The sequence below is a fragment of the Gymnogyps californianus genome, chromosome 19 (genome assembly GCF_018139145.2).
Source record: "Gymnogyps californianus isolate 813 chromosome 19, ASM1813914v2, whole genome shotgun sequence".
Lineage (NCBI taxonomy): Eukaryota > Metazoa > Chordata > Aves > Accipitriformes > Cathartidae > Gymnogyps > Gymnogyps californianus.
The window spans coordinates 7,418,156-7,537,585 of NC_059489.1; the positions used below are offsets into that span (position 1 = coordinate 7,418,156).

The window sequence follows — 119,430 nt, forward strand, 5'->3', positions numbered from 1 at the left end:
ACCAAGCTGCAGCAACGGGGAAACTTCTCAGGCTGGCAAGAGCAGAGATTTGGATCCCAGGCAGCAAAACAGGTTGGTGGAATGGCTTTCTTTGAATGGTTAATTTGCTTTGTTTCAGGCTTTTCATTGAGAATCAATGAAGTCCCAAGCTTGGCACAGGCAAGGGGCTCTAGAGGGAGTGAGATAGCTCACATCCTTCTTGCAGGAACTGGTATAAACCATGATGTGATGTTCCAAAGACTCCCAGGGCTTTCTTACCTTTCAGTGGCCTGTTCCTCAGCCAAGTAGTATGACATTTTCTCAGAAAGTTTAGTGGTTGACATTTAGAAATCAAACCACATTGGCTGTTTGCCCCAGGATATTTGATCCTGTGAGTGCTTTTCCAATATCTTACATCAATAAACACCTCAACATTGTGTGACGAATTAGGCATGCTTTGTTAGACGTGGGATCTCCCCAGGCAAAAGCATCTTAAGCAAGAACACAGCCTTCAGGGAACCAGGAAGAGAAAGGTTGAAAATGAGCTCATCCTTCTTTTTGCGCTCCCCGTCTCAGCCTTCCCCGTTCCTCTGATACGTCCTCTCCTCCTCATCACACATCCTGCTTTGGTCCAGCCCTGGACTATTCAAAATGAAGTGACGTCTCTCATTCATGGGGCTCTCCTCCCAACAGCGTTAACTAAAGCGTTAGCTGAACCATGATCGAAGAGCCCGTGCGGAAGGACAGCGAGATCGGACACCCCAACTCCAGCATGGGCTGCGGACACAAGGACGACAAAGCCAGCCTGGCTTCAAGCCAGATAGCTTCTTTCAGCCACCAACCTCATCAGCCCCCCGCCACTCCTGCCTCCAAGGAAGTGTGGAAAAAGGGTGGCCGCATGTTCTCCATCCTGCTGGCTGTGCACTTAGCTCTGCTGGCCTGCACGCTGGTGAGCAGCGGGGCTTTTGAGAAGATTGCCGTGCACGATTACGATGTCTTCTTCCTGCTGACTGTCATGATGCTGATAGTCATCATATGGATCATCTTCTACCTCGTTGGCACTTCCCGGTGCCCAGATGCCATCCTCTGCAAAGACTCCCATGCTGGGCCCATCTGGCTGAGAGGTAGGAGCTCTTGGGGGGGCTAGGGCTGGAGGTGAGATGCAGGGTGGACAGTTCATGGGGGCATCAGTTGTTACAAGGGAAACAGCAACCATCTGGGGCATAGTCTCCTCCTCCGATGCTGGGGCATGGCACCATGCCCTGCTTCAAAAGGTTAGCTCCTAGTCCCTCCACTGCCAGGTCTCCCTTTATCCGCAAGGGCTCTTGGTACTTTACACCAGGTTCCTTCCCAGCCTTGCCGTTGCTCTTGCAAGAGCTGTTAGCCCCAGTCAGAGTACGGGGTTGATTGAAAATCCCTTCCAGCCAAAATTATTGTACGATTCTGTTGCTGCCAAGATAATTTGGGTGCTGGGAGAGGAAAAACAGAGGTAGAAGCAAAGCGTCTCCATGGCAATAGTTCCTCTTCTTCCTCTCATCTATCTGCATTAGCCCACATGTGCATACATCTGTTCAACCACAGATATTTTGGTTCCTCAACAGGAGGCCTGATCCTATTTGCCATTTTCAGCCTTGTCATGGATGTGTTCAAAATAGGATATTACTCGAGCTTCTACAGCTGCCTGTCTGCGATCAAAATAATCTACCCCATTGTGCAAGCAATATTCGTGGCCGTCCAGGTGAGATGGTTGTGCTCTGTCTCAGGGAGGGGTAGAGAGACAGGAGCCACCCGTGGAAGGAGCTCTGATCTCATGAACATAGTCAAAGTCCCCCTGCAGCAAATGCAAGTGGCTTAACTCAGCCCCCCACCCAGCCCACATCATCTCCTTCCAACCATGACAACTTCCAGCTGCGGCAACTCACTTTAAGGCATTGATTTAAACTTGTTCCCGTCCTGTGACATTTTGGCTTATGCCAGGATGGCTTGCCACAAACTCTAAGCAGCCTGCATCCAGCCAGGGCTCCCTTCCCATGAAGGACAGAGAGGGAAGAGGACAGTCAGGGCAGGGACTGCCTTGCAGTTTGAAGTCCTACACAGAGGACCACCTGCTCTGGGACAATACCAAGGAGGGAAGAGGTCAGATAGGGACAATTTAGACAGGAATAGGGGCTGGCCATGGGCAGAGTAATGGCAGTGGGACAGGGCAGGAGGAGCAAAGAAAGAACAGACCACATCCAGCAAATGGCCAGGATTATGGGCTAGAAGGCTGGGCCCAGAAGGACCCAAGTGAAAGAGGCTCCGGCTTGCTCTCTGCTGAGCAGGGAGCTCCCTACTTCAGAATGATGTGATTTGCTTTCTTGCTTTGTTGGAAATAACAACTTCTTTTCTTGCCCCTGCCAGACGTACTTCCTGTGGATCTCTGCCAAAGACTGCGTCCACGTACACTTGAACGTTACCAGGTGAGCACTGCTGCTCTTTGAATCCCACTGGCCCCGAAGACCTGGCCACTGCAAACCCGCTGCACTCTCTCGCATAGCTAAGATGCAACAAGGGGATAATCCCATCTCCCTTAATGCTGGCCAAAACTAAACCTGCTCGGTCTCCCGCTAGCCTTCGACCCCAGCTCAAGCAGTTGAGGTTCATGACCTGTGGATCTAGCAGGATTGGGATTAAATTCAAGAATACAAGCATTACTCAAAGCAGATTAGTATTAGACAAATAATTAGCATTAAATAAAATGATTCATAGCTGACTTTTGCTTCCCCGGGGAAGACGACGATGCAGTGGGCAAGCCTCAGGCTAAAACAAGATCTTGTCCGCTTTCGCAAGACTGGATCTACTGGAGACCAATCCAGACCTATTAATCTATTCACTATTAAGAAGCTCTTCCAAAACCAACAAGAGGAATCAGGCCTTGCTAATTCACACGAGCATGGGCAAAAAATAGGAAGAGAGCGAGAGCAGCAAAGCAAGGGTCAGGATTTCTAGCCTTGACCACTTCAGGCGGCTCCCACAGTCCCTCTGAGCACGTGCACATCTATAACATGGATGGGAGCAACATGGTGTAGAGCCATTGCTTTAATCTCATAAACCTTCTCCTTCTGCAGGTGCGGCTTGATGCTAACACTGACTACAAACTTAGCGGTGTGGATGTCAGCAGTGACAGATGAGTCCGTTCACAAAGCACATTCAAAGTTGAAGAAGAACATGACAGAGGAAATTTTCAGATGGCTCCTGAAAGGTAATCTGCCCATTTGCGAAGCCATCTGGGCCAGGGAGGGAGCCCATGGGGTAGAAATTGTTCGGCCAGTCCGGTTTTATCCCTTTTCAGAAGGCCTATCTAGAGCTGAGGGTTCCTTTAACAGAGCTGGTATGTTAAAAGCCAGGTCTTAATGTTCATTTCTTAACCTGTATCACAGAGGAGTCAGAAAGGTGGAAGACCCTGTACAAATGGGATAGGAATGAAGAAGGGAAGGAAAGAGAGATATTTAACCTGCCACTTAATTTCTTCAGAAAGAACATGAGCACCAGAAAGCTGACGTGGAAGCGTCCTTGTTTTCAAAGTGGTCACGTATTCTTCTGTCCTTGGTCTTGTTTTCACTGACCCTAAGTATCCAGTTCTTCGGGGCTGCTAACAAGTGCTGGCTCCTTGTTTTAATACCACTGCATCTATGTGGTTTTATCTTGTTTCAGTGGGAATGAGAAGTAGCTCAGCAGAAGAATGCAATTGCAACACACAAATCTGCCAGGTCTTCAAGAACGGCTACTTTTGGCTGTACCCCTTTAATATTGAGTACAGTCTCTTTGCCTCTGCCATGGTCTATGTCATGTGGAAGAACGTTGGACGCTTCATAGACCACAACTCCCACCACGTTCACCACCTGAAGTTCAGGCTCTTCCGAAGGACCTTCTTTGTAGGCATCATGTTGGGCCTCATCATTCTGGTGAGTGGTTTGGGAGTCCTTGTTCTTTATGAGGTGCAGGTAAATTCCAGCACTGAATCCAGCAAGAAGAGCCAAGCACTCACCATGTACTACATCTTCAACATCGTTTGTCTGGGCCTGATGTCTCTTGTCTGCATTGGTGGCTCTGTCATCTACCGGTTTGACAAGAGAGACATGGATCGGCACAAAAACCCAACCAGGACCCTGGACGTGGCCCTGCTGATGGGTGCAGCCTTGGGGCAATATGCTATTTCTTACTACTCCATTGTGGCCATTGTAGCCAGCACACCAAGGGACACTATCAGCGCACTCAACCTCACCTACGCCCTCCTAATGATTGCCCAGCACACCTTCCAGAACATCTTCATTATCGAAGGCCTTCATCGGCAACCCCCCAAGGAAGACCACAAGCACGATTCTCACCAGAAGGATCTCTATGGACTCACCTTTGTCAACATCAATGCAGTGTCCCTCCGTGTGCCCAACAGCGGCAGCACCTTGGCCCCTAGCACTGCCTCTGGCCCTGAAGCCATCCATCCTTCTGACCTCGTGCGGTCCCTCACCGCCCCCAAGAAGATGAACTGGAGGAGGAAGTTCTTAAGGGAGATCTCCATGTTCCTCCTGCTGAGCAATATCATAGTGAGTACACGCAGAGAGAAGAGTTTGTCGGGGGGGGGGGGGGGGGGGGGGGGGGGGGGGAAGAGGGAAGCAAGCACAAGGGAGAAGTGTCTGTGAAGGAAAGGATGTGGCCCATGCAAAAACAGTCCTTTCTGTGCCTCCGCTGTACAGAGAGCACACTTACTTATATTTGTATGTGCAGAGAGCTGTGATTCCCTTGTCACTTAAAAGCAAGAGCAACTGCCCTGGAGTTAAGACATTTTAGGCTACGCCGATAGACCTGTCACTTAACGCCAGAATATCAGACAATAAAATTGGTGGGTACAAGAGAAGAATTAGTTTCAGTATTTTTATTGGGTATCAGCGGATATGTAGAATAACTTATTAAAAGCACTAAAATACATTAAACCCTTCCCTTATACCCCCAAAGAAAGGACGTAAAGTGACAAATACCTGGGGGGAAGTCTGGGTTTTCTTGAGAAATGGCAGCATGTCTCTTCTCAAAACCCATGGCCTAGGAGCCCAAACTCTGATGCCAGTTGCTGTGAGGAGAAACCGGTCACTGACAACTTCAGCTGGGGATTCCACTTTCATGAGCAGCCAGGGGACCGCAGTTCCCTGCAAAAGAAATGTAAGATTACGGCTGCACCTCCAAAGAAGCCAAGCACACGTTATGTCTCCAGAGAACCTCCAAATCCCCAGCTGGTCAGTCACATCATGTCCTCAAACTGATTTTACACATAAGCTCACAGAGAATGAGCTGACAACCTCCATGCAACCAGATACACTTGCTGGCTGGGCTTCTGAGCAAAATGTACACAACTGAGCCTGGGGAGATGAAGCTGCTGCCAGCTCAGCCCTACCCATGCTTGCTGCATCCAAAGAGTTTCAACAGGCCAGGTTCATGCTAACACACAACATGCTCGAGTTCTTCCCCTGGTGAGTGCTTCAGCACTTGGTTCAAGCCTGTCTCTGAGCATGAATCGACACTAGATCATACTTGATCCTAATGTAAACACAGGCTTCTGGCGTAGGTCCCATGCTCAGAAGGTTGCTCTTTTCCCATCTCTCGGTAGCTGTGATTGCAGGTGCTTGCTGTACTGCACACCTTTCTCACTGCAATGTTATCCTCCCGTTTTCTCAAACAGCTCTGGATCATGCCAGCGTTTGGTGCCCGGCCCCAGTTTGACAATGACACCGAACTGAACTTCTATGGCGATTCCATGTGGCCGGCCATCGTGGACATTTGCCTGCCCTTTGGGATCTTCTACCGAATGCATGCAGTGGCCAGTTTGCTGGAGGTCTACATCATGTCCTAAAGAACTCTCTTGCAAGGAAGATGAGATCCTCCTCAATCAATCCACCTTCTTCCTACCCCAGGGCTGGGAGACTGCCCAGATGTCCCGAGGGGTCCCCAGCACTGCCTGAATCATGTCCCCTTGCAGTGTTGGGGCATTTATGAACCGTCAGTGAAGATCATCCAAACATAGTCCAGATTTTATTTTTGCTACTTGTGTGTGGATGTGCATGTGTGTGTCTGAAGTTCTTAAAGCTTAAAAGAAAAAAAGATAAAAAAAGGAAAGTGTCCAGAGTAGGATCATGGTAATTACCTTTGGTTCATGCAGAGACTCACCTTCCTTCTTAAAAGCCTGTTCACTCCACGCCACTGATGTACTCTTCAGTGGGTGCTCAGCACCCTTGGACAGTCAGTGCCTGCCTGCACGCAGAGACCCGGTGGGTACGAGGGGCTAACGCAGGCGTGGAAGGCAAAGAAAGGGAAACCACTTCAACTTCTGGTACGGCCAGTCGGAAATCACTCCCCTGCAGAGATGTGAAAAACAAACCGGTGACCACCAAAGGCTTTGGGAAACATTTTAATCTTTCCTCTCTGTATTGCCCGTTTATATCGGCCCTCTTGACCCTTCCCTGTATCAGCCCCTGCTGTTTTCCTTCCTCTCCAGGGAGACTTCACTGCTGCCGAGTGGGTTTGCTCACTGCAGCCTCCTCTTCCCGAGGGGTGGGTCGTCTCGACAGGAAAGCTGTGCATGTGGTCCTGGGCTGGCCCTGATACGGGATTGCTCTAAGCACACTTTTTTCCCAGTTTTTCTGACTCAGGGCTCAGGAACCATAAAAGATTGTATGGGCAGTACAGTCTGGGGAATGATACAGAGATTTGTTTTTCTTTTTTCTTTTTTTTTTTTAATAGATAATGATTTTTTTAAATATATGAACATTTTTGTACGCAAAGTTATTTATTGATTTTCACTGCAACACTGAACTCCTGAAGGGATCTTCTGCGCCCTACAACACAGAAATCAATCCAATGCCATGGCCAATTTGATCTCCCATGCCCTGAAGGGATGCTTGCGCTGCACCCTCAATCCTGTGTGTGCTTTGAGGCTGTGAACACAGCCCCAGCACCCAGGCAGCCCCAGCGCACGTAGCAGCGGGGCCCCGACACAGGTTTCTGGGTGCCTGCAGCTCTCCATGAACCACTGTATGATTGAGGGGGCTTTCAGAGCAGGGCTCCTGGGCTGCAGGAGGTAGAAATGGGCCTCTCTGCTGTACCCCGAGTCCAAGCGGAGCCTCAGAAAGCCCACGCTGCCAGGTCGGGAGGGTGCATGCCAAAACGGCACAGCTGAGCTTTGTCTGTACCCTGAGACATCAGGGTTTACTGTTCCAATAAAGGGTTTATTGTCCCACCAGGGTTTATCATTCCAATAAAGAACATTGCAGAGGTGGCAGATATCATCGAGCCTTTTCCTACAGACGTGTGTGCATCCGCCAAATTAAAAAAAAAATAAAATAAATGGCAATCACGGTACTTGAAATGGAGTGATGCGATTTTCCACCCGACGGCCCAGGCTGCCAGCCCAGGCTCATGCCTTTCAAACTACCTTTCCCCTCCAAACCTAGATCACCAAACCAGAAGGGACCAGTGCCTCTGGCTGGTCTGCCCGCCAGCAGCCCTTCTCTAAGGCAGGTAGAAGATGGGGTAAACCCTGATTTCCCCTGCCCCCAGAGGACTGCACTGATCCAGCATCTCTGACGTGGGTCAATCCTTCCCTTCGCAAGCCTGGGAGCAGCTAGGCAGCCTCTCCCAGCCCCAGCGACCCTGCAAAGGCCTGGTTCTACTTTTTCCATTGATCTGGGAAAGATACAATCTCTCCCTAGAAACTTTACCTTTCATAAAACAAAAGCCTTATTAATTTCAACTGCAGTAGCCACAGATTAAGTCAGAAAAGAGACGTAAACGGTGCACAGACGTCAGTCTTACGTACACCCCTACGCATTGTTTTAGCCCAAGCTGCTGAGCTCTGACAGGGGCAGAAAACACTTTTAATCACCTACTCTGTTCCGGGGGGGCACACTGGGTTTTCCTCCTACATGCTCTTGCTGGTGCCTGATCCCAGGTTCCCAGGGCTGGGCACACTGAGCCAGGCAGGGCAGAGTTTGAACTGCTCTTTTGTTCTGGACAGTAACTGTAGGGACACTTCTGGGGCTAAATAAACTCAGGATGGGTGTAAGGAGAATCCCACGACAGCCCAAGCAGCACTGATACAGGCAATAATCCCAAATCAACTGCTCCAGGGTGGTGGGTCAGCATCAACCACAACATCCAACCACAAGCAATCACACCGGGATAAACCAGAATGCTCTGGGGACAGCACAAGCTCTGCAAGGACCCCTTGCAAATCTGAGGCATCTCCAGGCTGCAGGTGCAGGGACGGCAGAGGTTTCCAACTGAGGGCTGCATTCTTCTGCCCTCCAGCCACATACACGCATCTTGGGAGAGGCAGCAGATAGGGAAACTGCCATCAGTGAACCCTATCTATATACTTAAGAAAGGGGACAGAGAGAAAGCGAGCACCCACAAGTCCAAAAAGCAAAAAAAAAAAAAAAAAAAAAAAAACAAAAAAAAACCACCCCAAAAACCCAAACCCTAAGAAAACTCCACTGTAAACATGAGCCCTGTTGTGTGCTCAAGGATTGTCTGCTAGAAGGTATCAGCTCATGGTCAGTTAACGTGCAAAGGGATGATCTCCAAGGCTGATGGAGAATCAGCCAAACGTCCCTGGCCAACTCCTCAGCGCAGCCAGCGTCCCAAGCATGTCACCCAAACCTGGCTGCACCCCCAGAACAGGCGCTGCCGCGTTCTAGTTGTATGGATCCATGCCCTTCCCTGGGACTCCGCGCTGCCAGGTGATGCAGCCAACTGATGCCGGCTGCTCCATCACTACCCCCTTCACTATGGACCCGGGACACACCTCCTCACAGCCCGGTTAAAGAGGGGGACGCCTCTCCCTGATGGAGAGTTTTATGGAAGGGGAGAACACCCCAAACGCAGAGTACCTGAGTAAAACGTGAAGGGGTCCCACTTGGTCCTTTGTACGCACATCCTCATGCCAGATCCCTGCAGAAAAGCACTGCTGTTAGCTCCATCTTCCACGCCTGGAAGGAGGGAAACTGAGGCACGGGAGCTGGGTGAACAGAAAGCTTGTGTCAGAGCAGAGAATGAGGCTGGGGCCCCGAGGCCACCGGCAGCATCCTGCTGACTGGTCCTGCCATTGCATCAATTATGGAGCAGAGATCGGATTCGCATTAGGGGATGGGGAATGGGGACAACGATGTGCCTTGGGGTGACTGTTTAAATGGTAGCCGCTTCAAATGAAGAGCTACAGGAAAGCAAAGGGCTGCCCTGGGGCTCTCACATCTTGCCAGGGCCTTCCAGTCTCACTCGCTTTGGTATAAAAGCCACCTTGGCCTCCCAGGGATCTGAGCACCTGCTGTGCGGCAGGGGTTTGGTGGGAGCAGTGAACCCCACCGATAAAAATCACGCCTCAAGGGTTACCAGGGGTAAGAGCCCAGCTCTGGTCGAGCTCAGGGAGCACCGGCCCTGCAGATCCAGCCCCAGGACTCGAGCTACCGCGTGAGTGCCAAAAAGGTCCTGATTCAGACCCTGGCCTGAAGCACGCGGTGCCGGAGCCAGCAAGGGAGAGCAGCAAGAAGGGGAAGAGACAAAGAGCAGGAGATCAGAAATCACTGCTCAGAAAAAAGCAGGGAAGGCCATAGCCAAGGCCAGAACTGAGTCATCATCCCACTGCTACCAGGGTTTCGCATCCCCTCCTCTGCTTCTTAATCATCTGTTATTTGAGGGCGAGTTTTGTTTTATTACTGGGAAAAAAAAAAGAAGCCTTTTATCTGGGTGATTTGCTCTGAGGCGTGTCAGGGACAGGGGAGGAATCCAAGTTAATTATTATCTGTCAATGCAGCAGCTGGGAAGTGGACGCATTGAGAAAGTCACAAGGCTGGAGATGAGTGACGGGTTTGCAGCACAAAGCAAGGTGCAACCTGTGAACAGAACCAGCTCCGGGGGTGTGCTGGGAGCCAGGGCAGGAGGCGGTGGCGGAGGAGACACTTCCCAGGAACCAAGGCGTGCAGTATGGCTCACCTTCACCCATGTTGGATGAGGCTGCTCTTTACAGTCACCCCAAAAGGTGCTCACTCACCAGCCCCGCAGGAGACGTCACCGGCGCGGTTATCGGCAGAGGAGAAGGAAGGGTGCGGGCAGGCCGGGGAATCGTGAGGTGCGAGGTGCTCCTCAGGCAGCCTTTGGGCAAACACAGTGGCTGGGCACAAACCTCCTTCCTCCCCAGGTTCTGTTTACAGATCCGCTTGGCCCAGCCTGGGTGTTATTACTGCTAAGTGCACAGATAACGCCATTAATAAGCACGCTGCTGATAGCAGAGGGGCAAACGTCACTCCTAACGTTAAGCAGCTTTCTCTCAGCCTCTGAGTAAAGGCAGCTTCTCCAGGGCAGGGCAGTGATTTATGTGTTCAATCCAGTTAGTTCAACTCATCCTCTCCCTTTCTGTCCCTCTCCTGCATGCTTGCTTACTTAATGACTTGGTTAAACTTGTGTCAATACATTCAAGTTAAACAGCTACTCTTCTTCAACATAAAGGCCAAATTAGGAGGATCGACCAGTCTCCCAGGGCTTTACAACTCCTCTGGGTTCAATTTCAGCTTCGAAGCCGGGAGAGGGCAAGTCAGGCTAGGAAGGATACCTCATCTTTGCAGCCCAGATGCGCAGTCCCATTGGCAAAACCACTGGGGCACAGCAAACCCCAACATTTTATTTCAGGCCCATCTTTAAAGGGAAAACCTCCAGTTTCACCCAAACTTCTTTTCCCCAGGATATATTCAGACTCCTGGCCTCCATTTCCCAGTTCTGCACGGTCACCCCAATTTAGGACCACGGCACTGAAAAACATTTGTTAATGTCTTGCCTGTAAATCGTTGGCTTTGTTCAACAGAGAAGCCACCAAATAGCTCCTCGGAGATCCCAGTTCCCTGCTAAGCTCTAGAATGGGGTCTGGAGAAGAGCCATGCGCCCAAAGGAGAGCCCGATTGCACTCAGGGGATCCCAGAGCATCAAAGCAAGGAGCTAGGACATGGTTGTCCAAGCAGGCTAGAGATGCTGATACTTTGGGGGAAGACAGAACGAATCTAGCCACAGGTATTCGTGAAAACCTGCCCAGATCAGAGCGTCCGGGCTCCACCACAGCAGTGCAAGGGTTTGGTCAGACATTAAACATGACTGTTTTACTGGCAGACGTTAAACACAACGGCTGCATCAGCGCACACTGGGTGTTCTCGCCCAGGAGCAACGGGCCCCTTTCACTCTTGTTTTCCGTCCCTTTCGTCACATCCCCACGCATGATAACCTGTGCTCCCCACCCACTCCTACCCCTAATCAACTTCTCGGGAAGTGTTTCATGGCTCTGAACACCCAGCTCGTGTGTTCGCCAGCTTCAAGAACCCCAGGGCTTGGGGGTTCATCCTGGGACACACAAACAACTCCTCTCCTTCCATGGAGAGGTCCATCCTCTCCTGATGGACCCTCTAGGCTCACCAACTCAGCCAGGAATGCCAAATCCTCATTGCCAGCCACAAAACCAGGGGGATCAGCTCACCACAGAGTCGCAAGACAGAAATCAGTTTGCCCTGCAGCAGGAGAGGGAACAGGGACAGCACAGCTTGGACCTAAAGCATCCCTGACCCTGCATGGCTGAGCCTGTGGGGTTTGCACATGAGGGTCCGGCTCTGAAGTCAGCATTAACAGGTTGTAGCTATCACCCCCAAAAGAAGCAACCTTTCTGCCAGAAGTGCATCAAATTTGTGTCGTCCCTGTACCTACACTGGACTGTGAGGTTTGCCTTTTGGGTCAGTTTGGGTATCTGTGCCCTGGATAAAGGCACAAAGTAATGGTACACTTGAGAAAAGTAATCTTAGGATCTACCTAAAAACAGGGAAGTGGGAAACTCAAGTGGATTTTCGCCAAAGCAGTGTGGCTAAGCACTCCCAGCACAAGCTTGTGCCAGGAGATTAGCTCTATACTTGCCTGAGCCGCGGCACAAATTAGTCACCGCAGCTTGTGGTTTTACCAGTTGGCACATCCTGTGCCGAGGCCATTGACATGGGGCAACCCAGCAGGTGTATAAAGGAGCTGATCCCCATTGGCTGCCCTTGGCAGAGCCGAGAGCTTCTCACTGAGTAATTAATGTAATGACAATAATAGACCCAAAGTAAACAAGGTGGACACAAAAAAAAAAAAAATCAATGGGCTGGGAGCAGAGGCCGCATTCAGCAGGGAGCAGTCCTGACGGCACCTTGGTCCGTCGGAAAGACTCACATGCATCCTGGTGGCACTCCAGCGAGTGGTTTTAACATCGGCCGTAACCGAGGCTGCGCCGGCAGCTGCTCCCACTCGGGAGGCAGCAGGAGGCTGCAGGGAGGTAAGGGCTGGGGCTTGGCTGCTCTCGGCAGCACACAGTTACGCGGTCAAGGGGTTGGGTCCATGGCAGCAGCTGCTGTGTGCAGCCTTGTCTGGGCACTTGGGTACCTCCTAACGCAGCCTGGATGGGTTTCCTTCTGATTTGATGGCCTGTCCCCTCCCTCCCCTGACCCCGAAGCAGAGGGGTTGTGGCCCTAGGAGAGGGGAGGGCATGTGCTCCTGCGCTACTAAGTTAGGAGAGTTTTAGAGCCAAATGGGGAAGAGTTTAGGATCAATCTCTACTAACAGAAGTGCACTGACTCCCCAGAGACCAAAGGGAGACAGAGCGCCTCAGTGCACATGCAAAGGAAGAGGGAAGCACTGAAATTTCAACCCCTTCTCAGACAACTTCTCCCCCAAAGCCCCAAGACAACTATATATAATTCCCCCCACCCTCAAACACATCTCAGGGGTCTGCTTTGACTCCAGCCACCCCCCACCGCAGCCAGAGTCACTCCCTGGAGTGAAAGCCCCTTTCCGTATACTGAATCTATAGAGAGGCTGATCTTGCCTGATTGCTGTATATGAGCAAGGAGATTTCTCTCTCATGGGCAATACGGTCCTACTGAGGTTTTTTCCAAAAGCTGGATAGAAAAGCTCCCAGGCTCTGGATGTCTGTCTGGCCCAATCTTTCAAACTCCTCTGTGTCAGTGTGCTCACGGCTCTGTGCTTTTTCCTCTGTACTACAAGTAGAAAAAGAAAGAAAACCAGGTATTAACTTTGTCCCAATCTCAGCCCGCCTGGGTGGGAGGTTGGATCTTTTCCCAGCAGCTTAGATCAAAAATTACAGACCCTTTTTTTATTCTCTCCAGCTCTGCCACAATTTGTGTGACCATAGGAGGAGCGTGGTGTAACTCTCACAGCCCAAAAACACAAGGAAGAAGTTGGACCCATCCACGAAAATCAAACGGCTCTGAATTTTAGAGCAGGTCTGAGCTTGCTCTGTATTTCCACGTAATCCTTACGGCAACAAAGGGAAAAGAGGAAACCTGAATCCAGGGCTGTACGCAGAGGAGGTGTGAAAGGTGAGGATGGGAACTGTTTGGGCACCTCTGGTCCCAACAGCTCCAAGTACTGGTGAGGGAGGGCAGAGACATCAAATCCCCATTTTAATGCAGGTGTCTCTGTACAGCGTTTGGCAGAAGGGCCTTTTCCCGGTGCCCTGCAATGACTCTATCCACCGGGAAATTTTTAATACCTAACCTGGGCTAAACACCAACCTCTTTTCCCCCTCATCCAGCTTCTGGAGAGGGAAGGGGAAGCTACAAAGCAAGGAAGGGAGGTCACCACACAAGTGGCTTTTACAGCAGAGCACACAACCTCTCATCTCAGCACGTCCCCCACCATCTTTCGTACTTTAAACCTCCCCTTTGTTCAACGCAGCAGGTGACCCCCAGGCAGATGAGCCATGTTGGGCAACAAAGCCTCAAGGCAAAAGCCCTGCCATCGCTGCAAGAGCAGGTCAGCGTCAGCCCCACCAGACACCTCCACGATCCACTATGAGAAGTTCTGGCTGTACCGTCACTGCTCTTCAGTGCAGCAGGGGGACAGGCAAGCTCAGAAAGCTGGGCAGCTCTTCTCAGGGCTGCTGGCCATGAACGTGGTGTTTCTGGGCAGCGCCTTCATCAGCAGTATGATTTTCAACCACGTGGCCATCACACTGGCAGACGTCTGGATCCTGCTCTCCATCCTCAAGGTCTTGTGCCTGTGCTGGATTATCTACTACCTGCTGGGCACCAGCCGGCAGCCGCACGCAGTGCTGTACCGGGATTCCCACGCCGGGCCCATCTGGATTAGGGGTAAGTTCCGCTTTTATTTATCATCTCATGCCTTTCCCCTTCTTCGCAGCGCTTGGAAGGTACATTCTTCCCTACTACTAAAAGAGCTAGAAGCCACAGGAGATGTAGTTAGGGCATTGGGAATCTCCCAGTGCCCTGTCAGCTTGTGGTGCGAGGCTGGGGGAAGACAGGGGCATAGTGGATGCTACCGAGAGGAACCAGAGCAGCCAGGAAAGTCCTGAACTCGGCTTCCCTTCAGCCTCCAGTCCAACTTTGCTCTGTGGTCCCTTCCCAAAGCACAACCCAGGCATCTCCCACCTGCAGCCCAGCAACTGAGCACGGTGGGAGAGATGCAGGAAGGGTGTTAGGCATGACCGCTTTGCAAAGTGAGAGGAGAACCGCCACATTTACCCTCCAAGGGCGTCAGCGGCCCCATGCCACCCTCATCCTTGTTTAACATCACAGCAGCCATTTCCAGGGGAAGATTCCTGGCCAGTGAGTCACATCCCAGTGACACCCAGGCCCTCCTGGGAGATTTCCCATCAGTAGTTGTCCCACTTTGTGAAATGACACTTCTCCAAGCAGCCCTGCCTCTGGTCTATTATGGAGTTTCTAATTAGCACACGGTCTTGTTAACTAAGCACGGAGAATTAAAGGGAAGAAAGCTGCAAGGTACCCGAGTACCTGAAGCTGCAGAGGCTGTCCAAGGCGAAAGGGAGAATCAACTAAAGGGCCCTAACTTCTGCAGACTGGTGCTGCCAAAAGCCTCAGCAGACCCGCGTTCATCTCGGGTTTTCTCCGCAAGGCAGAAACCATCACCTGCCATTAGCTTACCTCTGTCACTCCAGATTGCACAGAAAAGGCCAAAACCCCTGTTCCCATCTTGTATCCGAGCACAAGAAAATACCTTGCGTTGTCTCAACACCTTAAACCAGCCAAAGCACGCAACCAGGCTCAGGAATCAGGCTCCCCTTTGCCCCCTTCTCTCAAAACCATGAGACTTCCAAACAGGAAGGCCTCCAGCTCCACCCAAATCCAAGAAGCATGAGGGCTCCAGTTCCCAGCTGGGCTCAGATGCTCCACAGACATGTCTCTGTTTATTTACCGGTGCTTTTGCTCTTTGCCCAGGGTCAGTGCTGCTGTTTGGCAGTTTCAGCATCCTCCTGAACGTGTTTCAGATTGGTTACAGCGCGATTCTCATCCAGTGCAAATCCAGTCTGGAAATTGTGTTCCCCAGCATTGAAATCCTTTTTATTTGCACCCAGGTACTGCACGTTACCCTTCTGGAAGTTTGCTCATTCTCTCTGTCCTGTTCCTGAGAGCCCAAGGGGTGGGGGGAAGTGGGGAGACTTGGGAAAGTGGGTGCACATGAGGCATTCTCATGAGCATTAAAGGCATTAAAGTATCACACGCCATTTCAAACACTACCCACAGTCCTCGTGCCAGATTGAGAGACAAAGTAGTATGATTTAGAAAGAACTCTAGCAATACCTGACATACTGTAAGATCCAGAGGAGTTTGTTTCAAAGCGTCGAAGTAGGGAGAGAGAAGAAATTTCAGATTTTGCCAGAGATGTCTCTGCACCAGTCTGAAACCCAGCCTCTCTATTTGCTAATGCATCCCCCCAACAACATCCTTTGTGCACAAAAATATCTCACACCATTTGCAACTTGTTACTCTGATACCAACCCTCTTCTTTCCAGATCCAAAGGCATATTTGAAAAGTAAACTAGTTCCCACCTCAGCAGCAAATACCCATATATACAAGACAGAGGAAGGCAGATCTCCTAGATCTGCAGTAGGTGCAGGCACATACATGCTGCAGTCACCTACGGATGCCAGCACGTACCTCAACACTGAGATGCAGGTGCACACATGCCCCTGCACCACTTGCACAGAGGCAGGTTTGCTCCCACTCGGACATGTGCCTCCTTGCCTGCCTGTCCCTTTGTGTGGTAGGCTGCCAGCTTCACCCTCCTCACATCATTATTGTTATTGATTTGCAGGCTTTTCTTCTGTGGCATCACTCTAAGGACTGCATTCAAGTCCAGCACAACTTCACCAGGTACAAAGAGGGGGAAAAAACTGCCTTCTGCTCCTCTAAAGAAACTCCTCCTTTCTGTCTGCTTGTGGTCTCCGTTATTCCTGCTAGAACTGTCTTCATCTGATCTTACACAGACTCTCTATACTCTGCACCACACAAGAACCAAGCTATGGCTTGACCAGACCCATCCTCCTTCCACTGACCTGGGCTCACCAGCTCCCTTTGGTTTTCACTTGTGCCTTGGACTGCTGCAAAGCTTGTTGCTTCCTCCTAACCCCAAATACCTTCCTGCTGCATGGCTCAGGGACCAGTTCATTGACTGGAGGATGAGGTGGGGTGGCCTCCCCATTCCTATCACTGGAAGATGTTCTCAGCCTTCCCTCCCTCAACTGCACCCAGACCTAGGCCAGTTTCACCAGTGAGCCTGGCATCGCCTGCCCTGCTCCTTTGCAAATGGGAACGTACTCAGCCGTATTTGTGTGCGCAAAGTCCCGCACCAGTGCCCATACACAGAACAGGCACAAACGCACTGTGTTTGCATGCATCTGCGCATGGGGAAGCAAGAAGCAAAGGGCAGCACCACACGGCAGGTGGACACACGGGTTGTAAACAATCTCCACAGGCAACACGCTGTAGAAGTGCTTTTCTCTTCTCCCAGGTGCGGGCTGATGCTGACCATAGCCACTAACCTCCTCCTCTGGCTCTTGGCCGTGACCAACGACACCATTCACATGGAGATCGAGTCTCAGCTGCGTGAGGTGGAGCAGCGATTTGCAGGCAAGGCTCCTTTTTCACATCCCTGTTTGTGTTAGGCTGACATAGATGACTTCTAGGGAGACAACAGTTCTTGATCTCAGTGATTCAGATACCACAACCAGTTCCGTCAAATGCTGCAAATTCCCCATTATTGGAGGCTGTCTTGAGGAGATGGGCTGCAAGGGGAAGAACACCTTCACCCGGAGGGGGGGCGGATCTGCTATGAAACCCTGGAACTGAGGGCTAGGAAAGGAAAAGCCCACCATTAATTAGCATTTTTGCTCACATTTACCTGTCAACTGCAAGCAAAAGATTGCCAGACTAGAAGAGACTCACGTAATTGCTGTGCTTTTCTTTCTGAGGATGGGCGGGTGGGGGGGAAGGGGAAACTAATATTCCAAGGGTAGAGATAGAGGAGGCTTCACTGTGAAGGAAGGGGTGTCTCTCTCATCCAGCACCTATGGTGTTGACCAGAAGGAGCACTATGTATTTGGGAAAAGACATTTGCTAAACCCTGTTATTCTGAATCCTCGCAGCCTTGAGGACCGAGTGGTAATCACTTAACTTCCTACTGATCACTGTTTCTGAGATACAGAGAGACATGTTGTGCCTGCACACAAGAAACTCCCAAAGATAGCCATGAAATCCAGGCCACCTCCCTCTTAATTGTTGCCTTCCTCTTCTCGTGCTCCAGGCAATGAGACTACCTCGTGCACATGCCCAAACACAACCACCTGCAAAGTCTTCCAGAAGGGCTACATCCTGCTCTACCCCTTCAACACCGAGTACTGCCTCGTCTGCTGCTCCGTGCTGTACGTCATGTGGAAGAACGTGGGGAGACGCATCAGCCACCACCACGTCCCTCACATCAAGCCCAAGTTCAAGCTCCAGGGGGTGGTCTTTGGACCACTGCTGGGCACCGCTGCTGTAATCGTCGGGATCTGTGTCTTCATGATGTACCAGATCCAGGCCACCGGCTCAGCCCCCAGCCGCCAGGTCTTCGTGATGTATTACTCCTACTACATTGTGCTCCTGCCCCTGATGAGTGTGGGCGCAGTGATTGGGACAATCATCCACGCCTTGGAAAAAAGGGAGCTGGATACGGTGAAGAACCCAACCCGCAGCCTGGATGTGATCCTGTTGATGGGGGCAGCCCTCGGCCAAATTGGCATGTCCTACTTCTCCATTGTTGCCCTTGTGGCCACTGACCCCAGGGACCTGTTGAACAGTCTCATCCTGTCCTATTCTGTCCTCCTCATCTTTCAGAACATCACCCAAAATGTCTTCATCATTGATGGGCTTCACCGGCAGCCCTTTGTAGCAGCAACTGAGGCCAGACACACAGGACATGCTGGGCAGCATGCAGTGGCTTCAGAGCTACCTGGTGAAGAGGAAACCATGACAAGCAGCAAACAGGAGCACACACAGATGTCCCCTGGCAAAGAGGAAGAAATGAAAGAAGGGCAGAATCATGAAGACTGCGACCAGAGGCGAGTGAGCATGCTGGAGCTGGGACAGGAGATCCGGAAAGCTTCTCTGTCCTATATCCATAGCTACTCTCACCTGAATTGGAAGAGAAGAGCATTAAGGGAGATCTCGTTCTTCTTGGTTTTGTGCAACATCATAGTAAGTATTGCTCTCTCTGCTACGTCACAGCTTGGCTGAGCCATGATGACCTGTGATACAGACATACTCTCCTTGTCTTTCTCTTGGGCCGCTATTCCAGACAAGAAACCTTTGCCCACCAAGTTTCAACCTACTGGTGAGGCAAGTCAAGACTGGTTTTGCTGTTAATACCCCACTCTCATAATTATAAGGTCTCTCTTTTAACCGAAGAGTCAAATATGGCTAGGTTTCCTGGGTGCAGAAAGGAGACAGCCTAATAAATCCTTATGTGCCAAAATTTTAGCCTCCGAAAAAGTTATCAAACTCATTAAGGGTGTTTCACGAGATAGGTGGAGAAAGATGAGGCGCCAGCAGTGAGTCTTTGTAAGCATGAGTCTCCAGGATTGAAACTCACCCAATAAAGTACACTGTACTCTGGGATCTTGAATCAACATGGATCTTCACTGCAGCCTTAATCCAGCAAAAACAAGTTGGCCAAGGAAACAGTGAAATTCTGTAGAAAGATGAAGCTGGCTGGGGCAGAATGAGGCTATCATTAGGTTTCCAGGAATTCAACAGGATTTAACTTATAACAAGGAGTCAGCAGCATAACTAGGGGATTCTCCTCCTCTTCCCTGGCAGGGAGACTCCTCTGATACTCTTGAAATATTCCTACAACCACTCGAACCAGTGCTGAGATTAGAGTGCAGGTAGGAGACAGTTTGTCATCCTCTGACTTCTGCTCTTTTTTCCTTACACCTCTTTAGCTGTGGGTCATGCCCACATTTGGGGCTCACCCTGCCTTCGAGAATGGGCTGGAAAAGTCATTTTACGGCTACTCCACCTGGTTTGCGATCGTGAACTTCGGCCTCCCACTGGGTGTGTTCTACCGAATGCACTCCGTCGGGGGACTCCTGGAGGTCTACGTGACAGCCTGAACCAACCTGACTCCCCACCCCAGAGACTGGGGTGAAACAATGATGCTGAACAAAGATGCAGTAAGCAGCAGATACGCACACTGAAGCTTTTAAGCTTCTTCCCTCCAGTTTCTGCTTTGACTTCTTGCACAACATCTCCGTGAGTTTCAGAAGAAAAGGAGGTTGTTTTGTATTATCATTTTTTCTCCATAAAGAATAGACTCAAAGCCCATAAACAAACTGTGTTACTGCTCTAACGAAGCGTGCATGCTGGTACTTTTCAGTAGTCTGCCAGTGGATGCTGTATGGTAGCAAGTGGGACTTTACCAGCTCCTACTGAAATCTTCCAGATAAAAGAATGCAAGAGCAGCCTTCAACAAAAGCAACAAAGACTGACCTACACTCCACAGAACTTCAAAAATCCACAGTCGAGGATTACCAGCCCCACCACTGCTCACCAACCCACCACCCTGCAGCACAGAAGAGACCTATCAGTACCAGCCACACTAGAAGCACATACAGCCACAGTCATTCAGAAACGAACCAAACGTACCCTTTTTATGTGTAATTTTTACAAAGATGCTGGCAGCTGCTTTAATGGTCAGAACCAGGACTATTTCTGTTTGTTCTTGGTGCTGACATCTGGCACATCAACTTGTGCGAGCCCCGTAGGACCCAGGCCCACCGAGTGCCAAGCTCTTGCAGCTCTCCGTGCTGAAGAGCAGGACAGGCCTTCAGACCTGCACTGGTTCAGTGCATCTTTTCCCACTGTTGAAAACAGAAGCTATAATATTACTTTGCCTTACTGAGAATAAACACTATTTCTCCTTACAGGCGCTCACAGAGCCTCAAGTGAGAAGCACTAGAGAAGTACTACGGCTGTTCTTCACTTGATGCTACTCGTGCATGGTGTTATCACCAGTGTGCACTAGCAAGGCTCCCACCCTTGCACACAGAGCTCGTTCAAGAAAGAGCTACTGCCAAATCTACTGTGAATCCCTCCCTACCCCAACACTTCGATCCTCGCTGCCGCTTTGCACATCCACAAACATTTCGCGAGGTGCACTGTGTGTAAGGGAACACGGTTGCACAGCGCGGTGCCTGATCAAAGACCCATTAGTACTTGTTCCGTAGGAGATGCTTGCCTTGAAAGCACATGGGAGAGCAAGGGGGCTTGCGACTATGGGTCCCAAACACAGAGCCTGATGAATGGAAATAAAGAGAGATTGAATTTCATGTGTATCTTGTGAAATCTCTGGGTCTGCTCTGCACTCGCCAAAGACCAGACTCAAAGTCAACTGACGCTGACTTCCACCACTCTTGTGTTCAGAGGTTATATGAGATTTAAGGGCAGGCCTTGTTTTACAATTATTCATAATCTTTCTTGACTCTTAACCAAGGCAAAGGAGCATGATACAAAAGGCATCTACATTATTGCTTCTGTTCCTCTATAAATCGATCCCAGAAGCAGTGTGGGTTTAGGATCAGAGCCTATTTATGGGGTTTTTTTGCGATCCTCTAGAAAAGCAAACTCTCCCAAGACAGTAGCAGTGATGAGAGCTAGAAAATCCTGACCACACATGTCCCACTCCCCTTAGGATTCTGCATTCAGGCAATGACAGCGCCTTTCTGTGAAACTATAAGTGAGAATGATTGCACGAGCATGAACTTTGCCCAATAAGTGTTTTTTACTTAGGCCTGTGTCAACAGAAATATGTCATGAGAAATAACAACTGGATAAATTAGGCCCCAATAAAGTTAATTATTATTCTCATGTCACAGTTTGTACCAAGGGATCTACAGGCGATACATGCCAAGGTCTGGCCCTTTCAAACGATGAACATGATCTCAAACCTTCTTCCTAGTTATTGACAGCCTGGAGACAAGCAATGATGTCCTTCATGGGCAAACCCACGACCTGGATTTTATCTGCAGTTACTGAGCCTCCACTGAGCAGGTGACTTCAGAGGTGTCCCACTGAGATACAAATATTAAGTCCCATAGGTGCTATGTGGAAATACGGACTGAAGGAGAAGCTGGCTTGTGATTTCTTCCTGGTAAACAGATGGACTACCTGAAAACATGATTAGCACGAACAGGAATGAAGCCCACCAGCTCCAATTCTTACCCACAGCCACTATAGATCAGATAAGCGGTCGAGGCCCATTATATCCTTTCCTATCAACACCCAGTTCTAACACTGCAGATGAAGTTAAGAAATCCCACAACAATCAACAGTAAAAGCACTCTTCCAGGCCAAAGAGAAATGTAGGGTCCAAGGTTTCAGCCCTTTCACTTAGGAGGGTTCTATCTCTGGACTGATTTCTGTCCACCTCCAGGAGGGGTAAAACCATGAACACGCAGTTTACATGCAATTAAAACTGCCTTCGGCTCCTTCACAAGGCTGACAGCAGGGCTGGGCACAGTAATCTGAAAGCCTAGTGAGAAGTGAGCTAGCCACGACTCCTGAATCCGACACAGCCATGATATGTCAGTGGCCCACCTGCTCCTTTGTCATCTGCCCTCTGCTCCACCATCTTTTGTCATCTGCCATCCGTGAATGACTTCCAGAGCTCTCCCAGGGCCAAGGTGCCTCTTTTATGGGTCTCAGCTGCACAAAGGTTTTAGTACACGGTTCACAAAGTCACGAGACTTTATCCTGTTTGATCTAGTTGCTTTTCCGTACCCTTTGAGGCAGTTACCTTTGATGATGTCTCATGCCGTAAACACAGAAATGGCCAAAACCACACAGTTCAGGCTCATTTTCCAGAGTTCAATCTTCATTTCTGATTACAAAAAAAATCCACACACTGCAGAGGTATCCAGCACACAGTGTCCTAGTAGCACAAATCACCCCAGCGTAAGACAAACAAGATTATAAACGTCTCTCTGGGAAAAAAAATAAGCAACCAACTGCATGTTTCAGATAATCTTTATCTTTCTCTCTATAAGTAAGCAAATAGTTTACAGTGCAAGTTGATTTCCACAGAACAAGGATCAGACTCCAAATACCAAGAAACAAACAAAAAGGTTTCCAGAAGAACTCACAAAGAAACAAAGCAGAAAAGAGAGGACGGAAGAGATCATGAGAACCAGCAGATCCATGGGAGGGAAGAGGCAAGCACGTGGGACACAGGATGCCCCGTTCCAGCTGTGAGGTGCAAGTGCCATACAATCAGAGGCTGGCCCCACCAAATCACATTCTTATAGACGAGAGAGATTCCAAGTAAAACAGAGACCTCACCCTGTTTACATCTGAACAGAGATGGGGTCAGGATGGCAGTAGTGCTAGATGGCAAAGTGGGTTGGAGATGGGAGGCGGATGGGGGAATAACCTCTGTTTCACATATTTCTTATCCTTCAGAAAACCATTCAGGTTTTATGTCAGCTTTCTACTGGCCTAGGACTCCAGTCCACTTTCAGTGCCCAAAAGGAGGAAGCCACCTGACTACAAGCCAGCAGGAGCCAGCAGTACACTAGAGCAGCACTCTCTCTAGGCGAGGATGGTCATGTTGCTATCACTCTAGCTCCAGAACTTAGGCAAGGGTTCCAAGACACAGAATTGTGTGCCATACCTGTCCCTTTACTTTAACATGAAACCAGTTTCCATGGAGTGATCTGACTGGTTCTAAGCTGTGGCAAACAGCTCATGGCCAGTGATCCTCCCAAGAGCCTGAATACCAGAGTCCCAAGGACTTGGCTTTGGTGGAGAGGGAAAGGTCTCAGTTCATGACAGGACCCCTCACATTTCATTGCCTAGAGACCACGCAGGTCTAAGACAGCAGACCCTCCCAGCAGAACATAAAATTTTACTCAAACCCCAGGATGTCTCCACCTACCAATGTGCAACCCCATGCTGCTGAACCAAGCCAGAAACAGCGGGTCTCCCACCAATTCTGATTCTGGCTTCCCAGACTTCACACGCTTGGGACCCAATACATTCAAGATCTCATAACTTGGTCACTAGTAAAACGCCCTGAAGAACTGAACTTTGCCTCAGCACTCTCCACTCCCTACTGACATGGAGATGCTTTTCCTCCTACAACTTCCAAATTCCTCCTACAACTTCCCTGAGTGCCTCCCTCAATCCCCTGCCTTAGACAGTAGTGTGCAAAAGACCCTTCCACTCCCTGCATTGCATCAGCCTGCCAGGCAAAGATGGAAGGATATGGTTCCTTTCAAACCCAAGTGACACTGTCCTTTCAGTCAACGGGAGAAGACCAAAAGAATTTAACAGTCATGTCTCCTCTCCTTGCTCTCACTGAGCCAGTCCTTTCCTCCCTGTGTGCTCACATGGATTAAGCAGGGCTTTCCAAAGTGACACACACTCCATTGCAACAGCCCACCATGAAGGACAGGCTGCTGGGCCTAGAAGCCAAGGAAAAACTTCTCACGCCACACCAAAGCACCAGCTACTACAAAACTTCTTAAGCAGCTTTCCAGGAAAGGAGTAGAGAGATTCAGAACGGAGACACAAGTTTTCCTTCAGCAACTTCTCCTTTCATTTGGATGGGAAAGAATTCCCTACCAATATGCAACTTAGACACCAGGGAGACACCTGCAGCCAGAAGGGATGCCCTGGAAACTTTATGGAGCCACATGAAAGTAACTGCAGTTTCCAAACCCCATGTCCTGCAGGAATAGCAGCTTCTCCCTTGCACCCAGTTTACAGCTAGTCTTTTTCAATTAAATGGTGACTCTGACCATGGCAAGGACAGGGTCAGATTGGTTTCCAAACCACATCCAGGAGCAAAAGAGTAACAGAAGAGCTAAGAATGGTCTGATTTCTAGTGCAACCACAACAATGGATAATCCCTTAGACATCTTTCACTCAAGGTTCATGGTGAAGGGTGAGGGAAGAGAAGTGAGCTGGGGGGAGGGATGTCCAAGCAGGTCCCAATTAAAGCTTTAAATGACAGGGAGGTAAATGAAGTGATTGTCCTTTTGGTCTCTCAGCTGGATGTGAAATGCAGGAATAGCTGTGATGAAGCAGCACACAGCAGTCCTTAGATCCAGTGTATTTCTCTTAGTAGAGGTAAGCGCTCTCTTAGACCCGTTGAATTTCAAACAGCTTCACATCTGTGTCATACCAGATAGGGGGATCCACATTCCTGAGAGAGAAAGACAAGAGCCACTTTACTCTCTGTGGCCAGGTATATGGAATTCAAATCTCACCGCCAAGATTACAGGAGCTGGCTACACAGAATGCCTTCAACTTTGCAAAAGAGGAAATCACTGGTTGAGAGAGAATGCACCTTAAAGGGATGACAGTATCTACAATATCCCACAAAGCCAGAGCTTTGCATGAAATCTCTGCACCATCCCCTCTAGGCAGCTTTTCTATTCCCTGCTGCTGCCAGTTCCCAAACAAGCAGTACTCTCAGAACAACTCCCCTCATGTTGCCCGCTCAGACAAAGTTTCGGAGCAGCTGATTCTCCCTAATCTCTTCCAAGGGAACAGCATCTTTCTATCCTGTAAATATGAGACAATCCAGAGCTGGCCAAGCACATGCAATCCTCTCTACAGGCCCCCCAAAAGTTTGGAAGAGACCAAGTTAGACTGCACCCAGCTGGTTTACCTCAAATAAATAACTCCCCACATGTAGGTCCGGAACCACATGGCAGTGCCCGAGTTAGCCTGGTACTTGCGAATGAGGATGGGATGAGGTACAGGTAGCAGCCCCACCAACGTGCCATGCTGCAAGAACTTGAGGATCTCTGATTCATCAGTGAGACCCCTGCAAAGAGACAGATCAGGAACATCCTTAGCATGTCCCATAGGCACCCCCAAAACTGCTGCAGCACACAGTATCAGTCTAAACAAACAGACACAGAGCCGGCAACCGTGGACACCAAGAACACACGCTCTCTCCACTGTAAAAAAAGAGTTGAGAAGGGATCAGACAAACAAGAAGCTTGGCAACCAAAATAACATCTCCTCTGGTGAGACCGTGATGCTTTCAATTATACTTTACAAGGTTCTTCCCCTACAGGCCTTCCAAATTCATCAAACTCTGCCAACCTCACAGAGCTCTTTACACACTGCCCAGCCCTTTCTCTCCAAAAATGTACTTACTTGTCAATGCAGATCTTCTCCACCTGAGGGACCAGCACCTGTAAGAGCCGCATGATTGTCTGCAGGGGAAGCTTTGACTTCCAAGACATCACCTGTAAGTAGGAAAGTCCGCAGGGAAATCAGTGCACTGCATTAGTAGTTTTTCTACAGTTATCTCCACTATCTCTACAACAAATGAGGTTCACAAAAATCACGAACGTGGTAGATGAACTGAGTGCACAACAGCAATACAATAAATCCTGGAGCACCAGAATTATGAGCCACTCAATGAAACTAGCGGGGCATTGGTTTAAAACAGGTAAAACAAAATACTTCTTCGCAAATGTTAGTAAACTTCTGGAGCTTTGACCACAAGTTAAAAGACATTCCCCATGAGGAAACGGTCCTCTGGGGGAGTCTCTGCCGGCGGGGTAAAGGGGCGTGTGTGTGGCATTTCTGCCACAACTCTTTTCCTCATTATTTATTTCCTCTGTCCAGATTCCCTTACCCAGTCAGGAGTTGGGGTCCACTGTCCACTGGAGGATGCACTAGAGAGACGTCTTCGATCCCGTCGGGGATGTGATGCCTCCTATCAATAAATATTATTTTTAAAAAAAAACAAACCAAACAAACAAAAGCAAATCACGCTTAAGAGCAAGAAATACAACCCATTTTTCTGCTGACTTTCCCCCCAGCTTTTCCAGAGCACTGCTGGGAAATACAGCTCAGCCTGTCCCTAGAACAGATCAAACCCACCAGACCTTCATTCACCGAAACCATATGCTCTGACTCAGTGAGTGGCAATATTTGATGGGGTTAAGTTGTAGGACCCTGTGGCAAGGTCACAACTCCAGTCACCACTGCTGACACTCTGTTGGAACAATCCACAGTGAGAGAGTTAAAACGGGACTGACAAAAGACTGTTCAGGCATGCTTCTTTCTTTTAGCACAGAGATCAAACAGCTAAGGCTACAGCTTTTCAGATCTCTGCCTACTGAGTATCTCTGGGATTTTTGGTGCCCATCCTGGAATATCATAAAGAGCGTTTTTCCAAGAGTGGGCTCTCAGCAACTGCTACCTAACAACCCCTGCCCCTTAAGGAACGACACGGTCATACCCCCAGACACGAACACCATGACTAGTCACTTTTTGGAAAGCTCTGGTCAAAAGTCCAAGACTCAATTCTCTCTGATTCTTCTTCTCGCCACCACTCTGTTTTCATTTCTCTTACACAGAAGACATTACTAACACCATCGCTTTCCATACTTATGGTGGGAAGGAAGGAAATAACCCTTTAAAATCACTGTCAATCTCTGCATGAGGTAAAAATGGAGAGGCTTCTTCCTTTTGCAATGCACCCTGACCGTTCATTAGTACAGCCTAAAGCTGACTTTTCTACAAAACAAACAGGAACAGCACTTTCTTCCAACAGCCATCCTGCACCTCCACATACATGGACTCATTCACACGTCACCTTCGCAACCAGAAGCAGCAGGCTTGGGGCAGAGCTGTGCTGCAATCCACTGGAAGCTGACAGTGCTGTACCAGTCCTTTTCTAACTGGGGAACAGCTCAAGCCAGCTGCTGGACACAGAGATGTAATGACCCGTGATTATGTTTCATGGGCTGCTGGAAGAAGAAAACCTTTCTTCTGCAAGTTCTCAGCCAAGATCTCACGTAATGACAACATAATTAATTGTGTGCTTAAGACATCTTGCTGACCATGGGCCTTCATCTGGTACCAGGGAAGGCCAGGAAGGGTAAGTAAAACCGGTCCTGGGATATTCGGGAATTCTGTTCATTCCAGTCTATTCAAAGCCTAAACAGCAATATTATTTTGCAATGTTTGCAGCTACAACCTTATCGTTCAGCCTGTTCAGCTTCAGTGCCGTGTCCTCATCAAGCTTCTAAAAATAAAATTCATAAAAACATAAAAACTCTGATTTCCTTCAGATGACCCCACCCTCTTCCTCTTTCCTCCTCACTCTCCCACAGCCCTTGCCCCCTCACAGCTGCCATCCAAATGCTGGCAGCCAGCTGACACATTTAGGAGAAGAAGATGGAATTACACTGAAATATGAAGGCTGTTGAACATTTCACGAGACATTTTTGAAATGGTTATGACTGATAAGAGGAGAACATTACAACAGATAAAGGAAGGAAATTAAATCAGTCATAAGGGTGGGTATCCTAAAATTTATCCAGCATCTCTTATTAATTTATCTTAACTCAGTAGGCTGGAACCAGGTTGGAGCACAGAAAGAAGACAATGGTCAGATAGTCTGAAACACCACAATCTCTGGAGACAGGTGCGTGCCACCTGAAGCGCCATGCGATAGCAGCGATGATTCTCCCCATAGCATATCCCACACCCACTGCTTTACTGCCCTTCACCTCCCGTCTGCTTTTTGGCCCCCACCCCACAAACGTTCAGACATGCAAACAGCATTGCTGGAGACAGGTGGGGCAGCTAATGGGCAACTATCTGTCTTAGACCAAAGGCCCACATGCGCACACACGCAGGTAGAACAAGCGGAGAGGATCAGGACATAAGGGTGGAATATAGGAGTCTTCAGCCTGCTCCTCTAGATCGCAATGCCTTTGCAAACATCCCCCATTTGGACCCCGATTCTGCAGTACTGTCTCAGCCAAAAGCATGTCGAGAGCAAAACAGACTGAAGGATTCTTCTAGCACCACCACTGTCCATAGCAGCCCATGATAAAATGCATCATCCCATCCCAACGCATCACCTCCTGCCCAGTTTGCTCCACACCTGGTGAGAGCTGGTGTGTCAATTTGGCCATTCCAGAGAAAACTAAGAGAGGAAAAGCTGGGAAAGTTATGCCTTTCACCATGGGGCAGCCATGCCTCCCTGTGCAAATGGATGCAACGTTCTCACTGCAATGAAATGGCTCAGTGGACAGCGAATGCTCAGGCAGAGTGTGAGGCAGCGCTAGGTGTACAAATGTGGTCCTGCTGAAGGAGGAGAGGACGTGCAGGACAGCCCTCATAATACACTTCCTACAAGACAGCCTAGAGGTTTTTGATACTGGACACAGACTGAGGAGTTAACGGAGAGCAATAAAAAGACTACTGCTCCACTGAAATTGGAAGACAGCTGTTTTATAGCTCTTGATGGGGAAAACTAGCAAATGCCAGAAGGCTGACATTGCCACCAGAGCCTAAGAGGCCAGCGCAGCCTTGATTCACAGACCACAAAGCCTCTGTCTCGTCTACATGGCCAAGCAGCCGCCACTCTGAGGACAGCATCTCAGCCAAGCTCTCATGGGAACACATTGCTCACAGCACCAGCTAGCCAGAAGATTCTGGTAGAGTTCTCCATCCCAGAAAGAAGGGAGAGGAAAAAGAAGCAGCAGTCAGAACCTGAGTTGAAAGCCTCTGGATCAGGAATACATCCCTTTGCAATTACAGACTTGCTGCTCTAACAGTAGGTTTCAAGGTGGACAAAGCTCAATCCTCTAGTGTCCTAGCTCGTGTCACTAGCACAAACGTGAAACACCTAAGATGATGCAACAGTACTTCTGAACCACGGTGTTTTCCAGCACAGTGCGCGTGTGCATACTGCCTCTAATAGGATGCCTTTCTTCAGTGGGCCAACCAGACCTCTCCTTTTAAGTCCCCCATTTTAGTTCATTTCACACCCTAGACCTTCGCTACACACCAGAGGGTCTGGCCTTACCCCGCTCCAGGCCTCCTCATCGCTCACGGCTGAGGGTGGGTTACCCTCTGGCGGAGGCTGTGAAGACTCGGGCTCCAGCGAACGCATGGTCCCATCCTCTGATACCTGTGACTTCTCCGTGAGCTTGTCAATTCCTGTGTTCAAAAGAGAAAAAGCTCAGAAACACAAGCGAACTAAATAAGCTTAAAAGCAGGGGGTTCTTCTCTGCCCTACCATGCACAGACACCTTATGCATCTGCTGACATCTGAAATGCTCTCCTTTTGACAGGAGAAGCGAGATCTAGCCTTGATTTCACCACCCCAAAGGAGTTTGTTTGTCTCTGGGAAAATGCTCCCCAATGTAAGAGGAACACAGGTTCACATGGATCTAGTTAAACTGAGGCAAAAGGTCAAGATTAGGACAAATGGCCACATGGACACTAAGTCTGAGAGGAGAGAAGCTCAAGGTAGTTTACTTTGACTTGGTTTTGATCACCTTGGGCAAACTGATCTGAAACTCAGACTGAAAGGCAGTAAGTCATTCACAGATGTAAACTCTTAATCTCTCCCACGCCCAGCGAAAGGGTGAGTCCATACCATATCTCACAGAGAAAACAAACCTCTTTCCTGTTACAAAGGTAAACTAAAGCTAACCTGGAGTAGCCACTAAACTTGTCTTCAGTGTCCCTGGTTCAGCAGGGGCAGCAGGACGTGACCCTTCCATGGAGACCCCATCCTGGGAGTTGGTGCGAGAAATAGGCTCAGGAGTTTTCTTCTTGCGCTGCAGACCTTTCTGGATGGACTGCGAGTCCGTGGGTAAGTTGGCCAGCTGGTGAAATACATTCCGTTTGCGGATAACAGCATAGACCAAATTGGAGTTCCCTGGGAATCACAGCAATCAAATAAGCAGAGAAGTAAGACTCGAAGAGCTCTGCCAATACAGCACAGCTCACAGCGTACACGAAGCATGATTGTGGAGACCCCGCAAGCTCAGAGAGCCATGCTTCCACCCACAAAGGCAATGGCACAACAAAGAAAGAGCAGAGCTCGATATCCTCTTATCCATTACAAAGCACTACAGGAAATTCAGTGAAATCCTTCCTGGGCTGGAAAGCTGACAAGAAATGGCTTAGAAACTGACATTCAAACAACTGAGAAGAACAAGGACGGTTTAAACCACATATTAGGACCTATTTTGGAAGAAAAGGTTGCTAGCCAAGACTCAACATTTCTCCATCTTCAAAAGAGCTCATAAAACAAATCAGGGGCATTCTATTTGAGGAGAAACAGGCTTGAAATAGCAAAGCCAAAAGGCCAGAATTCTTACTGTCTGCAAGGTGGCAGAGAACAGAATGAAACCGTCCCCTAAAATAAAACACAAATCACAGCCACAAAGGCTGTTTTAGGATCTGGCAACCACCACTTGCAAGATTTCCATTAGAGAAGCAGAATGGTCACTCTTGATTTGCAGTTTTAAAGCAAAACAAATTTTGAGCAGGTTAAGGGACCTCACTCTGTTATTTCCTTCAGGTAAAAGAGTGTCATGCTTTTAAGAGGGAAAGCATAATGCATTTCCTGGAAAGGTAGCAAGTGCCAGAACTTTGTTTGGATGGGGCTGTTTGGTCTTCAGCTCCAGTGACCTGCCAGAGCAGAACTGAGAGGCACTTTTAAACCTTTAAGGAGATGGAAGTTGTTTTGTCCCCTCACCTACATTGCTGAGCAACATGAGCAGTTTCACAGCAGCATCCAGCCAGTCATAACTTAAGCGTTACACACTCACTTTCCCTTTTTCTTCCCTTCTACCCATGTCATCTTCTGGTCTGCAGGAGGCTGAGGTTACGCTGATAATTAGCTGCCATCTCATTTTGCTGTAACCCAATCTGACTGGGTCAGGACCCAACACTGATTACCTACTAACCCAACTTCTCAATCCTAGGCAAGTCTCCATGTAGCTGGTTTCTACACTACTCCCCTTCTCTCATCTGTTTGGACTTTCCCTGAACTTCCATCTCTGAACTTCCATCTCATGTTCTCTTGGACTAAACTAGTGCAAACCCACTAAATACAGCAGTCAGTCTCTTACCATCAAACTGGTACTGAATGATGTTGTTGAAAACTTCCAGCAAGAAGAAAACGAGATGGTGGTTCTGGACAGCTGAGAACAGGAACCAGGTGGTGGAAAAAGCCTCCAGGAGATGCAGTAACTTGTTAGCAGCCACCATGGAGAGAGACTTCAGGTACGGAGACACTGTGGAAGGCAAACAAATGAAAACTGGAGAAAGAAGCAAGGTGTATTTATTCACAAAAATACACCACTAAAAATGTTGCTCTTACCACCTTCCCACCCTGCACTTCTGGGAAAGCCTCATGGAATAACTGAGGCAACAGGGTTCCACAAAAACATTTCCAAATACAAAAGAAGGTAAACAGAGATATTGCCTAGCAAAAGCAGGCATTTCTGCTTTTAGAGGGTCTTGTGTAGTTTTACACTAGTAACATCATCTCTGGCATGCCTCCTGAAAAGCTTACACAACTGGAGCCACCTGGACACTCACTAAGCCCAAGGGAAGCCACTGCCACCGCGGGGAGGTGGCACTCCCTGCTGGAAAGGGATAGCACCGCCACCCACCCTCACCAGGCCTTCTGGCAAATGCCCTTCTGCCACCCCAGAGGAGCTCCAGGGACTCGGCTGTCCCACCCTCTGCCCCATCTGACTGAGCCCAGGCGATAACCCTGCAGGCAGGTCTGATCTGCAGCTGGCACCTCCAGCACGGACGAGAAAGGATCAGTTTCCAGCGGCAGTCACCGACGCTGGTCAGTGTTAGGGGGCACAGGTAGGAGGGCAGGGAGAGGGGAGTGGGAGCAGCCAGAGCTCTCCCCTCTGTGCGTTGTGGTTTCACACCGTGCACAGTGCTTACCGTTCACAACGATGGTGAGCAGGCAGTCAAAGAGAGGCTGCAGCCGCTGATGCCCGCTGGTTATGATCTTGTGAAAGACCTATGGTGAGGAAGGAGTTCTTGAGCAAGGTAGTACTTTACTGAAAGCACCCTCTCAACCAAAACCAGTGCCACCCCCACACTAATCGCTTCCTGACACCATTCCTTCCTAGGCAGGGCCCTGCAGACTCCACAATTACACAGGTGGGGAAGGCTGCTCTCACTGAAGACTTGCACTCCCAGAGTACAAGCTTTCATTTACAAGGAATCCTTTGGGGACGTGATTAGGGCTCTACAACGCTGCAAACAGAAACTGACTGTGAACTGTTCCAAAACACACAGGCAGCCTGAGACAAAAATAAACCAGCAGGAATTAAGAAACATCTTCACCTCCAATGGATTTTGACTCTGAACCCTGATGATAATGTGGCTGCTTGAAATGCCACAGAACTAATCATTTCACATTTGATTTTAGTGCAAACTTCTAACTCAAATGTTTGTTCTACTTTTCTTAACTATACCCTCAGACATGGAAAGATTCAACTGCCTCGCAATCAGTTCAGACATTCCCAGTCTTGGCCTTCCCACCTCTAGCTGGCATGCCTGTAGAGAAGACCTGCAGCATAATGAAAATACAGAGATGATCTAAAATTAATGGAACGTAACAGCAAAACACATAGCGTAAAGAACTGTTCTGGTGGGCACATTTCTTCCTACTCCTTCTGATGGGCATCTCCTTTAGGAGGTTTATCAGAAGGTGCTGAGAGATTCTTCTCCGGCAAACGAGCACTAACATGACAGGAGGGTAACCTGAGGCTGATACTGCAAAACACACAGCTGTTTACAGGCAGTATTGTGGCCCTCAGCACTACAGATTGAAAGATGAATGAAACCCTGCAGCAACCCAAAGCTGTAGGGTTGAGCTTGGTACCACTGGTGTTCCCATTACGACAGACGTGCTCCACACAACTCCAGTTACTTGGGACAGAGCCAGCAATGCAGTCAGATCTCCTGCCTTCCCCACCCGCAATCAAGTCCGGTAGAGACCATGCACCCATCCCACTCATGCCAGTCCCAGAGTCCTTTAGACACCAGTCCAGCGCCAGCCAGGATCCTGTTCTTTGGGATCATTTCATGCAGATGGAATTGCATCTCATGCATATGCAGCCTGCCAGACACATCACCACAGGTTAACAGCGTGCAAAGATCCCACCAGTGCTTGGATACATCCCACACACTTTCTAGCTACTCAGTGGGCTGGCAATCTAGGAAGGATGAGTATATCGAAGGAGGAAGGAGGACAATTATTTGTGGAGGTATGAAACAGGAGTTAGGAGGGACAGAAAAGAATGGCTCGAGCTATACTCACTATGATGAGCAGATCTGCATGTGTCCCTGTGAAGACAGGGATGTCCATAGGCACTCGTACAGAATACGGCTTGTTCAGTCGAACCCCAAAGTTACGCTCCCCACTGAGAAGCAGGAGGATAAAGACCCCAATGTGCATCAAGCCCACTCGTGCTGCAGAAAACAAACAAACACACACACACCCACATATCACAGTGAGGCCAGTGGACTCCTGAAGACAGAAAGGCAGTGAGGAGAAAGGAAAAACACTATGGGACTGAAAGAAAAACTGCACAGACGAGACCATCCTGATAAGGGACATCCCACACAGAGCTCCCTCCATTGCCAGTATCAGTGTCCTTCCCAAGCACATCTACGGGGCCAGTACAATGTCAAGTCTTGGACAGATCATGCTTTTCTTCATTATGTTCTTGATGTAAACCCATCAGAGTAGTAGGAAAGATCTGACTACTTCTTTCCACTACCCAGTGATGGAGTTACACCTGATTTACACCCAAGGCAAGAGCAGATTGCTCATTTCTCCCTCTTCATGGGACACAGTTTTTGACATAAGGACTCAGAACGAGTTAACACATGCTAAGAATCTCCCTTCCCTGTGTTGTGGTATAGATCACGTCCTGCTTCTAGTCTGTTACAAACATTAAAACCCAGCTAACTGAACCACTCTACTCCATGCCTGTAGAAGGCTAGGAACACACACTTGAGATGCTATCACATCTAAGTGGTAGGGAGGAAGCATCTTAAAAACATTCTAGCTCAACTGTCAAGCACAGCTCATCCCAAATATTGAAAATAACCAACTTACACTGGTCTGCTCTGGCATCATTGAGAAAATACAAGATTGGGACAAGGATGTCCAGAACGTCACTGCTCTTCAGCACAAAGAAGAGGAATTTCTGGAAGAAAGGGGAGGATTTTAGACAATCACAAGCATATTCAGTTTTCTGCACCATCTGCAGGACTCAGGACAGGTAGCCTCAAGCTAATTAGTCTCTCAAGAATGTTAGAAAGGCTGGTGTATGCACCAGCTCTTCAACTCCAGTGTTATTTGTAGAGTTATTATAATATCTGCTCCAGCATTTGCCTCAAGCACTGACCTTCAGGAGCTGCAGCCTCTCTCACAACCTGTTCCTACAGCCAGACTCCCCCAGCACATGCAGCAGGGAGCAGTGCTGCTGACCAGAGTACCACAGAGTCACTGCTAACTACCTGCCCACAACCCTTCACCAGGGCTCAGTCCAGCCAGAGCCACACCAGGCTCTGGGCAACAGGCGAGGTGGGGCAAAGCTCAGCAAGCAGTAGATCCACACCTTGTTGAAGTCACAGAGTTTCCAGAAGAGGACGAGGAGTTCCTGATGGAATTGGATCTTCTTGGCAGAGTTTGGCAGGTAGGTCTGGACCAGCGGGTTTGATAACAAGCGGGCCACTCCTTTCAAGATGAACTGGAAATCCTGCCGACGGACCAGGAAAGAGACTGTGGTGGGCCCAGGGCTAATGCAATCAGCATGAAATCAGACAGGAAATAGTTCAGGACAGGAGCACGTTACCTCCTCTCGGTGTATTCTTGAGAGGTAATTCACAAACAGATTGTCTGGTCCGGGAGGCTGCGTTCAGAGAAAATGAGTGAAATGCTTACTGGCAACAAGGTTTACTCAGGAAGTCAAAGTGTAACCAGCGGCTCTGGGGGCTAACGGCTCTCACGTCAGCTTTCCTCTCTGAATGATCCGGTTTTAAATGCTAGGAGACAGAGCACCTCAGGGAACAGTAAAGTCAGGGGCTTTTCACTTACATGCTCCTGATTCAAGTCAGTGACCAAAACCTAGTGGTTTGGTCATCTACAGCTGTTTAGTGACCTACAGGAAAGAAGCAGGACTGGACCAGAGATAGCAGACTGCAAGGAGAGGAGTGGTGCTGGGCCCTACAGGTCAACATTCAATGCAAGCTGGTGTAAGAGGACCACAAGGAGTTCAGGAGAGCAGCAAATACAGATCCCAGTGTCACTCACATCCACATCATCCATGGCCGTGCCAGTGGTCGTGCCATCCACGGTGGGACTGGAACTGGTGGAGCTGTCATAGTCCAAAGTGACAATCAGCACCTGGGCTGCCTCCTCCACCAGGGGCTCACGGTAGTCAGAGAAAAGCAGGTGATTGTAAGGAATCCCATAACCCACCGGGTCGTAGGCACAGACGACGTTCAGGAGTGAGGTGAAGAGTGGGAGCGCATGTCTGGGGAGGAGAAAACATTCTCAGAAGCAGGAAGCAAAAGGTGCTGCCTTGGGGAGGGACAGGCATCTCTTTCCCGAGGAGTTTGGGGTCATGACAAAACACAATCATCTTCTCTAACCTATGACAGCGGCCCATGACCGAGCAGCCCAGAGACAAGAGCTGACACTCCAGCTCCCAGCTGGTCTCCTGAACTACAGCTTAGAGGGAAGGGGAGGTGAAAAAGGCCACGTAGCCTCCCAGAGAAATCCTGCGCAGCAATGTGAAAAAGGGGAAAGGACTTCAAAGCTCTCTAGACTCTGGAAAGACAAAACGCTCTGCCTTCAGCCAGGACTGTGCTCCTGCAGATGAGCAACTGTCACCTGAGGAGCTGAAAGTCCCACAGGAGACAATGTCACTAGAGGGCAGCATTCATCCACCACCAACACCACAAACCACCCACTGCAGTGCCACGCCACCATCCCCACGAGGGAACAGGGTCTACAGCAGGGAACAGGATCTGCCATTTCCCACAGGGCAGGGATCAGTCCTGCATCAAACTCCAGTGAGCACCATGCTCAGGCTGTCCTTTTGCCGCTGAGGAACAATTCTCACTAAGCAGAGATGCTAATGGGGCGTACGCAAGACAGAGACAAAGAAAAAAGGACAACAGCCCCTAGATGTTGGGGGTAGCAAGTCCTACGGTCCCCCCATTATCAACACACTCCATGGAAGAGATTTGAAGGTATTTCTCCTCCTGACACCCAGTCCCCCACCCTTCACCCTACCTGTTCTCTGTCGAGCAGAAGAACTGCACCCAGGGGTTGGCATTGCTGCTGTCCGAGGAGGGAGGCAGATACATGGCCTCAGAGAAACAGGTCAGCAGCAACTTAAGCAGCTCTGTCCTGAAAGAAGGGAAGAAGAAGCCAATGCCTGGAGCCATTCAGGAGCAGGGACCGGGCGCAGGAGGCACAATCACTTACCACAACAACACATAAGGAAGGCTCAGTCCCATCTAGAAAGTCCTCCCCACAGAGAGCTAAGCCCATTTCATTTCATAAGCAATACTGCTGTCACTGGCGCAAAGCTCAGCAGAATTGCTGCCTTATGAAAAAGAAATACAGTACAGAGCTCCTAGGCATTTTCAAAGCAGCAATGTTTTGCCAGTTCCTGTTGCAGACACTGACTCCCATACCATACTACAAAAAGCTATTCAAAAGGTCAGCTGGGTTTTTTTCCTGTGTTGCCAGTCCTGTTAGCTCACAAAGGAGCAAGTAGAAAGCCCCTTGGGAATCACAGATACCCAAGGAGGCAAGGAGAGCCCATCTCCCCCAGCTCCCCCTCTCCTGAGCCCAGTTTCTTTCCATTCTGCCTTTGCAGACCCTCTTACCTATTCAAGTCATGGATGTAGTTAGGCTGTGGAGAATGAGCAAAGCCCACTCCTGCCTCCCAGATGTACTCACAGCTGTCGATGGAGTGGATATCTTCTGCTGTGTCCTATGGGGAGAAATAAGAGGTTGGACCACAGAAGACAAGAGCAAGAGTTGACAGCACTAGTGGTATCCAAGGCAGTTCAGCCGCTCTCTTTAGCAACAGCAAAGAAACCCGCAGAGAAGCATCCAAACACTCAGACTGTAAATACCAGCCCCACCCAGGGAGCATCCCTGACAGAGGGCCTCTCATCTTCAACAGGTACTGAGCACCACGCAGAATGAGACCCTTCCTCTAGCATGCTAAGGCGCAATGCTAGCCACCTCCACTGGGAAGGGTCACCCAATACCAAAGGATCCAAAATACATTCTGTTCTCATTACTGGGTGCATGACCATCTCCTCTCCTTTCCTCCTTTCTCATGAAACACAGCCCAGGTCAGGGCTTCTCCTTTGCAGATCAAGAGCACCACACAGGGGTTCAGTTCTGCTCGACACCTCGACCCTGTCTCAGGGCACGTCATGTTGAGTTTACCCACATAATGGTGACTCGCAATGGCTGCGCCCCAAAGGCAGGAGAAGCAGCAAATTAACCCTCATTTATCATAAAAGCGGATATGGTTGTGACTTGCTTTTCAGAGGGTTATGCAAGAAGGTGACTGCAAATATGTTATTTCTCCTAGTGAGAACCCTCCCAGTCCCTTGACAGCTGCTGGCATGACTCCCAAACTCTTGCTTTGCAACCTGAGGAGATGAACCGCAGCAGTTTGCCCTTCTTCTTTGTCATAGTAAGTCAGGTCAGAGTTGAAGCAGCTTTGCGGAGACAAGCAGCCATTGAAAACCACCTGCCAACCCTCCAGGAATGACCAGGAGCAAGGGCCCAGATGAATACGTTTGCATCAAGTGCACTCGGCACACTTTGGCTATCTCTTTTCTGGGGTTTAATTAGGCAAATTCTACCACCTGCCTTTTTTCCTCCCTGCACTTGGGGAAAGCAGATCAGAGGACTGTTTCCAATTGCTCTGTGTTCCTATTGCCTAACCTTCCTCCCTCCCACAAAGGCACTGATCTCAGGACAGCAGGGCTTGAGGGCAACCAAGATGCACTTACCACCCCAACCACGACTCCCACAAAACCAGCATGTTGACAGCAGCTACTGCTGACATGGAAGCAACTGCAGCTTCCTCCAGAGTCCAGACTTTTCCTGCCTTGCTACTCACTTCCTACAGATAGGCCGGAGCTCACCTGCTGTCAAGTTTCTCACCAAGCTCCTCAGAACAACTCTTGCTGAGATTGGAGTGCCCAAGATCTCCCTCCACAACCAAATCTTGAACATCTCCTGCCAGGCACAGGCTTCATGGAAGGAAAGGCAATTACATCCACAAACCTGCTTCTACCGTGTGTGACTAAGCAGGAACACTAGGAGGAGACAGCATGTTACTAGCCATCATCATAGCAGTTCCCCAGCCCCAAAAAAGCAGGTGCTGATGTCTTCAAAGAGCTCAGCCTTTGCAAGTAAGTGATAAAACACAGAGATGCAGGCACTGTGCGTGACAGAGGGAGCCCCAGTTTCTAGGCATAATTCCAGGGCTGACTTCAGTAGGAGGGCAAACAGCGAAAGAGTATGGGTCAGTCCCAGGTGTCCTTTACCCTTTCCCTCCCAGTTCTTACTCTTCCTCTTTACTCAATTCTGCTTCAGCATCTATCCACCACAACCTGTATCTCTGGGGCCATATGCTGTTCTGCCATGAGCGTGAGGTGGTTGTACCCATCTCTCTGCTCTTAACCCGCAGTCAGACCCAAGAGTGCAGGTCAGACCAGATCCAGAGAGGGAAGACAGCTAGGCAAAGACTACAGAGGCTGCAGGCAGCAGAGAGGCAGCTAACAGCAAGGAACATAAAGCATTCACGATCTCATTGTCCAGAGCCCTGGAAAACCAGGCTGGCTGCTGCCAAGGGAGAAATCACAGCTGCAGTGGAGGGGGGCTCTCCCAGGAAAAACTGTTGTCACTCCAGCTTGTGCAATCCATGCCAAGTGACAGCACTAGACAGCAAGTTCATCTGTTTCAGCCTCACTCCCACTTACTCTTAGCACACGGGTAGCTCTGATCCAGCCTTGCCCCTTCATCCCCAGGTGACAGATTTCAACTCTGTTTCTACTACCCAGAAACCTCAAGCAAGCAATTTAGTACTCAGGTTTGTCAGGGAATTTTGCAGCCACCAAATACACAGTAGTTTAGCATGTTCATTTTTAATTTACTTCATAGCTATACCAAAAAGGAGGGCTGCCCACTTTTGTTTATAGACTGGACCTACAAGAAACACCACAGAGTCATTGCTGGGGGGAGAGAGAGAGAAAGAGGGAGGGAAGGAGGTGCACAAGAATCTGTTCTTAGCACACCTGGTAGGAGATCCCTGCTTCAGGGAACTCCTTTGAAGTAAAGACAGTCACCATAAGGATCAGAACACATTGGGTTTTGCTGCAATGATACAAAGAAGGAGAGGAGGTGGAAAGACACAACAGAGACCATCTACTCATTCAGATCACAGCACCTGCGATCAGGCAAACAGCTGCTTCCTGCCCCAGACTGCACCGAATTGCCAGTGAAAGGAGCAAGGTGCTAAAGGTCTCTGCTCCGCTGGCAACAACAGAAGAGCGGTTGTTTGCCAGCACAACCACCTTTTCCTGAGGGGCAAGCTGTAGTGCGGGTGTAAATGCCAGCCACTCCAGCTGAGACTCACCCAGCTGTCTCAGAACATCTGTTTTAGAAGGCACAAACACTACACAGTGAACCCAAAATGTTGATCAATATTAGTCACTGTGGGTTCAAGCTCCACGACTCCGTTATTTTCCTGCCTGCAGGTTTGCAGGAAGCTGCTGGGGTTTTCCAGGGTACCCCCCAGCACGCAGCTAATCTACCTCTATGCAGATAATCTCATGATTCAACTTACCACCGTGCTCCTCCGGTGGCTCTGCACAGTGAAATCGGGACAGAAGAGGAGGTCTGCGACAGCAAGGAGCAACGACTCAGCCAGTGGCCGGGCATTTTCATCATCTTCATCTCCCTAAAAGCGAGAAACATGGAAGACTGTTGTCAGCCCAGCGTTAGCGAAGAGCACACAGTAACACTAGTATAACACAGCAAGAGAAGATACACTCCCCAGGAACACGCAGGGAGGCAAAAAGTTACAAAGGAACAAGAGGGAGAAACACACAAAATCCAGCCAGCACAGGAAAGAAATTCCCCCCTGGAAGGTGATGACTAAACAGGAACAAGCTCTTTAATGACACCAAACTGAGTGGACAAAGGCCTAGAGACGTTGGGGAAACAGAAGAGTAGCACTGGACCTTGCCATGTGGAGATGCTTGACTTACTGAAGACAAAAGGAAAGGGAACCATTTACAGAGAAGAGGGTTTTACAGTCATGAAGGAGGGCGATTTGGATGGTGCACAGAGACAGCAATAGGAAGAAGCCAGCCAGCAGCGATAAGGTGTAAACCTCTCGAAGTCCTGCATGGGCTGCCCAGAACTGGACGCGACAGAACCGGGAGAGGCTGCAGCGCACCATGCAAGGGGCCGCCCCAGCCTGCCATGGCAGAGCAAGCATGACAGCAGAGGGGATTTTGCCGTCTCCAGCGTTCAAAGCAATCACTCGAATCATGCATGGCTACTCCTCTGCAGCCGTTGCCATGGGAAACCTTGCCAGATCCTGCCTGTCAAAGAGCATCCTGGATGGGAGGCCTTCCCCACCACACACTGGTGCTGGAGGGAAAGGCAGAAAGCAGGAATGGCAGGAGCTTATCTATCTCAGCCAGGCCTCTGTCAGCCTGTGCACAACACATGGCTCTTAAATCACAGCAGGCAGCTAACGGAGATAATAGCCTGTGTGGCTCTGACGTCTGTCTCAGTGACAGCAGGAAGACTACCCTCAAACAGATCCCGGATGTAAGGAGAGGCCCAGAGAGGATGGATGGAGCCAGCACAGCAAAGACGCTTTTACTTGAGCTTGCCGTCAGAGATGAAATGACAAGCGTTAGGGTACAAGGGGACTTCTTTTCCAAGAATGACCTTTGCTAACATAACCTCAGCTGCCCGAAAAAGTCCCTGCAGGCTCTGGGTACCACCACATCCAAAATGGGTGACACACAACAAACCAATAGATCTGTACACAATACAGACTCCCTTACAGGAGGAAGACACCCGTGCTCCAGGAACTCTGCCATCCATCACTGCATCATGAAGCCAGCAAAGGATAATCGCAGAGATATTTACTAATGGTCCAGGCATACCATCATCTTCCCCTTCAGCTCCCAGGGAGAAATCAGCCTTCAGACAGCAAAGTCATTGCCCCTAGATTAGACGTGGCGCCACCTTCCCTAATGTCTCAGGGCTTTATTTGTTATCCCCTGCCAGGCAGCTCAGCCAACCTTACAGCTGCTTCTGCACGTGGTTAAATGATGGAGCACACTGAACCACAACAGCTCCACCGACATTCAGGAGGCATAATGCAGTAGGAGGGCTCCCAAACCCAGCACACATGCACTGGGCTGGATCGCCTTGGGGTGACCTCACCACTCTAAGGCTGAGAAACTCTCTCTTCCAGGTGCCGGACAAGGTGGAAAAACAGTTGTAACAGCAGCCTGGCTGGATCAGAGCACTAGGCACCCCACGTGTTCCCTCCCAAAACAAGCTCCTCCATTGTTAAGCCCCTCCAGAACTCCCTGGCCCCTGCAAGGATGAAAGGATGGACAACCACCACCCTCCCTATCACACAGATCACATAACACAGCAGGGCTAGCAAAGACTTCCTTTTCCACCACCCAGAACTTCCCCTTGAAGTACCTCAGGCAAAACAGATTAGAGGTGACAAGCAGAGACAGCGCAAGGTGCAAGGTTTGTACTGTACCAACCACTGCTGATGCTTTATAACCTTCCCCAAAAACACTGCAGTACACCTAACATTCAGGGAAAACCACACTCTTCAGTACTGCCACACTGACCTGCAGATTCAGAAACTCATAGGAGAGGGCTTTCTATGCAGAGAGCATGCAGCTGCTGAGGGAGCAAGCAGGCAAATATGTATTCCTGGCCTAAGTCAACTGTGTTTTCAACACTATTTCTCCTATTTGCAGGAGATCCTAACGCACTTTTGCCCTGTTCCTCCGAGAGACACAGAAGAGCACTATTGTGCCTGCTCTCCAGACAGAGAAATGTAGGGAGGTTCAGAGACTCCCCTGAGGTTATATGTGTCACTGATGGAGCCAGAAACAGTACCTAATTCTTTAACCACTCTTGCTCAGTTGTGGGCTTCACCTATCAGGCTTGGCCCCTGGTTAAAAGTGTATCACTCAGTTCATAAGCAGGGTATTGAGTCATGATGCTGAGAGCTTCTCTGGCACCGTTTGCTTTAAGTGTGACATTGTAACATCAGTGGAAATTACACCCTATTTAAGTTTGACTTGAATCTTAAATCAACTTTAGTTAATGGAAGAAGGTCATTTCAGTTTAAGGAAGCCATGCAGCCTTTAGTAGCGCTCTCATGTTCATTTCGATTCACACCTTCAGTTATACTGGAGAAGCCTTCCCTCAAATACCAGTGCTCTCCTACAGCTACACACCCAAGTGAAATATTCAGATGATGCAGCAACCTGTGCCAAACAAAGCAGCTGAGGGTGAGAGGAAGAACAGCAAGAATCAAAGGAAGGAAAAGAACCTAGAAGGTGCCACTTAATTTCTGACCAAATAGAAATAACTGGAATAAAGTTGCCCCCAAATGTACATAGGGTCTCCTCGCTGCAGCCTCCCCTTCCCCCTCCAGAAAGAAGAATAAGAGCCAAGAGACAGACCCCTCCTCGGCCAGCCCCAGGGACAGTCGACCAGAAGAAACCTCTCCAGTCTGGGTCCTCGAAGATGTAAGGCAGGATACGGGTGAGGAGCCGGCAGCAGTTCAAGACGATTTGCCTCTCCTTCTCCGTGTGGCAGCCACTCTCTGCTCCCTGCACCAGCTTCTCCACAGCCTGAAGGAGACAAAACCAAGGCAGGTAGCATTAGCCTGGACACAAGTTAGCAAGAGTTGGACAGGTCTGTCCTGCTGGTGACACCCTCACAGAGTTATAAGCAGTTCTTGGAGCCCATTTTCTCCGAGTTCAATGGTACAGGTGCTGTTGCTGTTTGAAACACTGCAGAAATAGGATTAATGATCTTAAACAGACCTCCTTGAATTTCTACTGCTGCACTGCAAGATACCTCACATGCCAGGGCTAATCCACACAGCACACGTGTCACGCCATGCGAGACAGACAACCACAGCACCAGAAGGCTCCTTCCAGCACTGCTCCATGACACCACACACTGCAAAGAGCAGATCAGATTAATCAGCCGCATCACGTACATGAGACGCAGGCAGAACCAAGGCAGCAGCACTGTGCAGCATGGTGTGAGGCGCTGGCAGGGGACAATTGCGGAGAAACACACAAACTCTGACAGACCTGTATGTGCTGTTGCGATTACAGCAGGGACCTCTCCCGACTCAGCAGGTGGGAGCTGAGCTGCTGCCTGTGACTATTAAGTGTACGGATACGGCCTCCAGCAGAGTCTGTCACAGTCCTGCTGCAGAGGAGGGTGGTAGTCCAGGTTTCCCCCACTGACTCTGTGAACAGGACTGCTGCTCTGGAAAGAGCTTCTGGGCTGAGTCTCTGCAGTCCATCCAATCGCTGCTGAAACTGCCAATGGAGACAGTCACTGGGTTTTTCAGAATAGGATGTGGGTCTTGCCAGGCAGCAACCACAGCCCCAGGAGGCAGGGGCAGGAGGTTTTATCCACAGACAGAAAAAGGCAGCTCCTTCCCCCAGCAGCTGCACCCACTTGCTCTTACTCCCTGATCCCAAGGGGAAACAGAGGGGGAATGAAAGCCAAAACATTTACCAAGGATTCACCTTGCTGCTTTTTAATTCATGAGGTCATGTGTCCCTGCTTATTTTCATAGCAGACTGTCTGGGTCACTGACTCTGCTAGCCTGCGTCATTGCCTTAATGGGTATTTAAATGCTGTTTGCGTAGCCTCAGTCTGTCCACACACTACTGTGTGACTGAGCTTAACTATTTTTTCAGGCACATTTATGACTCCGTACAGTCTGAGTCTCTAGCCATGATTGCAAATGACATTTCAGCCATGCTGTTGTGCTCTCCATGAACATGCAGCATTGCTAAGTCCAGTGGCACACCGCATATGGCACAGGTCAGGGCCCTCAGCCTGGCAAAAGCACTGCAGGAGTCTGCAAGCTCCTTTGAACCTGATATCCCAAGATCTAGGGCTCCTGGATAAACAGCCCTGCAGTTACCAGGTCTCCCAACACATCTGTTTCCAGTAGGGAGAACAGCCCATATTTTAGTCTTGGTTTGGGGGGAAAGAGGACACAGAGTCAAAGGGGTTACGTAGCCGGTACAGGTCGTCTCAGCCCTTCTCGATTCCCAAGTTCCTGACTGCCAGAAGCCAGGAGACAGCACTAGAGAAGAACCATTCCATTTTTCCTCATTCTTGTATTCTTTCTCCAGTATCCAGTACAGGCATCTGTCTGAGGCACGATTCCCAGTCAGAGGCACCTTCAGTGTGATTCAGTAGGTCTCGTTCACATTTTGTAGAGCAGGAAAGAAAAACAGGACAGCAATAACCATTTAAAACTGGGAAAATGCCATTCCAAATGTTTCCAGTACTACAAATTCAAGGCTACTCTTTGCATGGCTCAAATCAGGAGCATTATTAACACATGCACTTTCCCAGGCAGAATAAGTCTCAGGCTGTTGCTCACCAACTTGGTAAGTTGCCAAACCTGGCAGGGTAGGAAACATGCGTCAATGTCCCTTGTGCTCCACACAAGGATGTAGCAACACCAGAAGCAGCATCAGGGATCTTCTGATGTCACAGCAGAAGGAAGAAAAGTCTTAAGATCTCCCTCGAACTTCATCCAGGCACTTGTACAGTGACAATCTCCACATCCCTCTGGGATCTATCAGCTTGAAGCCAGACTGATGCACGGTGAGGAGCAATTAGATGCAGACAAGGAATCGGATGTACTAGCCTCGCCACAAATATGCAGCCTTGGTACAAAGTCCCCTAAGCAGGAAGCAGTTTATACAGCAGGCAAGACCCAAGAGGGCAGAGAGAAACACAGGAAGGGTACAAGAGGAAAAAGGCTCCAAAGTGAGCAAATGCCAGCTGTGGTCTGTGCTAAACCAAGAGAGGAAGGACTGAGAGTTACCATCAGAAGGAGACAGGGACAAGCAAGCACATCATGTGGTACAGGAAATAATATGGTATCTGTCTCTCCTTGGGAGCCATAGGGCTATTGATCCAGGGACACCCCCCTACTAGCACAGCACCAAGGAGTAAGACAGCACTAAACCTTACCTTATAACACAAAGTGGCCAAGTTTGAAGGCGATTCTTCTCTCACTGCTCGAATCTCTGCAGCTGGTACAAGGGCAAAGACATCCTGCACTGAAGTGGCTGTGTCTGCCCAGAACTGGTCCCAAAAGGCATCATCTGTTGCCTCCACGGGCTGTGGAGACACATACATGGTTACAGATGCATTCTATGAGGTCCATACATCAGTGATTACGCCTGGCCTGGGGATGGGACCAGGCACAGAAGAGGTTCAATAAAACATACTGGCGCTGGTTTTGTACCTCAGCCTCTTTGTTACCAGGGCTTTGGCCAATTTGATCTCCCAAACAGCAAGGGGTGAGCAGCAAGACATTTATGTGACCAACTGCATCAGACTGGGAATCTCCAAGTCCTTCATGGAGTCACAACATATGTGAGGCCTCCTGCTTGTCTGCAACCTGGGGCATGTATTACAAGGTCTTTGACAACATGCATGGGCCAGGCTACTGTCACGCACTCTGTCACCTTCAGAGTAAGCCAAGGATGCCCTGAGTGTGCACTGGAATTACTTCTATTGTAACCAAAGCTTCGAGGAAGCAATCAGGGACATCTCACATTAGGACACGAACAGACCCATGGAACTGACAGACCCACCTCAAAGCACTTACGGATGCAACGGAATTGATCTTTCTGAATCAAATATTTATAGGGAACTGGACTCAGTGGAGCTGGTTGCTGCCAAGACTTTGTTCTTAAAAAGTACTAAGTGTGCAATCCAAAGAGGAAGATGGAAGGAGACCGATATACTAAAAAAAGCAATCCATTTCAGACCTGTGGTCTGAGAAGCCCACCACCCCCACATGCCTGGGAACACACGTCTTCCCATTACCTTTTCTGGCTCTGCAGGTGCAGACGACCTCCTCTTTTACCAGCACTGTTGTCCTCTTTTCACAGCGAGAGAATAAGTATTCTCCTCGAGCCCACCCTGAAACCCCACTGCTAGGGATGCTGGCCATAAGGACAGTCTGTTTGCCAGACTGCAGCTGGAAAGACAGCTCTGTACAGCTGGCCGCAGAGTCCCGATGTTATTTCCCTAAGCTTCTTCCTGACAGCGTGGCACCTACTTAGAAATCAAAACAAGAATGATGACAACCTGGGTGTCAGGTTATATGCAGCTGAACAAAGCAGACTGGACCTTGCTTTGCCCTTTATGGCTTTGCAGAGCCAGAGAGCAGCGCTGGCCATTCAAGGTGAAGCAGAGGCTCAGACACACAGGGCCAGCAGTGCCTCCAACCCTGCAGAAGCATGGTGATGACCTGCCACTCCCCAAAAGGTTTGCCAGCACGGTTTGCTGAACAACAAGGCATCTCCATTACACAACATCTCAGGCATCCAAAGCCTAGGAGCTCTGAATAATCAGGAAAGACTTAACTTTTCAGCCAGTCTAAAACTGAGCACAGCTCTTCCCATCTGAATGCTAATACTTGCCAAGAGATAGGCATCACCCAAACAAGGCTAGGAGTGCTCATCCAGCCCAAGGGTCCAGCTACAGGGGTGGGATAAATACATACCTATTTATGCCAAGCAGTGTGAAAGAGACAGATCCGTGATTTCAGTCAGAAGAGGAAAATGAAAACTTTTCCAGAGGAGTTTCCCCAGCCATGCCAAGGCGTGGTGGCACGCTCAGCAGGTCAGAAGAGCCATCTGCTTGAGCAACCCCAGCCCTCGGCTTGGGGCGAGGAGGAGCCTCCCGCCTAAGACGTGCACCGGCTCTAAAGCAAACAGCAGCTCTCGCTAACCGTGATAATCAGCGCCGTGGGCGGGTCTACCATGTCAGATGGGAAAGGGGCAAAAATATGAATGTGTGTTTAACTTAAACAATTCCTGCCCACTCCTAGCTCTGCTGTAGTAGGCAGCAAACTTGCCCAGCTCTATGCTGTTTCTAAATGCAGCTAAGACACGACTCCGGGGAGAACAGCCCATTCACAGCTCTGACACCAAGAAGTGCTGCATTTCCCCCTTTGCTATCACCTCCTGAATTAACAGCCACAGTCTGCAAACAGGTGATGTGTCACTACCGCCCAAAGGCCAAAAAGTGAGAGGGGCAGGCGGGCAGGCCACCCCCAAACTGGTACAGCAGGTTACTGCCCTGCAGCTCTCTGCCTTAACGCTCCAGTGCCGTAGAGGCTGCCTATTGCTTGTCCTGGTCTGGTCCTTCCAGCCATGCAATGAATCAGCCCAATAAACTCTTCAGTCTTTAAAAACAAAACTACAAAAAAATCCACACGTGTTTAGGCATCTTTTTAAACTCTGCTCTAGTGCTGAAACCCTCTTCATTTTATCACCTGGCCACCAAAGCAAGTTCTCACCAAACCTCTTCCCAAGGGAAGAGAGACTTTTTCCAAATGGTTCAAGATCACAGCTCCTCAGAGGCGATCTATAGGAAGAGTCAAGTGTTTACAGCCTGACCTTCAGCTTCCTGAGTGTGTGAAGGAGCTGTGCTCTTTGCAACCTGGGCATGAAATGCTTAAATGGAAGCAAAGCTGTTTTGCAAATCTCATCTCTAATTATACTCCTCAAAAAGAGCCAAGTATTTGGAAATCCGATCCATGTAATGCACGAAACATCCTACACTTCCTACACCCCCTTTTTAAACCACGTACCACAACCACACGTATAATTGCCACATGTACCTACTGGCTGCCTGCCACAGCCACTCCCACTGACAACAGTGAGCAGCAATTGCTGCTAATTGGAGATCATGCATAAATAATGGCTTCACTCTCATCTAGAGGGGAAGCAGAAAACCATTTCCCTCCAGTAGACATAGATCCCTTTACCTCCCACTAGCCTGAGGCCTCCTCAGAGGTTGAACACAGCCGCTATTTTACAGATGGTAACACAACAGCTAAGATGGACTGAAGAACACAGACTCCGACTAAAATTACATGGAGGTAGAGAAGCAGAGCAGCAATTACCCAGGCTGCAACATTGGATGCTGCAGCCACATTAACGTCACGGCTGCCATCTTGGCAAGCAGATTACGCTAAAACACCATTTCCTTCTTTTTTAATAGCTGCAGCAAGTCAGCTCCTCATCAACAGATGGTATCCCGTGTACAATCCTGGGACACAGATTCAGTACTGAGTCACTCACATCCCCGCAGCCCCCCTGTTTTAATTAACAGTCTGGCATCATGAAGCTACTCGATCCACACAATATTCATCTCCTTGACAGAACATTACTGGATGTTTTTAAGCTGATTGTATTCTGCACACAGCATCTCTGGGGATCTAAATATCCATTTCCTCATCCTGAGCTCACCCAACAGCCTGTATCTAGCTCACAGAGAAGGGAAATACAGATACCTAGATCAGTCTTGTTCACCAGCCATGGATATCTTCATATGGAAATGTCAAGATTTAGTTACAAGTGTTGGTACTGCATATGCTGCAGTAACAAATCCCACAGCACCACAGCTAGCCTTGACAGTGCTTTAACCAGAAGAGCTCACGAGGAGCTGAATCCTCAGCAGCAATGCTGTGAGGGGGGCCACTCTGGATCCTCCAGATGAGCGCAGATCTGTCCTCTTTTGGGGAGGGAGCTGCAGCACAGATAAGAAAGAGACTTATGTTCCTCCAGCACAGTGCAGACAACCAGTTCTCCACCAGCAGTGCAATGAGAATGAGAACTTCATCGTTGCCGGAAGAATTGAGGGACCAGTAGCTCAACTGTACTCTGGAAACACAACTGGCATATCTGGAGAGCAAAGGAAGTTCCTGACCCGCCATGCACCCCACCACAGAGACTGCTGAAGTTACAGAGCTAACTGGCAGAGAGAGAGGCTGTTGACCGAACAAAGCTCTCCACACCAAAGGGATGAGATCACTGTAGCGCAGAGTGGTTGCTGAGAACACAGTGGGCAGAGCCGAGGTGATGTGACATCTCAGAGCGGGCAAGGAGGGAGACTTTTGCCTTCAGTTCACCTGGGCAAGGTGTAAAGACCTCCCACCTGCACGCTGGCTACGTAAAGGTGGAACCAGTTCTACTGGACACCTCCAGTCTTTATTTCCCCATAGTTACAAACGTTGGGTTTCAGGTTCTTTAAAGCACACCAACACACACATGCTGTAGGATTCAGAAAAGGAAGACGCTTGGTTTGCAAGCATCTTGCCAGTTACTGAACAGAGAATCACAGCCCTGAACAGGCAATCCCCAGGCAAACAGGATATGTCACAGGAAACAGGAAAACAGAGTGGAGCTGACCATGTCCTATAAACAGGAAAAGGTCCCAAGGCACAGCCTCCCCCCATTCGTTACTGTCCTCAGCCTGATGCTAGCACCACCTTCGCTTTCTCTTTCAGATACAATCCCCCACAAGCTCAGGCAGGGTGAATGTTTGCACCCTCCTCCCAACCGAGAGCTCTCTGCACTTACACCTTTACATCGAATGCCCGTTCCCAACAATTCCTCCAATAGGTCCCTACCAGAGGACTGTCCTTAAACCAATTCTAAGGTTGCTGCAAACCATCATCAGAGAATCAAGGGGGCAAGCAGCCACTAGTCTCGCTCACTGTATTCTCTTTTTGCTTCTTGCCAACAGGCCAACTGAGCATTCCACCAGCGAGGCGTTTAGGGCAGGGACCCTCCTTCTTCTGGGACTCGACAGCAGAGCAGGTCCCTCATTCCTAACCAGGGTTTCTAGCCAGTACTACAAAAGCTCAGATAGTATGTAACAGCAGCGTGCTCCTTTCCACCCCAAATGAGGCAGAACTGTGGAGTGTAATGACCACAGAGCCATTCATGCAGCACTTGACTGAGCCCTAGGAGATCGGGCAACCCTGCAGGGCCAGCAGATTAGTTTGAGGCAATTCACGCACCTTTGTACCACCTGTTTGTGAGCCACTGTGCAAAAGGAAAGTCTGAGGACAGATTTTTCAAAACATTAATAACTAGCAAGATTTCATCCCTGCTGCCAAGGACAGCAGCTCCACACAGATTTCAGAGCAAAAGTATGTTTTTCTATAGGATCTTTGCAGTCAGCACTGCAGAATCAAGGAGAGGCTCCACAAGTCTGTTGCCAGTTCTCTGCTCCCACAGCAGAGACAGTGTTGCAAAGGAAACTGGAAAATGGGATTTGTGGAAGTCCAGCAGGGAAAGCCTAGAACAAAAGTCAGCTGGGTGAAGTGTTAGTTACAGCTTTGCTTTTAAGACAACAACTTTGCTTTTGATCAACCTGAGAGATGTGGATACTTGAATCAAGCTTGAATACTATCAGGAATAGGCTACCAGAAACCAACCTCTGTCTAAGCACAAGATGTACTTTCATCAGGCTCAAATTAACAGCTTGTTGTACTACTGCATTTGCACGTCAGGGAAAAAGAACGAACTGGAGTTTGTCCCTCATGTTTGATCCTTCCTGTCTCTTTAAAAGCAGAGGCACAGCTAGCATTAAAATCTAACAAGCTGGTTCACAAGATCAAAATTTCTTATCTTCCAGTCGGTTGCTTGCAGGAACCGTTTAATCGCCAACTGGCTGAGAAAAGAAAGTGTGTTTCCCCAGCAGTTAAGACTCCCAGCTTCGGTTCCCTGCTCTGCCACTGATTAGCTGTCATACCCACAATCTACGTTTCCCTTCACCTGTTAAGTAGACAGCATTTTTATGGGCAATTTGGGAGGGCTCACACACTCTCTACACACTCTTACACCTTCAGAGTTTCTCTTTGGCAATTAAAAAATCAATTAAGTCAATTTCGTTTGTGTCCAGACTTGGTTCGACTTTCAAGTTCTGGGCTCCACATCTGCTACAAGCATTCAAATGTCATGTTCCTTACAGATTTTTTTTTTTTTTTAAATATTCACACAGGAACACTCATATTTTTTAATTAATGAAAGCCTGGAGATTATAAGAACTTATTTTTAAGAAAAATTTAACTTCTGTGCCAACTCTTAACCTTCACCAGTGAGTGAACAGTGCTTTCTCCTCGACCAGTTCCTTCCATCAGAGCCTTAGGAAACACCGCATAGTGCATTACTAAGCTCATGGTTTCATGTTACTGATGATTTAATGAAAATCTATTTGTCCAGCTACCTAATGTCAGAGGAGAAGGCTGCAAAAAAGGAGACGTGTTGCTGAGGAAGCAAAGCGTATTTTGAGCTAATAGCTTTGAAGGATTTGACTCTGTCCATTATTGCAGCCTGGTTTTGAATCCAGGGTCTCATGGACTAGGAGGTTACACAGAGGTTGCTGCTGGTACGAGCTCAGAAGGCTCCAGGAGAGTCCAGTCATGCATCCTGCACAAGCAAACACCGGTGCCCTTCTACGGTATGTAAATACGGGAGTGCCAACACCCCACCCTTTTTCCACATGGCAGTTAGTCTCACCTAGACCACAAAGATGTGAAATGAATCCAGCAAGAATGAAGCTTTTTCTCCTTCCTTTATTCAGGGCTTCAGTGAACCTTCTTTCATTACACACTTCAATAAACCGGGGGAGAGAAGTGCTCTCTTCTTGGCTGGTGATATGAAGGATTGCCTCATACAGGATTTTCTTTGTGAACAGCAGACTGAGAAGATCCCTATAGGCTTGATTTCCCCCCCCAATCTCATTTTATAAGCATGTTTCCCAGTGGAGGAAGGACACTCCAAAGATGAAGGCACTCTGAACTATTTGGCATCCAGAAGAGACTTTGGAAGAATCCCTTAAAACATTAATTCATCCACTTCTCTTTTTGCCTGGGGATGTCGTGGAACATCTACAATTGGGGTTTTTTAAGAATATGTTCACAAAAGCCATTCCTGAGCAATGCAGGTAGAAGTGATACTGCTTTAGAAAGTATAAACACAGTTTCTCAAAGGCTCTTCCAGCCTTACTGTCTATGATTCTTTTCCCAGTCCTAGTCTTTGTCTCTTGAATTTTCACAGATTTTCTCCTATTACCCTTTACCCCTTTGTATCCATACCCTTTTCTTCTGAATTCATTCCCCATCGTTAAATATCTTGCTGCCATCATCCCCAAGTTTTCTTAGCAGCTGTTATTCCCTCACTGCCAAAGGTGGATCATAACAGCAATTCTCCATTGTAGCTCAGAACCTGAGCTGTGATTTCTCAATAGAGCAAAATCCCCCTGCTCCTTAGACAGAAGGACAGTCTACTGATTTTCTGCCAGTGTGCTGCTGCTACTGGGCTCTCAACTTAAGACAAGAACTAAGCTAGCTCCCAGGACATGCACAACACCTGTTAGACCTCCAGGCAACCACCCTCCCTATGCACAGTTCTGACTTCCTTTCACTTCATTCTTTCTCCTCTACAGCCTGCAGAAATAAAGCATTATTTCACAGGTCACAGATGGAAGCTGCTTCTGCTGCAAAAAGCTGTCCCAACAGCATGGTCGGCCAACAGCCCTTTCAATCAGCTATCACCCAAAAACAGGGCAAGATTCTCCACCAATTATTCGGGGGGGGGGGGGGGGGGGAGATACAGAAAAGGGGGCATTAGCAAACATTGTGGTGATGTAAACCTGCAGCTCAATACGTTAGGAGCTGTGGACATCCCTTACGACAGCAGCGCCTCGGTCTGCTACCACAGCACGCTGTTTAGCAAGATGTCAGAGGCGGCAAGCGCCGTGATACAGGCACGGCACTGCCAGACCTGACGGCTGTCCCCGGGAACCGGGTGCCCCGAGGCAGAGCACGGCCTCACGGCGTTACTGGTGCCCCTCCACAGACCAGCAACACGGCGGATGGGACCAGCTTGCTCAGAACCCTCCATCGGCTCCCCAACCTCAGGGCAAGGCCTCACCACGAGAGCCTGGACCACAGCCAGCCATGGCCGAGGCCCCCAGCGGTGCTGTCACCTCCGCCCCGAGCCCCGCGGGTCCCCAGCAGCGTGCAGCCCTCTCCCCATGCACAAGGCACCCGCGCCGGCCCTACTCACCAGGGTCGGGCTGCGGGGGCAGCGGCCCGGCCGCCCCCTTCCCTCAGCACCGGGGGTGCCTCGGGGCAGGGCCGGGGGAGAGGGGCCTGTCAGCCCGCCCCGGCTGCCTCCCAGCGGCCCCGGCCACCTCACAGCCGGGGGAGGCCGCGCCTCAGGGCAGGCGGGCGGCTCCCGACATGGCGGTCCCCCCCTCACCTCACCCACCGCCCGACATGGCGGCCCTCACCTGGGTCTTGGTGGTGAGCTGGATCACCGCCTTCCTGAAGTTGAGCTTGGAGTCGGCGCTGCCCATGGTGCGGCCCGGCTCGGCTGCAGCCTGCCAGCCGCCGCGGGCAGGGCCGGGCAGGGCAGGGCCGTCCCCTCACGCCGCCGATCCCGCCTCCCCTCCTCGGGCCGCCGCGGCCGCCATCCCCCTTCCCCGCACCGGCGGCTCTCCCTGCCTGCCTCCCTCCCTCCTGTCAAACCCGGCCTCGCAGGTCCCGGCCCTCCCTCCCCTCCGCCCGCATCCCTCCCTCCGCCCACGGCCGCGGCTCCTCCTCCGCCGGCCCCGCCGCCAGCCCTCCATCCCGCCCCGCCGCCTCCCCGCGGGCACCTTCCTCCTGCTCCCCCTGCCTCAATCTTCCCTCCTTTACCCATCTCCGTCTGCCACCCCTTCCCCACTCTACCCCTTCCCTCTCATCCTCCTCCTGGCAGCCCCCTCCCTCCCTCCATCCTCTCTCCGCCCACACTTCACTCCCCATGGCCGTGCTCCTCCCGCACCTTCCCTTGTCTCCCCTCTCCGTGGGGGCCCACGGCAGAGCACAGCTTTCCTCATTTCACCCTCCTCCTCCAGCCCTTCCTCACTCTCCCCTCTGGCCTGGGGTCCCTCTGCCTTTTCTGCCCCTCGCCTTCCCTGACAGCCCCCTTCTCCTCTTCTTCCCCAACCTTTGCCTTCTCCCCCCCATCAGCTTCCTCTGCCCCCACCTTGCCCCCTTCTCCCTCCCCTCTGCCCGCAGCCTTTGTCCCCTGAAGCCCCTTTGCTCGGCTGCTCTCAGGCACAAGCCCCACGACAGCTCCGTCTAGCCACCGCCAGAGAGCCCAGCCACTCTCGGTAGCCTGGCCCCAAGCCCAGATGGTCCGGAGGTGCAGTGGGCTACCAGGGGAATGGCTAGCTCTGGCCTCTGCCTAGTCCTGGGTAGAAAGGGGCTGGGAGCAATCAGGCTTGTAACAAGTACCCTGTGCAAGCACCATATAACGAGCTCGTTGCATGTGGCGGCCCATTAACCCTAATGAAATTCTACCCACATGCAAGGAGAGGATGTTTTATGACCCTGGGGACTGGGAATTCAGGATTTGGCCCTCATTGAACACCTCAAAGCAGCTGTTTGAGGCGATTGAGTGTTGCCTTTGAAGCTATCGTCACTGTTTTCTGCACCGAGCAGCTCTATGAACTGCAAGCAGGTCTTTTTGGTGTTGCTGAGTTACATTTCACATGCTCAGCTCTGCAAATCTCCTTTCTTCAGAGGAAATGAGGTAATTCTAATCGTTTTGCGAAAGAAAGCAATGTGCTGACTCCCCAGCTGGGGCAGACTGTGGGAATTCTCATTTGTTGGCATGTAACCTGTACAGAAATCACCGGTGTTTGATTATATCGAGTGACAGGTCAGATCCGAGACATTCTTGTAAAACCTACAGGAAAAAAATATTTTCACAAAATCATGTCACCTGGCTTTTGCTGCCAAACAGCCTAGGGCTTTGCATCCAAGCACTCACTCAGTATGGCCACACTGTACAGATAAATGATAATAATTTGTTGTTAGAAACAGAATACTTTTCACAGGCAATTGTTATTCACAATTAATAGAATAGCTAGTTGGAAGAGACTACAACAATCATCTAGTCCAACTGCCTGACCACCTCAGGGCTGACCAGTGTTATTAAGGGCATTGTCCAAATGCCTCTTCAACCCTGACAGGCATGAGAAAATTAAGATTTTCCCATTTCTACATTAAAATCGCTTAGAAAAAGATCTAGGAGCCAGTCAGAGATGGCTTTCTCCCGGACACACTAAAAGCGCTTGATTATCTTTGCTGAGTTATAAATACCAGGTTAAAAGAGAGTCCTTGCTTCTGGTCTGCAACTGCATTAAGGCAGAAGACTTTCCAGGCAGTCACTGAATTTTGGGAATATATAGATGTGTATAGAGAGGTCTATGAGGAGAGAAAGGGAGAGGAATAGTCTACAATTTCTCTCTTACTCCCTGCTTTATCTCCCTCCTCTGCTGCTGCACACGAGAGCTGAGTACTAGCCTTCGCTTGAATCACCCAGGGGCTCTCAGCTGCCTGTCACTGCTGGATTGGACAGAGTTTTCTGACACAGATCCCATCTTTTCTGGATGCACAGTCTGCCGCTCTTGCGTAAACATCTTATATTGCCTTTTCTGTAGGCACCAGTGCAAGGTAATGCAATCAAATATAAATCCAGAGAGTTCCATCACACAGAAGGGGGGGGGGGGGGGGGAAATCATCTAAACCCACTGTCACAAGAGTTAATTTGGACCTTAGAGTCTCTGATGGATTCCAGGGCTGACAATGACAAATAAACCCCCTTGGACCAAACTCCACACTAGCGAGTAGGAGAAAGGCCACCTTCTCTAACCCTTATTCCCTTGAGCTGAAAAGCAAGTACCAATCCCAAGTCTTTTCTGAACTTACTTGTATGTAATAGACATATTTCCTCCTCAGAACTCTACAAATCCTCATTTCTCTCAATTTCAAGCTCCTTCCACCCTTCAGAAAGACACAAAGAGTTTGTCCTCAAAAATAAGAGAGAAACCTGCATCAGAAGCACCGATTTCTCATCAGGGTGCAAAAGAGGGAGAACATAGAGGCAGAGGAAGAGCTAGGGAAGACACAACGCTCAGGTGATGCCATGGGGCTGTTTGTATGGGCTTTCCCCTTTCACAGCCCCAGCTAGGGAGCTTAGAAACACCCCCACCTTGAAGAGCAACCCATCCAAACCCACCAAGGCAGAGAAGGCACTGACATCCCCACCGAAGCGACCCCAGACTTGCCCAAAGTCACCGGGAAGCCCATGGCAAGGCCAGGACACCCTCCGCATCCCAACCGGTGCTGGAGCAAGCCTTGCTCCTGGCTGACCTCCCCGGGGGTGCAGGGACCCAGCCGGAGGCATCATAGCAGGGGGGACTGCGCGGCAGCTCCCTCCGCCTTGCAGCCCGGGTCACCCCGACCTTGCCAACCCCAAACCCCGCTCCCTGCAGCCCCATGCCCGCCCCGCTGTCCGCGGCAGGGCTGGGCGGAGAGGAGGAGGAGGAGGAGGAGGAGGAGGAGGAGGAGGAGGCCGGTCTTTCCTCGCCTCCCCCTTCCCTCTTGCCGGGTTTCCTTGCAGCATTTCCATGCTAGAGGTCTCCACCGAGCTGCGGAGAGAGGATCTGCCTGGCTGCGCCGGGCCCTCTTCCTTCCTTTGTGCATCCCCCAGCCCTGTGCAAGCCGTGCCCCCCCCCCCGCCCCGGCCGCCACATCCCTGCTTCATCCCCGCCGCCCCGGAGCCTCCCCTGGCCCTGGAGGCAGGAGGAAGCCGTCCCCCCCCCGGGGCAGGCAGAGCCGGGGCAGCGACGAGGCGCCGGGTGCCACGTCGTGCCACCCCCGCTTCCCGGCCCGGCCGGGGCACCGAGGCCGCATCCCCGCCCGCATCCCCGCATCCATCCCCGCTCCGCATTTTCGGCGGCGGCGAGGTCCCCTTTGGCGGATGCTGCGCGTCTCCCCGGGCCGCTGGTGCTAAATGCTGAGCGCCGACAGGATGGAGGAGTTTCAGAGCGAGGAAGAGGAGCCCTGGTACGACCAGCAGGACCTGGAGCAGGGTAAGGATGGGGGCACGCCGCAAGCTGCCAGGGATGGCGGGCCAGGGGGATGCAGGGGCAGAAAAGGGGGCAAATCCGGGGCAAAAAGGGGTACAGGAGAATGGGATACCTTCTCTCAAGATTCATACTTGCTTGGCAAAGCCAGCGCCTCGTCCTGCGGCAGCACCTCCGTGGAAATCTCGGCTCCGCTGCTCCAAACCGCTGTCCCGGCCATGGAAAGTTTAAACCCGACACACAGAGGCAGGGAGCCCAGATCTGTTCTGAGCACCAGGGGGGTAAAAAATTTGGTGTGTTACATCCACAGGGAAGCTGGTTCCCCAGAAAACTTGCTGCAGGCAGAATCAAACGTGGGTAGTTATGACATTGCTTTCATCTCAGAGCAGTTGCAGGTAGAGTTAGCAGGCACACTAGTTAGAAATTAATACAGTGGAAATAATATTTTGCTAAGCTGAGGATGCTGAAAGTGTCTCTCAAAAGCTTTTGCTGTCCAAGCCCAAATCCAAAGGGATCTTGAGCTTCTAAGTCACCTAATTACTTCTGGAGATTTTTCCAATCAGCCATAAAAGCAGGAGAAATTGGGAAGGAGAAAAAAAAATCAAGGCCAAGTTTCAAACAGCAAAAATAGCCTTGTTAGAGGATAAACATTCACTTGTGTAGTTTGTTTTGAAGTAACTGTACCTACGTTTGCACTAGTTCTATGTAATGTTTATCCTAAGGCTAGACAGTTGGTGGCTGTGGGTATTTGGGGCTTTTTTTTTTATTTTGCTTATCTTAATATTTTGAGTCAACATGCAGTAAGTAAATAACTGGAAGAAGTCCTGTTTCAGGCCAGTGGCCCAGGAAGGAACTGAACTGATCAGTCAACGCATAGGGAAAAATCATTCCTACCTAAATACAGTACCCCTCCGATGCGTTGCACTATAGGTACGGTACAGTTATATATTTGCTTTAGCCAGCTGACTGTCAGCAGGGACGTGCGGTCCAGCCGCAGTGCCTCTGCCCACCGTTGCTCCAATACATTTCGTCATGATTTAAAGTTTACACAACTTCAGCTGCAGGGCAGAGGCCCAGCAAGGAATGATAACCAGTCCCCCAGGGATTGTTGCAGCTGGTTTTTAACCCCAATTTCTCAGTTAACAGGAAGCATCAATAGCGGGATACTGGGCCCTGTTCTTTGAAACACAACGCTCAAATTAAGCCAGGGCAGAGCACAGAGATGGAGCTATCAGCTGAATAAACAGTGCAGCCTTTGAACGCTCAGAAATTCACATTTCTGGGTGACGTCTTCCCATGGCTCACAAGGGGCCTGGGCACTGGTCCAGGGGCAGGATGCAGGCTGAGGAACAGCCGAACTACGGATGAATATAGGGAGTGTTGAACAACACGGGACCGACTGATTTTTAGTCTAACGCTGTCCCTGGTGTCAGGTTCATGAGTCAGCACTGGCACCGTACAACTGGCTCACAGCAATAAAACCACCTTCCCACTGCAGGCCAGGTTCCTAGCTCTGCCCTGGCAGTGTAAATGCAGAATAACTGCCTCCAGATGATGGATTGATGCTGGGGATAGACTCCACCTTTGAGCACATACAGGACTGGAGGAAAACACAGACCCAAAACAAAGCCCAGCTGTAGGGTTTGCCGCCTCCTGTATGAATGGGGGCTGCACAGCCTTGCACAAACTCAGAAGGAGAGACGGGGAAGGCTTTAACTAAAATCAGCCAACTGGAAAGGTCCTACGGGGTAATTGCACCCGTAATTAATTTGCATGATGCACAAAGCATCATGAAGGACAGTGCTAGACATTGTCCACGTACACTGCGCCTTTGCATTACAGCCGTAGCAGTATCCAGAGGCCTCCGGTGACGGCACAGCCGTGAAGCTGTTGGTTTGGAAATGGGGGGGTGGAAGTACGGTGCAAGACATCCAGCGTAGCACAATTACGAGGCAGTCGCGGGCTGGCATTACTAAGAGGATCAGCATGCCAACAGCCCAGGGTCGCACAGAAACCCACGCCTGGCAGCAGTGCCGGGAAGGTGGAGGACAAAAGCATAGGCTTAAAGACTGTTCCTTAGGAGCGAGGGGTGGGAGAGACAAGAAACAACCTAGGCTAGGAGAGGAGAGAAGGTTCTTCTGTGAACCAGTTGGTTGCTGGGCCTTTATCGTCATTTCACAGCATCATCAAATATTTATTATATTTACATCCAAAACTGTTTGCTAAGCAACAGATGGCTTAACTGGGAGCTCTGTGATGATTATGTTAATTAACCATTTGAGCACCACAGAGGAAATCATGCCTCCAGCTCCACTCCGAGCACCTGTTACTTTCCTCCCCACCCTCCACAGAGTTTTGCCTTGCTGAAGTAACTAATTTTTTCAAGAAAATAAACCCCAATCACTCTTTTTTCCCCCCTGAAGTGCCCACAACGACTGACTGCATCCACCATGTGCTTTGGAGGCAGCAATATCTGGTCCCCAGCCTCAAGGCCCTTCCAGCCTCATTCAAATGAAACTGGTGCCTTTCAGATTCCTTTACCTGTTTCCTAACATGCTGTAAGCTTGCATGGTTCAAGGCACTGTACCAAGATGCCTTAGCGCATAGAAGCAGAGACTCAAATCCCAGCCAGGATACTTAGCAGTGACATGGGAACAGTAGTAGCATCCTCTGAGGTGCTTCGTTCTTATGATGTTCCCTCTGGGAAGGCTTTCTGATTTGAAGAAAGTGGTAAAAATGGAGCTCCGATTGCTTGGTAGCACGGCTTTGCTTATTGCCAGGCTTTCTAAGCATGAATAGATGTCAGCGCTGCTTTGGTTCAGCCACTGCCTCACCTTCCATGGGCTGGGGAATCTGTGCCTCTAAGCGTTAAAACCAGAATACAGTGATGGTGAATCTTTTTCCAGCCATTGAGAACTGATGATGTGGCTCCAGTTGCATCATACCCTGTGCACAGAGTGTACGTGCAGCCAGACCCCAAGAGAATGAATGAGCTAAAATTAGAGAGCCTGAGCTGGGGATAAGTGGGGACACCTTTTCTGTTCATCAGAAGCATTTGTGTTCAGAACGGCTGCGTGCCAACTCAATCGCATCTGGATCCAAACAGAGCAGAGACCAGACCCAGCAGCTATCTCTGCCAGCCACTTCCAGCCTTCATCTCCCCCGCAGCAATCTCCCAAGATGAGTCCTCCTTGCAGTCACCCCGCTGCATTCCCTGATCTTCCCAGCCTCCCTATCCCCCTGCCAGCATTCAAATCCAATCCAAAGAGCAGAGTGCAGCCCAAGAGGAGGGCTCTCAAAGCCACCCTTGTGGTCTCTGGAGCCTAAATACAGCCTAAGTGCTGGGGCAATTCCTCCTGTGTAAATAAAATGGCCTGGCACTGCTCTGAGTTAGCCAGCAGGACCAGAGGTAGTACAAGAACCAGCACATCACCTCATTGCCACTGCAAGACTGATAGTCCTCTCCTCCTGGGCAGCCATAGAAACTTTTGGGCCAAACCATCTGCAATGCAGGCTTAGGACTTTACGGCTGTAACCTCTAAAGGTCTCCAGATTTAAGGATCTTATTTTAATTCCTCCTCCTCCTGCCAAGCATCTGATTGCTTGCATGCTAAGAAGGAAAATCACACAAAGTGCTGAGCTTGCACCACTCCCAACTCATGCATGTGAAGACACAGGGTCAGCAGTGCTCCAGTGATCGGCTCCTGACATTGGGGTGAACCCAGGGGATCAGTGCTAGCACCCGCTAGCACCCATACCTGCCTGTTTTCTGCATCACCCAGCCTACATGGGGTGGTCCACAGAGTTGCAATTCACTATCAGCTTGCCCAAAGGACTCACTGTGCTGGGGAGCAGGTGGTACCCCAAATTCTGTCCTTCGTGATGCAGTTATTCCAGCAGTCCAGCTCAGGGGACAAGCCACGCAGCTTGCCTGTCCTCCAGGAGCACAGCGGTTAACTTGCTGTCCTTCCTCCCCAGCGGCAAGCCAGAAGGACGGAGTTTTGCCTGCAGTAGCTGAGCCACTTACTTATTTAGCAGCGCAGTACAGCAGGTAGCTTATGGAAGTGGAAAGTTTTCAGTGACTAATTGCTGAGCTGCTTGGGAATGACAAGAGGGACTAGAAAAGTCACAGGAGACAAGGAAATAAGATGACAGTTAGGTCAGTCTGAGGAAGGGATGAGAGCCTCCAAATCTGGAGAGGAAAAAAAAAAGAATATCTATAGAGATGTATTTTCCTAGAATAAAAATTCCCCTGTTATGTGAAGGCGGCAAGAAAAAGGGGCATAAGAGACCCCCACACAGCAACTTCCAGGATCTCCCTCTTGGTCTCTCACAGAAGCTCCTTTCTACATCTGCTGAACCCAAGGCACATAATTCCAGCTGTGGGAGGGAGCAAAATTAGAGGAACTGCTGGAGAGGGAAAAGGAGAGGCAAAGGGGAAAAAAAACAAAATAAATCAGAGTTTTCCATATCTCCCATCCTGAAACAATTAGGTAACAGTGACATTTCTCCTTGGCAAGGCCGTGCGCAAAGGATTTATGGGCCAAGTCCTGAAGGACATTCCCCCACAGCAGCCCTGAGCCCAAGGGACTGGGAGCCAAGGCACTGGCCGCTCACACCCTGCACGTGGAGGCTGTCCCCCCTCCCTGACATTTTCCAATCCTCTTTCTTTTCTCCTGTACGAGCCAGCGCTGGCTGGTGACAGGGCGGATGCACTGACTCAGTGTGACAGTCAGGAACCACTTAGAGCTGTGACAGCGCCAGGGTCCGATCCTGCTAAAAGCAGTGCCAGCGCTCAGGCTAACATACGGCTTGCTTGCTTCTGTACACACTCAATCTCCTCTGCTAAAAGGCCTTTCCCAGAGGAACACAGTGGTATATTCCCACCTCATCCAACCAATAAGTTTGTGTGCTCACACCAAATGCATCATTAGGGCTTCCAAAGCTTCTACTTAACCTGCTCAAAACACATGTGGGCCAAGAATTTAGGAAAATATCTCCAATACAAAATACCCTGGAGGAATGAGACCAGATGTTACACAACTGCTGGTCTTTGCACAGCTAGAAATTTTAAAGTGATTTTATGTTAGAGTTTGGTCTTTGGTTTTTTCCATGCATATTTAACAAACAGTTGTAAACCCTCTCTCCAAAAGGTGACAGTTCTTTTAATGGTTTAAACAGCCCGTTCCTCTGCAGCCTTCTGGGAAGTCACTCTAGTTTATCCTGCGTGCAGTGCAGCTGCCCTGGCACTGCTCAGTTAACTTGTCTCCTCCCTGAAGGTTTCAGTCCTTCAAGTGCGTAGTATCCAGGTCCATGTGGACCCCTTCCAATTCTGCAGCTGCAGCGATGGCAGTTGGAGCTAGGACATTATCATGCTGTCCTCCAAGTTTTCTCGCCCCACAAGCAAGTGTTGAGTCCTGGGAAGGCACACTGGACTGGGAGGTGGTGGCTGAGCACGCATCTGTGCAGGAGGAGGCAGAGCAAGGAGCAGCGCAGCACATCCCCCCGAGCATCAGTCTTTGCAGCAGAGCTGCTTCAGGGACACTGGTTTTGGTGTTGGGCTCCTGAAAGAGGCATTGCCCTGCATCCTACTCAGGACTAGCGATGGACATAAATAACACCATCTTGAGAGTACATCAAGTATTTCATTGCTCCCTTTCCTTGCGAACTCAGACTGGAAGGCTACAGCACTGTGTTCTTCCTGCGCAGCTCCACAAATGGCACCAACCACTCACCTGAGGTCAGGACCTCTTCCCACATGGGCAGCATCTCCAGCCAGTACCAATAGCCAGGCACAAGGCAGCTGAGCTGTGTGTGAGCTTAGCACCTGGAGGAACAGGGCTTCAGAGCATTTCCCAGCAGTGGATGGGAAGGGAGCAGTAATGGGGCAGCAGTGTGCAAGACGATACACTTTTCTTTAAAGCTAGGCAGAGGCGCTGCTAGAGAAGAGGTGGGCAGGTTTTTGGTGTTGCTGCAGAAGGCCAGGCTGTTTTCTGCATTTAGCTGTAACACATAGCTGTGGAAGAAGGATCTTCTCTGTAACTACGTGCCTCTGGCACATGAGAAGTAGCAGACAGGAGTAATCAGCAGCTGCGGTGCTGGCAGTGGTCTTGGGGGCTGCTGCAGCTGCAAATGGCAGTTGTCCTGGAACTTGGTTGCTCCCCGAGAGACCAAACCACTCAGGATCAGTGGTCCCGCCTGCCGCCCCCCAGCAAGAGGGCAGCAAGGGCGGCCGAGTTGGCTGGCAATGGCTCAGAGTAGGAGAATACGTTGTGTGAGCACAAGCGGGGCTGGAGAGCCAACATGGTTGTGGCAGCCCATTGCTGTGGGTGCCATTCCCTGCCACACGAGCACGCCGACCTGTCCTTCGCAGGTCACCTTTGCTTGGGGCTCTGCACGTGCACAGTACTGTGGTGCAGCAGCAGCAACAGACAACATGTAAAAGTCTCCCTGGTGCTCATCCTCCTTGTCCATCCTGGATCAGGTACAACCTCCCGCCCCCAAAACACACCGGGGAGATGAGATTCCCACATGGCATCAATCCACATGTCTGCGTCTTTAGCTTTAAAAGAGCAAAAGCCTCTATTCATGGCTCTCTGCATCCTAATATAATTAATTAGTTGGAGCTTTGCTGCCTGGAGGAGGGCTGCACGCAGGAAAGCACTGGCTGCCTTTCTCCCTCCCCTTTCCTCGCTTCTCCTCCCCAACAACTCCACTTGTACGTATTTATTTAGGACACTTTCTGATCCAGGTGCACTACCAGAGCCCCTGAGTCACCAGTCACCGAGCTCTTTGAAACCATTTTAGCCTACAAGGCAAACACAGGCACCAAGGCTGTTTAGATAAGAGAACAGCAGGGAAAGACGCAGATGGGGCCCCAACCATGGTCTAATAACATCCTCCATGTTATCATGCTCTAACAACTTCGCAAAACGCACATTGATTGCTGTGGGCACAGGGATGGGACTGCTGTTTATGTGTTTGTATAGACACATACAGCTTATAAGCAGAGGTAACCATCCTAGGTCTCAAACGTTAACAGGTAGGGGAGGCTTTGGGGCACAGAACGATACAGGGCAGAAAGAAAAGGCGAGTATCAATTAAATCAAAAAAGCCTGATGAGTATCTGAGAAGAATAAAAAAAGAAGAGCTGATAGGAAATACTGAATAGGACTGAAAAATACAGAAGGCAAGGAAGGGAGCAGCAGGGGCTGAGAAGGCTGGAGGGCTTCCCTGCAGCGCAGCACAGTCCAGTAAGTGCATCCCTGAGCCCTTTGTCGGGGTTTTCCACTCCTTGGTGGTGCCACTTTAGCTCAGGGGACTAGAGACAGCATGGAGGGAGCTGCTCTCATTGCACTGTGCTGGCCTCGTCCCCCTGCAAACCACCTCTCTCTGCCACCACCTGAGCTCCCCCCCTACCAGGGACACTTGCAAAGCCAAAGGCAGCCCAGGGGTACGTAACAGATTACACAAGAGAAAGGAAAGGGAAAGAAAAGGAAGAAAAAAGCAAGCAGGAAATCCAGCAAATCTCATTAGGCTAACAGAAATGCCCGTGTGACCAACATCAGCTCAGCCCAGCTAGAGCCATGGTTTGAAACGAGGAGAGGAAGAGGGAGGAGGCGGCTGTGCTGCCAGGGACTTCACGCACACCCTTTGCCTGCTCTCACCCAGCCCTGCCAGAGGCATCTTTCCCCCTTGCTGCACTGGGCTGCTCTGCGAAGGAAACCCTGCCTTTGCGGTACCCCTGATTACACCAAAATGTCAGGTCCCCACGAAAAACACACAGAACATCAAGAATGAAGCTGAATTGGGTAGCAATGTCCGAGTTATGCCAGTGCAAAAGGGATGGAGAATCCACGCCTCAGCAGTAACACTGGTGGCTCTCTATAAGCTCTGCCTGGCCATGGGACGCACTGTCATCTGTGGAATGGTCATGTTGAAAAGGCTTTTCCAGGTTGTTTGCAAGATGCTGTCAGATGGCATTTGCTTCTCTGCACCCCAGCATGTTCCATTGCAAAGGCTTATAAGGGCTAAGTACATAGATTGCCTCCATCACCTGTCATGGAGCAGCAGTAAGTGATATACAAAAGCTGATCTTCATTGTAATATACCCAGACAGCACAATCCCTTGCAACTAAGAAGAAAAATAAATGAGTAGCAAGTACACCCTACCCTGGGGTAAACCAGCACAGCATCATTTATTTAGATTTTGAAAGGAATAATTGCACCTACCCTTGACTCTAAGTACCCGTGTGTAATGGAGCAGACAGCAAATGCAATTAAATTAAACGTCAACAGCATTAAACATCAGTTCTTAACTCTCAACCTACCCCATCCATCAGCTAACAAGCACCCTGAACTTCCTCCAGAGACCTCCACACCAGAGCTCTGCTAGCTGCTCCTCCCCGCTCTTTAGCAGGTGAATTCACTGTCTGCAGCAGTAGGAGAGGGGTAGCCCTTTCTGCAGAGCCAGCCCCAACCCTGGAGGAAGGGACAAGTAATTCCTTAATAGCTGCTTAGCTGAAAAGAACCTGCAAAAACATACTCCATAAAACCCTGCTTTTTAGCTCTACGAGCCAAAGGACTTCTAACACCCCCTCGCAAGCCTGCCTGTCTCGCAGGACGGGGAGAGGGTTGGGTTTTTTAAAGGTGAGGAGCAAAGCACAGCGTCCCTCGCCTGCGCTTGGGGCAGTGGGCACGTTCTCTCACAGCCTAAACACATGAATCCCTCGATGCAAGAGAGACGACGGGGGAAAGCCCAAAGCGGCTGCTCCAGATGGTGGCTTCCTCCAGAAAGCCGTATTTACAAGGACCGTCTGAATAGCTACCAGATCACCATTGAGCTGAGAGCAGCCGAAACCTCCTCTGCCCAGCTTACACTCCCCCAAAGCCACAACCAGCAGACGCTGAGGGGAAAAACCCTTTCAGAGAGCGGGCTATGGCAAAGACTGCTCTGCCCAAACAGATGCAGGCCAGCACTGGGAAGGCAGAAATGGCTCCAAACCCTCTTGGAGCCTCATTGCAAGCTGCTGCAAAGGCTGGGGCAGCCGGGAAGCGCTCAGCTCCATGGCAGCCCTGTGCAGTACACATCTGCCTGTGCCAGCATTGCCACGGCATGCTGCAGCGGGGGAATACTCTGCGGTTTGTTCCTCAGCCTCTTCCAGTCAAAGACAACCTGCTGCAGCTTGTGGATCCGGATTTTTTTTTCAAGTTTGCCAGCAGAATTATCGTTGGGCTGACGATGATCTCTGCAGCTTCAGGAGAGCTACCTCCTGGATGCACTGCCCAGCCACGCTCCCCTGTACCAAGCGCTGCTTGCATTCAACTCCTGCTCCCTTCCCACCATATGGTCTCTCTTCTCTTCTCCTCCCTCCTTGCTCAGGCGCCTTTCCCGCAGAAGCTTGCAGGGAAATGCAGCCTCTGTCCCTCCCTCCGCTTTGCTCTGTAGGCACAGCTCTTTGTTTGGGGACGCGGGGTGCCTCCTTGGCTGGTGTTAATTGGAAGGGTCACGTCAGCGCTTGCAGTACTGAGAGCCAGAGGGCACCACGCTGGTGCTGTCCAGGACAGTTTGCATCCACAGTTCTCTCCCAAATAGGATTTGCACAACACCAAGACCCTCATTTTTTGAAGTTGAATGTTGGCCGTTTCACGGCAGCACCTTCAGCGCAGGCAGGCTGCGGAGGGATCGGGCACAGCCGCTCCCCACCACTTTATTTCTCCTTCTGCGTCAAGAGGGGAGGGGGAAGGGAGGCATCAGCGTATCTGCTAAATTAGGGCAAGTCGTACAGCACTGGCTGGCTGATCTGACAGTGGAGAAGCAAAGAGGAATACAAAAAATTGTGGGGAAACCACAGTGCTATGCAGAGAGAATTCCCAAATTTCTAAATAGTTCTTTTTCCCCCCAAACAACTTACTGAAATTTCACATTCAGCCTCAGGTTTCCGAGGTCTCCAAGGAGAGGAACTGTGTGCTCCCCCAGCTCATGCAGAGCCACAATTAGTGCAAAGATCAAGAGGGATCTGGTCTAAAGACAACATTAAAGCAATTCCACACAGCATCCCCCCCCTCCCCACAGTCCCACAGCCTGGGGGAGACCAACAGGTGGGGAAGAGGACTCAGGCGCAAGGGGGGGTGGATGAGACAGGATTACTGAGGATGCTTTGGCTGGCTGGCTGGCAGGCAGATAGTGAGTGTGTGTGTGACGACAGCTGAGGCAGTTAAAAGACACTAAAAGAATCAATTCCCCCATGTCCTTCAAGCCTGGAGTCTCCCAGGCCCTTACGCTCAAAATGGAAACGAAGAATCAATTTCCTCCTCAGAGCTCAGCCCCGTTCTTGCCTCTTTCCCACTCGTCCCCAAACGCTGCCCATTTCCCCCATTAAATTATTGCTGACAGAGCCCTTTAAATTACAATGCAGGATCTTGCACTGCCTAATCCACTTAACTCAACCCCAGCTGATTAAATTGGATGCCATATGGTGGGAGAGCACTGGTGTAATCCACAGGGATGGGGACACACTTGACTCATTACCTGGAGCGCAGCACGGAGCCCTCTCACTGCACGCCTCTGTGCCGGGGCCCTGCTTGCCGCAAGGGATGCAATTTGTAAGGTGCCGGTCTGCAGCAACGACATCGGCTCTGCCAAGGTGGCGGTGCCATTAAATACAGCCCCAAGCAGCTTAAAGGCACAAACTGTCCTCCATCTCTGCTGGCATCTGGCTGTTCCCCCGTCCCCAGCTGGTGTAGCAAACATTCAGTCTCCCAAGGGCATTTTGGCAACTGGGGAAATTTGGTGCTTGGAAAAAAAAAAAAAAATAGTTGGAGGACGTCTGTCCATGGGGAAACATGCCAATATCTTGATTGCACCGATAGCTGCGATCGCAGCCCTCAGACCGGGTCACTGTGCAATGATGAGGATTATAATTAAAAAGGTCACAGCCTAGAATAACACCCTGCAATGCAGGCCACAGCTGGCGAGCACATTCCCATGGTAAAGGGGAGATTCGAGGACACACTGAGCAGCTGTTGGCTGGACCACATCTGGGGAGCCAGCCCTCCGGCACTGCTGGAGCTGCACAGGAAGAAACACGGCCATCACCCAAACTAATAACGTATCAGCACTTCCCACAGTGCAGCATTATCCATCAGGAAAGCCCCATCCCAAGCACTGACAGCACTAATAGCACTCCTCCTGGCAAGCGCTTGTGTCTGAGAGGCCAGTGTGAGCCTTGTTTTGTGATGTGCCATTTGAAGTGTGAGAGATCAGTGATTTTCCCAGGCTCAGAATACATCCTAGGCGTCCTGGTTCCCCTTCTTCTTGTCGTAGTGACCAAGTATCCCTCTTTCCCAATCAACTGCATGGCCAAATTAACCACTGGAAGAAATTATAGCTGCTCTCAGCCCTGGCAGAGCCTTTGCAAAACACATCATTAGCTGCAGACTAAAGAGGAGCGTTATGATGGGCTGAGAAAACGCCAGGGCAGGAGACCCAGGTCCCCTCACACACTGCAGGATTGCCACTCCTTAATTATCTAAAGCTGCATGATAACCATACCAGAGAGAGAAAGAGCAGGAACACACATCAGGACCTGTTCCCTTACATTTTTGAAGGTTTAAGGTCAGATTTTCAGTCTGCCACCATAAGAGCTAGAAACTCACCTCTAAAAGCACCAGGAAAAATAGAAACCCACACGATCATAGGAGGTCAGGCTTTAAGACGACAACCAATTTCTGTGAAAGCAAAGGGATGTTACAGAGCCGGCTGTGCCACCCCAGGCCCACAAACAGCATCACCTGAGGTGCTCAAGCTTTGGCCACTACAGAACTCACAGGGTCCTGGGGCTTTTTTTTTACCCAGGAGGCAGCAAACCCAGTATTTTAAGCTGACTACACTGTCAACATCCATTTTTCCCTGCACTTCTCCTAAAGCCCAACTATTTCAGTAGCTTCCTAAGGGTGTTTAGAGGTGGCAGTGAGCGAACAAAGTGGTTTGTCCTCACCCTGGAGCTGCCCCAAGGAAAGAGCCACAGACCCGGCCGACGCAGCGCTGCCCGGGTGGCAGATGCGGGAGGTTCTTCCAGCCCCCTCGGGCCACGCGTGGTTTTATTACTCATGTCAGTCTATTAGCGGGTGATGGATGGAGGCTGACAGAGAAGGCAAGGCACTCCCTTCGTTAGAGATAATAATATAATTTACAGAGCATCCCCAAGGCCCCACGGGGCTTTACCAACCCTCGCTCTCATTCTGATGGATGCTGAGCCCCTCTCAGCCGCACAGGTCTTGGCGATAGGGAATGGAGGTGCTGAGTGCCTGCCACAGCCAGGCCCCATGGGCCTGATCCTGGCTGCGCAGTGTGCAGTGCAGTGCAGAAGGGTTATGCAGCCAGCCGGGCACCAAATCCTCGTTGCATGGAGGAGCTGCAGATGCCCTGAGTTCAGCCTCCCCTTGCTCCTGCAGCCCGGCAAGACAAAACAGGCCTGAGCCTGTACGTCCCATAAGCGTGCATCCCTGTCAAAACTTGCCAATAAAACCAGCACCGTGCAAAACGTGCCACTGTGTTTGGTGTGGTGGCATTCGGGGACCCCGCCACATCCACCCGCAGAGCCACAGGAACTGTAGCAGCTTTGTCCCGTCTGCTTTTCAGACTTGCATTTGGCCGCGGAGCTGGGGAAGACGCTGCTGGAGCGCAACAAAGAGCTGGAGGACTCCCTGCAGCAAATGTACGCCACCAACGAGGAACAAGTGCAGGAAATCGAGGTAGGAACACAGTTGGGCCAGGGGTGGGGACAAGAGCTGCTCGGCCACCACTGTCACCTGAGGGCAATGATGGGGAAGGGGCACTTTCACCAATGCCAACAGCTCAGATGCCAGGAGAAAGGAAGGCACGGGCCATGGGGATGGGAGTTAAAGCCCATCCCAGCCCTGGAGAGGATCCCCTTTCCCCACCAACTGGGATTTTCCCCCTTCTCGCATCCCCACCCCCTGCCCAGACGTGCACACCAGATTTTGGCACCAGGATGCATCTGGGGCACATTTGGCCTTTCCCTGCCCATCCGCCAGCCTTCACGCTTGCTTCTCTTTCCTCTGCTGCTGCTTTCCCTCAATTTCAGTTATTCATAATCACGTTTGTTCCCAGCTGGCCCCTCGGCACCCCTGTAACACAGCCCCCTTTGTTAGAGGCATAAAATAGCTCTTTCTCCAAGAGCTGCAATCCATACCACTGTTTCAAGCATCCTTTGGGGTCAGGGCAGTATTTCTAAGAGCACACAGAACTGAGCTTAGAGGCTTAAACCTGCTGTGCTGGCAGGGTTTTCATCCACTGGAAAACTTCTAGGGATCTGTGAATTAAAAAAGATCGGAAACCCCTTGATTTAAAAAGACGCAGGGCAGAGGAGGGCTGCGAGTTCACAAGTGCAGCACGTGATGGCTGCAGGGCTCTGACATCTGATGTCCGAGGATATTGGTGGATGGATTTAGTCACCCCCCCCGGCAGCCCTTCAGGAGTCCGTCCACCGTAGGATTTGGGATCTGGTCCCAGCTGAGGGTGAGCTCTTGGGTAGATGCCCCTCTCCCAGGATAAAATCTTGCAGCGACAGGCTCACAGAAAGGGGTCTTTGAACACGCAGAAACCACGAGTCTCCTCACATTTCGCGGACTCAGAGTTTTAGCCTGAATTGCCAAGGAAACGTAGCTTCTGCAATCGATCTGTCAGACAATCCGGTAACCAACTGGCCAATTTCAGTCAACTTTGGTGAAGGGTCACAGTCCCAGGGATATCAACTTTCTTTGGGTACTGGGAATAAAAAAAGCAGGTGAATAGAGAGAGATTGAGGTTAGTGCCCTTCACAGAGGGCAGGGGAAGTTCAATCGTATTTTAGACACAAAACTATTTACAGTGGGCAGGGGGTATGACTATTTCAACTGTGGAAAAGGCTTCAAACAGGCAGAGGATAAATCAGCCACAAAACACATTATCAGAGGAAGCAAAGGCTGTAGGAATTTCTGCCTGTGAAACAACCTGGATTTTGGATGTGGAGTGTTTCTGTTTCGCTTTTTCTTGCAGTACCTGACCAAGCAACTAGAGATGTTGCGGCAGATGAACGAACAGCATGCAAAAGTCTACGAGCAGCTGGACCTGACAGCACGGGACCTGGAGCTAGCTAACCAGAAGCTCGTGCTGGAAAGCAAGACATCCCAACAGAAGATACAGTGGTACAGCCTCCCCTCCTCCCACCGCAGCGATGCTGTACCCAAGAGACCTTCATCTCACCTTTCCCCTGCCCCAAAACGCAGCGTGTCCTTGCTCTCACCTTTCCCCTGCCCCAAAACGCAGCGTGTCCTTGCTATTTAAGCCATTCTCTTATCAGTCAGATTTTGCAGCTATTTACAGCACAAGCTCATTGCACCAATGCCGGTTAGCAGAGGTCAGCCACAGCACAGACAACCCTGGGACAAGGGCTGGATAAAGGAGTGTCTGAAGCCACCAGGAGAGGGGCACAGCAGCCTCTCCTCGGATGTGTTTCCTTGAAGAAGAGGCACACAATCATATCAGGGAGGTCCCCAGCACGCAGACCAGCAGAAACACTAGGCACAGATCCAGCATCTAATGACACCCTGGCTAGTCCATGCTAAAACACCAGTTTATCAACAATATTTCTTTCCTAAAACAAGCCCATGATCAAGGTCATCCCTGGAAACAACAGACTAAGCCATGTCCTTGCAATGCAGCATCTTTTGCAAACGACTACGCAGAGAGGGAGTTTCAGAGCAGGGAGTTTTACAAACTGCATTCACAGCTAGAACAAAACTAAATCTCTGCCTGGTCTCTCTGTGTTTATCTCCAGAAGATAAACAAGAGGAAGAGGGTGAATAGCTCACCTGCTTGCTTTTAGTGCAGAGTTATTCCAGGATAGTCCTTATGTCCCAGAGGTGACTGTTTTAGCCAACTGATTTGAGGACAGAAGGTCTCAAATTAGTACGATCCCTTGCCGCTGCTTCAATCCCCCACTCTTTTCTACAAACACCCCCATTCAAGAGCGACCACGCAGAGAAAGACCAACCACTGCCATGAAAAGCAAGCACTGTCATGCTCCCAGAGCACACGCTAGGAACTGGAAGCACCTTCCATAGACTGGCTTTCTCTATAGGGAAAAAACCACATTTCAAGGACCTGTAGTACCTGACAACTCATCCGTGCTCCCTCCTCTCTCCACAGCTTGACGGAAACGATCGAGGGGCTGCAGAACCAAGTGGAGGAGCTTCAGAAGCAGGTGGAGGAAATGCGGAGCTTGGAGCAGCTCCGCATTCGGCGGGAGAAGAGGGAGCGGCGCCGAACCATCCACACCTTCCCCTGCCTTAAGGAGCTGTGCTCCAGCCCCAGGTACTGAGCCTTGCCTTTAGCAACCCCTCCAACCTTCTCCCCCAACTCCTCTGCCCGTGAACAGGGGATGCGGTGGGTTAGCCCCTCTGGGGGTGCACAAAAACCCCCATACACCCCCACAGAGATCTAGGCTCTGCATCAGAGCCTGAAACTCAATGCTGGAGGTGAAGGGAGGACCTCCCTCTCTCCCACCCCCCCGCCTAAGCAGGTGGCGTTGGCGAAGCAGAGCCTCCATGATCCCAGCATCAGTGACGCCTCGAATGGGGAGACATAAGCTCTTTTTCAGAGGGCCAGAATAGCTACCCAGGAGGACCTGGATGCCTCACGCTGCTGCAGTGGGCCAGGCTGCAGGGGACAGGCGTTGCCTGGAGGGGCTGGGACTCTCCTGGCACATTGGCAGGGAGCTGTGCAGGAACACACACCAGACAGGACGCATTGCTCGAGCTCTAGGTAGCTCAAACCAGCCTCTCCCAGTACAGCCCACCCAGTAATACATCATGCGAAGAGGACCCTTAGCTCAAGCTGCCTACGCAGCTCCCCTTCCCAAACCAGCACAGCCCATTTTCCCTTTGCAGCTGCCTCCCAGCACAGTACCAGCATCTCTGGCTCACTGAAACTAGTTGAGATGGTGCGTTTTGCCCTGTACGACTCCAGTACCCCCCAGGAGCACCAGTTACACACCAAGATACGCCACGTGCTGCCAAGTGCTGTACAAACACCTTCAGCACTATTGCACACTTGACCCTCCTTAAAACCCAGCCACTGTGTTAGTTCACTGACCTCGTGAGGGCATTTCTTGCTCAGCTTTGTCCATAACAGAGGCTTCTTTAAATAGATAAGCAATCGATAAACTTTGTTACTGAAAGCATCCTCTGCCAGAGGACACAAACAAAAGACCCTTTTACTGCAGCAGCAATGGGGATGTTTATGAGGCCATAACCTAACCCCCAGCAAAATCCACTTAATGTCTCCATGGTTCTTTTCCTCCCAGTCCCCCAATCCCACTCTCCCCCCAGTGCCTCGGGACCTCAGTTCAGCTTGCAGCTCTGCAGTTGGCTCTGAAGGTCAGGCTGCCCTTCAGTAACTTGGAAATCTGTTCAATACCCCCCGCCACCAGTCATGCCTCCCAGGGGAAGCCACGGTGCTTGCTCTTTTCCAGTCTGTTCTAACCAGAGAGGATGCCATGGGCACTTCATTGAGGAGAAAAATCCGATTTCCAGGCAGCTGCATGAGGGGAGGGGGAAGTGTGTGTTTTCGTTTCCCAGGCAGCGAGCAATGAAGAAGAGGTAACTGTCAAAAGTCTCTTTCTGCCTCCCTTGCTGTCCAAATCTTCTCCCACTCTCTCTGGAGCACCTCCCAGACACAGGACAGCAGAGCCTGCGCTTCTGGTTTTTGGTTGAGTGGGGTTTGGGGTTGGCAGGGGCAGCGAGTAGCTGATGAACTCCATGATACAGTAAGTAGCTGATGAACTCCAGCAGGAACAACTCAAAGCCTTCTACTTTCAGCTCCTGAACTGGTAGCACTTGAACATTCATCCTTGCTTCACGGCAACGTTGGTGGCTTGTCCATTACCCAGATGAGTCTCTTACCTTTTAGGGTTTCATTTCCCTCCTGTCTTTCATCACTGCTATCAAATGAGACTGCAGGTTCTCTGAGACAGAGCCTGGTCTCTGTGTCCAGAAGAGCCCCAGCCACACCTTGTGGTCTCCTGGCACACGGGAGGAGGCATATCTCACTCCATGAGCTAAGGTTACCTCCTTTCTGGGCATCAGTGGAATTACTTACATAACGATGAGACACAATGAGTCCCTCATGGACTGTCACTTGGTCAGACTCTCTCAAGGGTCGGTCTTCTCTTTCAGGTATGAGGACGCGTTCCAGGTCCACAGCTCTTCCACAGAGTTCAACCAGAAGCCACTGGAGAGGGAGAATGAGCGCCTCCAAGCCATGGTGAATTCCCTGAGGTCCCAAGTCAACCAGGAGAAGCAGCGGAAGGAGAGGGTTGAGCGAGAGTACACCTCCGTTATTCAGGAGTACTCGGACCTCGAGCAGCGGGTGTGCGAGATGGAGAACTGCAAACTCCGCATCAAGGAACTGGAAGCAGAGCTCCTAGAGCTACAACAGATGAAACAAGTCAAGAAGTATTTGCTCAGCAGAGAAGACAACTTGTCCGAGGCCCTCCTAGAGCCACTGAATAACGCCCCAGAAGCAGACTACATCGACCTCTCTGAGGAGGAGGGAGGAAAAAGTCATGGGCCATCAATGACGCCTTCCCCAAACCACCCTGTCCGGAAAAGCTGCAGTGACACAGCCCTCAATGCCATCGTGACCAAGGATGCCGTGAGTCGGCACGAGGGCAATTACACGCTGCACGCTAACAACGTGCGCAAGCGGGGCATGTCCATCCTGAGGGAAGTGGACGAGCAGTATCACGCCTTGCTGGAGAAGTACGAAGAGCTTCTGAGCAAATGCCGGCAGCACAAGGACAGTGTGCGCCACACAGGGGTCCAAACATCCCGGCCCATCTCTCGCGACAGCTCCTTCAGAGACTTCCGAGGAGAGGGACACGAGTTGGAAGAGCGGAAAACCATGGAGAAGACCATCAGCAAACACGTGGAGGCTGTGGACAAGCGGCTGGAGCAGAGCCAGCCCGAGTACAAGGCTCTTTTTAAGGAGATCTTCTCCCGCATCCAGAAAACAAAAGCAGACATCAATGCCACAAAGGTGAAAAACAAGAGCAGCAAATGAGTCCTGCCTCTCTGCAACTCCCACGTGCAATTGCAACAGCCAAGTCTTCTCTTCAGCCCCAGGAAACGCCACGTGGCCCCTCTGCTTTGCAGGTTCGAGAGGTCTACAAGCAAGAAAACGTCACGGAGACTCAACTCCCTTTTTTAAGCTTGGGCTCTGGACAACTCGTTGGGACAACTGTACATTGTAGTTAGAGGATTTCAGAAACTGTGTGACGGATCTCTGCATGAGTTACTGCCGCTGCCAGACATCACAACAGCAACGTAAACCACACCACGAAAAAAGAAAACCGATCACTTCCTCCACCCTTTTCAGCTTGTCTTACAGCCCGATTATCTGCAGGCAAAAGCCTGGATGTCCTGCAGCATCCTGCCACAGCTGGAACGCAGTGTTTCAAAGTAAAACAAAAAGCCATCAGAACTTCAGGGGCTGCTGCAGCACACCAGCCCAACCCTCCACTTTGGTTTTATGGCTAAGAACCTATGCTTGTAGCCAAGAGACTTCTGTCTACGCCTTCCCCTTCCCCAAAGGGCAGTACGTTCTTGCTATTTAAGCCATTCTCTTATCAGTCAGGTTTTTCAGCTATTTACAATGCAAGCTCATTGCAACTGGAAAAACTTGAAGAGAAACATAAAACTGATTGTTCTGTCTTCATCAGCGTCGCTTAGTATTTCCGTCCATACTCTCCAGACTTTGCAGGCATATGGGATTTCCTCGCTTTAAATCTGCCCCAGTATTTCAGCCCCGGTGAAGCACTGTGCCTGGTAGGAACTTGATGACCAGGGCTTTCCCATAAGCTAGACAAGAAGTGCTATTACAGTCTCAGAGACATGCTTTCATCTCATGGTCTGAGTACCAGCCCTCTGCGCTGTGCTCTAAAAGAGGTTGTCATCGCCCCATTGTAGCAAACTCCTCAAATACAGCTTGCATGGGCTTGCAAAACTGACTACCGGCGACTCGCATGCAAGCAGAAGGATAAAGCATCTTATGGCGTCAGGAGCTTTGGCCCTGGCAGTAGCGCTGATCACACATTGCCCCACACTTTTGCTCTGAACATCTCCCCAGTCGAGAGGACAGATTTCAGTTTTCTGCTGAAAATAATCTTTCTTGGCTGAGATACTGTCTCCAAAGGTTGTCAGCTCTCATGTGCCAGTTCACTTTCCAGCACTGAGATCTCCTCACTTTTGCTTCCACAGACATGCAAACACACAGCCAAAAGGCCACTGCAGTCTCAGGAATCACCAGTTTCCATTTTTCATGAATTAGATGTTGACCCTGTATGGCCAGACACGCGTTTTAGGCAGAGAAGCAGCATTTCATTACAGCTTAGGCAACACCCTGAGCATTGAGCCACAAAAATCAAGCAGTTCAGTCTAAGCTACCTATTCTGTACCTGCCTGGAGAAACTTTAGGCCAGATTTGGATTCTATTTTCACCAGCTTACATCCCAAAATCTTGGGTAAATGGTTGGGGTTTTTGCAACATTGAGATAAATAAATGAGAACGTGGCTTTGGAGGGGGAAGACTGTTAAAATGTAATTATCCTCTGAGTCTAGGGCCTTGATGTTATGAGGAGCTACCTTTCTTTCACTCACCATGGAATTAATGCAAAAATACCCCCCCAAATACCCTCTTTTGTTAAGCTGAGTACCCCAGAGGTAAGTTGGCAGGAGTGCGATGCCCAAACCGTACCCGCTCCAGAGGTCTCCTCCTCAAACCACCCACCACCAAACGCTCCGCTCTTCCACGCGCTGCATTTTCAGGTGCCCTATGGCCCCAAACTCGAGAAACATTAGGAGCCATACGCACGACTGTGGCTACCAGCTCTGTAACAGTATGGAGAACCTTCATGCCTTATTTATTTATAATGGAAAGCAGTTGTCTAATAAAATAAAACAAATAAAAATGAACAACAGCAGCAACAAAAGCAGCTTTGTTGATTTTCTCGGAGCATTCACCACCCTATTACTTCAACATTTGTGGCAGGGGATATCTGAAGCAATGTTGGTTTAAGTCAGCCAATGTTTACTCTTGCAGTCATCTGGTTGCTGCAGAGGTGTGGGAAGAGGATCGCCTTCACTTTCCGTTTTAAACAATCCTGTGTGAATCAGCATCACAGTTAAGTGTACAGCAGATTAAATATATTTTCAAATGCTTTATTCTCTTCTCAAATAAAAAGAAAAACCAGTATTCTCAAAGCTGAGACTTTCTTTACAGCTCTTTTTACTTTTAAGAACAGTAGAAGACTTATTTCTTTGATTTTCCTGTACGATTTGGGTCAAGAAAATGCTTCAGGCTCCTTTGCAGAAAGGAGAGAGAATATGCCAAACTATACTGCTGCATTATTTATATAACATACATTTTATGCACTCGGGACTACTAACATTTGCCACACGATGAAAACCCTCCTTTTGTCAGCTCTGAAGTCTCTGTAATACCGCACAATTTTTAAGCTTGCAATTCAAATGCTATTTTTGTTTTGGTCTTTCTTGAAAGCCACACAGCCAAAAATGACTGATGTAAGTAACACAATATTAGTATTTGGCTTAACAAAGGAACAGCTGCCGTAGAACAGCAGTTTGTTCAGCAAAGTGCTGAGGGCATTTTTTTCTGCATCCAAAAACATTAGTGGCCATATATACGCGTCCTGATGACTGTGTGAGTCAGAGTCACTTGATTTTTTTCTTAAGTGAGGCTTTCAGCGATCAAAGGAGGAAAAAATAAGCATCTTCTGGCCTTTTATCCCACCTTCTATCTAAACTTTTCAAATTGCTTTGAAAACACCAAGGAAAACTACACAGCTCCATTAAGAGGTAAGAAGAGAGTATTAAGCAACCACACTGCTCACCACAGAAACAGGTCTAATAGAGAGCTGCGGCTATTTAATAGCACATCCTCACGGTTCAAGACAGAAAGAAAAATACTGCATGCAATTAAAATGGATGAGAAAAAGTACGATATAATAGGAAATGATGATTCATTTCAGAATTTGGCAAAACCACTGACCCTATTCAGCTCACACCATTAAGGTCAATAAGGGCACAGCTTGTCAAGAATTCAGTTTTATGCTGAATTTGAAAGATGACATTTAGACAAGTGCATTTCCATCAGATCTAGTCGGGCTTCTTACCTTACCACCAGTTTGAATAACCCTTCAGAAAAGCACCCGTCATTACAAATAGGGATGGACCACTTGAAACACAAATTCAAGGGTTTTACAGAGCTCGACCTCTCACAGGGAAGGAGATTTCCTGATTCAGCAGTCTTCCCTCTCTTACAGGAGCTGAGACCTCCTGGAAGGTCCCTCAAAGTCCCGACTTGCTCCTACATTAATGGCTTCTGCCCTCGCTCACACAAGGAGTGACCAGCTCCTTGGACACTTCAGCTTTTGCATGACATTTCAGGGATGGCTCCTTACAGCTCTTGCTCACCAGTGACCACCATCACCAAATGGGGTGAGCTTGCTTTCTAAGCCAGCACCAGTACCAAGGCAGTTCATTTCTCCAGCTTAAATGTCAAAAGCTTGGCTCACCTTGGGTCACGCCAAAGTAAGATCTTGTCATCCCAAGCCCTGCCTGCCAGGGAGAGCCGTTTCCAACCATCCAAGCAGACATCATTCTGCTTTTTACCAAGGCTCTTTGGACATCTGCGTCCACCAACGTCGTGTGGGAATGAAGCAAAACCAGAGAAATGTCCTTTTAGATGGGTCTGGCCTCAACTGTGTGACCTTCAAGCTCCTTTCCCAGCCCCTCTGTGCACCACACAATGACACCGTCCTTGGCGTGTGTTACCAGCACAATAACAACGCCGACATGTTTGACAACAGTTGGTAAAATGAGTCATCCTGCTTTGGATATTTGACCCATCCCTCTGGCTACAAATCACAAACTTTACCTGTTCCCTGTTAGAAATTAAGGTCACCAGATGGCATGGTTTGTCTCTGACAGTTCTCTTTTTTTTTTTTCTTAACGCATTCCATTTTCAGCTGAGTCTGGACGGGGGGAGCAGAGCAGAAGAACCCCAGGACACAGAGATTCGATTAAAACAAAGCATGGAGCCCTCCTTGGCCCCTGAGCACTGCTCAGCCACAGTCAGGGCAAACCGACCATCAACGTTCAGGGCTTGCTCCCTTTCCAAGGACTGAGTTTCCTGATTTTGCACTGATTATCTAGATGGGACCCAGCTCAGATCCTCAATCACACGCTGTCTTTATACCAGCTTCGAAACACCCACTTTGACTTCACCCACAGTTTTAAACAAAAGATCGTCAGCTCCTGTCAAAACACCAGACAGCCCCATGCGTGCCTCTGCATTTTCCCGCTGCCAGAAATAGCAATCCCTGCCCCTCTGGAACGCACACCCTTCTTGTCAAGCCAACCTGACAGCTCCAACAGGAGTAAGAGCTGAAGGATTTTCACAAGTGCTTCACTCCCCTGCATCCCCCATCCACCTCGGTGTCTCTCTTACAGACCTGGAAACACGTATGTGCTGCTGTATCAGCATTCAAAAAAATAATTTTATATATATATATGTATATATAACTTTTTAGTACTCTTGAGCAGATAAAAATCTGAAACATCCCAGGTGCAAAAACTAGAGAGTACATTAAAAATGCTGGATGCATCTTCACTTCTACGCCCCTCCGTCACCGCTCGGCTCGCGAAGGTGTGGGGTGCAGGGGGGGAGCACGCTGTCCCCCACCGCTGCCTGCGCCACGAGGAGGTGGAAACGACCTGCCCAAACCAGCCCCTGGCACCCGCCCCAGGGCCTCCCACACCCCACCCCGGGCCCCCCATGGGTCACACCGTGGCACCAGACGGCCACCTCACCCCAGCACCCTTGTCCCCAGCTATCCCACCACCTGCCACAGCAGGGCCTGCCTCAGTGCCCACAGACCCCAGGTTCCCCCCAGACGCCCCACATCCCCCACTCAGCACCCCACAGAGCCCATACACCCCCCAGACCTCCCACATCCCCCCACGGTGCCCCACAGACCTCATATACCCCTCCGGACCTCCTACACCCCCCACATAATGCCCCACAGACCCCATATACACACCACCCCACACCTCACGGACATCACACACCTCATAGATCCCATGCATCCTCGTACACTACACGCACACCCCACAGACCCCACACAGCCCATATATCCCATATATCACAACCCCTCCGGCCCCCGCAGCCCCCCCGCACCGCTGCCCCCGCAGGCCCCGCCCCGGAACGCGGCGCGCGGCCGCCGTTTCCGTGGGGAACGCCGTGGCGGAGGCGCACCGCGGGAGCCAAGATGGCGGCGCACACGCTGCGGTGCCTGTGCCGGCCGCGGCTAGGGCTTCTCAGCGCCCAGTTCTCGCAGCGGGCCGCCGCCGGGACCGAGTACCGGAGCGCCTACAGCCTGGACAAGCTGTACCCGCCGCGGCAGGACGACACCGCCGCCGCCAGCGCGCCGGTGAGTGGGGCGGGGGGGGGGGGAGGGGGGGAAACAAGCGAGGGGCGGGGCTTAGTGTGGGGCGGGCCTTAGCGCCGGAGTGACATAGAGCGGGTGGGCGGGGTTTGTGTCAAGGGCCAGTGCCATCGTGGGTGGGCGGGGCTTAGCAGAAAGGGCTGCTATTGCGGGGTGGGCGGGGCTGATCACAAGGGGCGGTGCCATCGTGGGTGGGCGGGGCTTAGCACAAAGTTGTTTGCGGTGGGTGGGCGGGGCTTAGCAGAAGGGGCGGTGCCGTCGCGGGTGGGCGGGACCAGGCAGCCCCAGGCCCCCGGGACGGGGCTGCCCGGCGGGGGCGAGCGCGGCCGGGCCCGGGGTGCCGGTGGGGCGGCCCTGCCTCCCGCTGGCCTCGGCCCAGCGCCTAACGCGGGCACCCTGCCGTGTTTTCCAGGAGGAGATGCAGCCGGCCGCCCTCGACATCCCCCTGGGTGAGTCTCCCCCCGAAACGGGCCTGTCCTGGGTTAAGCGCCCAGAGGTGGGTTAGGCTCCGGACTACGGAGTCCGCGCTCAATGCACAGAGCTAAACTCGGCATGAAAGCACCACCGAGTCACAGGCCTCCTTCAGGCCCGTGTGCTGCAGCCTGGATCGTCCCTGTTCCCTGCTGCTTACTGCAAAGCCAGCTGGGGAGGTGCCTCCGGGTCAGCACGCTGCTGCTCTTCTCTTCCAGCTCGCCTGACCGTGTCCTACTGCCGGAGCAGCGGCCCTGGCGGGCAGAACGTTAATAAAGGTGAGGAAGAGGTTCTCCCACTTTGAAGGAAAAATCATAGTCTTCAGTTGTTTCCCTCTACTTTGTGGTAAAATATTGGGAACTTGAAGTTAAAGAGCATCTGCGTGCTGCCCGATGCTAATTTTCCATTATCATTGCCCTACATTTTAACACAACATCTCAGGCTTCATAGCGCTTGAGACCAGTGGTAACATATTGGATTCTCCTAGAAACACTCTTACTGGGATCATTGCCGCTACCCGTGCCACGTGAAACACCACCTCTGTCTGATCTGTTCATTGATCAAACATACAACAAGCCAACTGGATTCTGAAACTTCACAGTGCAATAAATTCTCAGCTTAATTCAAATAAACTGAAAATACTTCCTGGTCTGCCATTGCCATTAAAAATAAGGTAGTTAGTGACTGGCAATCTTGTAGTGTCTAGAAAGGCAAATACCATGACAGAGTCTCCATAAAAATTTAGAGTTTGTCTTGTAGAGTGGTATGTAAAAATATAGCAAGAAAAAAATTGTGATCTTTCAGGAAATTAATACTGGAATCATCCTATGTTCAAAACCAGCAGTGAACAGACTGAATTATCTCATAAAACTTAGGAAGGCAAGCCATTACACTGAAAAAAAAAATCCTGTTTTTCCTCCCAGTGAATACCAAGGCAGAAGTTCGGTTCCACCTGGCATCAGCAGACTGGATTCCAGAAGCTGTGAGAGAAAAAATGGCATCGATGGTAACTACCCTCCCCCTTCCAGGCACGGTTTAAATGTCACACTTTCAGACAGAACGTGACAAGTCTAACGAGGTGTCAGTGATCACATCATGTTTTCCCCTCTTTAGCACAGGAATAAGATAAATCGAGCTGGTGAGCTGATTGTGAACTCTGAAGAGAGTCGCTACCAAATGAGGAATCTGGCAATTTGTTTAGAAAAAATCAGAACGATGGTCATGGAGGCTACCGAGAAGCCCAAGGTGGTGTCTAAGGAGACAACACAGAAACTCATAGAGAGGTATCTTTATTGAAATGGCCTTTATTTGAGGTGGATTCTGATTATCATGTTACGTGATTTAGTTTGCAGCATCTTTAAACAATCTTCATACTCATTTGGTTTTCCTTGTTTTAGAAAAAATCACTGGTCCATTAGATTTTAACTGCTTTCCTGGGTAGCGTCCCAAGAACAGGGACTGTTTTTTCTATCTGTGGACATTTGTCAACTCATCAAATCTACATTATAACTGTGCTTGAAGTTGAATTTTTAAATGTTTTCTTTGTACACTAAAGGATCTTTTCATTTTGTTTTAGGGTGGAAAAAATGAACCGTGAACGACTACGACAGAAAAAGATACACTCAAATATAAAACAGAGCAGGAAGGCAGACTTTGACTGAGAACAGCAGAGATCTAAGTCCTTGGCATACCGTCTTTTTAAAGAAGTGGCATTGGCAGCTGTAGATGATGCTAAACTCATGAGCTATATTGAATAAAAATGGTCTAAATTTTGTGAGCTACTGTTGGTGGGTGTTTTTTTTAGTTCTTTGTGTCCTTCATCCAGCCCTCTGCTCTATGAGAGCACCCTCTGCTGCTAAACACAAAAGCAGCAGTAGATTTTGGGGGAAAGAAAGGGAAGAGTAAAAGCAGTCTTAACTACATACCTAAGTAACAAATAGAGTATTCACCATTTCAAGCACTTCCCTTCCGTTTTAGTTGATTTTTTCCTAACCAAAAAAAGTGCATGTCATTTTGTTAAATTAACCTAAAGCCATGGCAGGAATTTGGCAGGAGGCAGTTGCTCTCTGTCAGCGCTAAAAGACAGAAACCACCCCGTAAGTACAGGAGGCTTCTGGCCCTTGAGGTGGAACGCCAAAAAAAAAAAACAAACCTCAGGCTGAGTCTTACAGGCTTGAAGAGTCGCCCGTCAGTGGACCCTGTTGAAACAGAACGAAGTGCTGTGGTGTGATGTGGTGGATTTCACCACTGCCAGATTGCTTCACTTTGGGGGGGGGAGTGTCTCAAAAATACTGAAATTACACTTTTTTCCACTTTTCACAGGGCCCCAGTGGCCTAATGGATAAGGCACTGGCCTTCTAAGTCAGGGATTGTGGGTTCGAGTCCCACCTGGGGTGGTGAGGAGAGGGGTTCTGTTTTAGACAAAAACCCAAATAAGAGGAAAATGCTCTCCACTGGTCCCTGGAGTTTGAACTGGGGCACAGTGAGGTGTGCGGGGCTCTGCTCTGGACGCTCATGGCTCTGCCACAGCCAGGCCCTCGTCCCCTTTGGAAGAGGGGGACTTTTGAGCGCTCTCCCCTTACACAGCCCAGATCAATATTTACCTTTGCAAAAATCAGAGAGCTCAAATCCCACATTCTCCCCAAAACTGGGGGGTGCAGGAGCACACCGATGCATCCTGACATCCCTCCCAAGGAAACCCGGCCCAAGGCTGGCCGCCTCCACCTCTGTGCATGCCCTGCCCAGCAAGGGGAGCAAAGATATTGCCTCCTGCCTAAAGCTTTTCTGCATGGCAGGGGGGTGGCTGCCAGCTCCCCCTCTCACAGGCAAAGGTCTCTGCAGCTCCGTGCTGTGCCCTCGCCCTTACAAGCAACATGGGTGTCACTGCTTCGGGCATATTTTTGATGCCAAAAGTCATCACACAAGCATCAACTGGGACTGCAACAACCTCAGCTGAGACTTCCCGGGACCAGGGGACCTCACTGCCGCGTATCGCCTGCCGCTCAGGTCTCTCTCCCCAGATTTTACAGGAAGATTTGCAAAATTTTGCTTAAAGCCAGCGCACGACACCGGCGTTTGGAGGAGCCGGGGATTAAAAGCGCATGCCGAGACTGTGCCTCTTTTTACCCCAAGAAACCCCAGCCTCCTCCCTACCAGGATGCCTGAGCCAGGGAACGGGGGTGCCCCGGGGGCGCCCCAGAAAGGGGTGAATCGCCCCTAACCGCAGCAGCGCGCCCTCCCCGAAGCCGGGGGCACCCCAGGAGCCAGTCGTGGATCCCCCGAACAGAAAAGAGTCACCCCAGATGGGACTCGAACCCACAATCCCTGGCTTAGGAGGCCAGTGCCTTATCCATTAGGCCACTGGGGCTGCATACAGGCGTATTTTTGGTGCCCTGACTTAACTCTCTGATGGCCAGAGGAGAGCGTGGCCACGGCATGCGAGAAGGGGGTCCCACGCAGCCGCGGGAGGACCCCACGGGATTGAACGTTCCCCGCAGCAAGGCAGCACCGTCCCCGCCAAGCCACGCAGCTCTCCTCCCTCCGTCTCCCAGTAAAACCGCCCAGCGCAGCCCCAGCTCTCTGCACAGCCCAGAAATGCCGGCGGGGAGCGGGGGGGGGGGGGGAAGGAGGGGCTGGAGACCCCTGCGAAGGGCCCAGCTCCGCCCGCACGGCCTCATCCCGCTCTCCCGCGGCGGCGGGGCGGGAGGTGCCGGTGCTCACCGCTGGTTTTCGGTGCAATAAGCCAACCCCACGCACGCCTCGGCCGCTCCGAGCGACGGGGCCGTTTGCTGCGGATCCCCGCGGAAAAAAACGCGGGTGGGTGCGGGGCAGAGGAGGTGGGGTAGCTTTTGCGCGGCCCCAGTGGCCTAATGGATAAGGCACTGGCCTCCTAAGCCAGGGATTGTGGGTTCGAGTCCCACCTGGGGTGGCAGCCACTTTTCCCAGGCCGACTCCTTGCAGCAGCGCACCTCGCAAAGAGTGGGCGACGTGGGGACACCCCCCCTCTTACACACACACAGACCCCTGTACCTCGCGGCAGCCCACCGGGCGCTCCCTGCAGCCGTGAAAAGCCCCAGCCCGGGCCGCCCCCGCCCTTTTATTTCCGCCGGGAACGGGCCCCAGCTGGGGCTCAGCCTCTGCCCGGCCCCAGTTCGCCTCCAGCCCCGGGACAGGGCGCCGTGGGCTGCTACCCCGCCGTGGGGCAGAGCCCCGTGGGCACGAAGCCCCCCGGCCAGGAGATCCCCGGGGACTTGCAGGGCAGATCCCACCCGAAATCTGCCCCCAGCACGGGCACGTTCCCTCGAGCTTTGCCCCACTGCTACCCCCGGGGATGCTTTCACCCCACGGGGCATCAATCTGTCCCCCCCAAGCCCGTGGCACGGCGAAATTAAACGATTTGAGGATCTCTCATGGCTTTAAAACAACCACGAAGGGACTCGAACCCTCAATCTTCTGATCCGAAGTCAGACGCCTTATCCATTAGGCCACGTGGTCCCCCATAACTCTGTTCTGGGGACAGTGACACACACTGGGGGGGTTCCGGGGGTGTCCTTGCCACCCCCTGTGCATCACCCACATTCCCATCCCTCCTGGGATTGCGGCTGTTCCTCCTGGCCCAACGCTGGATATGGGGGTGCGCGGGCGGGGGTCCCTCCTCCCACGGGACCCCGTGTGCCAGTGGGTCATCGTAGACACCCCCCCCCAGCCTCAGTTTACCCGCTATGTGCTGATGGAGACTGTGCCATGCAGGAATCCTGCGGGCTGGAGCGGTGACATTCCCCTCCTGCCGCCAGCTTCGCTGCCCGCTGCTCAAGCCATGCTGCTGAGGGTACAGCAATTCAGAACACAAATATAACCCAAAACGCAAAGAACAGACACCATCCGGGAGACATCCTTCGACACAGAGCAGCTGGGGTCACCCTCACCCTCCAGCTGCCGGGGGTACGCGAGTCCAGGCCTTCCCTGCCACATCCCCACAGAAAGGCAAAGCCAAGAAGCTGTGTATGAGCCTTAAGCAGGAGGGAAGGAGTGTTTGACTCCCAGGGTTAGGCATTACTGGGGAAGGAAGAAGGACGGGGACAGCCGGGACCCTGGAGACAACTCCTCCTTTCCCGTGACAGCATTCAGTGTGATGGTCACAGTGTCAATGAGCTGCCGGTGATGGGCACCCGCTGTGATGTAGCACCGCTACGGCATAACGGTGTGACGCAAGGAGAAACACCATGGGCCTTCTTAAGTTCCTGTTCGTTATCAATAACGCCTCCTGCGTTCTCCTGGTGCAGCTTAGCTTCTCCCCAAAACCTGCGTTTCTCATCTAATCCTAAAAAAGAGTTTCCCAAAGCCCGCCACAGGGCAGGAAGGTATTTTAACCTCTTCTATAGCCACGGGAGGTTTTGGGGACATGTTGGTTCCTGGGGTACGTTCATCTCAGCTTCAACCAGTGTGTCTTTTCCAATGTGTCCGTCAAACGAAAGCTGAGCAGAGATGTGCTGGAGAGAAAGGGCTGCACGAGAAGAGCGCTGGTGCTCTGCGGCTGTGCAAAGTGGGTGGCAGCAGCCAGCAGACGGACCAGAGCACGTAGCAGCTGCCCTGGCTCCTTTCACCCCCGGCACCCCCGAGAGCTCGCCAAAGCACGGGGAGCATGGGGGTGTAGGGTGCAAATCCCAGCGGTGTCAGATGGAGGGAGGCCGTCGCGATGGGAGGGGGGCATGGGTGAGCAGCGCCAAGCCAGATGTGCGGTGGGGATGGCATGGCCAAGCGGGTCCTGACTGCGGAGCGAGGGTCAAGTGTCTGAGCCCCCCATGGCCAAGTGGCTCATTCCCGGGTGGGACGTGGCCCCAGGGTCTCACCCCAGGGCACAGGCAGGGCTGCAGGAAGCTCCTTGTTGCTGGCAGCCGTTGCCTGCTCTTGCCCAGCGCCAGGGAATTTGCAGCCGTGGGAAAGCCATGTGTCACTGCGGCATTCCCCCCGGGGCTGTTTTCTTCCGTCTCTGCACCCTAGTCCTCACCCACCAGCTGGCAAAGACACTCCTGCTCATGAGGAGCGGCACCAGTTCAGCCTTCTGCTGCCTTGAGGCTTAGCGCTCCAGAGGGGGTAGAGGAGAGAAACAGCAGGAACTTGGTGCCGCCCGAGCGAGGCCATCGCTGATGGAAGTCCCTCTGACCACGCAGTGAACCAGCCCAGGCCCCTCGCGATGCTGCCACCAGGACATCCCAGCAGGAGTGCGGGTACAGCATCTCCAGGAGATGCAAAGAAAATGCTGCCCGAAGGAAGCCCAGTGATCAAACACCCCCAAGAGCCACCTGATGCTATCCAAACTCCTAAGAAGGATGCAAAATTGTTCTCTGGCCATGCTTTCAGTCACAGCCCTGAAGCTGGTCACCCAAAGAGGTGGAAGTCAACGGTCCCAGGTAATACCAGCCTGGAGGCATCCCTTCAGCCCCTTTCCCCAGCCCCCAGAGCAGGCAGGGGTTGCTGAGCAGCACAGGGACCTGCAGCTCGGCTGCCTGGGGCTGCCAGCAGTCCAGCGCCTGGGGCTTCGGCAGGTTTGCTGCTTTCCAGGCAGCAGAGTCATTTCCTCCCACACCTAAGACAGAAAAATTACTTAGAAACAAACTTCACTTTAGGTTTTACTAGTGTGATATCACCCTGACCGCAGCTGCCTTTTAAAATCCATTAAGTCCATAGGAAAAGACCCTCCAAGCAGCTTTTTAATGCAAGAAACCTGAGAGGGCATTATCCCAAAGGCACTTACGTGGAGGACTCTGGTCCCAGAGTAGCACAGCCAAACTGCATGACCCCCAGCCACAAGCCCCTCATCGAGATGTGGTTTCTGGTAGAGGAGTAAAGCTTTCTTCCCATTAAAGCTTGTCCTGCTCCAGGAAGAGGTTTGCATGACACCTGCAAGGTAGTCATCCCCCAGCATCAATCAGCTTTTTGTTGGGGGTCAGATGCAGATGATGATACAGAGAGCACCCAGAGGGGTTAAAAATGCAGCGGAGATTTCCTGCTCAGCCCTGACCCAGCTCTGCCCAGACAAGGCTAATTAAACAGCTTTAACTGCTCTGCTTTCGCATCTTCTGGAACACCTTGAAAGATGCCTGTGCCCCAGCCAGAACCATCCTTTCATTAACACCCCTCCGAAAATCATCCTTTCATTAACGCCTCTCCGAAAACCATCCTTTCATCAACAGGTCCCAAGGCAAAAGCTGGTTGTTATTCCCTCAGTAACAGCCTCACTTGAGCACTCGGCACACGGGACCACACAACCTGCCGGATAAAGCATCCGCCTTTGCACCGAAGCCTGGGGCAGCTTGTAGCTGCTCCTCATTGTTTGCCTTTTTCATGAGATCTAAATTGGGACCGCTGGCCAGGAGCAGATAACCACATCGACTCAACAGCATTGCGTACAGCTCGTGTAGAGCAGCCTGTGTACAGCAGTTGTTGGCACAGCAAGCAAGCCCGGAGCTGCTGTGGGGATCTCACTGCCCCAAAACACACATCGTGGATCACCCCAACCACCCTCTTCAGTCTCTCCCTCTGCAAGCTCTGTCTCCAGCGGCTACACTCAGACACATGCATTCAGCAGCGTTGTTTTATTTGCACTTCTGGGTTCTCCTGGTGCATTAACCTCCTTAATTGACATCTGCCACTCAGGATGGGGAACGTCTTCCCACCAAGCAGACAAAGCCAGCGGCCACCGGGCAGCAGCAGGAGGAGGAGGAGGCCCGGCAGCGCTGCGCGGGGCCGGTGGCACTAAAATAGGCAGAAGCAGCACGGAAACGGGGTTGACACCGGCAAAAGGGAACCCACCCCAGATGGGACTCGAACCCACAATCCCTGGCTTAGGAGGCCAGTGCCTTATCCATTAGGCCACTGGGGCTGCGCAGGGCGCGCGCCCCGGCCCGCGGGAACGGCCCCGACTGCGGCGCCCGCCCGCGCCGCGGGACCTTGTGCTGCGGGGGCGCAAACGTGGTCGCGCGTGTAACCCACGCGGGGGAATCCCCCGCGGGGGGGGGGGGGGGGGCAGAGGAAGGGGAAGCGGAGCTGGGCTGCACCAGGAGCGGCGGGCGGGGGGCACGGCACCAAACCTGGGTTTGCTTTTTCCCTCCACCCCCGCTCCTAAGGGGAAGAGGCGCGAAGGGAGAAGAGGGAAAAACTGGAGCGGGTTTAAAAGTGGGGGGAAAAAGGGCCGACCACGAAGGGACTCGAACCCTCAATCTTCTGATCCGAAGTCAGACGCCTTATCCATTAGGCCACGCGGTCACCGGTGCGGCACCCCCCAGCGATGCTGCCAACCCCCAGCATCACTCCCACCCCCCCCCGAGTCCCACCGGAGCCCCCGGGCAGCGGCTGCGCTGCCGGGGCACCAGCGCTGGAGCACCCCGGGTGCTGGGGACCACGGTGGGACGCCAGAAGACATTGCCGGGGAAGGACTATCTGTTGCCACAGCCAGGCCGTGGGGAAACCAAGCGTGGGACTCGCCGGCTGCGATCGCTTGCGCTGGAGCCGGGGGACAGTCCTGCAGCCAGGGCTTGGGTGCTTTGCTGGGGAGAGGCAGAAGCAGGGTGCTGCGCAGTATGGGCTTTTGCTGAGCACCCAAGTCAGCCCATCGCCTCACCCAGCCTCGCAAGGGCCACGCGGGTCCAGCTTCCCTCCCTCCTCTGCCCCCCACGGCGAGCGGCTGCAGGAGGGCTGTTGTGCAGAGCGTGCAGTGGAGCCGAGGACCTTCCTGCAACAGGACACGGTGGGTACCAAAAGTTTGCAGAGCAACAGGACAGATGCACAGCTCCTGTGTACTCACATCCCAGCAGCTGCTGGCAGACGTACGGGATTGCGGGAGGCCAAGTCACCTCTAGCACCATTCTGGGGGCTAAACGTTGTCCCACCTCTAGTGACACTGTCACCCACCAGCATAAGCTCCTACAACCAACACAGCCCTCAAGCCCCAGCACAGAGGTCACCCCTACTTCTCCTCGTGCCCCTTATGTCCGATTCAAACCCTGTCTTATGGCCCATACGCTTCCCACCTTCTGTCTCAGACACAACCAGAGGCCACAGTAATAAGGTGCCATCTACGATGTCCCAGAGGGATGGGACTTTCCAAGCACAACAGAATTGGAGCTGCTCCCCCACAAGGGAACCATCACTTCGACCACCTGGAGATATCGCTGGAATCACAGCAGAAAAAACAGGCAGCGATGGAGAGGAGGGCAGCTGAGGGAAAGAAAGACAGAGACGTAAAAAAAAAAAGTCGCTGAGCCTTTCATCTTAACTGTGAGGACTTGGAGAAGAACCTCGAGAGCACAGGAGATCAGCATGGAGGGAGAAACAGAAAATCAGTGGGTGCGTGAAAGGCTCCGTGCTTTGGGAAGTGAGGACATACTCTAACGCTGGCAGCCTGGGCTGCTATGGAGCAGGACCGGGCTCGAAGGAGAGCAGCCTCTCCTCCGCCTCCCCGGCACCCCTCACGTCACACTGGCACTAATTCCCGTTCCATTTCTTTGGGGTTGCAGCAGACTCTCAGCCCTGTAAACGAGACAAGATTTGCTTCTGAGTGGCTCTGGCTCCTCGCCTTTTCTTTGTGGAGATGGGCCCTTTCTTTTCCTCTCCCTCAAATTGTTGGATTTTTTTTTTTAATGACCTTATTTTTCCTTTACCACAACTAAAGGCTGCTCCCAAGAGCCAGCTGAGTGCATCAAACCATTAGCAAATTCTTCCTTCCAATGCAAATAAATACATTAAAAGTCTAGCTTCTGTTTACAAAATATCCGTCCCTCATTAATAAATATCAAATCAACTTCTACATAACAAATGACGTGTCCTGGAACTGTTCATAAGACACACGGTACCATTTGCCTCCTTATTTGGAAGCAGGAGACGATGCAGCGAGCTTTTATAGCTATCCTCACCTTTTCTCTTGGGACAGGTAAGTTGAAGAGGGATAGAAAAGCTTTGAGGAATTCTGTTCTCATCTATGTGAGAAGGGATTCGCCTGTGTTAACGATGTTTTTCATACCCACAGCTCCATACCCTTTCTCTTTTGGTACATCTCTCTCTCAGCTTGAGATCTTGCCTGATCCTTTTGTGATTCAAGTGGAAATTTTTTTCTAGCAGGGGCTGCTCCGAGGTACGTCTGCACCTACTACGATGTTATTGAGTACCTGAACATTTCCTCTCGCAGCAAGCTGCACGCACACATACTGCCCAAGACAAACTTGAAGGAGCCTGTGGAAGTGAAGATGGATTTTATGCTGGTGGCTATTCTCTCTGTGGTAAGGACTCAAAACTCCTGTCGAGTCTTTATAACGGAAAGCTGGGCGATTGCTAGATTGGGGTCTGAGTCTTCTGCCAGGCAGGGCTGGGCCAGCAAGGCCACAGGGATGAGAATCAGCCCCTTCCACTTCTTCAGCTTTCTGCTGTTTTAAAGCATTTTTGGAAGATCTGGAGTATTTTCTCCCACCTACTTCCAGGAAAAAGTTCAGAGGCAGGTTCAGACAAACAGCCTGCTTTATAGCAGGCTCTAAAAACAGCCCCGCGGAGTGCCTGAACTGAGCAATGCATTTGCAGGGCACTGGCATGTAAATGTTAACAAGAATCTTTTTTTTTTTTTTTTCAAACCATTGGAATGTATGCTCCCACTCTTCAGCCGTAGGACCAAGATCCTCGAGCTCTCCTCCTGAGCTGAGTTTCTGCAATCTGTGCCGTCCACTGCAAGAGCAACAGGGGAGAGCTTCTGGGCTCTGCATTGGATGTACCTAAGAACATCAGCTAAATGTCTTCTCTTTTGTTTCTCCAGGTCGAAAAGCTCCAGACAGTCACCTTTTACTTTGTGTTGAACCTGGTAGGTCCCTCGAGAGCGTTTCTCTCCTGCGATGCCCAGCACGGTGGCTGGTGCCGAGCCCAGCACTCATTTCTCTCCTGCAACTTCTTCCCCCAGGAGTGGAAAAACACTTTTGCAACCTGGGACCCGCAGAATTTCTGTAACATTTCCAAAGTCGTTCTGCCCACGGATACGTATTGGTCTCCCCCCATCTTCATTTTAGAGCGGTAGGTTCCCCTTTCTTTTTTATCCACTGGCTTAAGAGAAATGCAATGGATGCAAACTGTTGGTGTTATTGCAGGAAATGGGATAAACTCGTATGGTTAAAAGTTGTTCCCATGAGCTCTCTGTAACCAAGAACCTCATAATTTAGATTAATGGCGACCACAGTTTATACAAAACACTTTGTGGCTCTGTAATACCGTAACATCTCCAGAAATGTCCCATTTGGGCTGTAGTTAAAGCTGAGGAAGCAGCAGAGACCAGGAATGTCGTGGAATGAAAGGACCCTTAGCAGTTTGTTGTAAGATACAGGACAGAGCACTGTGGGTCTGACAGAGGGCCGGGCACCGCCGCTAGCTCTTCGGCTGGGGGGGAGGCAGCTCTGCAGCACAGCAGAGCCAGCAATGAGCCCCTGCCCCAGGTGAGAGCAGGAAGATGAGAGGAGAGGAAGGAGTTTCCTTAGGAGGTGCAGAGCTACTACAAACCTTAGTCCAGAGGCACTCACCAGCCCTTCTTCAAGCCCCAGGTTTCCTCTCCTCACTGCTACATCCCGTGGCTGGGTGACGGCGCAGAGCCCGCCCCGAAAGGACGCTTACAGCCCAGGCTTTTGTGGGACTGAGGAGCACTGCAGCCTCTCGGAGCTCGGTCGCTCTCCACTTTTGTTTCCTCCAGAGTGAACGGACAAAACTCGAACTTGGATTATATGGCCGTCACGCACAACGGCAGCTTCAACTCCACCCAGCCCTTCCAGGTTACCTTAACGTGCAGCTTGATGATCGTCAGGTTTCCCTTTGACACCCAGACGTGCAACTTGAGCATAGCTTCGTTTCTCTACACAGGTACAGCAGCAAGCTGAGTTTTGCCACAGCTGGGCTAAATTTGGAGGAGGAGGAATAGATGAGATGGAGCCTGGCTAACTCCTGGCTTCCCTTAGCAGCACCACAAGCTCACACTGGGTTAGCGGGGTTGAGGTCATGTAACATCAAGGAAAATGAGCTAAAATACTGTCTTTCTGTTTTGGCACGTTTCCCAGCAACAACTCGAGAAGCATCTAGATGTTCTGTGGCAAGTCCCCCCCAGGATTGGTCTCTACAAACCAAGAGACTAGGAGGCTTTCTGCAACAAGGCTACTTGTTCACATACAATTTTGCAGGACTGATCTTTAAACATACCTGAAAGCCATGGAAACGAGAGGAAATTAAGGACAGTTTCAGGGATCCAAACTGCAGTCAGAGTTCATCCAAACAGGAAGGGTTGAAATATAAGCAGAGGTGACATGAAACCCTCCAGCTCCCATCTGCAAAGGACAACTGTCCTAATTCACCAGAGATTTCCCCTCTGATCCACATTCCCAGAGGTCCAGCCAAGTCTCTTCACCAGAGTCCTTTTTAATTTCTCCCTGTTGGGCTAAGAAACCCCAGCAGTGCACGAAACGTTGCCTTTCCCCATCTGTACGCACCCTTGGTTGGGAGGGAGAGGGAGAGGAAATAACTGACCTCTAATAAATACCTAAATTCTGCAACTTCTGTCCTCCTCTGCCTCCTGCCCAAACAGTAACAGACCTTGTCATGAAGACGAGACGGACACCAGCTGAGATGATGAAAGACAGCCAGAGTTACTTCCTAACTGATGGAGAATGGAAGTTCACCAACCTGAGCATCATTGAATACATAGAAGAGCTGGATGAAGAAGAATTTTCTGTGGTCACCTACGTGGTACGGCAGTACTTTCATATTATATTGCACTGATTTGCCACCAAAAAAACCCCAAAGTATGAAACAAGATGATTTTCTACCTTAGGGAACAAGCATTCGCCCGACACAGTAAGTTATCTCCTGCTCACCTAAATTTTGTCCATCTTCTTCAACAGATTTCCATGGAGAGACGACCCACTCTGTATATTTTGAACCTGATCCTCCCAACGTGCGCCCTGTATCTGCTGGATATGGCTGTGTTGTTTGGACCCAGCTCTCTCGAGGAGAAAATCAATTTCCAGATTGCCATCATCCTTGGCAGCTCCATGTTAGCCGTGATTCTCAACAACATCCTCCCAACTTCCTCCAACAAACCACCCATAATAGGTACCCATCTTTACTGAATAAAAACTAACTGATTTTTACACAGGTACCAACCCTAAGGAAGGTCTTTGGGCTTTTACGGACATGTTCATGAACACTGGAGTCATGAACAGCTAAGCTTTATCAGCTTGCTGGTGTTAGAAGTTTCCCCCCTTCCCCACCAGGCAAGTGAACGCAGGCAGGATTATGTTCAAGGAAAGGATGCCAATTCTCAAGGGCTTTCTTTGTTTTCGTATTGTTCTGCAGTGGTATTCTTCTTAGGCACCTTCCTGCTCATGATCATGGCTGTGTTAGACACCTTCTTCCTGTTGCACCAGCAGCACAAATCCCTACGCTTAGACAAAGTTCTCAGAAGCTTCCAGCAAGGTAAAGCAACCCACAACCTCTTAAACAAGTAGGTTCGGCGCATTTCACTGCGGGTTCGTTTGAGCGAGGGTGGGTTTCCTCAGGGCAACCAGTGCCCCGGCAGCATCAGTCGCGGTCGTCACCCACCAACCCACCCCCCTGCAGTGACACGTGCTATCTGCTCTTTGCAGACGCGCACGCCGAGCTGGCGATGAGAGCCATGACCAACCAGACCGTGAAACGCCTCGCCAAGGAAGGCACCCAGCTGCTGAACCTTCCCAAGAGGGCCCAGGAGAGAGGGCGGCCAGCCAAGCCCCAGTGGCAACCGCAGGAGCAGGACCCATTTCTGCCCATTCTGGAGAAGGTGCTTCTCTACAGTCACTTCTTCCTGTCCCTGGTTTTTTTTGCTATTATTTCTATAAAATGGAGCAGCTAGAGACCAGCTCCGCGCAGTGCTAGTTCAGTTGTTCTCCATTGTATTGCTTCTCACCCCTCCGCTGTCATTTTTTCCCCCTCCTTGATGCATAAAGCTGCAGTTATTTCAGTTGCCTAAAAAAAATAAAAATAAAATTAAAGAAACAAACCCACGGGGCATGAGATCTGCATGCTTAGTGCCTTGTACTCTAGTTCAGTAGAACAACGTATGTTCTTAAAGTATTCTGTGGGCTAGCAAGGTATTTGAATAAAACAATTGTGAAATCTGGGGGTAATACCTTCATTCTATCCGTCTATAATTCTTACGGCAAACATGACCAACAGAAAAGGGAGTTAATGCCCTTCTTCTCTTATGGAGATGTTTCCATTTTGGGGAAAGGTGCTTAAGAATTCCACCTCAGATAATTAAATAAAACAATGCAAGTCTGAAGCGTTTGTACTATTGTTTCTGTGAGTTTCAGTTAGATCCACATCATTCAGAAACCCAGGACAGAGAGAATAATAGGATCACCAGGATTAAAGGGGTGATACTTGGGATGTTTTTAAAAAATTTAATTTTTTTTTAAACGTATCTCAACACACCTACACTCCTTCAACTCCTTTTGCAATTGGCTGCACCTAAACCATCACAAGCAAGCTAGAAAACAGCCCTAGACCTCTGCCTGTAGAACTACTGAGATATATCTCCCACTGCATCGCAGATCACTACTAAATACACTCCAGCATCTCAGAAGGCTTTATACGTTCAACTTCTAAGCAACTATTTGCCTGCAATGGCAGAAGAACTACGTTCCCTGCACCATGTGGTTACACAGATGAACAGACAGTTTATTTGCATTAGAGAAGATGCAACAGGACTCAGTCTGATCAACAGGTCCAGCTGGGATCCTGGTCCTTGCTACAAAAACAAGCTCGCAGGTAGAAAAGACAAAATCCAGAAGTGGGTTGTTTGCAAGTTAATGTATTGTTCCACGTTTCTCAAAACCTTGCAACCTCACGTCTAAGATCTAAGCCACAGACAGGAGGGAAAGTACTTTATTTAAAAGATCATAAGAGTCTGACAGTCGTTAGACAAACTGCTTCCAGACAAGTTTACAGATCAGCAATCGGTTTGTGGGGCCAGTATGGATATTTCTCCTTGTCCAGTCTGGTTTCAGGGAAGGCTTCATGTAAGTCTTCAAACGTCATCTGTTCAAAGGGAATCATGCTTCTGAGCTTCTGAAGCTTGAAGTGGGAGCAGAGACAAACACGTTACACGTCACTTGTCAGCAAGAAAGAGCAAAGCACACACAAGAACAAGGTGTGTGCCAGGCTGGGTTAAAGAGGATATTCACTAAGCAAAGTCCAGACTTACTTGCTGCTCATACTGGACAATACGAGCTTTGGAAGCCTGCACATATTCAGCCGTGCTCTTTGCCTGCAGGAAAGCAGAGGACGTGGTGAATACGGTTATGATAAAGACAGTGACCTAGAGTGAACCTGCAACCCCATGCTTTAAGTTGGCATTAAAATTCATCATCGTTACACTAGATAAGCGGACAGAATCTTGATCAAATCCCAAACAGCCAAACCCTTCCATGGGCAGCGATCCTCTTGCTTAGCCAAAAGCCAGAGATGGGTGCGAAGGCCAGAGCCACGCTCTAGCTCAGGCTGCCCTGCCTGTGCAGATGCACGTACAGAACATCCCTTCCCTCTCGCCTCTTCCCAGCCTCACAGAAGTCAGAGACAACCCCGGCATTAGGGAACAGTTTAAACACTTACAGCTTCCTGCTCTTGGGCATCAATTTTGGCAGTTTGTGTATCGACTGGCTCAGGAACCTTTAGTGCACTGAACTGTAAATCAAAAGAGAAAAGTTTTTATACGGTTTGTTTGATTGAAATAATCCTTCACACCAAGGTCATTTTCCCTAGGAGCCCAGGAGCATTCCCTCCTTTCTTCCTAGGATATGCTCACAACCGTGTAAGTTAACGAGCTTTGTAAAACGGATCACTGCAGCTTGACTGTGTCCTTCGCAAGCAGCACTGCTCACCTGTGAGCTTAAAGCAATCTATTCTGTACTGCATGCCACCACCAGGACACATACTACTACACACATTCATCACAGCACTGTAAAGAGCAAAGCACAGCATTGTAAGGAAGCAAGGAAGTCTAATACCAAAGACTTATCATATCACAGACTTATTTCCCCCAAGAGAAAGTTCCCAGATCCATCTGAGGTCAGTGGGTCCTCCCAGTCCCGGGAGGCCAATTTTCATAGTGCCAGTGACACCACGTGTCCTTCAGCAAAAGCCTCGCTCGTGCTTTTCAGTTCCTGCTTATAAAGAGGATGGCAACCCCTGCGGGCATCCGCTAGCTTCACACGTTTCACAGTGTGCAGAGCCACGCTGGCCGCCTTCTTCCATTCAGTGAGTTAGAGAAATACTTCGAACGTTTGCTTCAGGAGAGGCACTACCCGAATACACTCCTGCAGCCAAAATAATTTATCAAGTTTTCTTTCACCAGCTTTCTCACCGTACGGTGCCACAGGTTTCCTCCTGAAAGATCGCACTGAAGTGACCTCCTCGAGGTTAGCGACACTGATCTGCAGGATGCAAAGCTGGAGCACCTCCTAGCCAAAACCAACCTCCTCTGCCAATTCTGCTGCTTTCCTCTCAACACCAACGACATTCCCCATTTAAACCTCCAAAGAGCAATACCCAGCTGACAAAGAGACTGACCTTCTTCTGAAAATCATCCACCATGCCAGCTTTAGCAACAGTAGCCCTGTAGTGGGCCCAGTCGATGGTCGGGGGTTTCTCCGGCAGGGCAGCCAACCTAAAGAGACGGAGGACAGCAGTCATGACCAGCGCTAGAAGTAACCTTGCGCTAGCATTTGCTCTCTGCCACAGTTACTTTCCAGAGGGTCAACAGAGCCTGCTAAGTTTAGTTTAAATATTTTCAGGTCCGTCATTAACGAGCAGTGATGAACTGTTGCTGCAAATCCCTCTGCCCTTGAAACAGACTTCTCTATACAGACAAGAAGAGTTCAGCCTGCAGCCCTGCTCCACTTCAAACTACTACACAGCATCTCTGGGTGCAGCCCTGTAGGAAAGGATCAGGCAGTCTTCATAATGAGCTAGAGGCAATCAGCAATATTAACTGCAACAGCCAACAACATTTGTATCAAGCACCGGATGCTGAAGGATTTGAGAAGACTCATGAATTTGTGCAGCATTTAACAGAATAACAAAGCTTGCAAAACATTCTGAACATGCCAAAGCAAACTGCTTTCACAGAACTGCTTTTTTGACGTTGCAGCTATTGTTTTACTCTGCGGAGGATTAAGTAAAGATGATTTGCCAAAAAAAGCCACCAGCTGTCTTGAAGGTGACTTGTTTTAATGCCTGTCAGGACACTTCTGTGAGACCACAGTCACCGACACCGGCTCAAGCCAGTACCACAAAACCTGAATGGTTCAGCTGAGGGATTGAACTGCCCCACACGCAGGAGCGGGGCAGACACTCACCGGGCCGACAGCGCGTCGCTGCGGGTCTTCAGGGCGTTGAACATGGCCCTCTGGTTGGGGGGCACCCTCTCGGCGAAGGCTGCCCAGTCAATGGCCTTGATGGCAGCTTTGCGGCCCGCCATGCTTCCAGGCTGCACCCAGGGGACATGACACCAGGCGGGTTACGCTGGAGAGGGGAGCGGGCAGCGCCCAGCAACCGCGGGGCTGGGGCGGGAAGGGGGGACCGGCACACCGGGCACCGCTCCTCAGCCCAGCCCCGCCGCGGCCTCACGCCCCTTCCACTGGACCCCCAACACCCAGGCCCGACCCGGCCTGTTCCCTCCCCTTCCCCGGTTCTCCGGCCGGTCCCCATCCCCAGGACCCCCTTCCAGGCCCCCCCCGGCCCCGCCGCGGCCCCGCTACCCCCAGCCCCGCCGCGGCGCTTCCCCGCTCTCACCTTCACTGACCGCCACCGCCGACCCCGGGCGCAGACGCGAGCAGCGCCGGAAGTCCCGCCCCCGCCGCCCAATCAGAGCGCAGCCCTACCGGAAAACGTCTTTCCCCTCCTTCCCGGTGACCGCCGCTGCTGCCCCGGAAGTGCTTTGCGCGACGGAAGCGGCGGCGGCGGCGCAGCGGGCGGTGATGGCGACGCGGGGGCGCTGAGCGGTACCGCTATGGCCGAGCTGGCGGCGGCAGCGGAGGGGCCGCCGCGGGGCCGCACGCCTAGTCCGGGTCCCGGGGGGCGCCGGGGCCGCCCAGCCCCCGCGCGGCCGGAGCGGCGGCGGGTTCTGGCGGGGCGCTGTCCCCACCCGGCGCGGCCCGGCCGCCCGCCGCCTCCAAGTGGGTGCGCCTGAACGTGGGCGGCACGTACTTCGTGAGCACCCGGCAGACGCTGTGCCGGGAGCCCAAGTCCTTCCTGTGCCGCCTCTGCTGCCAGGACGGGCCCGAGCTCGGCTCCGACAAGGTGAGGCCGCGGCGGGGGCCGGCCCCCACCCCACCCCGCGACGGCGAGGCCCCGGGCGGTGACCGCCCTTCCTTGAGCCGCCTTAGTCCTCACGGCAGCCGGTGTCACCGGGGAGCAGCACCCCGACTTGCTGTACGGGCAGGGTGACAGCCCCGGCTGCCGGTGCCCCCAGGGCCAGCACCCCCTGACCCTGCTCTACGGGCAGGGTGACAGCCCCGGCTGCCGGTGCCCCCAGGGCCAGCACCCCCTGACCCCGCTGTACGGGCAGGGTGACAGCACCGGCTGCCGGTGTCCCCAGGGCCAGCACCCCCTGACCCCGCTGTACGGGCAGGGTGACAGCCCCGGCTGCCGGTGTCCCCGGGGCCAGCACCCCCTGACCCTGCTGTACAGGCAGGGCGACAGCACCGGCTGCCGGTGTCCCCAGGGCCAGCACCCCCGACGCTGCTTGACAGCCCTAGCAGCCCCTGACCCTGCGGCGTGGCTAGGCCGATCTCCACAGCAGCCCCGCTCCCACGGTCCCCGGGGCACACGTTGCTCTGACACACGCCATCTCCTTGTCCCTCGTGTCCTGTTACACGGCCACAGAGTTGGCCTCGTCCCCAAGCAGGGGGCTTAGAGTCTGCCCGCGTGCCTGTAACACCCTGGTGCTGCAGGCACTGATGCCCTCCACCTCCCACGGTGACGTGACTCCCCTCAAAGAACAAACCAGAACCTTCCCACACTGGTTACAGCAGAGAGGGAACTAGAAGGAAACTTTCCTAGAAGCAGGAATTTTAATGATTTCTCACCCTGAGCATGTGTTTGTTTTTTTTTTTTTTTAATATATTTCACTTTGCTCTCATAAAAGATCACAGTGCACGTTCCTTACATGGGTGGATGGTTTTGAAGTCATTGCAGTTTACCGTAAGGATTTTGCAAACAGTTGTTCTTGTAATTGCAGGTTTTCTGTAGGATCCGCTGCACAAGGTTTTGTAAATGTTTTATGGGTAGGTCAGACTGAGAATTAGTCAGGTCTCTTGCCACTCCGTTCAGAGTTTAATCAAAAGATAAATCCTGGTTGTGATCAAAATAGCAGTCACCGGCATCAGTGAGTAGAGATGATGATGTTTCAGAATATTTTTTCACAGTTTTTTATTGCATTAGAGCAGATTGATTGGTAGGACAAACATTGCTTTAAAGTAATTTAAGGGAGTGATATGAAAGACTTCAGAGCTGGCTCAAGAAATGCTTTTGGTTGTGAATTGTTGGTTATTTGATGGCAATAGTTATTGTATTGCTAGAGACACGGCTGGTGCATTGCAACGTGCATTTTCAGTACTGGAAAGAAGAAAGGAGAAAAAAAAGAGCTACTTAAACTATCATGTGCTGTTAGTTAGAACTGGAGATCCAGTTTTCCTCCAAAGTCTCCTAAACTAGTCTGGAAAAACAATTTAGACAGAACACAACTGCCAGCTTTTGGTTCTTATTATTGCAGTGAAGGAACACTGCTAAGCCCTGCTTTTCTCTCTGGGTATATAAACTCTGTTGGTAGAAGTGCTTAATTTGAAGCATCTGCCAGCATTAGTGAGCTGCAACATTTGTAGCTGAGTTCAGAAGTTGGAAAAAAAAAAAGTTGGTTTAAACGTGGAGTCATTAGTACACCTTTCACAGGCAAATGAATCCAGGTTCTCAAAAAGAAACCGTTCAATTTATTGTTTTCAACTGAAAGTATTTTTTTCCTGGTACCACGTAACCATCCCCACTTCATTCCTGCACACACTCAACAGGATGAGACAGGGGCGTATCTCATCGACAGAGACCCCACCTATTTTGGTCCAATACTGAACTACCTCCGACATGGGAAGCTCATCATAAACAAGGAGCTTGCAGAAGAAGGTAAGAGAAAAATACAGGGGAAGAACTGCAAACGCTGTTTGACAGCAGTATCCGAGAGCCCTCATCAGAAACTTGCCCGAGTGCGTAGGGTTCCTGACGTGGCGATGTGTAAGGGTGTGAGCAAGCCGCATTTCCAGTAGTGCCGTTAGTACCGTTAGTTTCTCAGAAGGATGCTCATTAACAGGGATTAACTCATTAGATTCCTTATGTTCCTGAAAGCAGAGGCCTGCAGCTTATAACACAACCCATCGCTGTTCTGCTTAGCTCAAAGGCTTCTGTTAGCAGAGCAAAAGATCTGTTAGCACATCTCCTCTCTCTCCACAGCCAGCAGTTCTCTACAAGCAGGCAGCTTTGGTGACTTTCCCCTAATAGGGCTGTGCGAACAAAATAGAGATTGTACCACGAGGTTTCTGATAACCCCAGGGCAAGGGGAATAATCTTTCTTAAAGATCCTCCAGGTCACAAAAGGAGGTGACAGCTAGTTGGTCATTTTCTTCCAGCCTGGGAGCATGAGATCGGTGGCACAGTCTATTCTGCATTTGGGGATTTTCTCACATCTGGGCTAGACTTGGAGTCAGGAGCGGGTGTTGCACCCTTGTAGGAGAATCATCTTCATTCTACCCTGTACAAAGTGAGAGAATTTGTCTCTGCTTTTGGTTCCTTCCTTAGGGGTACTGGAAGAAGCCGAGTTTTACAATATTGCATCTCTTGTGCGGCTGGTGAAGGAGCGGATACGGGACAACGAGAACAGAACCTCTCAAGTAATGCACAGGAACATTGGCGTTATGAAGTCAGTCGTTTTCTGTAGCGCAGCAGAAGGACAAGTGTTGCTGTAGACACTTCTAGTAACAGTTCTTTGGTTTAGTAGTCATCTTTAACAGGGGGAATAAGTGCTTTTAGGTAGAGCCAGGGCACAGCTAGGAAAGAGTATCCATTACGGTTTTATAAGCACAGACCACTGAGTCATCTTGTTAGCATTGTAGGGAAAGGCAATGAACAGTTAAACAAGAGGGGCCAGGAGCAAAGATGGGTAGTTATAAAGCAAAACATACTGCTTTGGTAGGTAAAGAACAGTTCAAACTCCTTCTCTAAACCATTTTCTTCCCTTTCTATCTGTCTGTGGCAGTTTTTCCCATTGCTGGTCAGCTGATATTAACACACCCAGTAGGTTCAATTTCAGAGGAGAAATGTTTTCAAAAAGCAGTAAATGGCTTTGAAAGCCAAAGAAGTTTTGCTTTCACTGGCCCTTAGATGCCTAGAAGGCTTTTAAGAGAAGCCTGCCAGCTGTATGTACCTGTTTTAGAATCGGTTGGATGGTCAGAAGGATGAAACCTCAGAAAGCGTGTGGGGCTCAGACTTCCTCAAATAACAAGATGACAGAGCAGGAGAGGCTTACTAATTTTCTACCTTGATACTAGTATAACAATTACTAAACTCATGTTTATTTTTGTTCTGCATGCTTTAGGGACCTGTGAAGCATGTGTACAGAGTCCTGCAGTGCCAAGAGGAAGAGCTCACGCAGATGGTGTCCACTATGTCTGATGGGTGGAAATTCGAACAGGTACCGTTACCGAAGAATGGCAGAATCCCTTTGAAGGCTGCATATGAAATAAGCAGAGTTTGCTATTGAGTTGCACTTCACACTGCTCTTCTCTTCTGAATAAGCAGTCTGAACTGAGCAGCAGTCCACTTATGTAAAATAACTGACAGGGAAAGGCAGAATTCACTCAAACTGCCAAGAGAGATTTCATTTTCTCTCAGCACTTCTTGTATCCTTGTCAAATCCCAGAGCAATTCTTCCCTTCTCCTGCATTTCATCACATATACCAGGCCCCAGTACAACAGTTTTATCCAGGAAAATTAATAGAGCCATGAAAAAACAGAGCAGAACTTTTCTGGAAGCTCAAAGCCATGACCCCTGCGTTTGCTAAAGAGGCGCTGAGTGACATGAGAAATACACTTCCTGCAGATGCCTTTGTAATGCAGCCGGTTTCGGGGCTAGGCGTCACTGAAGTTGCACATGGCATTAGTTCCAGATTTGGTTTACTGGAATCAAACACAGTCCGCTTATTTAGGAGGACGGAGAACTGGAAACCAGCTGGCCTGCATGTTAATGCTATATTAAGAAACTGCAGAATAGGCTCTGTGGATTACAGCTCCACTGTCTTCCCAATTAGTCCAGCGTCAGTACAAGTGGATGTTGTGTGAAATGTGCTGACATGAAGTGAGGCATAGGATTAGCAACAGCACTTTGCGTCACTTGTTCATATATATCCATTCTGTAATGCCTGAAAACTCCTGTTGGACAGTGGAGAGGCAGCCAAAAACTCTTGCCCCTGTGAGCCAGTAGCGAAATCTTGTGACCAAGAACCACTAGCTGCTTTATGGAAATGCAGTTCTCCAACACCCAGGTTTTCCTGTCCAGAAATTTACTTAACAGAATTTGCCTTTCACACGTGCAAGTATACACCCGCGAACCCAAAAGGCAGTGCCCTACACGGGAATCTCCACCCTTACATCTTTCCTAGTCTTGCTTTTCAAATCTATAATGATAGGGTCAAGATACTAGTTACAAGCAAATGCTAGTGTGTTCCTTTCCAGTTCCCTCCCTCCCTCCGCCATCCACAACCTTTGCACAAACCACTGAGATCCTTACCAGCTTCCTTCCTGTACACCGCAGGCACCAGGAAAATTTCCTGCACATCCCACTCCAGCGCGCTCCCACCGTCAGGAGCTGTTCTTGCCTTCCCCAGGACTTGCATTCAGCTCAGACACCCCCAAGGGCAGCAAGCCTCAACGGGACAGACAGATACAATGCTTTGGTCAGGGCTAGGCCTCACACAGCAGTACCGCCTCTCTCCAGCTGTGAGATGATCCAGACTGGGTCACAGAGCAGGAACGTGGCAGCGGTGCAGCCCGGGATATGTCCTGCGCTGAAACGGGCCCTGCTGGGAGGCACGTTGTAGCTGCAGCCTGTTGCCAAGGTCTTTCCACAGATGTGCAACCCGGCACGGCTTCTACCCTCCCCCAAATCACATCACTTGGCGTGCTGAGACATGTTAGGAAAGACGGTAACATACTGGGGACAAAGAGAGCCTATTGCTAAATCTTAGCCTGGATGCCACCGACTGAACAGAGCAGACATTCCCTTCATGGGCTCTTTGGATCCAGTCACTTCGTAACATCAAAAAGACTGGTTCAGAAACCTGCAGGAAAGCCAGAAGTGGTAAAAGCTGTTGCAGCCTTATTGTCTGTCAGGCTTGGGCTCTCAGAGGAGCATGTGGCCTTGCAGGTTCTCTGCCTTGTGCCATTCAGTCCTGCTTAAATTAAGGATGGAATAGAAATTTGCTATTTTAAACAGAAATCCATTCTCCTGTCCACCTACAGCTCAGTAGTCTGGAAAATTGCTATCTTTATCAAAAGATACTTTGTGTTTGTTGAGTAAATAGTGGTGTGTGGTACTGAAATATCCAAGAGCTTAAACAGTCAAGACAGGGAGCAGGGAAGCAAAAGGAAAAAAAAAAAAAAATCTTTTTTTTTTTTATCCTGTGTCTATCTTTTGCCCTCAGCACAAACATCAAAACCTATTTAAACCAGTACCGGAGGTCAGGCAGTACGACAGCCCCCAAGTCTTCCTGCAGCTGCACTGTAACCATATAGATAGTCATCTGTCTAGGAAGGCTGTTGACTGCATCTGTCTCATATATAAATACGGAGCTGTCTCTTCTAAAATCCATTAGGACGTGGAAGTTAGGGTGCACGCTGCCTATTAAAGTTTCCTAGATATACACAGTTGATAAGATTCACATTGCTTTCTTCAGATTACTTAGATTTATTACCTGGAAAGCCAAACTGAGTGGTAAATGACAAATTAGCTCTGCACTCCAGGATGTCCTTTTAATGTAATAATGATAGATGAGACAGATGGGATTTCTTGGATCGAGTCCAGACCCCTCATCACAACAGTAATAGAATATAATCCCATTTATACAGATATCAAACTCCATCTTGACAACATCTACATAAAGAATGGTGCCAGTTTGCCACATGTCCCCTAGTTAATCTAACATCTGTCTGTGGTAAAGAATTGCCTTTCCAGTTTGTACACATCAAAGTCACAAGGCAAGCTGAGACCGAGTTCAACGTCATCTGGACGAGGAAGTGCACTGCCTGCCCTATATCTGAATTAGCTGGATATTATAGATTGCAAAACTTGACGTGTTTTTCCTTTTTCCGCCCTCAGTAATTGGAAAATGTCTGTTGTGTTCAACATTACAGTTTCAGGCTGGAATTTCTGCCTGCGGCTCCAGGTGCCACTAGAGGGCTCTGGAGCCCGGCTGTGTCCCTGCTTTACACTTACACACACTTACACACACACACACACACACACACACACACGAAAACCTGTGACACAGGAGGCTACGGGTCCAGACTGTTGTCTGTTGTACCCTCACAAAGCAACTGTAGGAATAAAGCAAAAGTCAAGACTTATTGATGGTTACCTCGGCTGTCTCCTGTTGCACAGCTGATCAGCATTGGATCTTCTTATAACTACGGAAACGAAGACCAGGCAGAATTCCTCTGTGTTGTGTCCAGGGAGCTCAACAATTCTACCAATGGCATTGTCAAGGAGCCGAGCGAGAAGGCAAAGGTAAGGCACCTGCTCAGATGTATTGACTTGAATTCCCCTATGCAAAGAAAAAGCCCTTCTTACACTAGCAGATCCGTAATTTGCAGTAGCAGTTCTGTGTACCAGCTTTCCTATTTCCTCCTGTACGCATGATCTTCCCCTCCTGGAAGATTTCATGTTTTACTGTAGGACAAGAGCTAAGGCTCTTTGTACGTTTCAAATTAAAATTAAAAAAATGGCAGGAAAGAGATAGACTTGAGAAAGGAGGACAGCATAGCAAGGACCTTTGAGATTGGTCACATTTTGTGGTTGAATGTTGCAGGGAGAGACAAGCTTTTTTTCTTCCTCTTTCAATCCACTCTTTTTTTCCCCAGGATAGCAACAAAAGGCGACATTCTTAACTCCTGGCAGGCAGCTAAGCAGGATTTCTAGAGAAGGGGCTCAGTCAGCTTTAACCAGCCTGTCATTTGTGATGGTAGCATAAAAGCCAGCAAGCTACTCTCACGTTAGTCCATCTTTCCTTTCTCTGCAAAAAAACAAGGACTCTGAACATGAACTTTTGCATCTAAACTTGTCCAAGGTATTTATAGAAGCTCTCTTCTTTTTCAGATTCTTCAAGAGCGAGGATCCCGGATGTAATTCAAGTGTCCACTCCGTTAAAACTCCCAGATGTCAAAAGGGCAGTCTAGCTGGGCAGAGCATCTCTCCGCAGTGCAACCTTGCCCTTGTACAGTAACCAAGCTAATGCAAAGCAAAGCCGAGCCTGTCCTGCCAATGGCGAATAATTCTGGTCATAACCAAAGGCTTCCCTCTTACCCTGGAAACCAAGGAAGGAAAAGACTTCCAGCTGGATAGTCCTTTCCACAAGTATTTGTTTTATTTTCTTGGCCAGCACTGTATTGAATTTTTCCAACAATGGCTGGGCCGGATTCCCAGTCGGAGCCTTTGCGAAGGTTGCTCAGGTCCACAGGCCCTTGCAATCAGTCCCACCTTCCACAGGCTGGCGTAGGTGGGAAGATCTGTATTTGAGCTGTGCCATTTCTTGCACCCAGGTCTGCCACCAGAAAGTGCAGGGACCTTGCGATGCTCCCCCTCCTGACCAGCCAGCCCCCCCAAATCAGAAGATCAGGGCTTTAAAAGGAGGAACAAAACAGCCACTTGTAAAAAAACACCACACAGACTTCTCCATTCTTGCTTTGTATTTGTTCCTTGTTCCAATTCCTAAAAGCTGAGTTTAGATACTAAGGGGAGGGGAGTTGTGTGTACATCTAACACGGGTCTCGCTGTTAACGCTATTACACACGGGCTCCTGGCATTTTCCGAAGCCCATTACTTCGCATGCATAAACAAAGAGACCTGTGTTCACCCAGAAGAGCGATAGAGTGATAGTTCTGTCCTTTACACTTCTCGACTGAAGAGGAGTGGTGACATCTTCCCCTCCAATACCCTGCCACGGCCATATCTTAGCCTGGTGCAAAGTCACAAGGTTAGGGACTTGTTGCTGCCAAGTTCAGCTTTGCCTTGTTTGTCTCCAGCAGCGTGGGCTCTCTGTCTCCTTCCTTCTCACCAAGGGAGGACTTCAGGCAGAATTTCTTTTGTACTGTAGCAAGCAGGTAGGTTTGTTTTAACCCATGAGATCCTTTGCGGAAGAGATCCCCTATTTAGATGCAAGGATTTATCTGCAGCCCCCTTATGTCCCCACCTTTAAGCGATCACCTCAAATTACAGAGGGGCATCACAGAGTTGGGGTGGGGGGGTTGGTGAAAAGTTGCCAAACTGTTGTAATGTTTCTTGTCCAAAGTGATGTGTCGACTTCTGTGACTTTTCTTTCTTTTTTTTTTTTTTTTGGAATGCCTTGGATGGGTGTGCAAAATGTTTGTTTGTGCCTCTCTTGAATTCTAATCTTAGCCAAACTGCAGTCACTGGTTCCCCTCTGTTAATCTGTGCCATCCCTAACCAAGGGCATGTCCCTCCTAGGCTGGTAAATGGAATTTCTTAGGAATTTGCTGCATGTTTTTCCCTTTACATCCTGGCTTTGTTCTTTGTAGCCTAAGTGTCCAGGCACTTGGGTCTTTTTGAGTCAAGTCCCAAACTGACATTAAACGCAAAGCTTCAGAGATGCTGGAATTCACAGACATTGACAAGCTCAGAGCAGATGTTTCTCACTAAGGTATCAGAAAATTCCTCACCTGGACTGAGGAGTTGGGCTCCTTTCTGGAGGACTTCAGCTACCTGTGGTCTCCTTAAAGTTTTGAGATAGAATTAGGCAGGTTTCCCATCTTATCACTTGTTGCTGACAGGGCCTCGCAGCAGCGTTACCAACGGTCCAACAACCAGTTGAGCAAACAAGACGTGCAGCAAAGACACTGAGTGACACCGCCGCACTCTCTGCCTCTTTTCAGTCCTTCTGTACGTACTTGCCTGTCCTCTCCCATCCTGCTTTGCCAACGTACCTCCTCCGGTGGAGGCTTTCCCTCGCGAAAGACTGGTTAATTATCTGTGCTAGTTTAATCCTGGTAACAATGGACCGTGCCAAATGTCTTTGAATTCACGTTGTGTCAGTTACAGGCTGCTGAAATGCAGCTGGCTTGCCATCACGCTGAAGAACCCAGCTCTTTTTCTTCCCTCCATCTTCCCTGTTTATAATGTGGTGAGATGGTATTGGTGTGATTAGACCGTACGTCTTGGCTGGGCCTAAATAACACTGTGATGTGTATAGATATCTCTCCTCTGTCAGTATCTTGTAGCCTCAGTCATTGTCCGTCTGTGCTGACAGCTACGAAATCAAGAAGCACACGTATGCGAGTTAGCAGCCTAAAAAGCCCTTTAACACTCTCATCTGTCTTCTTTCCCTTCCTCAGAGGAGGGAGTTTCTGGGAACTGGTCAAGAAATATCAAACTAAAGGCAACAGGAACTGGTTGAGCTGCATGTCACATCGATGCCAGCTGAGCACCTTGCTGTTCAAACCACGGAGCTCAAAGCAACGCTAGTTGCAAAGGGAGACTTCCTGTCCAGTACAGCTCAAGTAGATAAAAACCGATACCTCCTTGCTTTTTTGTATCACCAAAAATGCCATACGTGGTGAAGCCCACCGGAGGATTGCCTGATGCAAGAGTGATGCCATCACACTCCCTTCTGAGCCACAGAGGGCCTAAAAATTACCATTGCCAGTTGAACAGAACAGCTCTTTAACTCACATGCACAAGAAGGACTATCAAAGTTGCATCTTGGTTTTCCCCTCCACGCTGCTTCCTGCAGCAAGGACATGCCAGGGGGTTGAAGACTGCATTCAGCTGCAGGGTCTTTAAGTTCAACAGAACAAGTTTATGGTAGAAAACCAATCATTGGTACTGGACACTCGAGTTCTCGGGCGATATTTAGGAGCAGGCATGAAGTCCATCCAGAGCAGGTACATTCCCAGTGGAGGATTTCTCCTTTCCCGACTGCTAGGTCACCTTTACCCCGAGACCAAGGCTGGTCTCAGCATTATGCACCAGTTGCATCCCTTCTGTGCTCAAGACAGGGCTTTTCCTTCCGTTGCCTTTCACTCAGTCACAACTATATCAAAACTAGCGCTGAATTAGGATGAAATTTGTCCCATTCACTTTAAAAAAAGGTAGCATGTTGCGGTGAGTAGGGTAGGTGAGCAGGGGTAGATCTACTGGATATCCAGGAGTGCTTGTGCCTCTTGGGAAGGTTCACTGTAAAACATTAATCCTGGGAATGGAGAGTATGACACTTTGGTTTTTTTTTAAACTGTCCCAGTGGCCTAAATTGTTCCATTATGGCAAGACTGGAAATAACTTCTTAAAGTGTCTTTGTTTCTGCACATTTTTAAAAAAAATCGATTTTTCTCAGGGGTGACTGAGTGGGCTGAGGCAAAGGGGGCATGGTTCGCTGCGGGGCGGTGGGACGGAGCAGCTCCCCAGTCCTGCAGCTGGGCCACGGGCTCCTCCCCTCGCGTTTGCCTGCAAACCCGGAGGTTTTGTACAGTTTGTCACGTGTCAGTGCCCTTTGCTACTGTTTCTCTTTGTTTATTAAATGTGTTTGAATAACAGTTGAGATGCTGTGATTAATTTTTTTTTTCAATAAAGATTCTGAAATGGGTTTGAAAAGTTTGAACAAACAGTCTGCAGCCTGCTGCTTTCTCTGCATTCATTTGCCACCTTACCACACAAATACTGCATTATGGGGAAAGAAACGTGCAAATTGGGTACCTGCTTCTGGCTCCAATTAATTTATAACAAGGATTTGCCAGGAGGAGAATATAATTAGATTTTGGAGTCCTCCTAGGTTACTTTCAGAGAAAAAGGCAAACTGAAGCATGTTTCTGGTTTTCTGTTACACAAAAGAATCTAAACTTCTACATGTATCTTTACCGTTTCCATTGACAACCACAAGCAAGTAGAATGTTAATACAGGCATTAAATGTGAGTAGCTAAGAAAGGAAGAGGATTTTTTGTCAACTTCCGTTTGCTAAACCCCTGCCTGACTCTAGACCAGCACACATGGCAGAAAGGTCTGACCGTTTCAGGCAGCTTTGCCCCTTCCTCTGCCACGCTGAACATCTGCAGAAGCTTGCAAACAGCTCTCTGCTTTCCACACAAGACCAAAGATACAAGGGTCTTGCCGTTACCAAGAGAAATGGAATGAACATGAGAAAAACAAGTGGAGTTTCTTAAAGCTAGCTTCCCCTTGTGTTCTGAGCCGGCAACCGACTGCTGGGTGAGAGACTGCCCGGGGCGTGTGGCATTAGCCCAGAAACCCTGGAGGATGTTTTAAATAGTTGCTCTATTACCTCCACCCCGAAAGCTGCCAGCCTTCCCTGTGTTTGTGTCTTTAGCGAGACCGGTGGATTAGCTGAGATTTAGGTTCTTTCCTGTTTACAGAGCATTGCAAGTCAGAAATGCTTGAAACACAGAGGTAGCAACAGATGGACAAGCAGCGGGGAGGCAGAGGCGCAAACCAGATAGTCGAGCTGTGGTGATGCCAAAAGTTAGGTAACATTGACAATTCAGGCCCAACACAGGGGGAAAAGGAGGAAGAGCAAGGACATAAGTGAAGAACGGAAAAACTTGGATTAATGTAGTCTTACTTCTGACTACAAGCAGCTGTTGCCTGCTGTAGCTACTCTGAAGGCTGCCCTGCAGGCACGCTGCCTGCCTCCATCCCCGCCGCGGCAGGAGCTTCAAAGCAACGGAGCAGGCACATCCCCAAACCAGGGTTTAACACCAACGCAGTGGAAGAAGATGAGATTCTCCCCCCATGGGGCCACACAGGGGGAGCTCATGGGCACGGGGGGCAGAAACCACGGCTGAGCCAAGTCACCACGTAGCGTGGGTTGATTTAAGACGGTACTTTTCAAACCTCCTTGATCCATCCCTATATCTCTGTGCCAGACCTGACTGCAGGTCTGGACTGCCAGTGAACTTGCCCAAAGCAAAGCCATGCTCAAGTGCCGGCAGCATCTTGGGCAGAGACGGAAACTGCAGGGCTGGCCCTGCTGACACCACATGCATATTTGATCACGTTCACAAGGCAGGACTTGTCAGCAGAAATTCAAATTACAGCCGGCATTTCAGGCCTGCAGCCATAACCTCCCTACTCTCCCACTCTAGGACTGTCCCGTAAGGCCACGTAGGCTGGAAAAGCCTTTGTGCAGGACCTTTAACCAGCTCCAGGTCTGCCAGGCAGGCGGTTCCTCTAACACAATGCTACCTCACCATCCAGAAGACACAAGTGTCACTCAGCGGTTTCTGCAGAAACTGCAATCTGGAGCCCCCAGGCCTTTGCACCATCCCTCGCCTTCCCATCCAAGGCTGTGCAACCCACTTCACTCCTTTTAAAAATAATTTCTTTACTTCTTGCTGCAGAAAACACAGGCGATGCCCCAGCGTTGCCAAGCGGCAAGAGGTTGTGCTGGATAGGCAGCAGCGCTGCGTGAGTTCCCTTACCCAGAATAAAAACGAACCCTATGCGCCGTCTCTTAATAAGCAGGTCCTGCTGTTGGCAGGGGCCAGGGCAAAGCTCAGCTCTCCCTGTTGCCAAAACCCAGGCTGCTCTAGACCTGTTGCAGCAGCAGGAGCAAGGAAAGAGGGGGACAGTTTGCAGCAGAACTGGCCTCAGCAGAGGGTTAAGGCCCTGCCTCTTGGCTGGGTTTGTCAGAGCACCCCAGGCTGCCTCCAAACCCCGCTGCCCCGAGAAGATGGGGGATGCCCGGTGGAGGCACCTCCCGAGGGACAAGCAGCTCCTGTGGGCGAGGGGCTCTGTCCCTGGGGCTGTGCCACCACCAAGGCAGGAGGTGGATGGCAGCACGTGGATGGCAGCACAAAAACACCCAAGTAGCTTAGTACCTACCCGTGGCAGGATTTGGTCCCTCCTACCCCCCAGAGGCAACTGGGGGAAATAAATTCCCCAGGTGGCTTTGCCAGGTGCTCGGGAGGAAGATGACTAACAAAACATTGCTGAGATTTTTCCGATAGCCACAGAGTAAAGTCAGTAAGGAGCACACGCATCCGAGCTGCAGCAGAGGAACTTTAAAACCCTTTTATCAGCCTTTTCTGCATTGGAAAGGGCATAAAAGGAGCAATCCCACATCCCTCCTCTGGAAGGCTCAGGCTCCCGCCGGGGCTGAGCCCTCCCTGGCCACCATGCTGTGTCTGGGGGCCACCTGGCTCCCTGGGGGCTCACCTCGCTGCAACACCGCAAAACTCCCATTAGTCACCCCAGCCGGCAGCTCGGCTTGCCCCTGCCAGTTTTGCCTGGAGCACAATTCATTTGTTTTTCTGGCCTGCCCGCTCATGTCTGTGGACAAAGAGGAAACCTGAATTGACATTGAAGATAGGAAAGGGTTTTAGCAGTGTCGAGGCACCCATCAGCATCCGCCTGCTTGGCCTGGGGCTCCAGCAACAAGCAGTGGAAACTGCCCCCTCTCCGCACACGTCTGGGAGGGTGAAAGCTGGCGGTGCAGAGGTCTGGCCACAGCCACAAGTGCATCTTGCACAACACGTACACTCTTCTGCTCTGCCTCAGGCTCTCGCGTAAAGACGAAGGTCAGTTCGTCACTTACCCACCCGCCTTCACCAGGAACAAAGTAATCAAGCCAGATCTATTTGCAGACAGAAAGCCTGCAGATATTTTCAACCCAGCTAACTTGTTTGGGAAACAAGGACCTTAGCCATGTCCTTCCACCTAGATTGGGTTTTGAGACAGTCACTGAAGGTTTAACCCAACTTTCATATGGGCAAATAACCCTCATGTACCCTTGCCCTTCCAGGGCTGGAGAAACACGTTGGTTTCTCCAAACCACAGTAAAGAAGGAGCTGTGCAATCCCCTAGCAATTGCCTTCAGATCGTGGTGTAACAGATGAGCAAAGGCATCGATATTTGACCTTCTGGCAATATTTCCTATTAGAGGCCTCCATCCTTCCTAGGGGTTTCCCACACTTCAGCAGATGAGCGATACAAGTCCATCATCGGTCTGAAGTGCGAGGAGTTCTCAAGTTTCATGGGTCTCGAACAGATCCTCAGTGAGCCAAGAGCTGGTCTCTGTGTCACCAAGAAAATCCTTGGGAAAGGTGAGCACCTTCCACCCGTGATTTTGCTCAGGGCAGTCTGGGCAGCAGGTCCTTCAGCACGGCCAGGAAAACACGCACCAGCGATCTTGATGAATTCAAATGACAGTGGCTAAAAATGAGGAAAACTATTTGGGCAACCAAGCAAAGAGCCAGGACCTTAACCCAGCTGCTGAGTTCAAGATGTCTCAGAAAAGCAGGCAGATTAGTCACTAAAGGGCTAGAAAATACCTAATGAACAGTCATCCTCATCCTAATATTTCAGTGGGTTTTCATCTAAAATTTGAATGCAGAGAAACATGTAAAAAGTAAGAAGGGGATGGTTGTATTTGCCAAACCAAAGGGGTTTTGCCCACAAAACAAAGGCTCAAGGCCACATTTTGCTGTTTCCACACACACCCTTGACAACGTGACCCTAAGGTGCACAGCGACCTGCACTTCCCAGTGGGATGAAGAGCTCCTGTCTTTCCTTTTCCAGGAATCACAAGGCTGAACATCGTGATCCCTCTGGGCGTGGGCAGGAAGAGCCTAGGTGTTGGCAGTAAGTCGTTCTATCTCCTTTCCTGCCCTGTTGTGACTTCTAGGCATCACCTGCACCTTCCTTAGAGCAACTGTCCTTGGACAAGAGACCTGAGCAGGACCTGGCTGGAATAGCAGAGCATCTGCTGAGAGCAGCACAGCCAAAGCTGCTTCTCTTGGCTAGCTGGAGCCCAAAAACCTCCTGGCTTCTGAAAAACCACACTCCACAAGTTCTGGCTGCGGACCTTCAGTCCCCCACAACCTCCTCCACCTGCTCCAAGGATCCAGCAGCCAGGCACAGGAAAACACTTCTCCTGATCCTTCCCCCATTAAGTCCCTTATTCCTCATTAATAAAAGCCAAGGTAAATGACAGTTAAGAGCTTGATAAGTAAGATCTGCTAGAGGAAAACCCCCTTGCCACTGCTCAGGGTCCCCAGATGTCAATCCATGGGAGAGACGGGCTGCAGCAGGGTTAGACTCCCACCCACAGCTCCAACACAGCCCATTGCCCCCTCCCTGTGCCATATCCTCATCTGCTGGCTAGAGTTTTCATGCAGCTAACAATAAGGTAACTCCATTTCTTCAAAAGCCCCGCTGTTCAGGGAACACACCACCCTCCCTCACCTTCACAAATGCAGGAAATTGCTGGAAGAAAAGCACCAGCAGCTTCCAGATATCCTCAATAACCTCAGCCAGCTTCCTAGCAAAGACCTCCATCTGTTTGGGCAGCCCTGCACCAGCGTCGGTCCCTGTCTCTGCCCCGCTCCCAGGGCGGCACAAACCCACAGCACAGGGTACGGTGGCAGGTCAGGGTGTCACACAGCCTGAGCCAGAGCCACTTCCAAAACCACCTCTAGCGTGACTTTATGCAAGCACATCTTTCTCAGACTCATCTCCGGAGCCTCCCCCACTGCCTTGGGGAGAGCTGCCCTTCTCGGCACCGGCCTCCCCACCTACTGCACAAAGCACAGGCTCTGGGAAAGCCACAGGCAGCGACCGGGGGGACAGGGGCAGTCAGGAGGGCAAGGGCCAGCTTGCACACAAACCATTTGCAATCACCCACCAGCCGGAGATTTGCCACCCAGGTAAAGAGCAGGGACAAGCCACATCTTGCTGGATTCCTACAAGCTGATGGGAGCCGTCAGTGCATGCTCTGATGCCAGCTGCCTCCTCATCCCCCATTTCCCATCTCCACACCAAGCAGTGTTACCCCCAACACTGGCTAATGGTCATTAAACCTGGTCCCAAAAGTGGGATTTCTCACCTGGTGTTACACCCACATTATTGGTGACTAATGAGCACAAAGCAGCCAGGCAGATCCAGAGTCAACCAAGGAGAGCAGAAAGCAGTGGTGAGACAGATCAAAGATTGATCTATGCAAGGCACCGGGCTTAAATGCAGCTGGGGAACAAATGGGGTGGAGGGGGTGTGGGAGGAGGCCCCAGATGAGGCTGGTCAGGCTGATTGAGACCCGTTAGTGCAGGCAGGACCCCGATGCCCTTTGCAGGGGAAGGACACGGGAATGATGCTATGGGAACTGCTTGGGAAACTCATGATAAACCAGCACTTCCCCCATGCTTGGCACAGTCCCATTTTCTCAGCACCAGCAGGGCTGGTCCATAGGGGTTTTGCCAGGGTTGTTCAGATCCTGTCCCTGCCTCAGTCTCAGGCCAGGAATCTGTTTTCAGGTGCTCTTGGAGCTTGGTTTTTGCTGGGTCTGTCTGTGTTCAAGGGAAGGATCAGAGTAGGAGTTTAATTTGGGACTGAACCTGGGGCAGGAATAGCTCCCTACCCCGAACTGCTCTGCAATCCCACAGCTGAAATGTCACTTAGTTTCCCTTGCTTTTAAAAAAAAAACAAAACCCCAAACCAAACAAACCCCCCCCACTTCCTCTGTGAGATTCAATCTGTCAGACAATTTGCTAATCTGGATCCCTGGAACAAATTCAACTAGTCTTTCTCAAAAACAATTTGCAAGCTCTGAGGCATTTGCACTTTGGTTTCCAGGCACATGGTCTGCCCTAAAACTGCTGCTGAGGCTCCTGAGCTCGGGACTGGCTTACAGAGCCGTAACATGCCGATAAGGACATGCATAGAGCAGGGGACTTGCAGCCACCTCCACCGTGCCCCAGGCACAGCCTGTCCCTTAAGGGCTGCGAGCAACTGCTGACAAGTGACATCCCGCAAACACAAGCCCATAGCACTGGGCCAGGAAGCATCACTTGGACCAATGCTTTAATCAGAGCTAGATCTGGATTCTCTGCTGTCACCTTACTGGGTGACCTTGGAAAAGTCAGCTGGGATATAATACAATGTACCTGGGAGAGGATGGCAAAGCAAGCCAAGATCTCAGGATGAAAAGGTACATGAAAAGGTACTTAAAACGTCACTTACAAAGGCATTTACTAAGAGAAGTGCTTGGCTTTCCTACCCCCAACAGACACTGAGTGACCCCAAAAAACAGTTTACCACCCCGCTCAGTTTACAGTAAACATCTCGCTTCTGTGCGTGCAGCTTATTTTACACATTCATAAAATACATGTCCAGCACACACCGGGGCTGAGCTGGGGCGGCAGGAGGATGCTGCTGCAAGCCACGCAGCAGGATGCAGAGACCTAACGTGCCATGAATAAGAAACTTTCTTCCTGCTCCCAAGCCACAGGCATCGTCCGGTCTCTGAACGCCCCTCCAAGCCCCATCGCTGGGGGCACCGGTTCTGCCTCCTGCCCCCAGCCACACTCCTGACTTCCCCGCTGGACCCTGCTGCTGGGTCTTCCTCCTGAGCGGCTGTAGGGGAGAAGTGGGCTGCTCTTCTCCCCACGGAGGTACCCACCAGCTGCAAGCTCTTACTGAGGACAATATATAGATATCATCATCATTTGCAGGCTAAATATAAACCTCTTCCTAGGCAGTGAGCTACATAAATGCCCCAGGCCCTTGTGTTTCTCAGCATAAAGGGCTGCCTGCCCTTGCAGGGAGCAGCCAGCAACCCTGCCGGGTGCTCTCATCCCAGCAACTGCTTGTCCCCCATCACAGCTGAAGGAAACTGAGGCACAGAAGAAGCAGGGAGAATTACTGTGTGAGCACTCCTGGCCTGCTGCCATGAACAACAACTACTAGGGCTGCTCCATCACAGCTAGGGAAATCCAAGAAGGCTTGAATACTGGTGTCTTGGGAGTCACTGGAAGACGAAGAAACATTCAGACGTGAACGAGAGAGAATTAGCTCATCAGGGCAGACAGTGACTGGCAGAAAGCAGCCGAAAAGGAAGACTGAAACCAGCAGCGTGCTCCCCTGTGTCCCATCCAGGGCACCATTCCATCCCCAGGCATTGCACGGGCGGGTAGAGGGAAGCAACTTTGCACCGGTTCATCTGCTCCCAACAAAAGCACGCTGTTTGCAGTAGGCACCCAGGTGTGGCTGTTGCTGTGAACTTCAATCCTATTCCCAACACTATTAGCACAAGATGATCACGTGCATGTGAAAATCTGCCTGTGTTTCGCAGATGTCCCTGGTCTCTCGTGTTCACTGCTCGACACCAGGAGCAGGTTGCCTGAGAACATCAAGCCCATAGGAGCATGAAAACATACACTAGCCCTCCACGTTTGCACTGTCCATCCTACCTGGTTGCCCTGGGAAAGGTTAAAACAAGGTTTTGTGGCGCTGCTGTTGTTCGGTGTGGCACCGCCAGCTAAGCCAGCGCTGGAACAAACTTGTTCCTTTACCTTTATGCAGGCAGAAGGCAGCGAGGCGGCCATGCAGCGCTTGGCAGCACGTCTCCAGGGTCCTTGCAGTGGTTGTGCAGGTCGGGCTGCCCAGGGGAAAAGGTGTCCCGCAGCCAGGGGCAGAAGGTGGACAAAAGCCATGGGGTCTGCAGCCCCGCTGGAGCGTCCTCCCCAGTGAGCAGGCGCACAGGGAGACGTGAGGGGAGCCAGAAACCTTCTGCTGGACAAACTCAAGAGCTGGACAGGGCAGCTGGGAACAGAGAGGAGCTGTGCTTCTGCCTTTTTTTGCAGGTTTGCTGTTGCCGGGGAGAGGTTTTAGGCTGTCATCCAGCTAATTCACACCAGAGAGACAAGCACTTGAATTAGTTGCATTATCTGCGCCCAGCTGAAGTGGACAAAGGATTAAAGTGTGCTGAGCGACACCGCTGTGATTTGCATCTCAGAGCCCCTTCCCACGGGCCCCCTCCGCTCCCAGCCTTTTTTTTTTTCTTTTTTTTTGGCCGTGAGCCAGCCGGCATAAGAGCCCTGTTTACAGAAGTGATGCCTAGGTTAATATTGCAAAAGACTTCATCAAAGCTTTTAGTCGCTACTGAAGCAGAAGTATCTAACCGTGGGCCGTGAGCTGACCGGGCTGCGCACACAGGGGATGAGCTGCCCGCGCCGCGCAGGCAGCCACGCGCTCGCTACCCTTCGTTTGACCAATTCTGGTCTCAGCCTGAGGTATGAAACTAACTTTCTGAGTGTGCCGCCATGGCGAATTTGAAATAATGAGCGAGATCAAACTATTATTCATTTTTAAAGCTGCACATGAAACTCAAATGTAGGTATTGTTTAAGGAAAAAACACTATTTGAGTGCTAAATAAATATTGCACTGTGCAGTGACCTTATGGGCACTTTTTTTGAGCTCATCCAGCTGCCAAAGATTTTTTTTTAATGCGTGTTTATTCATGTGGAGAGGATGGGGAATGCTATTGCTATATGTTTCTTGCTGCCGGTCTCAAAGAAACCAAACTGGGATCTCTCAGAAGAAGCTCTAGATCTAAACAGAGGTAAAGCAAAAGCCTAGCTGTGATCACTGGACCCTAATTAATTAACGGCTTTAAAAATGTTTTTTCACCACTAGTACTTTGGAGGTAGGTGCGGTTTTCCTGAAGGTTCACACTGAGCTCTGCTGCGACATGCAAGCTTTATGTGTCTCTATTTTTCTTGGCATTTGCAGAGTTTTTCCTTCTCTTCTCAGCCGAGGACTGAGTGACCTTAGCAAATGCCAGCAAGGGGACTCCATATGATGAAAGCAGGTGAAAGGGAAAATAAGGGCGGGAACTAGGTAAGGCCAATTCATACCTCCGAGGAGGTGTGGTCCTGTTCTGTA

General features: G+C 50.5%; 8 protein-coding genes and 6 non-coding genes across 16 annotated transcripts; 8 read left to right on the plus strand and 6 right to left on the minus strand.

Moving 5' to 3' along the window:
- Positions 1-697: 697 nt before the first annotated feature.
- Positions 698-5,860, plus strand: OTOP2 (otopetrin 2). Its single transcript, XM_050908524.1, has 6 exons — positions 698-1,103; positions 1,581-1,717; positions 2,380-2,438; positions 3,087-3,220; positions 3,673-4,562; positions 5,690-5,860. The coding sequence occupies exons 1-6, from the start codon at positions 698-700 to the stop codon at positions 5,858-5,860; spliced, it is 1,797 nt and encodes a 598-aa protein (XP_050764481.1).
- A 7,926-nt stretch (positions 5,861-13,786) lies between these two features.
- On the plus strand, positions 13,787-19,499 carry OTOP3 (otopetrin 3). Its single transcript, XM_050908523.1, has 6 exons — positions 13,787-14,177; positions 15,285-15,421; positions 16,163-16,221; positions 16,859-16,977; positions 17,651-18,582; positions 19,329-19,499. The coding sequence occupies exons 1-6, from the start codon at positions 13,787-13,789 to the stop codon at positions 19,497-19,499; spliced, it is 1,809 nt and encodes a 602-aa protein (XP_050764480.1).
- Positions 19,500-22,322: 2,823 nt separating this feature from the next.
- On the minus strand, positions 22,323-53,781 carry HID1 (HID1 domain containing). 3 transcript variants are annotated; one of them, XM_050908521.1, is made up of 19 exons: positions 53,693-53,781; positions 45,557-45,706; positions 42,997-43,167; positions 40,101-40,214; positions 37,111-37,217; positions 36,509-36,625; positions 35,522-35,744; positions 35,064-35,120; positions 34,827-34,967; positions 34,322-34,412; positions 33,518-33,669; positions 32,131-32,209; positions 31,296-31,460; positions 29,867-30,094; positions 29,261-29,367; positions 26,042-26,122; positions 25,555-25,646; positions 25,058-25,216; positions 22,323-24,589 (listed from the first exon to the last, which is right to left on the minus strand). In XM_050908521.1, exons 1-19 carry the CDS (start codon positions 53,756-53,758, stop codon positions 24,526-24,528), a joined length of 2,364 nt encoding a protein of 787 aa, XP_050764478.1. In that variant the 5' UTR covers positions 53,759-53,781; the 3' UTR covers positions 22,323-24,525. The 3 variants fall into 3 exon arrangements, with proteins under 3 accessions (XP_050764478.1, XP_050764477.1, XP_050764479.1); XM_050908520.1 differs by having other exon boundaries at positions 29,234-29,367; XM_050908522.1 differs by lacking the exons at positions 22,323-24,589; positions 25,058-25,216; positions 25,555-25,646; positions 26,042-26,122 and adding an exon at positions 27,212-27,439 and having other exon boundaries at positions 29,234-29,367.
- Positions 53,782-57,166: 3,385 nt separating this feature from the next.
- Positions 57,167-77,624, plus strand: CDR2L (cerebellar degeneration related protein 2 like). Its single transcript, XM_050908394.1, has 5 exons — positions 57,167-57,325; positions 69,963-70,075; positions 71,382-71,530; positions 72,534-72,698; positions 74,561-77,624. Exons 1-5 carry the CDS (start codon positions 57,247-57,249, stop codon positions 75,444-75,446), a joined length of 1,392 nt encoding a protein of 463 aa, XP_050764351.1. The 5' UTR covers positions 57,167-57,246; the 3' UTR covers positions 75,447-77,624.
- Positions 77,625-80,733: 3,109 nt separating this feature from the next.
- On the plus strand, positions 80,734-83,162 carry MRPL58 (mitochondrial ribosomal protein L58). Its single transcript, XM_050908491.1, has 6 exons — positions 80,734-80,895; positions 81,326-81,359; positions 81,600-81,659; positions 82,305-82,387; positions 82,495-82,664; positions 82,958-83,162. The coding sequence occupies exons 1-6, from the start codon at positions 80,734-80,736 to the stop codon at positions 83,040-83,042; spliced, it is 594 nt and encodes a 197-aa protein (XP_050764448.1). The 3' UTR covers positions 83,043-83,162.
- Positions 83,163-83,704: 542 nt separating this feature from the next.
- On the plus strand, positions 83,705-83,777 carry TRNAR-UCU (transfer RNA arginine (anticodon UCU)). The gene has a single exon. It is a non-coding gene; the product is annotated as a tRNA-Arg (tRNA).
- Positions 83,778-84,675: 898 nt separating this feature from the next.
- Positions 84,676-84,748, minus strand: TRNAR-CCU (transfer RNA arginine (anticodon CCU)). The gene has a single exon. It is a non-coding gene; the product is annotated as a tRNA-Arg (tRNA).
- Positions 84,749-85,236: 488 nt separating this feature from the next.
- On the plus strand, positions 85,237-85,309 carry TRNAR-CCU (transfer RNA arginine (anticodon CCU)). Its single transcript has one exon. It is a non-coding gene; the product is annotated as a tRNA-Arg (tRNA).
- Positions 85,310-85,802: 493 nt separating this feature from the next.
- TRNAR-UCG (transfer RNA arginine (anticodon UCG)) lies at positions 85,803-85,875 on the minus strand. The gene has a single exon. It is a non-coding gene; the product is annotated as a tRNA-Arg (tRNA).
- Positions 85,876-89,190: 3,315 nt separating this feature from the next.
- TRNAR-CCU (transfer RNA arginine (anticodon CCU)) lies at positions 89,191-89,263 on the minus strand. The gene has a single exon. It is a non-coding gene; the product is annotated as a tRNA-Arg (tRNA).
- A 310-nt stretch (positions 89,264-89,573) lies between these two features.
- On the minus strand, positions 89,574-89,646 carry TRNAR-UCG (transfer RNA arginine (anticodon UCG)). Its single transcript has one exon. It is a non-coding gene; the product is annotated as a tRNA-Arg (tRNA).
- Positions 89,647-91,263: 1,617 nt separating this feature from the next.
- On the plus strand, positions 91,264-95,284 carry LOC127024203 (5-hydroxytryptamine receptor 3A-like). The gene is made up of 9 exons (XM_050908657.1): positions 91,264-91,309; positions 91,495-91,655; positions 92,180-92,224; positions 92,321-92,430; positions 93,098-93,264; positions 93,980-94,140; positions 94,296-94,506; positions 94,750-94,869; positions 95,040-95,284. The coding sequence occupies exons 1-9, from the start codon at positions 91,264-91,266 to the stop codon at positions 95,282-95,284; spliced, it is 1,266 nt and encodes a 421-aa protein (XP_050764614.1).
- Positions 95,285-96,300: 1,016 nt separating this feature from the next.
- On the minus strand, positions 96,301-98,920 carry ATP5PD (ATP synthase peripheral stalk subunit d). The gene is made up of 5 exons (XM_050908453.1): positions 98,790-98,920; positions 98,002-98,098; positions 97,045-97,116; positions 96,638-96,700; positions 96,301-96,507 (listed from the first exon to the last, which is right to left on the minus strand). The coding sequence occupies exons 1-5, from the start codon at positions 98,909-98,911 to the stop codon at positions 96,376-96,378; spliced, it is 486 nt and encodes a 161-aa protein (XP_050764410.1). The 5' UTR covers positions 98,912-98,920; the 3' UTR covers positions 96,301-96,375.
- A 522-nt stretch (positions 98,921-99,442) lies between these two features.
- KCTD2 (potassium channel tetramerization domain containing 2) lies at positions 99,443-110,356 on the plus strand. Its single transcript, XM_050908257.1, is given in 7 exon segments — positions 99,443-99,509; positions 99,512-99,732; positions 101,499-101,607; positions 102,277-102,368; positions 103,073-103,168; positions 106,133-106,258; positions 106,847-110,356. Coding segments are annotated over 7 exon segments (741 nt in total). The 3' UTR covers positions 106,877-110,356.
- The last annotated feature ends 9,074 nt before the right edge of the window (positions 110,357-119,430 follow it).

What these genes read in the sequence shown, in the direction of transcription:
- OTOP2 (XM_050908524.1), top strand. Translation starts at nt 698, where the DNA reads ATGATCGAAGAGCCCGTGCGGAAGGACAGCGAGATCGGACACCCCAAC. An exon ending in CAATATTCGTGGCCGTCCAG is followed by an intron (nt 1,718 to 2,379) that starts GTGAGATGGTTG and finishes TGCCCCTGCCAG; the next exon opens with ACGTACTTCCTGTGGATCTC. An exon ending in GTACACTTGAACGTTACCAG is followed by an intron (nt 2,439 to 3,086) that starts GTGAGCACTGCT and finishes CTCCTTCTGCAG; the next exon opens with GTGCGGCTTGATGCTAACAC.
- OTOP3 (XM_050908523.1), top strand. Translation starts at nt 13,787, where the DNA reads ATGTTGGGCAACAAAGCCTCAAGGCAAAAGCCCTGCCATCGCTGCAAG. An exon ending in TCCTTTTTATTTGCACCCAG is followed by an intron (nt 15,422 to 16,162) that starts GTACTGCACGTT and finishes ATTGATTTGCAG; the next exon opens with GCTTTTCTTCTGTGGCATCA. An exon ending in TGGTTTTGTGCAACATCATA is followed by an intron (nt 18,583 to 19,328) that starts GTAAGTATTGCT and finishes ACACCTCTTTAG; the next exon opens with CTGTGGGTCATGCCCACATT.
- HID1 (XM_050908520.1), bottom strand. Translation starts at nt 53,758, where the DNA reads ATGGGCAGCGCCGACTCCAAGCTCAACTTCAGGAAGGCGGTGATCCAG. An exon ending in ATGAGGAGGCCTGGAGCGGG is followed by an intron (nt 26,123 to 29,233) that starts GTAAGGCCAGAC and finishes ATTTATTGATAG; the next exon opens with GAGGCATCACATCCCCGACG. An exon ending in GGACCCCAACTCCTGACTGG is followed by an intron (nt 25,647 to 26,041) that starts GTAAGGGAATCT and finishes TCCTACTTACAG; the next exon opens with GTGATGTCTTGGAAGTCAAA.
- CDR2L (XM_050908394.1), top strand. Translation starts at nt 57,247, where the DNA reads ATGCTGAGCGCCGACAGGATGGAGGAGTTTCAGAGCGAGGAAGAGGAG. An exon ending in CCAGCAGGACCTGGAGCAGG is followed by an intron (nt 57,326 to 69,962) that starts GTAAGGATGGGG and finishes TCTGCTTTTCAG; the next exon opens with ACTTGCATTTGGCCGCGGAG. An exon ending in AACAAGTGCAGGAAATCGAG is followed by an intron (nt 70,076 to 71,381) that starts GTAGGAACACAG and finishes TTTTTCTTGCAG; the next exon opens with TACCTGACCAAGCAACTAGA.
- MRPL58 (XM_050908491.1), top strand. Translation starts at nt 80,734, where the DNA reads ATGGCGGCGCACACGCTGCGGTGCCTGTGCCGGCCGCGGCTAGGGCTT. An exon ending in CGCCCTCGACATCCCCCTGG is followed by an intron (nt 81,360 to 81,599) that starts GTGAGTCTCCCC and finishes CTTCTCTTCCAG; the next exon opens with CTCGCCTGACCGTGTCCTAC. An exon ending in ACACAGAAACTCATAGAGAG is followed by an intron (nt 82,665 to 82,957) that starts GTATCTTTATTG and finishes ATTTTGTTTTAG; the next exon opens with GGTGGAAAAAATGAACCGTG.
- LOC127024203 (XM_050908657.1), top strand. Translation starts at nt 91,264, where the DNA reads ATGCAGCGAGCTTTTATAGCTATCCTCACCTTTTCTCTTGGGACAG. An exon ending in TTTCTGTGGTCACCTACGTG is followed by an intron (nt 94,141 to 94,295) that starts GTACGGCAGTAC and finishes CTTCTTCAACAG; the next exon opens with ATTTCCATGGAGAGACGACC. An exon ending in CAACAAACCACCCATAATAG is followed by an intron (nt 94,507 to 94,749) that starts GTACCCATCTTT and finishes ATTGTTCTGCAG; the next exon opens with TGGTATTCTTCTTAGGCACC.
- ATP5PD (XM_050908453.1), bottom strand. Translation starts at nt 98,911, where the DNA reads ATGGCGGGCCGCAAAGCTGCCATCAAGGCCATTGACTGGGCAGCCTTC. An exon ending in ATGCCCAAGAGCAGGAAGCT is followed by an intron (nt 96,701 to 97,044) that starts GTAAGTGTTTAA and finishes GCTTTCCTGCAG; the next exon opens with GCAAAGAGCACGGCTGAATA. An exon ending in TTGTCCAGTATGAGCAGCAA is followed by an intron (nt 96,508 to 96,637) that starts GTAAGTCTGGAC and finishes TCCCACTTCAAG; the next exon opens with CTTCAGAAGCTCAGAAGCAT.